At 38.5% G+C, this 115,914-nt stretch overlaps 2 protein-coding genes and 1 pseudogene across 4 annotated transcripts; 1 reads left to right on the forward strand and 2 right to left on the reverse strand.

Annotated features, from left to right (window-relative positions):
• Nucleotides 1-3,757: 3,757 nt before the first annotated feature.
• KLHL15 (kelch like family member 15) lies at nt 3,758-38,426 on the reverse strand. 3 transcript variants are annotated; one of them, XM_042974068.1, is made up of 4 exons: nt 38,029-38,426; nt 37,090-37,289; nt 23,888-24,599; nt 3,758-6,516 (listed from the first exon to the last, which is right to left on the reverse strand). In XM_042974068.1, the coding sequence occupies exons 3-4, from the start codon at nt 24,590-24,592 to the stop codon at nt 5,407-5,409; spliced, it is 1,815 nt and encodes a 604-aa protein (XP_042830002.1). In that variant the 5' UTR covers nt 24,593-24,599; nt 37,090-37,289; nt 38,029-38,426; the 3' UTR covers nt 3,758-5,406. The 3 variants fall into 3 exon arrangements, with proteins under 3 accessions (XP_042830002.1, XP_042830001.1, XP_007087911.1); XM_042974067.1 differs by lacking the exon at nt 38,029-38,426 and adding an exon at nt 37,871-37,932; XM_007087849.3 differs by lacking the exon at nt 38,029-38,426 and having other exon boundaries at nt 37,090-37,509.
• A 12,158-nt stretch (nt 38,427-50,584) lies between these two features.
• On the forward strand, nt 50,585-68,718 carry EIF2S3 (eukaryotic translation initiation factor 2 subunit gamma). Its single transcript, XM_042974529.1, has 12 exons — nt 50,585-50,689; nt 51,226-51,289; nt 53,194-53,321; nt 53,409-53,530; nt 54,928-55,022; nt 56,320-56,478; nt 58,158-58,292; nt 59,360-59,454; nt 60,008-60,152; nt 61,349-61,518; nt 61,923-62,095; nt 68,296-68,718. The coding sequence occupies exons 1-12, from the start codon at nt 50,621-50,623 to the stop codon at nt 68,357-68,359; spliced, it is 1,419 nt and encodes a 472-aa protein (XP_042830463.1). The 5' UTR covers nt 50,585-50,620; the 3' UTR covers nt 68,360-68,718.
• A 41,618-nt stretch (nt 68,719-110,336) lies between these two features.
• On the reverse strand, nt 110,337-110,431 carry LOC122235600 (annotated as a pseudogene).
• Nucleotides 110,432-115,914: the final 5,483 nt, after the last annotated feature.

Below are 115,914 nucleotides of genomic sequence, written 5' to 3' on the forward strand. Positions count from 1 at the left end.
AGCAGTGTAGAAAACAGACTGCGGAGGTAGATCAGAAAGCAAGCTCCAGGAGGCCAGCAAGAATAATGAGGATCTGAACAAGGGCAGTAAAGACGGAGAGGGGCAGCTGAGAGGTGAAATTGTGAGGGCTAGACGAACCGAGATGCTGGGGGGGCAGGGGAGAGAGGCAGTGGTAGACCACTCCCAGGTTTCCAACTTCAACAATGGTCCAGCCACATAACAGAGGGAACTCGGGATGAGGGGCAGGTATTTGGGAAGGAGAGAATATACTCAGCCTTGCACTTGTTCGGTTTGAAATTCTGATAAAACACGTGCGAGACGTTAAGGAGACGGTTGGAACTCTGGGTTGAGATGTACCCAGATTTGACAGGTGTCAGAACCCAGAATAAAAGCTGCGGGAGCCACAGGTGTGGTGAAATCGGGCAGGGAATGTGTAGACTGAGAAGCAGACAAAACCATGGGGAACTCTATCTTCCTCTTCTGAACGCCTATAGCCTCTGCCTGTAACTTACGGAATGTGTTACGTGCTGCAACATCTAGCTCAGTGCCTACTTGTGCACAAAAAGTACCATGCTTGATATGAGGGTACAAGGAGGAATACAAGAAGGTCCTTTCATCCAAGGGGACTAGGATGTAGTCGTGGAGAAAGAATTATACCCACCTATTATGCAAAATGAAATCAAGAGCTACAAATATGCTGAATGTTGAAGAGGCAATTAATTCAATGGAAGAGAGAACACAGGTTTCAGGAAGGGAGGAGAGCATTTGAGTTGGGGTGGAAAGTGGATTTTGCAAGCAGGGAAGGGGAAAGGAGGCAGGTAATAAGAAGCTGGAAACTAACAAAGATCACAACAGAATGAAGTGGGCGAAGCAACAAAAAGAGGCTGGGAAGGTGGCTTGAGGCCAGGGCCCAGGGAATCCTTTCTCAGGCGTCCATTTTAAAGAAGGCACAGAGGAGGAGCCTATGGATATCCAAGCGCTTGTGACGCAGCAGCTTCATTTCTGCCTCGCCACTAAGTTCAGAAATAAATGCTAAAGGAAACCTAAAAATCACCACACTAAGGCTTATGGCTTGTAAATGCTCTTTCTCAATTCCGTATTTCCATTCTGCAAAACTCTGTGTTAGTGGAACTTTAATTACTTGGCTTCGTTATAAAATTTCCATTGCATGTAAGTGTAAGTAATTTCACTCCAATGCACTCATTTGAATCTGTGACTGAAAGCAGTGGGAGAAATCACGTTTTTATGGTACTTCCTTGGCATGCCGAAGGGAAACAAAATGTATGCTGTTAATCAGGTCATGAGTGACTTGGAAAGTGATGGGTTGCATAAAGATAGCAAATAATAAGAGATAAATAGATTTTAAAGATTAAAAATATTTTATTTAAACTTTTCTTCATAAACACTTTTAACATTTTTTTTCAATTTAAAAACAGAATGGATAGCATAAACATGTTTGAATAGATTATATTCACGGCTTGGGAAAAATTACCTGACAAAAATGTAAAGGCTTTCAAAACAGGTATAAAAGGCAAACCTTAAATTATTCTAAGATTTTTAAATCGGCCTTAGGATTATTTGACTACTGGCCCAAAATGTACCTAAAGGTCAAAATATTTTTCTATAGACAAAGTATGCCCAAGAGGTACAGGGCATATACAAGTTAGGTAGAAAATAACCTCTCTGACTATCTCACTGGAACATTCCTTCAGAAAGCAAACACCTAACCCTTACTGATGTACTGATTAATAAGGTTTTTAATGTAGCTGTTCCCAAAGATGTAAAAAAAGAAAATCCCAGATTATGAAGGGGGAACAAACCACGCTGAGGGCATTCTCTCAGCGTCGCCCGTGTACCAGTGAAGTCACACGGGTGTATGTACTGCAAGGGTAGGACTTGCATGAGCTTACCTATTCTGGTCTGTGTCTATTGAATATTTGACTTTATAAACTCTCGATAAACTAATTTCTCAGGACTTTCGTTTTGAAGATAAATCTCTTTTAGAAGATATTTATTCCCAAACCAACTCTAATCTGATTGAATAAACGTATGATCCCTAAAAATGTTGAGTACAAAAAAAAAATCAAAAACGTATAATAGGCAAACAAGAAAAATGGCACTGGCAGTTTTACTGCCATATAGCCCTCAGTTACAGCTAATTTACACTATTATCTATGTTGTGTTTTACTTCAGTCTAAAACTTTAAATTATGTATTCTCAAAAGAGCTAGTCTTTTCTGAGAGATAGCTTATAAACTGAAATATCAATTTATATTATAAACTGAAATGTTATGACCTACAACCACATATACATATATAAAAATAGTCCCACTGAACGTTTGACATGTTTAGGTTATGCAGCTCAAATAATTTGTTATAAAATATTTTAAAGCTTAGTTTCATGTAATTAAGACAAAACTCTCCATTTTTACCACTTCTCCCCACACAAATGTGTGTGTCCTTTACTATGACTCGAGCAGGCTTCCCAGAATGAGGTGTCCAAAGGTGCTGCTTTAGAAAAGATAAGTGAAGGGCTCAGTCAATATTTCACAAATTAGAGTAACACGCACACACAGAGCAGAGCAATGAGGACACAGAGAATGTTGTCTCAAGAAAAGCTAGTAATTCTATTAATTACGCTTTGCTTTTATAAAAACCAGTAGTACTTCTTCCAATACAAAACCTTCAATGTGAGAATCTTGAATTTTGTGAAATGGCTGTAGTGCAAGGATTTTCTTTAAGCAGATTAAAGTCAAAACTGAAATTCAAGGTCAAAGATAGGGAACAGAACAAACATTTCTAATTAAGATGCAATTACTGAAGATCAGCTATCTTTGTCAAGTCTGGTGTTTAAAATGTAAGGTGAAAATTAACACACAAAGATCACAACAGTTACACTGTAGTTTCCAATCTCTTACTGAATTTTTAAAAACCACTACCTTGAGCACATACAATGTATCTAAACAAAAAATGGTTCCAAATGAAGCACACAAAAAATAAACGTGAAAAAAATTCTATGGAAAAATTTTCCATAGTTTAGTATAACAAAAATAAATCTCTTTCAGCAATGAAACCGTAATTTTAAAAGGGAATGTAGGTTAATCGTGGATTTAAAATAACCTATATTAGCACTACATATAAACGGATGAATTTTCTCATACATTCAGAACCCAAGCAATACCAACTGTTCTTAAAGCTCAAAACTGACTACAGCTAACATCAGGTCAGACATGACTCACGTGTGAAGCTGAACCCACAGTTAGTTCAAGTTAAGATTTCACAAATTTTCCAAAACACGAACTGTGATCTTGGTCTTGTGTCTTGAGAGTGGAAGACCAAGAATAGTCAACAGTTTGCCCAGATCTTACACTAACTAGGACTATGAAGTCGTATCTAAGCAATTAACAAGAACCACCACTGGTGTGTAAAAGTGTAAAAGCCTGATAGGGGTACCCTGTCTCGGTCTTTTCCAGCAAAAGACAACAATGAGGAAAATAATGAAGACATTATCATTATTTTCTTTAAAGCAAGAAAGCACACAAAGCACTAAACCAACTAATATATTAGAAAAAGAATTAAATGGCTAATCTAATTCCTAGTTTTCAAAAATAAAATGATTAAAAAATGATTTTTAAAAGGTAGAAAAAGACTTTTACCCATATTACCATGGGAAACAAGATCATGACTTCACTCTTCCATTTTGTGTTCAGTGGTGGCAGCAGCAAAAAAAAAAAAAAAAACAAAAAAAACAAAAAAAACAAAAAAAACAAAAATGAAAACAAAAAATAAAAAACAAAAAACAAAACCAAAAAAGTGAAACTAGAAAATTTATACAACAGCCATAGAAGAAGGCATTGCAATATTGCACCAATATCCTAAGCTCTGGCAAGTTTTGCCAGTGTAGATCTAGTCTGTATCAGATATAGACTTTACTCAAGAGAAAATGGCATCAATTTGAACGATCCACTCCCTGGTTATTCTTGCTTAATTTTGTCAACTACATGTTTTTCCTTCGAGTTGAAAGACTTGAAAGGTGCACAGCTAATCCTACAACACTTTTATAAATGCTTTTAAACAGTTAACTTTGATGCATTCTGAATTTTGAGGTTACTATCCTTCATGCTAGTAGCTTTCAGTAAATAAAACAAAGGCTGAGGGCTTACATCCCCAGTGCCACTAAATATTTTGTACTAAATAAACAAGTAGATATAACCAGTAAGACTGTAATTCTATTTCTTACCTCTAAGTCAAAAATGAACTCAAATTTTCCACGAGATGCTACTTTCCATTCAACAACAGATGCAGCAGCCTTCTTGAATGTAAAGAACGGGAGTTGCACTTACTTTTAGGGGGCCTTTATTTAGGAGTCTGGTATTACCTAAATTCTCTTTAAAAGTGCTTGCACGCTGCAGGGCCAGGACTGCATATACCACTCCGATTCTCACTAAAAACAGGGTAACGTTAAACAGACTGCAAAGAAAAACATTTTCAAAAAGAAGACATACATTGATAAGGAACACTAAACGTTTACTTTTGAAAATAAAATACAAAATGTTAGTTTTCAGAAATCCATACATGTTTCAGGAATACAAGGAGCTCAAATATTACTGAATCAGTATGGACTGAAGATAGGCTACTTTGATACCAAATGAGGACTCCAGTTATTTTAACTTTCTAAAAATGTTAGTACATGAAAAGACGTTACATCTAAAATTCAACAAGTATGGCAAACCGTGTGTGCAAGTGCACTAGCTTAAAAATATAGAGTCCTAACCACGCATAAAAGGAGATGTGCCTTGTATGTTCCTAAGATGTACGCAAGTATGGGTATGCTTTCGCTAACACAATGCAGAGAAGAGAAGGCAGCTTAGAAATAGTGTTTTGAATATAAAAAAGTTAACTTTGTAGAAAATTTATATTTTTGCATTTTCAGCAAAAAGCCATGCAAAAAGGTCAAGAGTTTTAACGTAAATAATAAAACCAAAAGGTCTAACAGACTGAAATACACTGAAATAAATGTTCCAAAAGATTTCAGATTGAGATAGGAACCGAAATTACATCCAGTGACACTTATCAGGTCTTCTCTTAGAAGAGGCATGACTCCTACGCTGACATCTGAAAGAAATGTTTAAAGCATAAAATCAACTTCCCAGATAAGTGGATCACTCTATTAAACTGCTTCTGGAAGTAGTTTCAAGAGCTAGCGCTTCGAATTAACTTATTGCATGAGTTTGAGGCCACTAAAAAGAAAAAAAAAGGATGCTAGCACAGAATGAAGAATTTTTTACGATATTAGACCAATGGCTTTGATAGTAAAACTGGTGAGGTTTTTCTTTATGTTTTTTAATTAACTACTCTGTCACAAACAAATTTTTTGTTTGGCTTATTTAAAGGGAGAAAGATGTCATTAGTTGCAACGTCTGACCTCGTCCAGTATATATTCCGGAAAATGCAGGTTGCATACTTGTAAACCATCTAGCTTGCAGGGCATCCGCGGGTACTCGTCTTCCTTCCACTTGTTTTCTTCTGGATCAAAAGTGAGAATGGAATCGCTGTAATGACCATTGTAGCAAAGGCCTCCGAGAACCATTATCTGTTTGTCCAGCACAGTCACACCATGACCACTTCTGCCAATTGGCATGGATGCCAAAATGGTCCACTGATCAGTCTCTGGGTTGTACACTTCTGTGGAAGGGCATCCCTGAGACTCAAAAGAGGCTCTCAAGATCACACAGACGCCACCGAAGACATAAAGCTTGCCGTTGTAAGAAATCATCTTGTGAAAGCATCTTGCGTAATTCATTTTGCTCTTATTCTCCCAACAGTTGGTAACCACTTGAGTTCTCCTGGTCCGCTGTTCTATGGTCCCTTCTTTACTGGGGTCAAACACACACACCTGTTTGGAGGTGGAAGACGAGGTGATTCCACCAGTGATGAACAACTTGTTATTGAGCACTGTCCCTTCATGTCCATATTTGTTAACTGGATAAGGATCCACAAATTCCCATTTATCATTGGTGATGTCATACCTCTCAGTTGAATAGAAAGTCTCATCTCTGGTTCTGCCTGCCACAGCGTAAATAAACTTTCCAATGACACCAACTGCAAACTCTGAACGTGGCACAGACATGTCTGCCATCCGGAGCCAAGAGTTTTGCCTGGGGTCATACCTGAACACTTTGGAAGAAGCATGGAATTCGCCATCCGGGCCCAGTTCTTCCCCGCCCAACAAGAACACAAAGTTATTGACGATAGCAAGGCAATCCGGGCGCAGAGGAACTTGTGGGCCCTCCAGTTCCCACCAGACTCTTGGTTTCTTTAAGAGAAGAATTTTACTGTTAACCATGCTATGTCCAATCATGCCTCGGAATACTGTAGTTTGGGGTTTGGCAGAACGGATGCGGCTTGACTTCATGTCCAACAAAGGCTGCTGGTGAACATTCTGAAAGTAATTCAGTGCTTGGTCAACTTCATAGCGCAGCTGTCGGGAGTATCTATAAAATTCGGATGTCTTAACCTAAGAATACAAGTAAAAGAATTTAACCAAAAGAAAGAACATCAATGGCAAACAAGATATCAAAGCCAACTAAGATGATTAGTGTACGATTTGAGGCTTACTTTGCTAAAACTGTTTCTCCTGTTAAGATCACATACTATTTTTTAAGTTTTATCATATTTGTTTTCATAATAATCTATGCACATCCCCAAGCCTTTTAAAGTAAATATTTATTTTCCAGGCACAAGCTACATTCCTCTAACAAAATGTACTAATCATTCATCTACTGTATGTCAGGCCCTGGGATACAAGTGGTGGCTATGAGGACAGAGGTTTCACAGTAGAGGAAATCATGGCCATGGTTTTCTTAACCACAAGGAACACTGTAAGAACAGCCATGACTGAAAAACTTGGGCAATCAAGTTAGTGAGTTAGTAAAAATTTAAATATATATAAAATTCTCAGTAGGTTTTTGATATAAAGAATTGGTTTGATATCATCAACTCCTACAATCATAACCCAGTTGACAAGGAAAGGTCAAGTTTTTTTCCTTTTTTAAAAAAAAACATTTGTTTATTTCTGAGAGAGAGAGGGCAAGGGGCAGAGAGACAGACAGACAGAGGATCCAAAGAGGGCTCTGCGCTGACAGCAGAGAGCCCAATGCAGGGCTTGAGCTCACAAACATGAGATCATGACCTGAGCCAAAGTGAGATGTTCAACCGACTGAGCCACCTGGTGCCCCAACTTTTTTTTTTCTTTTCTTTTTTTTTGGAGCTGGAACTACCTCATTGTGACGATTATCAAGATCTTATGAAGCACTTTTAAGTACTGTGCTAAGTTCTATAGGGACATAAAAATGTTAAGATGGGGTCTCTTTCCTCAAAGAACTTCGAATCTGTATCTGGGGAAATGAAAATAGATAGAGTTGCCAGTAAGTAAATAAACAAGGCAGTTGACAGTTGGGAATGAGGGTGTAATATGGGAGTTCTGTAGAACTTAGGACATGGAACATACACCAAACTGGCCCAAAACACTCACGGGTTACCTCGTGGAAGAGGTAGGAAGCTGGAATCCGTGAAGAAAAAGCTTGTATCCTAGTGGCAAGAATGAGACAAGAATCTTCAATTTCAAGGGGGAAAATCAGCTATTGTAGACAGAAGACGGGCAGAAGAGTACGACTGATGTGAAGTAGAGACAGGGAGCAAAGGCGATGACTTGAACTGATCTGAGGATTTAGACTTGAGGCGCTCGTGAGAGCGGGATCACTAAGGGACTCTGGAGAGGCATTCCACTTCGCTGGTGATCAATCTGCACTGGTGGGAGGATGCTGAGGCGGGGACGTCTAGGAGTGTACAGGGAACCCAGCGTGGCTGTGTGGGAGGGAGCCAGAACTACACATAAATGTTTAGGAGCTTTCTTTCCTTCTTCTCCTTTTTCCTTCCTCCTCCCTAGTTTTCTCATTCACGCCCACCTTGGTCCAAAAAGTTTGAAACAGAAAGCACCGCAAATGTGTTTTTAAGTATTTTGTTAACTGCGTTTCAATACGATTGGCTTCCTTTGTGATCCCAAGCAGTTAATTTTATGGATTTAAAATCATTATTCTGAGAAGGGGTCCTTCGGTGGATTTAACCAGGCCAGCAGAGAATTCCTGGTCTTACTACATAAAAGAGAACAAACGGACGTCATTACTTCACTGGGGGCCTTATGTGCAACATCTCAAGCTAAATTATTCCTCCTGCGAGAGACTAATAATCATCCCTGTTTTCCTGATGAAAAAACTAAGGCTTAGAATCTTAAGTGACTTGCCCAAATTGTTTACATGACTAAAACCAGGAGAGCTGGGATCTGAACCTTGAACCAGGACAGTCTTGCTCCGAAGATCAATTTCCAATAGGTTACAGCACAGCTTCCTTTAGTCTTTAGAAAACTCTTCAAATGACAAACTCAATTCTTAGAACACTTAACATATTTAATGAATTAGCCTAATGACCCTTCTCAAAGAAAAGATAATATAATGGTTCTTAAAGAATCAATCACATGGATCACAAATGACTGGGCATCCAACCCAATTCTTCCTAGCAAAATATTAAGTGTGGAAGAAATCACAGCAAAATAATGAGTAATGGTAAACAAGTAATTTCAATAAAGAGAGTACTAATATGATAAAAATATGAGATGAACTCTCATTCTCTACTACTTTCACTTCACATATAGAAGAATAAAGGAAATGAAGCGAGCCTCAATCTCTTATGAGAAACAATGGAAACCTGTAAAGCCATTTTCACGGAGTATTTATCAATATGCAATGATGTTCACAATATATTCAGTTTTTAAAAAGCAATAGTAAACTGGTATCCCAATTAAAGAAGATTTTGTGTACGTTTGCTGTGTTAATAGTGATTGTCTCTAAAATTTCACAAACATCTTTGCATTCTTTGTTTTTAATGTATCATTATTTATAAACAAGAAGAATCTTGCCATTAAAAAAATGGGTCTCCTAAAACCATCAAAAATATATTTGCTTAGTAAAAATACGTATCTTTTCATTTTCCATTCATTTCTACTATGAATTGCCTAATAGTGTACCTCGCCCATTTTTCTCATCTTTTTCATATGTGCAAGACTAAAAGGCAATACCCTGGAAATCAACAAGAAACATAAACCTCAAATTAAGTATTTAAGTGCCTACTGTGCACAGCCAGTGGCCTGAGAGCTACACAGGTTTTGAAGTAACAGAATCTGGTCTAGCACCGTAATTAAGCACCACGTCAAGCAGCCTGGTAAGACAACTAAGAATCCAATTTAGAAAATACCCGACTCACATTCAACAAGCTGTGGGATCTTGGGCAAGTAACTCAACATCTTTACAGCCGTTTCCTCATCTGTATCATTGAGATAACAATAGCACCTATGCCTCATAACCCTAAGGTAGGAGATAAGCATGATAATCCAAGTGAAAAAGACTTACTACGGTGCCTGTCATGTGGCAGTGTACAACAAATAATAGCAGTTATTAGCTATTATTACTCACCAGTGGACATCTGTGGAAGTGTCCGTCAGCTTAAGTCAATGCATCTGATGGTGTGTTTTTGGTCTGTGTAAAAATTCAGTCTTTTAGAAACGAGAGGAGTAATGAGTCAAACTTACCCTGGACCTAATCCTCCCCAGTAAAACCTGACTGGTAAGATTCGAAGAGAAGGAAGCTTTCCCAAAAGCAGCCATGTCACTTGGAGATGGAAAAAGGAAGGGGAACACTGCACATATTGGACAGGCAGATTTCAAGTGTTTTAAAGGAAAATTAGGACCAATTCCAAGATCGGAAACTGTGTAAAGAAGCTCAAGAAGGCTTGGAGGCTCTCAAAAGCATAATGCTGACTGCATAATTGCAAAACACACTGATGAGGGGAAGAAAAGGGGAAAGTATCTAAAAAATCTGATGTGCTGCACAGAGAGATTTCTGGAATTCAGATGTTAAAAAACCACTTACAACAGATGGCCAAAACAAAACAAAACAGGCGCATAAAACAAGTATTACAAAGGGTGAGATGGAGCTGTAAGAATACTGTGAACAAGGCTAACGCCTCAGGATGAACTGTGACTTAGCAAAGTGCCAGGTATTGAATTAAGTGGCATCTTGGAGGTTAAAGTAAAAAGAAGTGGAGGCAAAAGTGAAGCCCCTCCCGGATGGGATGGTTAATGTAATATTAGCAAAGACAAATAGTCTTCTATTTTATTTCCATTCTCAGCTAACAATGTTTTATTCTGTCCAATCTGAAGATCAAACACAATGACAAAGAAACTTAAATCCAAGATGGCTAAGGAAAAAAAAAAAAAAAGAAAAACTAGATAAGATATTGTCACTAAGTTCAAGTCATTTCATCTCAAGATCACATTCTGGGATCCTGAGAGGCTTCACATATAAGGTTGCTTAACTGCTTTCCGTAATCTGTGCGGAATCATGAAGAATGGAAAACGACTAGAAGCCAGACTTCCAAACTAGACTAGTTAGCCAGAGGCTGATCCTGAATTGTTAAAAAATACCACTTGCAAATAAGAAAGTGTTACACACTGGGAGGCAGCAGACCCACCAAATAATGCCAAAACTTGACACTTCCAGTTTAATGTCCGAGGATGTAACAGAACCGGTAGACAATGAGAGAACCTATGGCTTTGGCAAAGTAATCAATAAGTCTAATCATCAAGAGAAGTACCAGGGATCCATGAACTAGTTGCAATTGTAGCAATAATTGTGTTAATGCATTCCGGGGGTAAGGCTAGATGGTGGGAAGTCCACAGCTTTTATCAAATGCTCCAACGATCCATGAACTCTAAATGTAAAGCTGTAACTGACTATCCTCAGTACAATGTGATAGAGCAGAGTCATATCATGGACCTAATTAAATTAGACAATCCCACCCTCTCCATCAGATGAAACCACGGCTCAGAGCGTTTAGTTCCATCGCTACAATTTAGACAATACAAAGTGGACCACAGTCTGAAGACAGCGAAGGGATCTAAACCATAGGAAGAATGGTAAAAGTGTGATCAGCAATGTTTACGTTCAAGAGAAGACTCAGGAGAAAGATGGCAACCATTTTCAGGACCAGTAAGCGGAAGTTTGGAGGAAGATTTTAGGCCAACAAAGAGAAAAGCTTTGTAATTAGACCTACCAAGATAATGGATATCCATCACATTAGTAAAAGAGCACAGAAACCAGGAACAACTCAAATATCAATGACATCAGTTGGATAAACTGTGGTATGCAGACTTTACCATATGCAGTCATGAAGAGAATGAAGTTAATCCACATGCACTAACACAGATGTTCAAAGTGTCAAATGATAACTGAAGAATATATACAATATTCTCAAAAAATAAAAGTGGCCTGCTTTGAACAGCTGGTAGTGTATTCAGAGGAAAACATGTATACACATACAACATATGGTTACCAGTGAACTTTTGGGGGACTTGCCCCCTTTCAGGATCTATACAGGTCTGTATCTGCTTTTTCACAAGGACTACAGTAAAAAGGGTATGGGTACATATTTGCCCCAAGTCAGGACTGTTTACCTCCGGAGTCAGTGAGCAATCCTGTCACTTCAGGTAGTCCATGTGTGACTGCCTGTCAGGAGTGGAGAGGGTTCTGGTGTCACATGAGGACTAGGCACAATGGCCTGTGACAGCCCTCCACCTTCCAACCCCAGTCTCTTGCAAATCCCATCAACCTGAACCAGCTTAAGTGCTTCTTAAAGTCATTTTCCTGTCTGTTTCCTACCCAGTGTTTCGGTCCCTTTGTCCTCTTCTCCATTCATTCTATTGTGTTCCTTTGAAACCAGGGTTCCAAAGAGTTTAAAGAGTTACTTCAACTCTATGTTAAAAGTCCTTATCATAGCCACATATCTTTATCCAGCTTGTTCTAACCGTAAGCCCCCAACAATGGAAGTTGTGCCTCTGAGATAGTTGGTTATACTGTAAAATGTCTTCTAACCTAAGAAATTCAGCTCCTACTCTCTGCCACAGCTAGAAGCTCTAGATCTACCATGCTCTTTCCCCAGAACTACAATTTTCCTCTACAACTACATAATATCAATAAGCATAATTAGTTTCTTCTTTCATTATAGAAATGGGGAATTAGGGGCGCCTGGGTGGCGCAGTCGGCTAAGCGTCCGACTTCAGCCAGGTCACGATCTCGCGGTCCGTGAGTTCGAGCCCCGCGTCAGGCTCTGGGCTGATGGCTCAGAGCCTGGAGCCTGTTTCCGATTCTGTGTCTCCCTCTCTCTCTGCCCCTCCCCCGTTCATGCTCTGTCTCTCTCTGTGCCAAAAATAAATAAAAAACGTTGAAAAAAATTTTAAAAAAAGAAATGGGGAATTAATGCCTCTCTGATAATCCTGGACAAAGTAATTACAGATATACTCTGCTTTAAAACAAAAAGCGTAGGGCTAAAACCTTCTATGTGAATGGAATCATTTAAATACATTAATGAAGAAAGCTATCAAAAAAGAAACATGTGGCTCATCTTTTCATAGAGAAAGCATTTCTCCCATCATTCGCTCACATAACAGTTTATCTCTAGATCAGTTACTTCCAAAAGAAAGATATGGGGGAAAAATGACATTTCTTTCATGTTCTGAAGAACTACTTTCCTTATCCTTTCACAGGATTAAAAAAGCGGTCTTGTTTTAACACTTAGAAAGAATATATTCATTATCGCTTTTCTTGATACTTAAAAATTTTATTATGAAAAGTATTTTGTCTTACGCTGCATAAAAAATAAAAGTATGATACCTCCTAAAAACAGTGATCTGAAAATTTAAATTGGCCATTTCCTCTGATCTTTAGTTTCATGTAACCGTGTGCACACATGCATGTACAGGAGAAAATGTGAGGTACTATTAATTCTGAATGAGGCTCCTGGAAATGTGTATTAAGTGGAACAAACAGGAGCTAGCCATTACCACTGGGCAAATATTCCAGGTTTCTCCTGTTGCTGTCAAAACGTTACATAATCCATTCATTCAATTTTTTAATTGTAAAGGTAATTCGTATAGATCATTCTTAATTTTAAGAATTAAAGTGAAACTGGGGCACCTGGGTGGCTCAGTTGGTTAAACGTCCGACTTCAGCTCAGGTCACGATCTCATGGTTTGGGAGTTCGAGCCCCACGTTGGGCTCTGTCCTGACAGCTCAGAGCCTGGAGCCTGCTTCAGATTCTGTGTCTCCCTCTCTCTACCCCTCCCCAGCTTGCACTCTGTCTCTCTCAAAAATAAATAAACACTAAAAAAAAATGTTTTAAAGAATTAAAGTGAAACTGGCAATATAAATAAAACAAGCATTTCTACAGAGCTTATTACTACATAACTTCACGTGATTAAAAATCTGCAATTTAAAAAAATCTACTATAACTGGCTAGTCTGGGGTGCCTAACTGGCTCAGCTGGTAGAGCATGTGACTCTTGATCTTGGGGTTTTGTTTGTTTGTTTTTTAATTTTTTTTTTTAACGTTTATTTATTTTTGAGACAGAGAGAGACAGAGCATGAATGCAGGAGGGTCAGAGAGGAGGGAGACACAGAATCTGAAATAGGCTCCAGGCTCCGAGCTGTCAGCACAGAGCCCGACGCGGGGCTCGAACTCACGGACGTGAGATCATGACCTGGGCCGAAGTCGGACGCTCAACCGACTGAGCCACCCAGGCGCCCCTTGATCTTGGGGTTTTAAGTCTGAGCACTACACTGGGTGTAGAGGTCACTTTAAAAAAAACTGGCTACAATCTAAAATTATTTTAGGCCTTTAGCCAATTTAAGATATTAACAGCTATTTCACCTTTCAAAATGTTTTTAAATGCCCAATATACTTCTACTAAACCAAAACCAAACAAAAAAAACCACACACACACACACAAAAAAAAAACCCACAAAAAACAAAAAAACCCCGTCTTTTATTAGCTTATCCATCAGTGGGGGTTGGAGGTGCCACTGGGGACTGAAATATTCCCTGAACTAAAGATCCTAGGTCTTGGGCTTGATGCCATCCCTAAGTCACTGTATGACCATGGACAAGCCTCTAGTTGAGACATTTTCTCCTTACGATAGGAGTCAGTTGCATGAAGACACCTCTGGCCCTTCCTACATCCAAAAATGATACCCTAATTTTCAGAATGATGAGTATAAGGGATCATGTGGAAGGAAGACAGAGTCCTAGCTATCAGTTTTATCATCCCTTCTCTATGATCCAATCTGCTCAAAAGAAATATCCAGAAATAAAGCAGTTACTAAAACGAATTATACCTTTGGGAACCACAGCTACATCTAGTATTATTTTTGATATTCAGCAAAATGTGGAGCAGTCTTTATGTGCCATATTACAAAAGCATCCACCTTGGTATGAGAAGTCTATTTATAAATTCATGCTCAGAACTGAAGCTCATACTTATTTATGTTAAAATTACAAAAAGCTAGGTGCAAGATACCTTTAATTAATCCCTTTGTCCTGAAAAACTGAGTTAATGACCAAGGATAAAGCTATAAGAAAAAAAAAAATCAGTTCCTGCTAAGTACAAATCCTCTCAGTAATACTGTAACTGCAGTCAAACACCAAACAGTAAAGACAAATTTTAGTAAGGATTTACCTATCCTCTCTTCTTCAAGCAGGCAACAATCTAAATTATCGAATAGAACTTCAAAAGCCAAGTGACCAGCATAAATGGGGGTGAGGGAGAAGACCCTCCTCAAGACAATAATCTAATAAGAGATTGAGCACAATTTGGTTAGTCCTCTATCCCTTCAACTTTCCTAGGATGAAAAATATGTAACTCAAAAAATAAATATGCTCAGAAAGTCTAATTTGCTTCCAATTCCAGTGCAGTAGTCATTGAACATCACTAGAAATTAAATAAGCGTGCACAAGCCTAAAAGGTAAAAATTTATGTAATTTCTAGAAAGCCTTAGGACCATCTTATTATCTGGTTATACTAATATTTAGATAGTACAACTGTATTCTACAATTCACAACTTAGGAGGACTTTTTCCTACTTATGGAAATATTCTCAACTGTGTAAATGTTTTAATTTTATTGAAAAATATGCTAAAAGAGAAGGAAAGCCAAATAAAAGGTTTAATCCTACAATTAACTTCTGAATGAGCAAGGCTTACCTATGACTCATGTAACATTTTGAGTAAATATTAGAGAATTAAAACTCTAAAGCCTACAATCTTAGTATTTGCTCTTGTTCCTTTCCTGCTTCTAACCTTGCCTCCATTTTCTGACTTCTCTGATCTTTTTTGATTTCGGCTTCTCATTTGGTTTCTCTCCCTCCTTGTTCCCTCGTTCATTAAAACATTTTTCTCCTTTTATAAGAAAACAGCTGTCTCCACTCCATCTCCTCCTTCCCTTTCACTCCACAGTTAATTTCCAATTCTAGACTTTTGTTTTCATCTCCCATTTATTTTACTTAAAAGGAAAATCAGCAAGTAAGACTAAATTTGTGAACTACCATTTTCAGTAGGTTCTGGCCTGCTTAATACACCCTCTACGGACAGTCTCTCTCCCAGGGGATCTAACAGCAGTCAACACCCTGGATTACTGTACCCTCCACGAACCTGTAAACCTGGGATGAATCCAAGTCAAAGATAGAAAACAAGAGCACTCTACTTCTATATATAAAAGGCAGAAGAGTTGAGAGAAGAAAAACACCTTGGGTGATTTTGAAAGAACTGTGCATGTGTTAATTACAATCATCCAAGTCCCCAGGGCTGGGGGAGGAGGGGCTGGGAAAAGAGATGGATGTAAAAAAGACATTAAGTGAACGGTGAAAGTCCGCTTACCCTATTGACCTAATTTCCAACAGAAAACCTGGTCATCTCTGTGCTTTCACTCCAAGGAGCAAGTGAGTTGATTGTTAAGCAATTTCAAGTTTATAGCTGTATAAGGACTATTTAATGTATTCAAGGGGGTTTTAAACTTTTTCAAAAACAACTCAAACCCATTAAGAACTGTAACCAAATTTCACATTTGAAATCTAGGTTACTGTCTTTGTAAAAAATATTTGTACTGTCAAATACAGCACTGCTTGTGTTTCTCATGTACTTCCGTGTGGGTCAGAAGGAAACTTCTGTTCTCTCCTCTAGATTTGTCTGGCTATAGCTGAAGTCATTAGAAATAATTAAACTTTTTTTGAGTTTTCCGTTAAACCGTAATTAACACTACAGTTAATGGTCTTGTTGCTAGACAGAAATTTTGGATTGCTCAAGTGCTAGATCAGTCAAAACGTGTCACAGCTCCTAAGTAAAGGAATTCTAAAGGGTATACAGCACCTGCACTTTAAACAGATGCGTCCTTATCCATACAACGTCATTACAAGTGGTCTGTACCTCAATTAACCAAAATATCACACCATCCAAGCAGGACATTAAGAACAATTGATTTCCTCATGTGTCATATAGTCCACTGTTAATGCTATCTAAATCAACTATGCTAATAGCGCAAATATTTGGAACACTCTGTGAAGACCAATTCTGAGAGCTACTAGTATTCTTAAGCGTCCAAGGTATACTATACTTGGACGCTTAATTTGTAATCCTTGAATTCTATCCGTTTCAAGGTGAGTACAAGATCACTTATCCCCATTTTAAGATGTAGCTTTTAAAGCCACAAATTCTGTACTTTAAGTAAAAGACACTTCTTAAAAAAAGTATTGGAAAGCTCTTCTGAAGCATTTTTTATTCTGATCCTAGGATTACTTTTCACTAGTAATGAAGTTTTTTTTCAGCAGACTATCAAAATTACCTCAAAGTTTTATTCTTATAACAAGCTTTCATAAAATGCAGATATGATTTGTTAAATCGAAATATATTCTCAGTAAAAGAGCTTTTTTCTCATTAAAACATAAACTTTGCTCTTTAAAAGTTACATACATCCAAATTTGGGGGGAAGATGATGAATTACATTTAATAGATCAGGAAAAAAGCACAGTAGGGAGTCTGAATATCATGAGCTAGTTTATAAAAACATTTGGAATGAAGCAGAATACATGTATATAATCTGCTTCCGTAGTCAACAGCCAATGAAAAATCAACTGTAAAAGCCTAATTATAAGCCAAACAAATTTGCTTTGTAAATCTTTATAGGATTTAAAATACATTTTCTTTCCTTGTGAAAAATTGGAAGATTTTATGATTGATACAATTTCTAAGGGGATCATTGGTAAGCTCTTACCATATACATATTTATCATACTGACCCTGGGTTCAAAATGTTAAAATATCACTGTACTAAAGAATCAACATATGGGTATTTTAATGAATAATTTAACAATTTTGCTGAAAAGATCTTTCCCATGCAAAAAAGTCAAGTATAATATGCACTTGGCTAAATATAGATTTGCCTCATACAATGTTTTCAGTAAGGCAGTAATTGTTTTTTAAAAACCAAAGGACCAAAGAAAGCAAAGTGTAAACTATTTAAATCCAAGATGCAAAGACCCTCGGAGCTAGTAAAAAAACATGCCACAGACATTTGTAGGAGTAAAAACTGAAACTGAAGTCTAGTTTTAAAATTGAGAATCCACTACAGATAAAAGGGATCATAAGAACTCTTCAACAACTATGTTAAAAGGACAAGATTCTAATATTTATTTTCAGCTTTCTTATACACTGCCATCCCCAGAATTGTGCTTTCACATCTGAAGGTTTTCCCACACCCTGTACTTTTTTCAGTGCCATTACACTTCTCAGGCTGTATTTTGTTCATGCAAACACGTTGGAATTTTCATGACTCTAGACAGCAACTTCTAAATGACCCAAGCTGGGCCACAGAGACAAGTGCATGCTTCTGCACCTTAGGGGCCTCTCCCTCCCTGCTCCAGCAGCTGTAATAGGAAGCCCTTGCAGTGGGAAGCAAGCAGACCTAGGTTTCACTCAGTCATTCATCATGGGATAAGATTCCTAACCTTTCTGAGCCTGTTTTCTTATCTATAAAATGGAGATAACCTATAGATTCTACCCACGCGGAGAGCGCTTAGCGTACGCGCGACCTGACACACATAAGGTGTTCAAATAAGGAGAATCACTGCTTCTAAGGAATTCCAGGAGGAAATTTGGAAGTCTTGATCTCTTTGGTGATGCTCCCACAGAGTACTCAGTACAAAAGTTTTCAGCTGGGGAGAAAATCCAGTAGAGGACTAAGGGGAAAGATATTGTAGAAGAACAAACCTAAAGATTTCAGCATAGCTACGGAGCATGATTCAGGTCCCTGGAGTGAAGGAGGGCTATTCCTTGGGGAGAGGCAGAACATCCCCTTTCCGCACTAGGAAGCCTCTGCTCAGATCTGTTTGTTACTTCCAAAGAAGACTTAAAATCTCCACAGGTTCGTTTCACCAAGCTTTGCTCACTAGCTTTTAATTTTCGTGAGGCCAGGGTAAGGATCCTGACAAAGAGATGCTATACTCAAGCTGTCTTCATCAGCCACTCTACAGAATAGTTCGGTAGGTCAGTTCATTTAATACTAAACTGTACAGAACATTTCTAATGGCTGAGAAACCAGGAGAAGGGTTTAATATGTGAGAAAAGCTGCTTATTGTATGCAGATTCAGAGTTTCTAATGAACAACTCACTCCTTGAACTTCTAGAGCAGCGCTGTGCAACAGAAAGAGCCGCAAATGTGAGCCAATGATTAATTTTACATTTTCTGTACATTTAAAAAAGTAAAAAACATTGGGGCACCTGGGTGGCTCAGTCAGTTAAGCATCTGACTTCGGTTCAGGTCAGGATCTCACAGCTTGTGGGTTCAGGCCCCGCATCAGGCTGTGTACTGACAGCTCAGAGCCTGGAACCTGCTTCAGATTCTGTGTCTCCGTCTCTCTCTGCCCCTTCCCTGCTCTCTCTCTCTCTCTCAAAAATAAACAAACAAAAAAAAAAGTAAAAAACATTTAATAATGTATTTTATTTAGCCCAATATACCCAAAATATCATTTCAAATTGTAATCAATATAAAAATTAGTAATGGGGTCATTTACATCCTATGTCATCTTAATTTTTGAAATCTCCATTCAGATTTGCCACATTTCAAGTATTCAATAGCCGCAAGCAGTGGCCATATCGAACAGCGCAGTTCTAGAGTCATAGATATAAACTAAAATTTTTATCAGTAAGAGTAATCTTTTGACACTTCAGCTAGTTTTAACCCCAGTAAATTGAATGGAAAGGCTTTAAATTTTTTTAAAAGGGAGATTTTATAGCAGCACTACCGACAAAAGCCAAAGTATGGAAAGAGTCCAAATGTCCATCGACGAATGAATGGATAAAGATGTGGTATACATATACAATGGAATATAACTCAGTGATCAAAAAGAATGAAATCTTGCCATTTGCAACGATATGGATGAAACTAGAGTGTATTATGCTAAGCGAATTAAGTCAGAGACAGAAATAGATGATTTCACTCATGTGGAATTTAAGGTACAAAACAGATGAACGTAAGGGAAGCAAAAATAAGATCAAAACAGAGAGGGAGAAAAACCATAAGAGACTCTTAAATACAAAGAACAATTTTGCTGGCAGGGTGTTGGGTAGGGGGAATGGGCTAAATGGGTGATGGGCATTAAGGAGGACACATGTTGGAATGAGCACTGGGTGTTATGTGTAAGTGATCAATCACTAAATTCTATTCCTGAAATCGTTATTACACTATGTTAACTAACTTAGATTTAAATTTTTTTTAAAGGAGGGAAATTTCATCAATCTAAAAGAAATCTAATGGAATAGTGTGAATAAAATTTGTGACTATTTTAGTCAGAGGACTGGGCTACCTGACTTCCTAATATAAAAAAAAAAGAAAGGTAAATTCTAAGTTTGATCAGAGTTACTAAGTAGTTTTTCCAAGACTTCTTCAGCATTACAAGATTTTCCTGCAACCACTACTGAAAAATCACAACACTGAAAAGGAGATGTGTTAACAGGGACACATAAAGAAAAGAGGAAATATAAGTTAACACTAACACAAAGAAAAAAGATGATAAATCCACAATGTGGGATACACTAAGGCAATCAGTGATCTTTCTTTTTAAAAAGTAGGGGACTGGGGCGCCTGGGTGGCTCAGTCAGTTAAGCATCCAACTTCGGCTCGGGTCATGATGTCACAGTTTTTGAGTTCAAGCCCCGCATCAGGCTCTGTGCTGACAGCTCAGTCTGGAGCCTGCTTCGGATTCTGTGTCTCCTCTCTCTGCCCCTCCCCCACTTGTGCTCTGTCTCTCTCTCTCTCAAAAATAAATAAATGTAAAAAAAAAAAATGGGGGACTGTTTTAGGTTAAGATTAGACATACATGAAAACCAAAAGCAATGCATAAATAATGACTGGATTCTAGGGCATTGTGAGAAAAGGGAAGATTTGAATATGGACTAGCTATTAGATGATATTAAGGCCTTATTGTTAATTTACCTAGATGGAATGGCAATGAACTTGGGTAGGATAAAGTCCTTATTCGTACAAGAGGCATGTAAGTTTTTAGGGATGAGGCATTAATGATGCTTGCAACTTATTTTTGAAGGTTCAGCAAAGAAAAAATCTAGACAGAGAAAATATGGTAAAATGTTAACAGTTCTTGAATCTAGATGACAGCTATATAGGTATCCGTTATACTATTCTTCCAACTTTTTCTGTGTTTAAACATCCTCATCATAAGGAGAAATTCTAGATGAAAACAGAGACATAACAACCAAATATGCTGTATGAACCTTGATTAAATCCTTAAAAAGTAGCTAAAAAAGACATTTGGGGGAGAAGTGAGAAAACCAGAAAACGAAGTGGGTATTACATGACATTAAGGAATGATTGTTAACTTCAATAATGGTATTATGATTATGTAGGAGAATTTCCTTACTCTTGGGAGATCAGCTGCTTGCTCCAGTAGTTAGGGATGAAGTGTAATAGTATCTACAACTTTCTTTGAAATGGTTTCACATACCTAAAGCCAATGTGACAAGATGATAAAAACATTGACCTACAGGATGTTTATGGGTGATCATTTCACTATTCTTTCGGCCCTTTTTATTTTTTAGAGAAAGAGAGAGAGGGAGTTAGTGGAGGAGAGAGGCAGAGGGAGAGACACAGAGAGACAGGCAGAGACAGAGGGAGACAGAGGGAGGGATGGGGGGATTTTAAGCAGGCTCCACACTCAGTTCAGGGCTGGATCCCATAACCCTGGGATCATGACTTGAGCCAAAATCAAGAATCAGACGCTCAAATGACGAAGTCACCCAGGTGCCCCTCAGACTTTTTTTTTTTTATGTTTAGAAAGTCTCATAATAAGTGTTTAAAAATTTAAAGCTAAAAATAAGAAGTGCGTATCAATATTCCACTTTTCTAAATTTCGGCAAATAGGATAAAACCACAAATCAAAACTGCCTACGCTTTTCCCCATGTAGATTCTCATACTAAAAAAGGACCAGCGCAGATGTAACACGTCTTTATTCCTGTGCCCTTTCTGGCACCATGAATATATAATGGATATTAAAATGGCTTTGTGTGAGACCTGCAGCATACTATGGAAAAATAGATGGGCCCTATTTTCAAGGGAGCTCAAAACAGTATGGTATAAAATAGTTCAAATTCTTATTTCCCAACCCAATTTTCCATTTTAGTTTGGTTTATGAAGTTTTATTTCTAGAGATAAGCTCTCAAAAATTTGCCTAACTTAAAAAAAAAATTGCCTAACTTAGTGGTTCTTAAAATGTAGATAGCCATACAGGCCTACTGAAACTAATATAACACTGTATGTTAACTCTACTGGAATTAAAATAAAATAGAAAGCCACAGATTCCTTTGATAAACATTAACTCTCATATCGCAAAGGTAAGAATCAGAGACACCTACCTTCTATTTATCTTACCAGTATTATTAAAATAAAAGTGAAAGACTTACACTATATAACAAAGAACTGAAAGATTTCTCTGTGGCCAGGGCTTTATGAAGTTTTCCTAAGAAATTAACTCAAGTAGGAAGCCCTAACATTTTTATTCTGATGAGATGCTCAATACCTGGCCAATGGTTAATAACCACCTCTTATACTACATAAGCAAACAAAATCCATCAGAAGGTACAAGTAATGTTTCATATAATTTACAAAACTACCTGACGGTATTAACTTTCATTTCAGCCAATCACTATTGACCATCTTGAGCTGGTGATTAGAATATAAAAAGGCTCTGCTCTAGCACTTAAAAATCACTTACTGCTAAAAATTATCCATCATATTGCACCACAAGAGGAAAATTTTATTTTCTTGTTCACCAGTACTTCCATCTGGACTGAAGTCGGGAGGGTTTTTGTTTCTTTTAGTAGTGGGAAAGCATTTGCATTTAATATATAAGACAAAACAGGATTCCCCAGGGAAAGAGAGCAATAAAAAACAACAGTAAGGAAAAAAAAATCAAATCAGACACAAATGATTTATATAGTTGATGTTGGGAGTGGTTATTATCCAACAAAAAGTGATTAAGAAATGTATTCTTAGCCTCAATTATTTCTGTTAGATCAGTACATTTTGAGAATAAAGATAAAATCCCATAAAATTGAATTCTCTATTAAAAGTGTAAGTTAGGGGCACCTGGGTGGCTCAGTCGGTTGAGCATCCGACTTCAGCTCAGGTCATGATCTCACAGTTCGTGAGTTCGAGCCCCGCGTCGGGCTCTGTGCTGACAGCTCAGAGCCTGGAGCCTGCTTCTGCTTCTGTGTCTCCCTCTCTCTCTGCCCCTCCCCTGTTCATGCTCTGTCTCTCTCTGTCTCAAAAATAAATAAACGTTAAAAAAAAATTTATAAAAAAAAAGTGTAAGTTAATGACATTTCACAACATTTTGGGGTGGGGGGGGGGAACATGCCAGGCTGCTGAGTGTTATCTGAAGTCGCAAATTTGTTTATTTTTCAAATGGTGCAAACAACTCTCCTTTGCAAATATTATATTTTTATCGTCAGGCCTGGTAACTAAATCTGAGTAACTATTTAACATGAAGGGTGTCGACCAAAGCTTTAAGTGCGCTTTCTAGAAAGAAGATGCAAGAGGGTAAACAGACCCCCAGAGGTAACCATGTGATTAGAAACCAATTAAGTTAAGCAATTACTGAAACCGCTTTCTCTCCTTTCCGCAAGAAAGGATCACAAGTGAGACTCTGACATAAAAATGAAATATGCTTACATGCAAAAAGGGCAAGGCTGTTTTGAAGAAAGACTATTTTTAAGAGAGAACTGTTACATGGTAAAATGTGCACAGGGATGTTTGATCAATGTAGATAGATGACTGATGGCCTATTTAGTTAGAAATGCCAAAACAATGGTTTTAGACATAAACATGTTTTCATGGTTAAATTTAGTTAGTATTCACAGTGAAATGGGAAAAACAGAACTACTGAAGAGCAGGGAAGAAAATCAACTAGGTATGGGTAGGGAAGAATCACCACTAGGGCCTATTGGTTTTCAAGAGCTATTTTATGTTTACTCACTACGTTTTAGAGGAACACCAAAGTGCTTTAATGCACGTCATTCAGAACTACAAAACTCCTCTCAACTCTAATTTCAGCATGTATCACTTAAATTAATTTTTAAAAACAGAGCTAGCCTGATGCAGTTCAGATGTAATTACTTTGTGAAAAGAAAGAGCTAAAGCAAACCTGAAATGTTTTGCATTACGTAATTATGCTTCAACTTAAAACAAACTACTCTACTACCTACCTGGTTCATCTTTCACCCACAAAATGTGTTTTTAAAAACCTAAATGCACAAGCTACAACAAATCAGACTTCTTACACATAAACTATTCTTATAAACTATTCATTCTCTTTTTAGCTCCTGACCAAGCCTGGGAATGTCACCTATATGAGTCCTATCTATTGCTTTCAAATGCACTAACCTTCTCAAAAACACTGGATGGGGTCATCAAACAAAACCTGATGTTCTGTATGATGGTATCGGTATGTCTCCAGCGTCTTCTATCATGCCGCAGCCAAGACTGCACAGCCTCGTACAGCTCTATCTCTGGGAACCTGCTCAGATGATCATTATCCAAATAAGACATGAGCTTCTCAAAGCTAAGATAAGACAGGAAGTCAGGCCTGGACATGAGTGGCACAAAGTTGTCTAGCAGAAAGGCGTCCAACTTCTCCCTGACTCCCTCGATGTTAACACCAAAATCATCTAAGAGTCTCATAATTTCTGCACAATTTTCTAAGCAGATTTTGGCTAACAGAAAAGAGCAGCAGAACTTCACCACTTCTATAAGTTGAACATACATGGCAGCCTGAAGGATCTCATGAACAGTATTCATACTCAGTTCTATAGTTCCATAGTACATAAATTGAAGCACGTGGCTGAAACCAGTAGCAGTTAAACCTTTTAAATGAATTTTGTCCTGATCTCGCTCCCTCATGTCTGCAGTAAACATAATTCTGAAGTAATCACTCTGGGTGGCCAAGAGTGCTTTATGGGCCTGGAACTGATGATCTTCAATAACCAGAGTGACATCAAGAAGCAATCCCTCCTCATACAGTGCTCTGAACCCAGCAGAGACACTGGTGTCATGGATGGAGGAACAGAATCCTTCCACGTCCCCTGCCATGAATCACCTGGAAGAAAGGTAATCAAAGAAAACTGTGTTAATCATTTCCATGCATTCTGAAGACATTATTAACTTAAGAGCTTAAACAATTTTTCATAATCATCTCAATTCCACTGCCTAAATCATACATGTACAAGCCCTTTGGGAGAAGACAACCTAAAGGTTTGCAGGATAATGTTTTGGCTTCCCTACCTGGGGAAAGATATATCTAAATGATCACGTATCTATCAAACAATGGTAAATTGTTAACTTACAAACAATATATGCCTATCCCACTGATTTTACACCGTTCACCAAATATATTTCAATATGTTCCCAGATTTTCAACACAAAAAGAATTTCTCAGCCAAACGCTAAATTATGAGAAAAAACAACAAGAAAGAAACCAAACCAAAAAGTACCACAGTTGACCTTGAACACTCTTAGAAACTTACCCAAAGGAAATAATGAGATAAATACGCCAAATTGTACACACACAAGATTTTCTTTCTAGCCTTACTTACAATAAAAAAAAAACTGGAAAGTATTCAAAAGCCCAACAAGAGATTATTAAATAAATATGGTGCATGCAGTTCTATAATGGATAACTTTAACAACTAAAAATGATGGCAGCAATATACCTACTCTGACAAAGGATATTTATTAGGTACTGTTATGTGAAAAAACAAAAAAGCACACAACTACAGTTTACTTGGTGCATTTTCCAAAATTAAATACACACACATATGTTTAGATGAGAAAAAGTCTGGAGGAATATATACCAAAACGATGTCCCTGGGTAATGGGATTTCAAGAAATGTTGAAGTTTACCTTTTCTTTTTTACTTACCTCATTAACCTTATCCTAAGAAAACAATGATCACACATTGCTTATATATTTAAAATATAAATATATAATTTTTAAAGGGAATTAAACCACATTTTTGCATATCCGAGAAATGAAGCCGAGACAGTGGACTGATAATTAGATCTCCGAAGCAGAATCAACTAATTCAGTCTATTAGACTGTTTATGAAGCAAAGCAATTTTCTCCTTTTCACACAAGCACCCTCCCTCATACCCTGCCCGCCAGCCATCTATCCTCTCCTCTCAACCTCACACAGCTTGGGGCCTCCTCCGTTCCCCGAATTCCCTCCCTACCCTTTCCACTGTGCCCTGTGGAATATTGCTTCAGTGAAAACAAACTCCCCTACAGCCTCCTGCTGGTCACAAAGTTTTTCCCGCAGTCTGATTTAAATATGAAAACATACTCCTCTATAGCTTATAAACCTACTTTCTAAGGCTCCTTTTTAGCTCTCTACTGTCCTTTTTCTAAAACACGGCCTTTTGCTCAGATAAAAATTCATCTTCTATTGCTTCTTGTCACTTGTCACAAACACACATCCAGATCGATCACTCTCTCATGCACGTTTGCCAACAACTTTGGCACCTGGCTAAGACTCATGTTCTCCACCTCTTCGATGTTCACATAAGACCACTCATCCAAAACCTGAAGAGTCAAATTTCCCTGACCACCTCAACTGCTTCGGCCTCCCTCTTTACTCCATTTTAAAATCTTATTCCTGTACCTGCTAGATGTCAACACAATCCATAACTGGTCCCCATCTAAAATCTTAACTGTCGACTCTTCACTCTGGCTTAATCTTCGCCTCCCTTTTCACTTGGTCTATCGTTTCCAAACTTTACCTGTATCCTTCTCCAGCTTAGATCTTCTGGTGTTGGACACAATCTCCCAAGTTCTTTCCTTTCCAATCTCCCCACTCTATTACCAAAACCTCCTCCTTTACTTGCTAAAAGAGTACTTCTGTGTGCCAGGCATTATGTTAGGCATGGGGGAATGTGCCTTTCAGGAATCCCCTCTGCACCCTGGATTTGGAAGAAGCCTCTGATGCTGAGAGTGAAAGGCATCTTCTGTGGACATGCTAACAGCTCTACGTATCCAATCTTGTGAGTAGACTATCACGGTATTTTTCTTTGTTTCATCAATGTTATCTGTGACACCCCATATTTAACTTCTTGATGTATTAACCCATTGATTCAGTAGTTACCCCCGTCTGAAGTCACCTTAAAAAAAAAACACCTTTGTTAATCAGCAAAAGTCTGAAAGAATAATATGCCAAAATGTTAAAAATGGTTATCTCGGGATGGCAGAGTATCAAGAAGTTCTAATTTTTTCCCTTTTGCTGACCTGTGTTTTCTAATCTATCTGCAGCAAAAGTATATGATTGTTTTGAAAATTTATTTTTAAAAATATTAAGAAAAACTAATCGCCAAGTCCAATGGTTATAGACTAGTCCCTATTTTGCAGAATCCTTCCGCAACATGACTTACTCCCTTGGCTCAGTTTCATGAAATTACTTCCCTGATTCTCTTCCTATTCCTGGACTGTTTATTTCTCAATCTCCTCCCTGGCCTCATTTTTCTTGAGTTGTTCCTTAAACACTGGTGTTCCCCAGAATTCTGTTCTCGGACCTTTTCTCTTTTCATCTTAACACCGTATCTCCTTCAATGATCTCATCTAAACCCATGGTTTCTTCTAACACCTACCTTTACCAAAACCTTGACTATCTCCGTCCAAATAGTGAATGGTTGCTAAACATTTCTTCTTGTGTCCCACTGGGATCTCAAAAACATCATGTCTAAAAGTAATCGTAATATGACCTTCTCCCAACCGGTTCTTTCTTCCATATTCCTCATCTTACCAAGAGGCAGTCTAGGTGACTCTCTCACTCAATTTGTCCCTAACTTACCTGCAAGTCTTACTGATTAAATTATATATATATATACAATCACTTACCTAAGACAGCAAAGTATGCACACAGTGAAATTACTATCAAGTTTTTTATTAGTACTCCATTGTTCCAAAAGCTATATTTTCACTTTCAAGGCAGAACACAAGAGGTTTGTCTACCATGTGGAAAACAGATATAAAATAATTTAGACGCTACAAGTAATTCTTGGCAAAACAACTTTACTAACACATTCAAGATTAAAGTAAGATATGAGGGGTTTTTTCCTGAATTATTTTTAAAGGTAAAATTAATGAGCTTAGAATCTTCCAAGTGATATGAGGCATACATACACAAATGCGCACTGGGAACAAAAGGAACGTCACACGGCGTGGTATCTGAATAATCAAACATTATGGTTAATAGCAGACTACCCACATCACACTAATGATCAGTTTTCAAAATAACTGGAACTTAAAAATACAATAAATTGGACCAGATGAAATGTCTGATATTTCATTATCTTTCTCAGGATCATTATGGACACCAATTATCACTGTGACTTGTCAAGATACTGGTCACGTTTAATGGAGATTTAGTAATAGAAGACTCGACCTCAGGGTTTGTATACGTGAGAATAGACTTCTTTGTGTTTTATTCATCTGTTATTTTGACAATGCCTAGAATACCATATATTTCACTTCCTGTCAAAGTAACACTCTCTATTCAACAGTTATCACTATCTGATAAGGTCTCCAACAGCTATTATTCACCTTTCTGGAAAAGGTTTCATCTGAAGGAAATTTTTAAAAGGAGATACTATGCTGCAATAAACATAGAGGGGCATATATCTTTTTGAATTCATGTTTTCGTCTTTGAGTAAATACCAAGAAGTGGAATAACTGGGTCATATGGTAATTCTATTTTTAATTATTTGAGGAACCTCCACACTGTTTTCCACAGTGACTGTACTAATCTGTAGTAACCAAGATATGGAAGCAACCCAAGTGTCCACTGATCAATAAGTGGATAAAGAACACGTGTATGTGTATATACATACATACACATACTATAGAATATTACTCAGCCATTAAAAAAAGAATGAGATCTTGCCATCTGCAACAACATGGGACAGCCCTAGAGGATATACTGCTAAGTGAAATAAGTCAAAGACAAATACCATATGATTTCACGCATATGTAGAACTTAAAAAACAAATGAACAAGGAAAGAAAGACGAAAAACAGACTCTTAATACAGAGAACAAACTGGTGATTGCCAGAGGGGAAGCTGGCAGGGGGAATGGGTGAAAATAAAGAGAATTAAGAGTACACTTCTCCTGATGAGCACTGAGAAATGCATAAAATTGTTGAATCATTATACTGTACACCTGAAACTAACATAAGACCATGTTAATTATACTTGAATTTTAAAAAGTACAATTAAAAAAGTTTTTTAACATTTATTATTGAGAGACAGAGGGAGACAGAGTGTGAGCCGGGGGGGGGGGGTGCAGAGGGAGACACAGAATCTGAAGCAGGTTCCAGGCTCCAAGCTATCAGCACAGAGCCAGACGCGGGGCTCGAACTCACAAACCCCAGGATCATGACCTGAGCTGAAGTTAGATGCTTAACCGACTGAGCCACCCAGGCGCCCCTAAAAAGTACAATTTTTTAAAATAAAAATAAAAGGAGAAACTATGATTTCTAAAAAAAAAAAAAAAAACAACAACAAAAAAAAAAACAAACAAAAAAAAAACAATCTAGGTTCCAGATACTTACTATGGTAGAAACATCATAGGGCAAAGAAGAAAAAAAAAAAAAAAGGAGAATGATTGGTAAACTGTGAGTCAAAAGACCCTAAAAAATATAAGGACAGCACCCATACTCCTCTGGGATCCAGCACACCAAGGGGGACTCCAAGCAGGCAGGCTTCACTCTGTGATCCTGTCCAGTCACATACGGTCAGACTGGGGTGGGAAATATGAATCAAGAGGAACACTCTCTTGTCAAGAATTTAGAAAAAGGAAAAAGAGAGAGAGACGTGCACTGACTGTGTATGACTGGAACTGGAACATGTCAAAAAGCAGCTGTAGGCACCAACTTCTGCCTGCCATGTGGGCCGAATATCAGAGAAAGCCAGTGAACTGAGAAAGAAGGATAAAGCCAAGACAAGAGGACAGGGAGTGCTCCCTAACACCTTCATTTTTCCAGTTCCTAGGCTCAGCTCTATTCCTGCCCTTGGGTTCTAAGAGAAATCCTTCCATGCTTGGAACAAATTCCTACTTTACTACTATAGGTGTGTTTTCCCTTCACATAACCATGGTCCCTAACTAATATGGTTTTAGAACAGAAACTGCTATACTTTAAGTTACTCAAACCTTCTTGGTCTTATCTCTGCATCTGTAAAATTGAGAACATTCACCATGAGGACCTCAAAATTTTTAGTCAGATAATTTCTCATTTATTCTCCTACTTTTTATAAGACTTTACAGAGGTATAATGCACTTACGTAGGTGTGCAGGCTAAATAACCTGTAGCTATTTTTCAAGCCTTAGCAATTCATTTGTGAAGTTTACTTGATCTAAATTGATTTCTAAAACTAATTTGTGATAGCTGGGACTTATCAGTAACTTCTACATGAAAAAGTTTGGTGCATCTATCAATAAGACTAATAAGTAATAGCTTTAGAGCAACAGCAGTATTTTGTATTTTTATTTTTATAAGGAGAAAACAATAAAATACTCCGTGATTAACTGACCAACATTTAATCTCTAAATGGAAATAGTTGAGTTAAAAGCACAGGTGTGGAGTCATATGCCTGTTTTGAATCCTGGTTCTAACTTCTTCCTAGCTTTGAGACCTTGGGGCAAGATATTGAGCCTCTCTGTGCTCTAATGTCCTCACTTGTAAAAAGCAGGCACCAGTATCAACAGAACCTTCCTCACAGGTTGCTGTGAGGATTGCAGGAGTTAATACACGTACAGACTTAGTTAATACATGTAAAGACAGTATATGGCCCTTAAGTACACCATAATGTTAGGGCTCATTATTAGGCCCCTTCAGTTGGTGCTAGTGGAACCAAGAGAGTCAAACGGCCACTTTAAAAGTCCAGTTGCCTCAGGGAGCCTAGGTGGCTCACTCAGTAGAGCATGCGACTGGATCTCGGGGTTGTGAGTTCAAGTCCCACAGAGCACGTAGAGATCACAAACAAACAAACAAACAAGTCCAGCTGTCTCTAGAGAACCCTTCTCCCTAGCAACAGCACTTCCTTAGAACCCCAACCTGTCTTATCAGTGAAGTCTCTTAGGAGCCAGGCCAACTCTAACTTGATAAAGACACTAAGGTCTATGGGTGAAATTTTTCAAGGTCATACAACTAGTTAGAAATAGAGTTAAAACTAGAATTTAATTTACAAAAAAAATGTGTTTTGTTAGAAAGAGCAAAACTTTTGAAATTAGAGTGCTTTCTAGTACTCACCACCTGCATGACCTGGAGAAATGTAGTTAACTTCCTGACCTCAGTTTCCATTCATACATTAGGAATTATCATCACCACCACCTTATTATTGAATTGGGGTAGTGATTAAATAAAGTCACTTCAATGCCTAGCCCAGAGCAAGGCATCCACCAGAGGTCAATCAATGATGGCTTTCATTGTTCAACTCTTGCCTAATGCTCCTTTACCATCCAAAAAAAAAAACAAAACAAAACAAAAAAAAAAAACCATAGGAACTTGGTACCTCTCAAAATCACCTCTACAGACCCCACATCTCCCTAAAGTTTATTAAAATGAAAATTCCTAAGAGATCAGGAGATCTCTTACTGGTAGTCAAAACACTGGACTTCATTTTACAATGGCATTATTTTCTACTTTTTCTCAACACACAAGTATAATTTTCTAGCTTTTATGGGCTTTTCAAGTTTTTCTGCCCTAACCAGGGTAGCCACTCTCTGTATCTGTGCTGTTCAATATATAAGCCACTAGCCATGGGGATATAGAGCACTTGAAATGTGGCTCGTCCAAATTGAGATGTGCTCTCCGTATAAAATGAATGCCAGATTTTTGAAGATTTAGTACAAAAAAACCCTGTAAATTATCTCTTTACACAATTTTTTGTACTAATCACATTGAAATAATACTTTAGATATAATGGGTTAAATAAGATACACTAAAAGTAACCTCACCTGTTTTTTACTTTTAAAAAAAACTGTGGCTGTAAAAAATTTTAAATTACATGTGTCTTGTGTTATATTCTATTGGGCAGCACAGAGCTACAACATCCATGTTTAAGGCATCAAACAACCAAACTTACAAAGGAACATGTGAAACAAAACCAACTTGTTCACAATCCATACCCTGGAAGCTACAAAGAAAAGAAAAAAAAGTGAGGCTTAAAATAAAAACACAAAACACCCATGTAAGCAAACAAAAAAAAATAATACCTACAAAGAGGAAATTATAAGGATACAAAAAAAACCCCACAAAATCTTATGCATAAGAATTTTCTTTAAAATTATAGCAATTCATGGAATAAATAGTTTTAAGAATGAATCTCCGTAAAACTAAACTCAAATAAGGACTATAAATCAATGAGGTCTGGCGAAAAAAATCCATTCAGGGGTTTTGAGAAGAGGTATTTACTGACTTACAAGATGTTCCATGCACATAAATTCTGTATCCTCACTTTTCAAAACAGATCATCAGATTAAAGGAAATCATGGTTTATAAACTTATATATATATATATATATACATATACACACACACACACACACAAATATTCTACACTTGGCCTTCAGAATTTCAAATGGCAGGTTTTTTTTTTTTTCAAAAGGGGAACCAACTTAAAACTAAATGACAAGACATAATTACTTCACTAGGAAAAAAATACTGAAGAGTTTGTCTTGTTTCATAAACTTGGCACTGATTAAAGAGAAACCTTCGTATTTTCTACACCTAAGAATGATTAGTATAGTGATTTTCAAAGTACAGTCCAGGGATAAATGAGGTCCTAGTCCCCTAAAAGAAATCCACCAAGTCAAAACTATTTTCAGAGTCATAATTTTAAAAGTTGTCTGTCTTTTCCAGAACTTTCATTCTCTGTTTTCCAGAGGCTACACGTGTGATACGGTAACAGACTGAATGCAGAAGCCTATAGGAAGCCCACTGTCTTTAAGTCAGACATTAATCAGATCTGCAAAATGATGCCACTCTTCTCACCAAGTTTAGTATGGTTTTGGAAGACAGTTAATTTTCATTAAAAAAATGTTATTCAGATTAACCTGTAATGGGTTTTTTAAATAAACTGTATGTACAAATATTTTTTTAATTTCCCTGTTTTAATTTCTATTTTAGTAAATATAAATAGATACAACCCACATCAACAGAAGCTCTTAAGGGTCCTCCAAATATTTAAGAGAATAATGAGGTCCTGAGACCAAAAGGTTTGAGTGCTCCTGACGGTATAAGAGATTGATGACAACACACACATGCACAAAACATATTCTTCCTACCTCTGCCCTGGAAGACTATTACTGCTATTTATATCACAGAAATTTCTAACAGTTCAAACTCTCTAGTGACCAGTAAAGAAAGAAGTCTGATGGGGGTAAAATTGGACAGGAAATTAAACGCAAAGAAATTAAATGCTTCCTTTTCAGTTAGAAGGCTGCCATTCCAATCTCAAGGCAAAATTTTAGGCACTTAAATAGAAGGTATTTCAAAATCAACCTCCATGTTTATGCCTTAAGCAATAATTTACTGCTTTCACGTTCCTCCCAAAGCTCCTTGAAAATTCATACAAAATCTTAAGTCATTCGGAACAAAAGCTAGATTCTCAAAGCTTGATACACTTGTTTTCAACGAAAAATTTAAATTATTTCATACTACCTTCTTCCTCAAACTGGTGGCTTACCAAACTGATGCTAATGCAGAAAATCCCATACTCGCACACTGAAAAGAAAATGCAAGGCTTACTATAGACAAAAATAGAATCATGGAGTTTCTCACAATTTCTGTTAACTTATAAAAAAGAAATTTTAAGTTCGGCAATCTCAAAGTGGTTAACTTCTCAATCTAAAAGCAAGAAAAATGTAAAAACATCCTATATTAGCAGTCATTTTATTCTTGGATACACTATTCAAATTGAGAGACAACTCAGTTTAATATGGGAGGCAAGGCAACATAACTTTAATTTACTTAATACTGGAAATTCTTTCTTATCTATCTAAATGTTCTTACAACTCAGTACCAAACTGCAAATGACCGTTTAACTGAGCTTTTAGGAAGGCTCTGGGTCCTCCAGCCAGGTTGGCACCTATTATCCAAATTACTTCACTTTTCAGGTATGTTTAGCATTTAATCATTCTATACCACAAGAAAACTTATAAGAAAAAAAAAAACCACTCCTGCTTCAATGCTATTTTTTCATCAGAAGATTTTCATTTAATGCTCTGCCTATTTCTCACTACAAGCAGTAGTAGTCCAAGAGTGATGTCATGGAAAACAGCTTCCCTAGCCTTTAGAGATTGGATCCAGTGAGAATTCTAGGAAAAGCCTCTACTGGGGAATAAAACTCCAAATCTTCTAAGTTATATCCTAACAAGAAAACATCAATATTATAGTGTTAACATTTTAGTTCTCTACAAGAATTATACAAACAAACTAAATCTTTTGGAAGGGATCTTGATGTCCTGATACAGATTTCCTGCAAATCTTTAAATGATGTAGAATCATTAACTAAATTCAATGATTTTATCAGAGACAAAGAATAAATTTTCTATCTGTTCTTATTTGCTTCAATGATTCAGCCAGATGAGCTTTAAAGGCCTTATATTAAAAACAGAGTATCTGAGGAAATACCTCCCCTTTTCTAATTTCTTCCAAAGTTAAAATTTCTAATTCTGAAAAGGCCTTCCACTTTTGTACCAGCGGCAATACAACATATACCCACAGCAAAAATGAACCACAAGAGCCCCTCCAATGATTCTTAAAATAGCAATAATAGTATTATCTCCTATTATTCTCCCCCTTGTACCCCTTGCCCCAGATACACTGGCCTCTTTTGCTATTTCCTGAAAACCAGCCATACACCCATCCTAAGACTTCTACACTTGCTGTTCCCTCTACCTGGATCACTATATCTCCAGATACATAGGGCTCCCTTCAGGCCTTTACTCCAGTGTCATCTCAGTGAGGCTTTCCCCAAACCCCATCTTTAAAATTAAAGACAAACAAACAAACAAAAAAACAAAACCCACTGCCAGAAATCCTCACTTTACTTTTCTGCTTAGTTTTTCTCTATAGTATATTAAAATTGAGTCCTTGTTTAGTTTACTGTTTGGGTTGTTTTTCTTTTTTCTGGTTTTGCTTTGACTGTTGTATCCCTCACAACCTAGAAATAACAGCGCTTGGCACATAATAAGTGCTTAATAAATATTTGTTGGATGAACAGATAAATTTATCCGTTCATTTACCGCATAACGATCCATGTTCTGTAACCACCCCTGATTTAAAAATGAGAAAAATCAAAGCTCACAGAGGTTAAGAAACCTGCCCGAGGCCCTGATCCTTAAGCGGTGGAGTTGGGGTCCGTCCCACTTCAGAGCCTCTATGTTTAATCAGTATCCTACAAGGCTTCACCAGTGACTCTTAATTTCTTTTCAATAAAAAAACCCCACACAAACTACCGCATGCTAGTTCAGAGAAAATATACGCTAATAAATTAATCCAACCTCTCAAACTAAATATTAATTCTCCTTACAGTTAACGTTATTTACTCTTAAAATATTTACAAAGTGAAGGGCGAGCTGACAGCAGACCAGCTAATTTTTGGGACGCAAGTGAAATGAAAATTCGGGCCCCCTTATCCAAAAGCTGGAAAAAAGTGTCGTTAAAGGTACTAAAATAAAAAGTTTTCTCCTTTCTTCTGAGGTATCTCTCGACTTATTGGTGTTTTTTTATTTGCTGTTTAACGCGTTCTAAGTAAAGAAAAATTAAAAATTTAAATTAGCATGAGTTTCATCATTCACCTTTATATTGTACAATGCCAGTTTTATGTGCAGATTATTATACCAACTTCGAGGCCCTTCTGAACACCCATGAAGGCCAAGCCAGCCCTGGTTCCAAGATTTTTGCCCCAGATAACCCAAACCAAGGCAGAGAGAAGGTCAAACCTTGAAATTCCCCATAAAGCAATGATTTACCAAAATTTTTTCTTCAGGACAAACGATAAGTCCGATGTATAAAAGCCTAGCACATTACAAGAGGCTCTACCATCTAATTTAATCCTACCCACTTATATTACTCGATCTTTTTACAAAACACAAAAGCATACTCTAAAAAACAACCAGGATTAGATTATAAAATAAAAAGTCTCAGAAAACCATTTGTTGGCTAAAAATAACAATATACTAAGAAAAATGCTTCTCTTTCACTTTTTGTGGGCCATTTTTAAAACAAAACATACTACATGGTACATTTTTGATGTACCCAGTAAGAATTATTCCATACTGATCTGTTTTTACACATATGTATTATAAAATCTGACAAATAAGTCCAAACCACAAATATTTACTATTCTATTATTTCTCCCAAGTTAAATCAGCAATAGAGCGCAAATTAACACCCTTTACCACTGAAAAACTGGTTTTAAGCACCTACTAAGTGTTGTGATGACTTAAAAAGAAAATTAAATTACACAAATACTAGTACATTGCCAAAAAGTTGAAAATTTCTACACATTTCTAGATCTGTTAAGAATTACAGAAATCTGAATGCATTTGTGAGCTCTTCAAAAATAATTTTCAAATTAGTAGAGATATCCAGGCATCCTGTTCCCTAGATATGAAAAACAGCATTAAAATTAAAGAATATACCTTAAAAGCATTTTCTAAGTTACAATTTAATCAGATCAACAAAAATAAATGTAAATTCGGAAAACACAGAAGACTAAACACAAAGTGTTAAATAAATATTCCGAGTAAGAAAACGGGCATAAGCGGCCTAGAAAAATGAAAAGCAAAGCACTACAGTAACGTTAAATTTGAATTAAAGAATACCGTTATTTAAATAAGCAGTTAGCATTTCGTAGGAAGAAGGCCAAGCAACGTGACTATTATATATCTGGTCGATTCACAGCACTGCTTCGCTATTCCGTACTTATTGCTTACTCTTATAATACAGAAAAAAAAAAAAAAAAAAAGAGGCAGCAACAGTTAGCCACTACAACGTTAACCACTCTGGCAAGGGTTACTTAAAAAATTGCTTTGCATTTTTACAACACTTTACAGCTATAGGTTATTTTCATATATATGACCTCATATAGTCCTCACTACCCTGTGATGTGGCTATTACCGACTAGATTTCATAGATAAGAAACCGAGGATCAGTAAGCGATTTTCTCAGCGTCACCCGGTCGAACCCAGACCTTCTGATTCCACGTTTTATGCCTCGCATTTCGCATACTTCTATTCCAGGCATAAACAGAATTTTTAAAGGGAAGGAACGGGTTAGGGAGAAAATAATCATGGTACCTGCAGCTGTGTGCTGCAAAAAATGGCTGAATTATGCTTCTTCCTTCTCCCCCCCCTCCCTGAAAAAAATTAGATTTCAAACAATTTAAGTAAACTCAAAGACAAATTAGTTCCCGGCGTCTACCAAATGTTTGACTCGGGTCTGTGCAGAAAAGGCTACCAAATCGGTGCCGAGCGCGGGGACGCGGACGAAGCCCGGGCTCCTGCAGGCCGGAGGGCCAGGGGCGGCTACGCACCTCGGGGGTCTGTCCAGCCTCTAGTGGACGGCAGTCTGCATCAGGAAGAAGCGGGCCGGCGGGCCAGGCGGTGGGCGGTCGGGCCCCGGGATGGCACTCGGCAGGCTCCTCGAACCTCTACAAGGGGCCGCTCCCGGGCCGGGCCGGGGCGCTCCGGCGGGGGGCGAGTCTGCGCGCCTGCGGCCCCCTCGGAACCAGTCCTGGGAAAGAAGACAGCGCTGAGTCGCGAGTCGAGACAGTCGGGCTCGGCACAAGGCGCAAGGCGGCGCGGCGTCGGGGCCGGGCCCGGCCTTGCCAACGCCAGGAGCCTCGCGGCGCCCGGCGGGGCTCGGCTGGAGGGCCGACTCGGGGCCACGGGCGGGGAAAGGGGCTGGGGGGCTGCGGGCAGCGGCAGATGCACGGGTGGTAGCGGCGTCGACGACGGCGTCTCCGGGCTTCTGCCCCGAAGCGCGCCGAGCCTCAGGATCACCCACGCCGGGGGTGGAGGAAGGCGGGAAAGGGGCGGGCAAGGGGCGGAGCGTGCGGGGCCACGAGCCAGGGGCCGCTCCGGGCCGCGCGCCCCCTGCGGGCCGCGGGAGCCGCCCGGGGCCGGCCCAGGGAGGCGGGGCCCGCCGGCAGGGGGCTCCATGCGCCGTCGTCGCAACGCGGAAGCCTGCCACGCGGGTAGGGAGGTCGAAGGGTGGGAAGGCAACAGTTGGAAAGCAGGCCTCGGAGGCGCCCTCGTCCCCCATCGGCGCCTCGAGGGGGCCCGCGCGCGGGCCACGGCCCGGAGGGTGTTTACCTTCCCCCTGGTCGAGCGCCAATGCCGCCATCTTTCAGCCAGCGCGCGTCACTTCCGGCGCCGGGGGAGCGGGAGCGGGTGTGGGAGCGGGGTGGGGGCAGGGCTGTCCCACGCCCGCGGGGCCCCACGTTCAAGCCGGCCACGCCGGCGGGCCCCACCGAGAGAATAAGGCGGCCGGGCGCTGCACTGCGGCCTCGGCTCGACGCGGTTTCCCTCGTGGCGTCGCCGTCGGGGCTGGGAACGCCGGGTGGTGCTTATCCCCTCGCAGCGGTCTCGCTTAGTCTGCATGAGCGGTGGTCTCAAGCTACTGCGGGTGCGCCCACCCTCGACAAAGTTGAGGGTTGGGGCGCCCGGAAAATGTCTTTTTGCATCTTGAATACCACGGTGGGGGTGGGGGAGTCTGCGACGACGTGGAGGAAGCCTTGCCCTACCTACCTGTTTTATAAAATTGACTACTTCTGCGCCAAATGACATCATTTTTGTAAAGCAACTTGCAGGAGATTATTGCGTCATAGTTCCACTTGGCTTATTGCACAGCAATTACTCTTTCGGGAATGCATTTCCCAGAGGTGGGAAAATTCATAGAAAACGGCATGTCTGCCCCACAGAAATGTCGGATCTAAAAACGCTGTTCTATTTGCGTCAAAATAAGATGGCAAGAACGAACATTCAGAGAGCAGTGATTTTTGGGGTGGTTGTTCTTTTTAAATAAATCAGCTGTAGAATTTGAGCTAATGTTTTTTAAATATATCGCCGTACTTGATTTAAGAATGTAGAACCATACTAAAGCCTGTTTTGTAAATTTATTATTGTGAAACCTCTTTGTGAGAAAAATGTAAATGACAGAAATACACAGCTGGAGGCCAGTGGTTCTACAACTAACCTTAAATTAAGTCATCCAGTGCCCCTTTCTAATCTAAAACTGAGGATCTCCTACCCTAACCCCCACTCCACCCCCCACCGCCATTTTCTCTCTACACCAATATCCCCATGAATTTACAGTGAGGTGTGTGGCTAAAAGCGATCATTATCTCTTTCTAGCAAACTTGAACATGTCATGTTTCCCAAGAGGCCAAGATAGCACACGGTGTACTTTTTTGCTGAAGTAGACTAGTTCGTGGGAAAAAATAAAGAATCACCTGAATCCTAAGGAAATAGGGAAATAAGCTTACTTTTTCTGATTTAAACTATAAAACAAGCTTTAAAAAACCGTAAGCCATAAAATATACTTTAAAATGACATACATATAACTTTGAACATTTGCGTTTTCATACATTATTCTTGAACATTTAAAATGGGTGAATTTTGATTCTTGTGTATTAGCCAACAAACATACATTTTGAGGTATACATAGTGTAGCACTGACCTGTACAGAGAGAGACTTACGTTCTTGAATCAAGCAGGAATTGAAATGTGTCTGTGTTGTGTGTAGCTGGTATATATACCTACAGTGAGTAATGTCATGAACCACTGTGATCATTACACCCCTTAAGGCATGACGTGGCCTCATATATGACATTCCGTTATATCCAAAACGTCTTTTTTAAAAGTACTGTTTCTGTGTGCTGTGTCTTTTCACCAATCTGTATATTTACTATGTAGAGTCCATTCCTCAAAAAAAAAAAAAAGTTATACGTGATCTATGATACCTCCCTCACTTTCATTTAAGAAAAAAAAGGGTATAGATGGGTCTAGTGCTGTAAGGAGCATTCTGCTTCTCTGACACCAAGTAAAGTGAAACCACATCATTTATACTAACTCCTCTAGGTAATTCCTGTATTCAATTACTTTTCCCACCAATTACTGGAAAGTAATGGGAGCTCCCAAATACCTTGAGGGCATCTTTTCACACTGGTAGAGTCCCACTGGGGAAAGGGAGGCTGTCTTTTCCTAGCCCTCTAACATAAGTATTACAGGATACTCCTCAAATCTGCTACCTTGCAGTCTGAAATGTCCCGAGGCATGTTAGAGGCTTGGGTCTAAGAATGGTGGTAGAGTTGGAAGGAAGTTCCAAGGAAGGGGGTTGTGAGGATTTAGGATACTCTATAACCTTTCCTTGCCCACTTTTTTTTTTTTTTTTTTTTTTTTTTTGGCTTTTCAGAAGCCTAGCGTCTGTGATAAGGTAGTCACTTTTCATGTAACTAGCTCCCACTTTAATCTCTGGGAATCAAAGAGTTGTATTTTCAGTGAACTCTAATAAAGTTACATATGCATTCCCTTTCCTCTTGAAAACTGTTTGGACAGGGACTTTATAGCTGTTGATGGTTTTTAAGGCATCTTGTTGGGGTCCGGTCCATCTCAGTCCCTCAGGATGCACCAGCATCCTCCCAAATCAGTACCAACTTCCGCTGGTACACACCAAGACCTGTACACTGACACATTCCAACAGGTTGGTAGCTGTTGTCCTAAATATTTTTTCTGGTCCCTATTGCAGACAGAACCTTCAAAATGCAATCTGAGCAGTGCCTGGGTGATTCGGTCGGAAAAGCATGCTACTCTTGATCTTGGGGTTGTGGGTTCGAGCCTCATATTGGGTATAGAGATTACTACAATAATAATATTTTTCTAAAGTTTATTTCTTTTGAGAAAGAGAGCGTGCACATGCAAGCCAGGGAGGGGCAGAGAGAGAGAATCCCAAGCCCAACTCCGGGCTCGATCTCACGATCTGAGAGATGGCAACCTGAGCCAAAATCAAGAGTCAGACGCTTAACTGACTGAGCCACCCAGGTGCTCCTAAGCTTTTTTTTTTTTTTAATGCAATCTGAGAGTCCCCAAATTTTCCAGTCTTTCAACTTTGTTGTTTTTACAACCCAGTAGAATAACTTGAGACTTTATGTTGCATGACTGACAGGAAATCCGTGTCTTCGTGAATGTTGGAGGCTTCCTGGCTAATGCCTACATACCTTGGTTGTTGCTGGTCACCTGTTGCTTGGAATGGCTCCTCATAGCTTCTGTCCTATTATCTATCTCTAGCTTTCTGGTGTGTCATCACATCTCCACGTTTCTCCAGCTCTTTCTGTGTACTTCCTGCCTCACAAACTTGACTCTCCCTCCAATTCTCTAGCAAAGCAAAAACCTAAAGCCATCACAAGGAAACTTCAGTCGCTTTAAACAGGACATGACTTCTAGAGATCCCTAAACAGGGATGTCTTCTCTCGCCATCTGTAAGTCAGAATTGTAATCATTAGGTGGGAACCCTCTCCTAAGCATATCAAAGGGTTTGTCCTGGGGCCCCTGGGTAGCTCAGTTGGTCCGGCTTCAGCTAAGGTCATGATTTCACAGCATGTGGTTTTGAGCCCCATGTCTGGCTCTGTGCTGACAGCTCGGAGCCTGGAGCCTGCTTCGGATTCTGTGTCTCCCTCTCTCTCTGCCCCTCCCCTGCTCATGCTCTGTCTCTCTGTCAAAAATAAATAAACATTAAAAAAAAAAAAAAAAAAGAGGAGCCCCTGGATGGCTCATTTGGCTAAGTGTCTGACTTCAGTTCAGGTCATGATCTCACAGTCCATGGGTTCGAGCCCCACATTGGGTTTTGTGCTGACAGCTCAAAGCCTGAAGCCTGCTTCGGGTTCCGTGTCTCCCTCTCTCTCTGCCCCTCTCCTGCTCGCGCTCTGTCTCTCAAAAATAAATAAGCATTTGAAAAAAGTGTAAATTGATTATAATCGACTTTAAAAAAAGAAAAAAAAAGGGCTTGTCCCATCTCCTCTCTTCCCCAATCTCATGAGTCCTTAAATCCACGCCTTGGGCTCAGCTAGGAGAGTACCAGGTCCCTAAACATCCAAAAGGAATGTGGGCACACACACACACAAAAACCCTCAAAAGGGCACTTCCCCCATGAGACAGTGTATCTGAAATATAGTAAAACCGAGGTGCCTGGGTGGTCCAATTGATTAAGCGTCTGACTTCGGCCTAGGTCATGATCTTGCGTTCCCGAGTTCCAGCCCCGCATCGGGCTCTGTGCTGACAGCTCAGATCCTGGAGCCTGCTTCGGATTCTATGTCTCCCTCTCTCTCTCTGCCCCTCCTTTGCTCATACTCTGTCTCTCTCTCTCAAAAATAAACATTAAAAAATTTTAGAAAAAAAAAGAAATATAGTAAAACCTTGGTTTGTGAGCATAATCCTTCTGGGAAACATGCTTATAATCCAAAGCACTTGTGTATCAAAGTGAATTTCAAGAACCATTGGCTCAGTTGTGATTATGTGACGTTTGGCATCACGTACTACTCATATTTCAAGACATCACTCCTTGTAAGTAACTTGTTTTGCGAGTGTTCCACAGGATGAGCAAACATTTCTCTTTTTTAATAGCTTTTATTTATTTAAAAAAATTTTAATATGTATTTATTTTTGAGAGAGAGAGAGAAAGACAGAGCGTGAGTGGGGGAGGGGCAGAGAGCGAGGGAGACACAGAATCTGAAACAGGCTCCAGGCTCTGAGCTGTCAGCACAGAGCCCCATGCGGGGCTCGAACTCAGGAGCGGTGAGATCATGACCTGAGCTGAAGTCGGACGCTCAACCGACTGAGCCACCCAGGCGCTCCCACAAGCAAACATTTCTAATAAATTTTAACTTGATAAACGAGCGATGTCTTGCAATACAAGTAGTACATGATGCCAAATGTCACAAGATCACAACTGAGCCAATGGTTCTCTCTCTCTCTCTCTCTCTCTCTCTCTCTCTCTCTCTCTCTCTGTCTCTCTCTCTCATTCTCACTGCGGGATTGTGGATGATCATCTCCATGCTCGGATGCGGTGTTTGGTGTTTGGCCACGGTGTCTGGCAGAAATCAGTAATTTTTCAGAACGTTGGAAGGTGCCCACAACTGTCACTAGTGTGTTTTGTGTCACTTCAAAGCACTGATGGACAGTCCTTTGCTTTTCCAGACAAGAGTAAGCCTAAGAATGCTTTGCTTCATTCTAGGTCAGGCTGCCTGCAGAGAGGGAAACTTTCCTCTGCTGCCTTATCGCCAGTTGCATTAAATACAGTCTATGACAAGTTAATTCACATTGTACTGTAGTCAACATCTGTTAGTGACAGTGAAAGTCATCCTACACAATAACCCTCCTCTCTCTTGTTGCCCTCACACCAGCCACGAAAGTTTGCAAAGATAAGTGCAGGTTAATTTGTTTTTCTTTATATTTTGTGTTTTCTTCGGGCGCCTGGGTGACTCAGTTCGTTAAGCATCTGACTTCGACTCAGGTCATGATCTCACGGTTTGTGAGTTCAACCCCTGCGTCAGGCTCTGTGCTTATAGCTCAGAGTGTCTCCCTTGCTCTCTGCCCATCCCCTGCTCACAGTCTGTGTGTCTCTCTCTAAAAAATAAGTAAACATTAAAAAATTCTTTATTTTGCATTTTCTTTATTATTTTGTATTGTATTACAGGATTGTAATCATTTTAAACGAATATTTTTGGGTTGTGGAATGAATCATCTGAATTTCCATTATTTCTTAGGAGGAAATTTGCTTTGATATACAAGTGCTTTGGATTATAAGCATGTTTCCGGAACGGGTTATGGTTGCAAACTAAGGTTTTACTGTATTTGTGTTTTGTTATTTCACCAATGTGGGGAGTTACCTCAATGAAAATGAACTGATAACCTGACTTATTTCTGTATGGCCAAGAGGACTCAACAATGTGATTCTGGAACCAAATGCTTCTTCATATTTCACTTCCATCCTTAAAGCCCTAGCAAGCAATTCTCTGCTGGCAGTTGTGAGAATAACTGTTTTGTGCTTGTGGCCAGCTAACAAGTGTTTAAAAACATTCAGGTTTGGTCTCAGAGTCCCCAATACATGGTGACAGGTTTAGACAACATGGGGTGCTATGTGAGTCAGCACAACGGTAGGGGGGTGTAATTCAGGCTTGAGAGGGTCTAACAAGTCTCAGAGGCAGTAATTTCTTTCTTTTAAAAAATTTTTTAAATGTTTATTTTTTAGAGAGAGACAGACAGAGTGTGACTGGGGGAGGGGCAGAGAGAGAGGGAGACACAGAATCCGAAGCAGGCTCCAGGCTCCGAGCTGTCAGCACAGAACCCGACATGAGGCTCGAACCCACGAACCGTGAGATCATGCCCTGAGCCGAAGTCAGACGCTTAACCGACTGAGCCACCCAGGTGCCCCAAGGCAGTAATTTCTAAATTCAGGGCAAAGGGAAGAATAGAGGGGAAAGGGAAGAGAGTAAAGGATCCCCCACAGCGCAGGGCGTTCCAGGCCTAGAAGAGACAGCAAGGCAGCTTTATTTAGAGAACCGCTGATAATTCTGTAGGATGACAGCATAGTACACAAGAAGGGGAGAGGGAAAAGAAGAACCACCAAGGCTGCTGCGTATTAGACCGAGGCAGTAAAGGCTTCTCCCCTCCTGTGTGGCCTCTCACGCCATGCTTTTTCCACTGTACCATGATGTCATACTGATGAACGTATTAAATGATCTTGCATTTTTACTCCTACTTAATTCCGTAAATTATTTGCTATAGTAATCTAATAGTAATCTAATTTATCCTAATCTACTATGCTAATTTACTTATTCATGCCGTCGGTATTTATGAACACCTACTGTGTGTCACGTCCTGTTCTAAGCATTGGGGAATCTGTCAGAGACCAAAACATATAAAAAGCCTTTGCCATCTCAAAGATTACATAAATCAGATAGTAAACAAAATAAATAAGCAAATTCTGTGGCCTATTAGAATGTGATGAGCGCTGTGGGAAATAACAGAGCAGGGTAAAAGATTAGTAAGAGTGTTCCAGTTTTAACTGGGATAATCAACGCAGGAGGTTGCTTTTGAGCTTTGACTTGAAGGAGGTGAAGGACCAGACTGTGTAAAGCTTTTTAGACCATTGTAAGGCCTTGGCCTTTGAGACATTGGGAACCATTGGCAGCTCTTGAGAAGAGGAGCACTACCACTAACACTAAGGCTGCTCGTGTAAATGATAGAATTCAGGCCTAAATGTAATGGACAACATGGTGACTATAGTTAACACTACTGTATGGGATATTTGAAAGTTGCTAAGAGATTAAATCCTAAAAGTTCTCATCACAAGGAAAAACGTTTTTTTCCTCTTCTATCTGTATGAGATGATGGATGTTAACTTACTGTAATCGTTTCACAATATATTCATGTCAAGTCATTACGCTGTATGCCTGAAACTTCTACAGTGCTGTATGTCAGTAACATTGGAAGAAAAGAAAACCACTGGAAATATAATATGCATGCACAAATAAATAAAAAGTTAGGCTATTAAACAATTAAAGTGGATGAACATGTAAGCAGGGACCTGGGATAAGGAGACTCATCTAACAATGAAATAGAAGCTAAAGGAGACACTGTGGGAAGTGGCAAGACTCAGCAAATATTCTGAAGGTAGAGCCAACTGGATTTCCTGGATGTAGCAATAAAGGAAAGAGAGGAGATGAGGAAGTCGCCTAGGTTTCCATCCCGAGTGACTGGAAGGATGGAATTGGCATTTCCTGACATGGGGAAGACCTCAAGAGGAGCAGGTTTGAAATGAGTGGGCGTGAAAAGAGAAGGGGGCACACCAAGGGCTGGGAGCCGTCCAGAGAACAGGGAGCAGGTGTAGGAGACCGGAGTATGGTATGCTACAAGCTGGAGAGACTAGTAGAAGTTGCTCAATGTTCACCATCAATAAAAGGTGCAGTGAACATTGCCATTTTGTTTTCTCTTATTTTTTTAATGTTTATTTTTGAGAGAGACCTTGAGTGTGGGAGAGGCAGAGAGAGAGAGAGAGAGAGAGAGAGAGAGAGAGACAGGGGATCTGAAGCGGGCTCTGTGCTGACAGCAGAGAGTCCTGTGTGATGTGGGACTCGAACTCATGACCTGTGATATCATGACCTGAGCTGAAGTCAGACGCTTAACCAACTGAACCACGCAGGTGGCCCGAATGTTGCTATTTTAACTGAATATATTTACCTTGAAATACAGTGTAGACAATGTCCCCTTGAAAATGAAAATGTCAGGGGTGCCTGGATGGTTCAGTCCGTTAACCTTCCGACTCTTGGTTTTGGCTCAGGTCAGGACCTCAGGGTTCAAGAGGTCAAGCCCAGAGTTGGGCTCTGCACTGACAGCGCGGAGCCAGCTTGGGATGCTCTCTCCCTCTCTCTCTCTGCCCCTCCCCTGCTCGTTCGCTCTCTCTCTCTAAATAAACTTTAAAAAATTTTTAAATGAAAATGTCAAAAAGAACAAGTGTTTAAAAAGTTCATCATTTTTGTGCTCCTTCTGAAATAATGAAAAATAACCCTATGCTTCAGAAGCCTCAACATTGCAAGCCACATTTTCATGAAGTGTTTATGGGATTACCAAGGGCTGAAAGAAGTAGAACTAGGACTGGGCCCTGGGGCAATACCAATAGTAGGGAGTCATCCAGGAAAAGATGGAGAGCTGTCAAGGAGCCTGAGGAGTAGCGAGTGAGATAAGGGTAAAAGAGAGAGTGTGGTATGGCAAGCCAGATAGAAAAGTATTTATTGTAAGTTGTTATAATTCCACTATCTATAAAAGATTAAATGAATGTCATCATTTTAATGAAATTTATCTACTTGGGAACAATGTAGACAATGCCTCCTTGTAAATGAAAATGCTAGAAAGAACAAATTCCCCCCAAAGTTAATCATTTTTATGTTCTTTATGAGCCAATGAAAAGCAATACTATAGAAGCCTCAAGGTACAAGCCACATATTCATAAGCACAGCATTTCAGTAGATGTGCGTACACACACACACACACACACACACACACACACATCCTAAGTGTGAGCGCCAGAGTTGAGGTGAGCGGGAGTCATGAAGAGCTGCTACATGGTGTTTGCGCAATGAAAGAAGTGAAAAAAAACCGCCTTCAGTAATTACTGTTGCCAGAAGCACAGCTTTAGGGTTTGAGTGTGGTTAAGGATAGAGACGGGATTGAAGCCAGGCTCTGAGGTTATTTATTGGTTCTAAAACGAAGTTCTTAAAAAAAGAAAAAAAAAACAGTAATCGCATAGCTCTCTCCGGACAAGCTGTCTTTGTCGATACAGGGCAGAGAGGGACTTTGGGTAAGTCAGTTCGGGCCGCCACAGCGCAGGGCGGTGGGAGCTGAAGGAGAAGCTGGGAAAGCATTACGTGAGCAACAGGGCTCAGGCCGAAGCACGGCTGAGCTTCATGCTTCCCAGGGACTTGAGAAGAGAGCAGCACTGTTTGGGTGAGGGGCATTAATTTAATGCTAAGTATAGGTGAGGCAGGATAGCCCTGTGATACTGAAGTCTCGATATCGTCAAGATGGTGAGTCTCCCTAAATTGGTCTACATATTCAAAGCAATCCATATCGAAAACCCAGCAGGCTCTTTGTTTTTCTTTTTTCTTTTTCTCTTCTTCTTCTTCTTGGCAGAAATTGACAGGCTGTTTCTGAAGTTTATATGGAAGTGCAAAAGCTCTAGAAGGGCCAAAACAGTTTTGAAAAATAACATAGTTAGAAGTCTTAATACTTTCCAATTTCAAAATGTACTATGAAACTACAGAAATCAAGACAGTGTGGTACTGGCTTAAGTTTGGACATGTAGATCAATGGAAAGGTGTTGAGAGTCCAAAAATATGGTCAATTGATGGTCAATTGATTTTCTACAAAGATGCTAAGGCAATTCAATAGGGAAGGGAAATAGTGCTGGGACAATTGCATATCCACATGTAAAAAGATAGAGTTAAAGCCTTCCCTCACACTATACACAAAAGTTAATTCAAAATATATCATAAGCTAAATATAAGAGCTAAAACTGTTAACCTTTAAGAAGAAAACCTAGGAGTAAATCTTTGTGAACTTGAGTTAGGTAAAGTGTTCTTAAATAATGATACCCACTGAATGATTCATGGAAGAAGAAATAAATTGGACTTAAAGTTAAAAACTTTTGCTCTGCAGAGATACCATTAAGAAAATGAAAAGACAAGCAACAGACTGGAAGAAAACGTTTGCAAATCATGTATCTGAGACAGACTTGTATCCAGAATATATAAAGAACTCTCGCAATTCAATAATAAAATAAGCAACCCAACTTAAGAATGGACTGGAATAGCTATCTTACCAAAGAAGAAATATGAATGGCTAATAAGCACATGAAAAGATGCTCAGCCTCATTAGTTATTAGAGAAATACAAATGAAAACCGCACCTACTAGAATGGCTAAAAACAAGAGACAGTATCAAGTATTGTTGAGGATGTGGAGAAACTGGAGCCCTCACACACTGCTGATAAGACTATAAAATGGTGCAGCTATCTTAGAAGAAAGTTTGGCTGCTCCACAAAATGTTAAACATAGATTTACCGTAGGACTCAGCAATTGCACAACTAGATCTTTGCCAAGAGAAATGAAAACATGTTTTCATAAAAACGTTCATATGAGCATTATTCCCAACAAAAACTTGTACGCATGTGTTCGTGGTATTATTCAAAGTAGCCCAAAATGCAGACAACCCAACTATCCATCACCTGGTGAAGGGATTGACAAAATGTGCTATGTCCATACCATGGAATTTACCCAGGAATAAAAAGGAATGAACAACATGGAAGAACCTCAAAACCACTATGCTCAGCGAACAAGCCAGATGCGAAAGACTGCATATTGTATGATTTCATTTATATGAAATGTCCAGAAATTGTCTGTAGAGACAAAGCCCATTAGTGGCTGCCGGCAGCCAGAGATGGAAATGGGGATTGACTGTAAATAGATATGAGGGATTTCTTTGGGGTGGCGGAAAATTCAAAAATCTGGGTTGTGGTTACACAGCTCTGTAAATTTACTAAAAACCATTGAATTGTATACTTCAGATGAGTGAATTTCATAGTATGCAAATTTTATCTCAAAGCTGATTCTTTTATTTTTGAGAGAGAGAGACAGAGAGAGTCGAACGGGGGTGGGGCAGAGGGCGGGAGACACAGAATCTGAAGGAGACTCCATGCTCCGAGCTGTCAGCATAGAGTCCAACGTGGGGCTCGAACCCACGAACCATGAGATCACGACATGAGCTGAAGTTGGATGCTCGACGGACTAAGCCACCCAGGCACCCCTCAAAGGTGATTTTTTAAAAAGAGTATACTCGTAATTGCCTATGAATTCCAGCTCTGTTAGTTATAAACTGTGGGATTGTGGGCCCGTTATCTAATCTTTTGTGGACTCAGTTTGCTCACTTGTAAAGTGGGAATAATACCATCTACATCGTCAGATTGTTGTGAAGGTTAAATAAAGTTAATACTTGTTGAGTCATTGCCAATATTTAACTGTACTGTAATTTTTTATGAATATTATTTTTTGTGACATTTCTACTTCCAGTGCAAGTTTCTGACAATGAAGCATATTATATTTATTATCAATTAATTTTATTTTTCATTCACATACCATAAGATTCACCCTTTTTAAACCATACAATTCACTGGTTTTTAGTATATTTACAAAATTGTGCAACCATCACCCCTAGTTCAACGTTTTTTATTGAAGTATAGTTGGCATATAATAATGAGTTTAGGTGTACAACATAGTGATTCAATATTTCTACATTTTTATCACCTCAATGGGTTTTCTTAATTGGCTGATGTAACTATTCAGAATGTAAGAGAAATTCTAAATTTATAAACTTACAAATGTGTGAGTTCCTAAATGTAGGAACTAAATTCCTCCATTCAAACATAATACATTGTACTCTCTACCATCACTTAACCAATGAATGCATTTATTGAAATAGAACTTCCCATTTTAGGTAAACTGTTGTACCTAAAACGTATGTGATAGAATGCATATATTCCTTTTCATCTTAAGTATTCAGTGAACACAGGTAATCTAGATTCTTATTCACCTCTCCTTAAATTTTTTGCTGGCTAAACATGAACGCCTGTTCATGACGGAAAACTTGTAAAGTGTAGACATGAATGGAGGTAAACAATTACTCGACTTTTTGATACACCATAAAAAAAAAAAAAAGGAAACTCCCAAAAGTCTTTACATTTCAAAACACCGATTTAGTGGTAATCTTTCCATTAAGCAAGTGGGTTTTCCTGTTTGAGCTTAAAAAAATAACCTCTTTGGGCGCCCTTACAATACTGTGCAGTTTACAGCCACCACGGACCGCCTCCCAGGCCCTAGAAACCTGTGAGAACAAGTTAGGGACTTTGCTCTTGCCATCCCTGTGCCATGACCATTTCAACAAACCTCCGCGCGAGGGCGCCCTTCCCCCCACCCACCAGGTGACGCGTGGGGCCGTAAATGTGGCCAGCGTGGCCGTCACAGTAGAGCCGCACCCCCAGCCGATCTCGCCTTATTTAATTATGGAAGTCGGTAAAGAAGGACAGCCCCACTGTCTGTCCCCACACCCCAAAGAACATTCCCAGGCTCCGGGAAACTCTTCCGGCCCTCCCCCCGGGAACCGGAAATGGCTTCTCCCTCGCCAGCGCGCGCGGCGGTTACATCACCCGCCTAGCAAGGGGGGCGGGGGTGTCTTATTATGGGGCTGCCCTCAGCGTTGCCTGCACAAATATGCATCAGGTCTGCCACGAATAGATTCCGAAACTTTGCCTCCTGGTTTATAGTCAGTCGGCCGGCAGGCACTGTGTAAACCCAAGCGGAGAGAAGTCCAAGCAGCGAGGCCCCGGCGGCACTGGCCAGCCTCCTTTCCCAGGCGTGGGCCCTAGTCGGCCTTCCCGCCCCCGCTTCCCCGCCCCTTACAAGGGGACCTGCGCTTGGTCAGGCAGCCACTGGTGCGACTTCCTTCCTCTCGGAGCAAGATGGCGGGGGGCGAGGCTGGCGTGACTCTGGGGCAGCCGCATCTTTCTCGCCAGGATCTCGCCACCTTGGTAAGGTTTCGTGCTGCAGGGATACGGAGGGAGCTCAGAAGTGAGTGATAGAGCCTCCCGGGAGGCGTTGAGATCAGGCAGTGCCGGGATGTCGGGAGCATGCATTAGGAGGGAGCCTTGGAGTCGGGCGCCCTAAGCTGAGCTCGCGCCGCCGGCTGTACCCCGGCAAGTCTGCGAGCTGTGCATGGGGGTGTAAGATTGTGGGATTTCGGGCCCCCCGAAGGATTCGGCTGGAAAGTGATGGTGTTAAATGTCACTAAGGCTTTTGCTTCTGAAGGTCTGGGGAGGGAGTATCTACATAGTCCTTAGCCCTAATACTGTCAAGTTTGGGGGGCCTCGGGCCTTCACATCTCCCATAGTGAGTGGAGTTGTCTTCTCTAACGATGAAGGACTCTTAGGGCATCCCAGCCATCAGAACAGAAGATTGCTTTTTCAGGAAAAGCGCTTTGGAAGCTCTGTGGAGCAAATGTAAAATCAAAGGAAAGTTGTGATTGGTCTTATGTACAGCGACTTAAAATAAAAATGTTTGGTTGTAGGATGTTAGCAAGTTGACGCCACTTTCACACGAAGTTATCAGCAGACAAGCCACGATTAATATAGGTAAGATAAGAGTAACTTGGTGGGGTGCTTGGGTGGCTCTGTGGTTAAGCATCCGACTCTTGACTTCGGCTCAGGTCATGATCTAGCAGTTTGTGGGTTCCAGCCCCGCATCAGGCTCTGTGCTTACAGTGCAGAGCCTGCCTGGGATTCTCCCTCCTCCTCCTCCTCCTCCTCCTCCTCCTCCTCCTCCTCCTCCTTCTCTCTCTCTCTCTCTCTCTCTCTCTCTCTCTCTCTGCCCCTCCCCCACTCACACGTGCTCTCTTTCTCAAAATAAGTAAACAAAGCCTTAGTCTTTTCGTGACCTGACTTGTTTGATCTCGACAAGTAATTTTTTAACCTCTTCCTTTGTGTGATTACCTGAATTATATGAGGACACAGACTTTCAAGAAATAGACTTTGAGCCATTGTGAGCAAAGCACCTGTCAGATTTTGTGGGAAGCACATATTGTTCCTGCCTAGTTTACAGACTAGGTGAGAAGATACATATAAAAAGTTTAGTAGCATAAGGCAATATGTAGTCGTATGTATCAGAGGAGTTGAAAATGTGGTGGTATTTGCCACACAGGGTTATTGCAAGGGCAGAATTTTTAAAAATTTTATTTGGTATATAAGCTGTTATTAAGTAGTTTCTCTCCCTGCCCATTGCCATCTAGAACTTTAGAGGAGAAGGTATGTTGACTGAGTGTCAAGTTAGAGTATCTGACAGCCTGTACAAACAGCACAATTAAATCTAGTTGAAAGTAAAGCTCTACCATCAGGTTATTAAGAAATTATAAGATATATGTTACCCTTGCTAGCATTACCATAATTAAACCTGGGTGGTTTGCTTGTTTTCATGGATTCTTTTTGGTTGTTTCAGGTTGTTTCATACCTGTTTACTTCACTCTGGATATACTGGAAAGTTTCTTAGTATATAGAATTTTATGTTCTTGTTGAGTGTTTATTTTTGTATTTAACCTAATTTTTTTTAAGTGTTAATTTTATTTATTTATTTATTTTAAAAATTTATATCCAAATTAGTTAGCATATAGTGAAACAGTGATTTCAGGAGTAGATTCCTTAGTGCCCCTTACCCATTTATCCTATCCCCCCTCCCACAATCCCTCCCGTAAACCTCAGTTTGTTCTCCATATTTATGAGTCTCTTCTGTTATGTCCCCCTCCTTGTTTTTATATTATTTTTGTTTCCCTTCCCTTATGTTCATCTGTTTTGTCTCTTAAAGTCCTCCTATGAGTGAAGTCATATGATTTTTGTCTTTCTCTAATTTCACTTAGCGTAATAACCTCCAGTTCTATCCACATAGTTGCAAATGGCAAAATTTCATTCTTTTTGATTGTCGAGTAATACTCCATTGTGTATATATAGCACATCTTTATCCATTCATCCATCGATGGACATTTGGGCTCTTTCCATACTTTGGCTATTATTGATAGTGCTGCTATAAACACGGGGGTGCATGTGTCCCTTTGAAACAGCACACCTGTATCCCGTGGATAAATGCCTAGTAGTGCCATTGCTGGGTCGTAGGGTAGTGCTATTTTTAGTTTTTTGAGGAACTTTCGTACTGTTTTCCACAGTGGCTGCACCAGCTTGCATTCCCAGAGTGTTTATTTCAGATGAAGGCAGTCTTTCATGTGATTAGAAACATAAAATGAATAGCTTTTACTATACTGACTGTAGTTTTTGAACAAGATTGTCTTTACATGGAAGGTTCACTTCAGACCTGTATCAGCATAAGGTTTGGGTAGAAAAGAATATGAAGGAGGAAAAACTGAAGTCACAGTTGGTTTTACATTGATATTTATAGGGAGTTACAGCTTTGGGTTTTCTCCTCTGATGCTATTTGAAAAAGTATTTGGTATAATTGAATGCATATGAATTAATTTCTTGTACTTTGTCTGTAGGTACAATTGGTCACGTAGCTCATGGGAAATCCACAGTTGTAAAAGCTATTTCTGGAGTTCACACTGTCAGGTTCAAAAATGAACTAGAAAGAAATATTACGATCAAGCTTGGATATGCTAATGCTAAGGTGAGCTGTGTATACTGTGGAACTAGAAATAACTTTGTTGAATGTGCACATAACAAATTTGAATCTTTTTTTTGTTGGAACTTTTAGATTTATAAACTTGATGACCCAAGTTGTCCTCGGCCAGAATGTTATAGATCCTGTGGAAGTAGTACGCCCGATGAGTTTCCTACAGACATTCCAGGGACCAAAGGGAACTTCAAATTAGTCAGGTGAGCTCTTTCATGCTAAAAACACTTTATATGTCATATTCTGTTGTCTTCTAATTATCCTTTTTGAAGTATTTAACTGAGATATTAAATAATGAAACTGCTGAATGTTTTTGTTTTTATATTTTTTATTGTTTCGGTTGTCTATTATGACAGTAATTTGAAAAGTCAAGTATTTCAACCTCCATTTAGATACTTGAGTGCAAATTCTTCAAAGGAAAGGTATCACGCAAGCAGGTGGAAACACAGCTGTTTGGATTTAGGGGATGCTTTTTGCCAGGCTTCCTAAATTTCTTTTAAACAATGTTGTTTCTGTTTTTTAGATAGTGGATGAACAAAGCAATATTTAATTATCTCTCTTAAATACATGGTCTTGTTACCCATCTGTTTTCTGAATATGATTCATATCCTAGTTTTTTATCAGAGGATACAGACTTTTGCCTAGTGGTGTTAATGTGGGATTGGGAATGGCCCACAAAGAAATTTTAGATTGGGGCAAAGCTGGAACTAAGGAGAGATGAGAGTGAGGCTCTTGCTTTGGGCCCCAAATATAAGGGGGAATATCCCCCCGAACACCTCAGTAATCAGGGTAAATAGTATTTTGAGACAGTGCTTTTTGAAATTAATGCAAAGAAATCTTAATAAATAGAATGTTGTTTGTTTAAATTAGACAATTACAGATTTTTTTCTCTTCATTATCACTGTTTTTGGCTCATTGTGGCATTATTAATTTTGATACTTTGCTCATCATGGACTTTTTTGCATTAATTTTGTTTTAACAATCTTAAATTTAAATATTATTTATTTTGATTAGCGGGTTTTTTTGGCACCGTCTTAAACTTTGCACCTGAGGCAGATTCCTCCCTTGGCCTTACCCTAGTTCTGGTCCTTGATCAGAGATCACGTTTTTTTATAAATGGCCAAATTGTAAATATTTACAGCTTTGCAGACCATAGGTTCTCTGTGAAGAGGCTACTCATCTCTGCTCTTGTGTTATGAAAGCAAATACAAATAATATGTGCTTGAGTGGGTATGGGCCAGGTTTGGCCTAAGGGCCTTAGTCGGCTAACCTCTGTTTGAGATCATGTCATTGTGAGCCTACACTTTTTGGATATAGTGATTCTGAATGAGTAGTATAGTTTTATTAAAATAGTACTGCTGTCTCTACTTCACATTAGCAGTTCCAGCTTTTCAAGGTGTTAGAGGAATTTTTGGCAAGTTATTCTTTCAGATGGCAGTGCCTGTTCTGTTAACACTGTTTTAGCTTTCAAATCAATGACATTTCCAGCATATACTCTGTACCATACTCTATACCCTATTCCTTTTGATTGGATTTGGGAATTTCTGTCTGCGGAAATACAGATTGATCTTAGGACTCATTGTTACTTCTTAATTATTAGACACGTGTCCTTTGTTGATTGCCCCGGCCACGATATTTTGATGGCGACTATGCTGAACGGTGCAGCAGTGATGGATGCAGCCCTTCTGCTGATAGGTAAATACATCAAAGCTGCCTTGGACAGATCAGTGTGGAACGAATCCAGGGTGGGATATTGAAACGAGAACCAAGGCCATTAAGGGCCATTTCCCTTACCTAAGGGTGACACCGACGGGAGGTAACATGTCAACTAGGATGACATCCCTGCCTACCAGCTGTCACACGATAGTAAACAAGATCTGGGGCTGACTGGTGAATCCTTACAGTAGTATATATTTTGAAAAAGTCGATAGTGCGTTTTTCCCGTCTAGATCACGTGAAATGATTTCTTATTTTAGTTTTAAATTTAGTTATAAATGTGCCTTTTTTTTTTTTTGGTCTGTGCGTCGTCCACTGCAACATTGACACATACACAAAACACAGTGGTTTTATTTAGATGCAGATCTCCTAATAAGTGCTAAAGTGTAGACCTCATTGGGGTTTTCAAAGCTAGGGTTTCTTATGTGAGCTCTTAAGAGATTTCATTGACATGGAACATAATTTTTAAAAGCATGCCACGTATATACAGTACAGGACATCTGAACATCACTGCTTAGGGAAAATGATCATTGGAGTGCACAACAAAACGTGCTCATTTCTATGTGATACACTGTTGGTTATCTTCACGTTTAGTGTTCTTCCCTCCCTTTGTTAGAGAGTACCCTTTGATGGTAGTTGAAATTCACAGAATGTAATAAGCGTCTTCCCTTCTGAATTACTCTCTGCCCCTCAGGAGCTGGACTGGGCCAAAACATCTCTAAGACTGAATAGAGCCAGAGGGCTATGACTTACCCTTGAACAAAAGCTAAGGGCAGACCCTAAATGCCAAACTTGTTGATTCCAAGCTTCTTGCTTAGGATCAGGGATGAGAGCCAAATGATTTGGAGGCTGTAATGAATGCAAGCACAGAGAGTGAAGCAAGGGCAAAAGGTGGACGCCTGGCAATAATAGTCAGGACTTTTGCCTTGAGTAAGGATAAGACCTGGACAAATTTTCTTTATTAGATGCCAGGTAAAAATTTTTTTGGTAGTAAAATAGACATAAAATAAAATTTACCATTTTAGCTGTTTAAACTGTACAACTCAGTGACATTAAGTACATTCACAGTGTTAGACGAGCATCACCATCTTCTAGTTCCAGAATATTTTCATTGCCCCAAAAGGAAAACCACATGCCCGTTAAACAGTCACTGTGTACCATATCCCTCCCTCTAGCTCCTGGCAACCATTTATCTGCTTTCTGTCCCTGTGGATTTGCCTGGTCTTAATATTTCCAGCTGATTCTCATGGCATCTTTCTGATTCTTTGTCATCTAGCTGGTAATGAGTCTTGTCCTCAACCTCAGACATCTGAACACCTGGCTGCCATAGAAATCATGAAACTGAAGCATATTTTGATTCTACAAAATAAAATTGATTTGGTAAAAGAAAGTCAGGCTAAAGAGCAGTATGAACAGATCCTTGCATTTGTACAAGGTAAGAAGCCGTGATACTTAATAAATCTGTGAATTGTTTAGACACGTATATAGTCCAGATACAGATGTTAAATTACCTTTTAGTGTAATAGACTATCTGAAATAGAATACATTTATGGATTTTAAGCCTTCTTTCTCTCCCTAGTATTTGTTAGCCACCTAACACAACTAGTGAAATCTTTGTTTCTGAATTTAATAAACTTGGTTTTAATGTTTATTTTTTTTTTTTTTTTTTTTTTTTTAATTTTTTTTTAACGTTTATTTATTTTTGAGACAGAGTGAGACAGAGCATGAACGGGGGAGGGGCAGAGAGAGAGGGAGACACAGAATCGGAAGCAGGCTCCAGGCTCTGAGCCATCAGCCCAGAGCCCGACGCGGGGCTCGAACTCACGGACCGTGAGATCGTGACCTGGGCCGAAGTCGGACGTCTAACCGACTGAGCCACCCAGGCGCCCCTAATGTTTATTTTTGAGAGAGAGCAAGCGAGTGAGCACGGGAGAGGGGCAGGGAGAAAAGGAGAGGATCTGAAGCAGACTCTGTGCTGATAGTAGAGAGCCTCATGTGGGGCTCGAACTTACGAACCATGAGATCATGACCTGAGCCGAAGTTGGATGCTTAGCTGACTGCGTCACCCAGGCGCCCCTGAAAATTTTTTTTATTGAAGTATAGTTGACCTCCTATTACATTAGTTTCAAGCATACAACATAGTGATTCAACAGTTTCGACAATTTTATACATTATGCAATGCTCCACGTAGTAAGTGGAGTCACCAACTGTCTTCGCGCACAGTTCTTACATTATTACTGACTACATTCCCCATGCTGTACATTTCATCCCAGTGATTTTTTATTTTATAATTGGAAGGATAAACCAAAGTATATTTCTGCTGACTGAAAGTTAGAGCTGAAGTTTGTATCCTGGAAACTATCAGATTTAAAAAAAATAATAAGTCACTTTAAAGAACAAAAGCATTTTTTTTTATACTTAGGTCTTATACTATTTATTCTTACCAGGTAGTTACTTTGATCATTGGAACTGACAATGATTTATTTAGCCTTTATAGTGTCTATTTCTCTAACAGCATGGTGTTTTTCATTTCACAGCAGACATGATGCATGTTGTTGACAATTCTCTCTTAGCCTTGTTGGTGGAAAGGTTGAGTTCCTGTGAACTCAGTTCTGTTGTTATGAAAAAGAATAAGTCCTTTTGATGAAAATCTAATTATGTTTGGTTCATTTCTTTGCCCAGCCTGTTTGACATATAATTAATAAGGAGGAAATATTATATGAGCCAGTAGTCTTTGATTAGCACCGAGTCTGTAATTTTACTTTGACATTTATTGGGAGGTTAATTACATATTATTAGAAATCTTTCAACTAGTAAAGTGCTCTTTCCCAGGAGTGTTAGTATTTTATTCCTTTAGACAGTGTTATCATTTTTAGTATATTAAATATATATGTTAATATATTTTAGCAGTTTTTTTCTGTAAAGGAACTAGTGTTCATTTTCAGGAATAGAACAAACAATACTGCCACCTTTCTAAACAGAATTATCACTTTTATCCTGTTGCTGGCATTTGTGGGGGGATGTTTAGGCATTTGTTTGAGCAATCTTAAGTGTTTCATGTAACACAGATGAAGTTCTGTTAAACTAAAGAATCTTAATCTGAATTTCCTATAGGTACAGTAGCAGAAGGAGCTCCTATTATTCCAATTTCCGCTCAGCTGAAATACAATATTGAAGTTGTCTGTGAGTACATAGTGAAGAAAATTCCAGTACCCCCAAGAGACTTTACTTCAGAACCCCGACTCATTGGTAAGTGACAGTATTTGTCTTTATTTTTATTTTTTTTGATGTTTATTCATTTTAGAGAGAGAGACAAAGCATGAGCAGCGGAAGAGGGCGAGGCAGAGAGGGAGACACAGAATCGGAAGCAGGCTCCAGGCTCTGAGCTGTCAGCACAGATCCCCACATGAAGCTCGAACCCATGAACCGTGAGATCATGAACTGAGCCGAAGTCGGACACTTTAACTGACTCAGCCACCCAGGCACCCCTGTCTTTAACTCTTAATTTGATCTTTTTCACATTAGTGATTTTCCTCTAAGGGTGTTTATTAATACTTTTTCTTTCTACAGAGGTGATAATAAATTACCATCCTTATAAAAAATTTTTTTTAAGTTTATTTTGAGAGAGAATATGAGCGTGAGTGGGGAGGAGCAGAGAGGGGGAGAGAGAATCCCAAGCAGGCTCTGCGCTGTCAGCACAGAGCCCAACATGGAACTAGATTCCATGAACCGTGGGATCCCAGAACCTGAGCCAGAATCAAGAGTTGGACGCTTAACTGACGGAGCTGCCCAGGAGCTCCTTAAACATTGTTTTTTTTAATAACTGCGTGATATTCCATAGTATGGGTGTACCATCATATGCCCCCTATCAATTAACTTTTAACTTATTTCCCCTTTTTTCATCATAAGTAAGGCTGCAATAAATGTAGGAGTAATAATAATAGATTTTGTATAAAGTCACCCCTGTGTGTATAAGAATTATGTGGCTGCTGTTTTATTTATTTTTTAATTTTTTTTCTTTAAGATTTATTTATTTTTGAGAAAGAGAGGCAGAGTGCGAATGGGGGGGGAGGGGCAGAGAAAGGGAGACAGAATCCAAAGCAGGCTCCAGGCTCTGAGCTGTCAGCACAGAGCCGGAGGCGGGGCTTGAACTCACATATGGTGAGATCCTGACCTAAGCTAAAGTCGGTGGCTTAAGTGACTGAGCCACCCAGGCATCCCTGTGGCTGCTATTGTAGAAGTTAACTTAGAAAAGAACATTTCCTTTAAAGTTAAAACGAGCAGAATTGGCTTTAATTTGTTTTGTTTTCTTTTAGTTATTAGGTCCTTTGATGTCAACAAACCTGGCTGTGAAGTTGATGACCTTAAGGGTGGTGTAGCTGGTGGTAGTATTCTAAAAGGAGTATTAAAGGTGAACTGGATTTTTATTGTCTTTGTTTTGTTTGTTTTTCCCTTGTCTTTTTTTTTTTAATGTTTGTTTATTTTGAGAGAGAGATACTGAGATCTCGAGTAGGGGAAGGGCAGAGAGAGAGGGAGAGAGAATCCCAAGCAGGCTCCATGCTGTCATCGCAGAGCCTGATGTGGGCTCAGTCTCATGAATCATGAGAACATGACTTGAGCCAAAGTCCAGTCAGATGCTTAACTGATTGAGCTGTCCAGGAGCCCCTGTTTTTCTCTTGTTTTAATCATAAGGTGGATAGTATGGATACTCCAAACAGAAAGTACTATTTTCTGAGTATGGAGAGAGGTGTGTGTGGTATGTAGCTAGCAACAGTTGGATGAATGGTTCTGGTTTTGAAACTCTATGTCTGTTTTTTGTTTTGTTTTGTTTTTTAACAGCAGTCTTTGACATAGAAAAAGAATTGCCTTTTCAGTTATGGGGTCTTCCTGTTAGGACTTTTGATATGTAAGTGGTAATTGTATCATCCCAGGGTGATTCTAATTACAAACTTACATGTTTACAGGTGGGCCAAGAGATAGAAGTCAGACCTGGTATTGTTTCCAAAGATAGTGAAGGAAAACTCATGTGTAAACCAATCTTTTCGAAAATCGTGTCACTTTTTGCGGAGCATAATGATCTTCAGTATGCTGCTCCAGGAGGTCTTATTGGTAAGGATTTCTTTTCTTAACCTTACGTTTTTAATTTGTGGTATTTTTCGTGGGAAAAGGAGTACCCAAAAAGGTGTATTGTAGATTTTTAATTGGGTATTTTAAATGATTGGGTTGGGGGAATGTTTGTGTGGTTAAGCTGTTGATTTTAGTTCATAAGATGGTTTCATGTGTTGATAAAAATTATTTTAAGCATAAAGAAGAATACATTTTGGTTTAGTATATAAAGGAATGCCTTTTAGCAATAAAGTAAGTTTTATGACCCAGTGTTAAAACACCCAAGTATACTTTTTTGTCTACACAGTTATGGTGGTAGAGAGTGGTTGTTTTTGTGTGTGTGTTTTGCAAATGGAAAGTTACCCACAAATGTCACTTGAATCATGTCAGATCATATTTACTCTGAGGTGAGACTAAAAAAATAACTCTGATTATATAGGAATTACTGAGATGATTTATGGATTTCCTGGTCACTTATAACTTATTGTTATTACCAGATACCCAGAAAAAGATAAGATTTAGTAAGAATTAGACCTATTGTACCTTTGGATTAAAGAAGAAATTGTTGGATAAAGAAGGAGTTTGTCTTTTGGTTCTCTGGTCTTTAGGTATATAATTCATTTTTTTATCCTATCTTGTAATTAATAGTTTATTGTATATAATTTAACGATAATGCTCATGTAGCCACCACCCAGCTTGAACAGTTGTCAATACTTTATTTTGCTTCATCTTTATATCTTCTTCCCTCTCCTCATACACAGCTAAAGTATTTTGAAGTGGATCCTAGGAATCAGATAATGAAGTCATGAAGTTTTTTTTTTTTTTTTTTTCTTTTGATTAGCCCTCCAGGGGAGAATTGGCAGGCAAATATTCTATAAATTACTCATTATGAATTTTGTATCTTCTTACTCTTTATTAAGTGTAGTCACACTCACTTTTGAGTTAGGCTATCATTTCTGTCCTTTGTTTAGAATTTAAATCAAACGACTGTCCTCAAAGGCCCAACAAATCCATAGGTTTATGATTCTTTCTTCAGGTAAGACATATTTTGTCATACCTATGTAGCTATTACATGAGTGTGGAAGTGTAAATGTGTGTTATAACGTACAGGTGTTTGCTTTACTTGTTTGACTAAGTTTTGGGTAGACAGCTTAATGGGAAATAAAAAGTTGGACTTTATGTATCTTGTTTTATATCAGGAGTAGGAACAAAAATTGACCCCACTTTGTGCCGAGCTGACAGAATGGTGGGACAGGTACTTGGTGCAGTTGGAGCTTTACCAGAGATCTTCACAGAATTGGAAATCTCCTATTTCCTACTTAGACGGCTTCTAGGTGTACGCACTGAAGGAGACAAGAAAGCAGCAAAGGTAAGTGCTCTCTGTAATTCCTGTTTCAGAAAAGTGGCAGTGATGTTAAGACCAGTTTTGAGGTTCACTCTTTGACAGTTAACATGGGATTAAGAAAAAGAAAATGTGAGTAAATTTGATTTTCTACTTTCAGAAAGTCATTTATTGAGAACTTAGATATGGTTATCAGTTTAAAGTAAAAAAGCCAAAAAAAACCCAAACAAAAATGTATGTCTCATATGTCAGTGACATGAAACTGTTACTATCCGTATGATTTTGATTTTTAAAGTTTTAGGTTAAGTCAGCAGAGATGGACAGTTGCTGACATCTCTTGTTGGCAAGGATGTAGGAGAATAATAAGCATGCCTTTTTGGAAAGCATTTTCTTGATTTTAGGGTTTATTTTTCCCCGATTTACTTCCCTAGGTGCAAAAGCTGTCTAAGAATGAAGTGCTCATGGTGAACATAGGATCCCTGTCGACAGGAGGAAGAGTTAGTGCAGTTAAGGCCGATTTGGGCAAAATCGTTCTGACTAATCCTGTGTGCACAGAAGTAGGAGAAAAAATTGCTCTTAGCCGAAGAGTTGAGAAACACTGGCGGTAAGTTTATTAGCCTCTGTCACTAATAAAAAAGTCAATTCCCTTAAGTTCTTGGTGGTGTATGTGCACACTTTACCTTGAACATAACAGTTATTGAGGCTGTAGCTCAGCTCTTCTTTTGGATGGCTTTGAAATCTTTATCTCTAGCCCTGATCTGTGATACACACAACCTATGAAAGAAACTGGTGAATTTAGATTCAATGTTTCTCTTATCTTTAGCTTTTTAAAACATTTTATTTGGAGGTAATTTCAAACTTAACAAGAAAGTTGCAAGAATTGCACATAACCTCCTGTATTCCCTTTTCCCAGATACACCGTTTATTTTTACATATGCGTGTAAGTACTCTTCTATATGTATATACTTTTTGCTCAACTGTTTGACGAGCAGGTTGTATGTATCATACCTCTTGATCTCTTAACAGTTGGTGTATATTTCCTAAAAACATGGACATTCTCTTATATAATTGCTTCAAGAAGTTAGCATTGATAAATTACTGAAATCTCCAGTCACTAATCCAGTTATACGGCTTTTCCCAATAATGTCCTCTAGTCCCTTCATTCTAGGCTCATGCATTGCATTAGTTATCATGTCTCTTTGATCTCTAATCCGAAACTTTCTTAGCTTTTCTTTGTCTTACTTGACATAGACTATTTTGAAGAATATAAGCTGGTTTTTAGACTCTTCTTCACTTTATCTGAAATTTCTTAAGATGAGATTCAGGTTATGTAGTCTTGGCTGGAATACTTTATATAGTTGGTGATGCCTCCTCAGGGAATCATAGCCAGAGGCACATGAGATCTGATTGCTCCTCCTCGTTAAGGTTAATTTTGATTATGCACGTAAGGTTTTGTTCCCATTTTCTATATAGTTACTCTTTTTTTTTTTTAACTTTTTAAAAAATAATTTTTTTATTTTTGAGAGACAGAGTGCGAGTGGGGGAGGGGCAGAGAGAGAGAGGAAGACACAGAATCTGAAGCAGGCTCCAGGCTCCAAGCTGTTAGCACAGAGCCCAACATGGGGCTCGAACCCATGAACCGTGAGATCATGACCTGAGCCAAAGTCAGACACTCAACCTAGCTACCTAGGCGCCCCTATAGTTACTCTTTTTACCTATGCACCTCATTTTGTGGGAAGACTAGTTGAGACTATGTGATTAGTCTCCTCTTCATCCACTGATGATTCTTGTCTGAATTGAACTTGATTATGTTATTAAAATGATGACATCCCTCCCCCAAACCTGCCACTTCTCATTTATTATTCTTCCCTATTATTTACTTAAGTAGTTATAATTTAGCCTCGTGAAGTCCTATTTTATTCAGTAGGTTATGATTCATTACTGTCCTTATTTATTTTGATACCCAGATTGTTCAGGATTCATCCAGTAGAGACTCTTGAGGCTGGCTCCTGTGTCCTTTTGATACGTCCCCACCTTTTTTTTTTTTTTTTTTTAAATAGTTCCTTACTTGCTGGCACAAAATGTTCCAAACTCCTCTCATACCTCCCATGCTCCAGTTTTAGAATTGGCCGTTTTTCCAAGCCTGGTTTCTTTTAGTGGGAAATGGTATTTAGAAATGAAGATGTAGGTGCCAGGTGTGTTCATTGTTCCTAGGGTGCTATTCCTTCTAGGTCTTTTGAGTGGATAGAGCTAGGAAACACACACACATCTTAGACTTCTCTTTGCTTTTAGTTACCTGGTTAGTTACTGCAACTACCCTTCCTATTCTTTGTGACCTCATTATATCCCTATAGCCATTCTTTCACACCTAAAAGTTACTGCCAAAGATTCCTAATTTACCTCTTCCTTTGTTAGTTAAGAATTCGGTCAAAATTAATCTTCCTAAAACATCTTTATTATGATATGTTCAATAATTTTCAGTAGCTTCTCATTACTTTATGATATTCAGGACCTTTCTGGAAGCCTGCTTCAATGCATTTTATGTTTCTTCCTTCTTTGTCTCATATAAACCCTCTAAATTACATTGTTCTGTGTCCTCATTGTTGTCATAATTATTCATATCTTTGGCTGTCTGTTTTTTCCTCAGTACTTCCCTTATTAAGGCTTTCCTGATACCGTGCCCCATGAAGGTTTCTCATCACTTACTGTTCAGAAAATCGATCTGAATCATTATTCTCTAACTGAGACAGAGTTTAACTTTTGGTTGAATTTTAAGTAAATAATCCTGCTTTGTGGTGATTTATGTCATTTGATTTTATTCTTTGGTATGATTATACTATTTGCTATTATAGACATAATGATTTCCGGGGTATTTTAAAATAGGCTTAAATAGTAAACTTTGAAAAACTCACAGCATGGAGTGTATTAGTCTCAGAATGGTACAATTCCTAGATCAGAATAGATTTAAAATAAAAGGATTTTTTTGTGTCTGCCCGCTAATCCTTTAAGAGATCTCTGTCCAAATGAAACTTTAGATTTTGCTTAAAAATTAGCAAGACTCCACCATAAAACTGTTAAAACTAGTAGTAAATGGGGGCGCCTAGGTGGCTCAGTCAGCTAAATGTCTGACTTCGGCTCCGTCATGATTTCATGGTTTGTGGGTTCGAGCCCCACCTCAGGCTCTGTGCTGATGGCTCAGAGCCTGGAGCCTGCTTCAGATTCTGTGTCTTCCTCTCTCTCTGCCCCTCCCCTGCTTGCGCTCTGTCTCTCTCTCTCTCAAAAATAAATAAACGTCGAAAAAAAAATTTAGGGGCACCTGGGTGTGTCAGTTGGTTAAGCATCTGACTTCTGCTCAGGTCATGATCTCACATCTCATGTTCGAGCCCCACATCAGGCTCTGTGCTCACAGCTCAGAACTTGGAGCTTGCTTCACATTCTCTGTCCCCATCTCTCTGCCCTCCCCTGTTCACTCTGTGTCTCTGTCTCTCAAAAATAAATAAACATTAAAATCCTATTTACAGTTGCCCCAAAAAGAATAAAATACCTGGGAATAAATTTAACCAAGGAAGACCTATACTCCTTGGTCTGTAAGACTTTGGTGAGAGAAAGTGAAGACAACACAAATAAATGGAAAGATATACCATGCTTATGAATTGGAAGAATTACTATTTACAGAAAAAATTTAACATTTATTTATTTTTTAATGTTTATTTTTGAGAGAGAGAGACAGCAGGGGAGGGGCAGAGAGAGAGGGAGACACAGAATCTGAAGCAGGCTCCAGGCTCTGAGCTGTCAGCACAGAACCCGATACGTGACTTGAACTCACAAACTGAGATCATGACCTGAGCCCAAGTCGGGCACTTAATCAACTGAGCTAACCGTGTGCCCCTGTGCTTATTTTTGAAGGAGAGAGACCATGTGTGACTGTGGGAGGGGCAGAGAGAGAGGGAGACAAAGAATCTGAAGCAGGCTCTAGGCTCTGAGCTGTCAGCACAGAGCCCGACACGGGGCTCAAACCCAGGAACCTTGAGATCATGACCTGAGCCCCAGTCGGACACTTAACCGACTGAGCAACCCAGGCTTCCCTTCTTTGGATTGGAAGGATTACTATTAAAATGTCGATACTGTCCAAAGCAATCTACAGATTCAGTGCAATTCCTATCAAAATACCATAGCATTGGGTTGCCTGGGTGGCTCAGTCGGTTAAGCGTCTGACTCTTGATTTTGACTCAGGTCATAATCTCACAGTTCATGGGATCAAGCCCCATCTGTGTAGGGCTGTTAGCACAGAGCCTCCTTTGGATTCTCTCTCTCTTCCTCCCTCCCCTTGCTTGTATGCTCGTTCTCACTTTCTCAAAATACATTAAAAAAATACCATATCATTTTTCATAGAACTAGAACACACAATCCGAAGATTTGTATGGAACCACAAAAAATTCCGAATAGCCAGAGTAGTCTTGAGAAAGAAGTATAAAGCTGGAGATATCACAATTCCAGATTTCAAGCTATACTGCAAAGCTGTAGTAATCAAAACAGTATGGTACCGGCACAAAAATAGACGCATAGACGAATGGAACAAGATAGCCAAGAAATAAACCCTCACTTAAGTGGTAAATTAATCTATGACAGAGAAGGCAAGAATACACAGTGCGGAAAAAAGTGTCTCTTCAATAAATTGTGGGATAACTGAATGACTACACACAAAAGAGTGAAACTGGACCACTTTTTTACACCATACACAAAGATAAATTCAAAATGGATTAAAGACCCGAAACCACAAAACTTAAAACATACTGATCTTTGATATTAGCCTTAGCAACATATTTATGGTATGTCTCCTCAGGCAAGGGAAGCAGAAGCAAAAATAAACTATTGGGACTATACCAAAATAGAAAGCTTTTGCACAATAAAAGAAATCATCAACAAAATGAAAAGACAACCTACTGATTGGGAGAAGGTATTTGCAAATGATAGCTCCAATGAAGGGTTAATATTCAAAATATATGAAGAACTTGTACAACTCAACACTGAAAAACCCCAAACAATTCAAGTAAAAAATGGGCATCTGAATAGACATTTTTCCAAAGGCATACCGATTATCAACAAACACATGAAGAATGTTCAATATCACTCATCATCAAGGAGATGCAAATCAAAACCACAATGAGATATCACCTTACATTACTCAGAATGGCTAGTATAAAAAAGACAAGTGTTTGGCAAGGATGTGGAGGAAAGGGAACCTTCATGCATGTTTGTGGGAATGTAAATTGGTGGCAAATACCGTGGAAAACATTATGGAAGTTCATCAAAAACTTAAAAATACCAGTAATTCCACTACTGGGTATTTACCCCCCCCAAAAATGAAAACACTAATTTGAAAAGGTACACCCCTATGTTCATTGCAGTGTTATTTACAGTAGCCAAGTGTCCATCCATAGATGATTGGATAAAGTAGATGTGGTATATGTACACAACAGAATATTACTCAGCCCAAAAAATATTTAATCTTGTCATTTGTGACAAAATGGATGGAGCTAGAGGCTATTACACTAAGTTAAATAAGAGAAAGACAAATATTATTACTTTTAAATGTTACTCATTTTTTGAGAGGCAGAGTGTAAGTTGGGAAAGTGCAGAGAGGGAGACCCAGAATCCAAAGCAGGCTCCAGCACAGAGCCTGATGCGGGGCTCAAACCCACGAACCGCGAGATCATGACCTGAGCCTCAGTCAGACGCTTAACCGACTGAGCCACCCCGGTGCCCTGAGAAAGACAAATATTATATGCTTTCACTTGTATGTGGAATCTAAAAAAACAAAACAAGCAGGCTCGTGAATACAGGGACAGATTGATTTCTGGTGGTGGAGTGAGGTGGGTAGGGGGATGGGTGCAATGGGTGAAGGGGATTAAGGCTTCCAGTTATAAAATAAGTAAGTTCTGGAGATGAAAAGTAACAATTGAAGGAGCATGGTCAATAATAGAATGTGTGGCACCAGATGGGGAGTACACTTAATGGTAAGCATTGAGTAATACAGAGAATTGTCCAATCGCTATATTGTATACCTGAAACCGATACAATATATACCAACTATACTTCAATAATAAAAGTATTTAAAAATCAAATTTAATTTAGCAAGTGTGTTAATATTTTTAAATGAGAACATCTGAATGATTTACATTCTTTAGAGTTGTGGTTTTACCCCATGAGATGGGTTTTGTTCTAGAAGCTATTGCTGAGGTAGCAATCCAGCCTACTCATTGATTAGAGAAAACACCAAAAGGGAGCAGAGGTTCCTCTGCTACTGAGAGTAATCTGCTACCAGACTATATATTCTACTTCCTCTCTAAGTTTTCTTTACCAGCCAAGGTCATGCTAAATCCTTTGTGATCTGTCGAGTGCTGTGAATGGTAAAAAAGCATTTTTCAATGAGGAAAGGATAGAGAATGAGATATTTTAGAAAATCAGGCTGTGGTAGATTGTGTATCAGCATGAATACTTTGGTGGACTAGACTGGTGGTTCTGGAGGGATTAGTGTATCCCTTTATTCTAGGGATAGAATAAAGACAAGCATATTTGTAGTAGCAACTTTTTGTTTGCTTTTTTTGGTCATTTATTATCGCTGGAGCCCATCTTTGTGAGCCTGAGAATCTACGAAGATAGCGTGAGCTTTCTTAATGGAGCGCAGGTTTTGGAAACATTCATAGCAGATAGGCAAGTAAAACCACTTACGTCATATGATTGTGTGGTAATGATAATGAAAGAGGTGTAAAATTCATGATTTAAAAATTTTGTTTTTTGCAGTTTAATTGGCTGGGGCCAAATAAGAAGAGGAGTGACGATCAAGCCAACAGTAGATGATGACTGAAGAATTCCAGTTAAATAATACATTTGGATGGAATCAGAATTTGTCTTTACAACCTAGGGGTATATTTTCATAGCAGTACTGGGAAATTAATTTCACAGCTCATTACCTTAGTGGCAGCTCTAAGGTTATTCTCATTTTTTGGTCATGAAAATTTAACCTCTACTGCTAAATTAGGATCTACAATAAATGTAAAAATTGGTATAATGTTGGATTGAATCTACATTTTAGCAGAAATTAATCATTCCCAAATAATGTCTAATTTATACATGATCACAGGTTTGAAATGAAATTGCTACAACCAGCCTTTGCTGTAGCACACGTACCAAGAAACCTGTTTGAAATAAAGGTTTTCTTCTTATTTTGCATGATTCATCTTTGAATAGTTCCAGGCTTGAAGAACTGTTATACCAAGTAAAAACTTGAAGGCACAAATTCTTGGAAACCAGCTTTCCTTTGCCCCATATTTAATGTTGCTTTATGTTTGAAACTGTGAGTGAAAAGGAAATTAATAAAACATTACCCTTTAGATCATAGGAGCCCATTCTCCTGGACGCACCTTTCCATCCCCTTCCTCGTTTCCTTAACTGGAACACAGGAAACTAGAGCCGCTTCTCCTCATCCTCTCCCTGATGCCTTGCAGTTGTTTCTGCATTGCTTATTACCTGAAACCCTCTAGCTTTCCCCCATTGCAAAATGCTCTTACACCGGATGATTCTAGATGAGTAACAGAGATCTTTCTAGGCCTTATTTTGTTTTTTCTTAACTGATTAATCAGGCTGTAATGTAGAGTCTAGTATTAGTAACCGTTGGACCTTTCAAGATGTCATTTTCCATGTTCTGGCACTTTCCCTGTGCTGTGCTTTTTTATTTTTATTTTTATTTTTATTTTTTTGTCTCTAAGATTCTCCTAGAGCAGTAGCTCCCAACTCTGGCTGACATTAGATTTGCTGGAGAACCTTTAAAAAAAAAAAAAAGTTGGCCTGCAGAGATTCTGATTTAATTCACTAGGGGTAGAACCCTGGCACTGATATTTTTAACTCCTCCCCCCACCCCCCACCAGTGTTAAGAAACAAGTTTAGAGTTGAGAAGTAGGCGTATCAAATAACAGAATTGACTGAGTTTTGCTGATCATAGTCTCTAGTTTGCTTTTCTTAAATTTGTACTTACCACGGGACTTGATGCCACAGTCATAATATTATGCCTTTTTAGGCATTGAAATTGCCTTGTAGAAATTGAGAAGATATGACTATGAATTACAGGTTTTGAAGAAGGATATAATGTTACATACTTGATTGACTTGGAAGGGTTTTGTTATAGCATGAAGGACACTTAAATAAAGCAAGGTTCTAATCCAGACGTATGTTTTATATTTAGAATGTCCCCATGTGTTTTATAAGCCCCTTTCACCAGAAATTCTGAAATAACATAAGACCCAAAGCTTCAATAGTTGACTAAATTTATCTTCATATCGTGTCACAATTGAAAGCACAATTGGTCATCCGCATGAATTTTCAACAAATGTGCAAAGCACTGTGCTTAGTGTACAAAGATAGACAAATAAAAAACAGTGGGCCTGACCTGATTTTCTTAAAACTTGAAGTCCGTGCATAGATTCTTAGCAAAAGCTATACCTGGTTGAGAATCTGCTTGTAACGCAGTGTTGCAGATGAAAGCACATTGTGTGTGTAAATCCTGTTGGCTCACCTGTCAGGCAGTTTTCAGAGTCTGACTAGTTCTCATCCACTCCACTGTTAACAACTTAGTTGAAGCCACCCTTAGCTTTCACCTACAATAGCCCTGTAACTCCTTCCTACTTCCACACTTGCCCCATTGCAGTCTGTTCTCAGCACAACCCTATTAACCTTTTTGTAAGAGAATGATGTATGATAAGTTGTAAAGCTAGTCTCACAGAAATGGGGGATTTGAGGGCAATCTCGCTGTGACATCACGTGATTTCCAGACTGACCTAGAAGGTTCTCATGATTTCACTCTTTGTAACCTCCAAAGATGATGATGTGTGTGTTTGGGCTTTGCAGAGGAAAAAGAATTTTCTTCTAACAAGAGTGCATATAACTGTACTCCTAAAACTTCTGAAATCTCATTTCTAGAAAAATTTAACATGCTGAAGCTTTCAGTGAAATAGATGCTTTTCTAGAATTAACAAAATTTTTATAAGTTATTGAAAAATGAAGCAGATATCCTTAAAATACTTACAATCAATTAACTTGAATTATTAAAAAATTGCCTCTGCAAAAGTTTCCACAAACTCAATATATGTTTTGTCAAATTTCACAGAATAGGTAATTTTTGTTTAAGAATATGGGAAATGAAAGGACAAGAAAGGAGACCTCATAATTCAAAGTAATGTCCCTGGTGTCCAAACCTGGAGAGAATACTACCAAAAATAAAAACCACTAGAGTTTATTCTCACCCAAGTTATAAAATCCATACTAAAATATTAGTAAGTTAAGTCCAGCAGTATATTAAAAGAATAATGCGTTCTTGGGTACACTTGGATGTTAAAGAGATTGAAAGAGAAAAGCATACCTTGAAGATGTATTTAATACAATCCACAATAACTTTTTAAATGTAGGTAAGGTAGAGAAGGAAACTATTAACTTGATTACAGTGTACTTGTTAGTAGAGAACTATCAGAATCATGGTTTTGAATGATGAAATATTGGAGTACAGTAACATCCTCCATAATGCCATAAGTGGGGTAAAAAGTTTTGGTTGGGTAAAAACACGGAGTTGTAAGGTTAATGAAATAACTAGGATGACGTTCAGGGTGGGAAGCAGTTATCAGTGGCATGACACTGGAATTCACATTTTTTTTTTCTGTATATTCTTCTTATTAAGGTCTGGAACAAGTCAAGAATGCCAGCTAACACTTCAGTTCTACGACAGTGTTTTCTGAGGCTTAGCAAATGAGATACAGATATTGGGAATGGGAGCAACAGAACATTACTTACAAGGTATAAGATTGTTTAGAAATACAACCCAGAAATTGAAAAACAGGAACTGCGCAGAGAGTTCAGTGAGGTGAGAGAGTTAAAGATAAGCATGCAAAAATTACTAGTTTATTAACTAGTTTACTAATTAGCTTAAAGCCCTCCACCCCACTTACATACAGATAGATCAGAAAATGCAATGGGTATAAACTATCCAGGTGTAAATTTAACAAGACTGCAAGATCTATATGAGTGCAACATTTGCTGAAGGACAAAAAAGGAGATAGGAATAATGAGAAAATAGGCAATATTCTTGTACGCAAATACTCAATATTGTATAGATGGCTGCCATTTTTCGTTGTAAATTCAGGGCAATCTGAATAAAAATTTCAGTGAGACTTTAAAGAACTTGTCCAGCTGATAAAGATTTGGAAAAGTAAATTCGCAAGAATGGTAAATAAACTTTAGGAAAAGAATTATTATAGGAGAATTGACTTACCATGTTTTAGAACTTTATAAAGCCACAATATCAGAAATGTGATACTGGGGCACCTGGTGGCTCAGTCGGTTGAGCATCCAACTCTGGATTTTGACTCAGGTTATGATCTCGCGGTCATCAAATTGAGCCCTGCATCAGGACTAGGATTCTCTCTCTCCCTCTGTCCCACTCCCCCACTTGAGCTCTCTCTCTCCAAAAAAAAATAAAAGTAAAAATAAGTGGTAGTGATGCAGAAATAGACCATTGGAATAAACTTTACAGCCACATAAAATTTTAGTAATACATGCTATAGGTCACATTTTATGTCAGGAAAAGGAAAGATATTTTTAGTCCAAATGGCTAGGCATTTGGAGATAAAAGGTCTTTTATTTAAAATCTTACCTAAGGTTTCATTTTAATGGGACAAAATTAGGAATAAAGAAAAAAGTTTATTTTAATAATTTGTATGAGGAATGCAAAACAAACCCAAAAACCATGAAGGAGAATTTGGCAGATCTGACGTCTAAAAATTCAGAGCAAGGCCAAAGATAAGATGTAAAAGCTGATAGATTGAGAGAAAATATTTAAAACTTAAATGACCTGTGAAAGATTAATATATATCTGGAACAAATTGGTAAGATACAAAAATAGAAATGGGACAAAATATTTATCGTGTCCCTTTAGTTGAGCTAAAGACTGGCAGGAAGAGAGGTCATGTTGATTCATGAGCACACTGATTTGACTTGGGTGAAGACTGAAGTTAGTGGCAGTCAAGTCCCACAGGTAGGAGCCAATGTGGCATCTACTCCATGGAGTTTTCTCTGTGCCTCAGACTTAACAGGAAGGGGCTGTACTGCTGCCAGTGACTCTCTCTTTAAAAATTTTTTAAATGCTTATTTATTATTTTTGAGAGAGAGAGAGAGAGAGACAGAGTGCAAGCAGGGGAAGGGCAGAGAGAGGGAGATACAGAATCTGAAGGAGGCTCCAGGCTCTGAGGTGTCAGCACAGAGCCATACGCAGGGCTTGAACTCTCGAGCCATGAGATCATGCTCTGAGCTGAAGCTGGGCGATCAACCTACTGAGCCACCCAGGTGCTCCTCTGCCAGTGACTTTCTTAAAGGCCAGGTCTTGCTGGATCAGAGAATAATGAGTTTTGTCCTGGGCGATTGTGCTTTTATACTTAGGGATTGTGTCACTGTTCAGGAAGCACTTATACAAATACTTAACGCTTTCATTTAAGGGAATGTTCACAGGGGCGCCTGGGTAGCTTAGTTAGTTTGGTGTCCAACTCTTGTTTTTGGCTCAGGTCGTGATCTCACAGGTTGTGGGTTCGGGCCCCACGTCAGGTTCTGTACTGACAGTGCAGAGCCTGCTTGGGATTCTCTCTCTCTCTGCCTATCCCTTGCCCACGCTCTCTCTCTCTCTCTCTCTCTCAATAAATAAACTTTAATAAATGTAATGGAATGTTTACAAATATCGGGCATTAGGGAAATAACACTGCATTCTGGGGGATAGAACACCACTGTTGAACAACATGTCTGACTTCAGTTTCTGGCAACAGGGAAAATCCATGTTGCAAATATGTCTGGGCTATTTATACAAGAAATACATATACCCAACACAGATTTGTAAAGTGCTGAGTCTATCTAGTAAAAAGAAATGTGCAAACAACGTGATTCTTTTTCACTCATTAAAATTGGCAAAAATTGTGTCAACTATACTAAAAAAAAAAATTGGCAAAAATCGAAAAGATTTATACCAGTGTTGGTGAGGATATATTGTTGGTGAAAAGTAGAAACTGGAATGTTCTTTGAAGAGGGCAGTTTAATTATACTTTTATTTTTTTAATGTTTATTTATTTTTGAAGGAGAGAGAGACAGAGCATGAGCGGGGGAGGGGCAGCGAGAGAGGGAGACAAAATCTGAAGCAGGCTGTAGGCTCTGAGCTGTCAGCACAGACCCCGCTGCGGGGCTTGAACTCACACACCGTGAGATCAACTCACAAACCGTGAGCCAAAGTTGGATGCTTCACCAACTGAGCTGTCCTGGTGCCCCCAGTTTGATTATATCTGTCAAGATTTAAAATATCTCACCCTTTGACCCAGAATTCTTTATCTGGGAAAGCCTCATAAACAAATATTTGCTCATGTTCATAAAGATCTACATAGGATGTTTATTCCAGCATTGTTTGTTGTAGCAACAATTGTAAGACACCTAAATGTTGGAATGATTAAGTACATTTTGTGGTACATTTGTTCTATTATGAAATAAAACCATAATCCACCTTTTGATTCAGCCCTGTTTAAAATTAAAGGTGAAAATATTGGTCCCAAAAGTGTTTTATGAAAACCCTGAGAGGAAATCATGTCTTTAACTTATAGTGCTTTGAGAATTCAAAATGCATTATTCGTTGTTCATCTTAGCAAAAAGAACAGTGTCAAAGGAACAAGCTCTATGTCAGTGTTAGCTTTGACTCTGTTAGAATCACAAGTTTGTTTTCTCTGACAAGTTGATAGGGAGAAAGCCAGGGCCAGTCTCTGGATTCATGCCACTCACACAGTAGTGAAATTATACATCAAAGTGTATCACTGTCGGACTGGTATATTTATTACAATCTATATTCCTACAATAAATACTTTCTAATAAATATGATTTTCTACTACAAGCGTACAGTGGGTAATTCTCTCAACAAGCATAAAAATGTAGCAGGATTCATAACTTTCAGCATCACATTCCAAAAGAGTTAACAATAAATCTTTCATAGATAATATGTATGTCAAGAATGTCACAGCAGGAGTTTCACCAAACAGGAACACATTTTAGTGATGGCAAGGTACTGAAAATGTGTAGCTCAAACTTAAATGAGACCTTCATCCCTTGAGAATCATCTTCAACCTTCTCCAAAGGATTGTAAAAATACAACAAAACCCATCAGTCCAGTGGTTTGCATTCTCAAACTCATTCAACAATCTCTGGCACTAATTCAAGAATCTTTTGTCTTTAACTTTCTGGTCAACTACTATCATGATTCATGGCCTGTTTTTCTTTTTGCCAAAGACCATTTTTTGGCTTTTTTAGTCTCTCGTTTTTATTTCATTGATTTCTTACCTTTGTTTCTTTCTTTCTTTTACTTTCTTTGGATTGATTGTCCTATTTTTTACTAAGTACTTCATTAATTTTCTTTCGGCTTTTCTCATTTCTAAAATATTGAAGACCAGACACTTCCCACTTGGGACTTTTATAGCAGAATCAAACAAGGTTTTATTAATTTATTTAGACATAATCTATATTCAATAAATTGCCCAAATCTTGAGTATTCAGTTTGATGAGTTTTGGTTATTTTATACACCAATGTATCTATAGCCCAGATAAGATGTAGAACATTTCCGTCACTCCAGAAAATTCCCTCATGTCTACAATATGTAGTCTTTTGGCATCTGAATTCTTCCATATAGGGTGTTTTTGAGATTCATCTATTTTGTAGCATGTATCAGTAGTTTGTTTCTTTTTATTGCTGAATAACATTCCACTGTAAAGACAGTACATTTTGTTTATCCATTCACCAGTTGATGGACATTTGGATTGTTTCCTCTTTTTGGCTATTAAGAATAATGCTGCAGTGAATATTAGCATTCAAGGACACATGTTTTCATTTCTTTCTCTTCATTTCATTTCTTTCATTCTCTTGAGTAGATTCCTAGGAGTGGGGTGAATGTTAGGTTGTATGGTAAGCCTATGTTCCACTTTTTAAGAACCTGTTAAACTGTTTCCCCCAAAGCACCATTTTATATTCCCATCAGCAATGTATGAGGGTTCCACTTTTTCCACATCCTTCTCAAAACTTTGTATTGTCTCTTTGTTTTTATTACAGCCAATTTAGTGGATATATCGTGCTATCTCGTGGTTTTCATTTGCATTTTCCTAATGACTAATGATGTTGAGCATCTTTTCATGTATTTATTAACATTAATATTTCTTTGGTGAAATGGTATTCAGATTTCTTGCCCATTTGAAAACTGGGTTATTTTGTTATGAGTTATAGCAATTCTTTATATATCCTCAGTACAAGTCTCTTATCAGATATATGATTTTCAAATATTTTCTTCTGTTCTGTGGCTTGTCTTTTACTTTCTTAATGGTATCGTTTGAAGTGCAGTTTTTAATTATGATGAAGTCCAATTTATATATATATATATGTGTGTGTATATATATGTGTGTGTGTGTGTGTATATATATATATATTTTATGGATTACGCTTTTGGTATTCTGTCTCAGAACTCTTTCCCTGCCCCAAGGTTACAAAGATTTTTCTCCTTTGTTTTCTTCTACAAGTTTTATAGTTTTAGCTCCTGCATTTACATCTATGATCTATTTTGAGTTAATCTTTTTTATTCCAAGAAATTTTATTTTAAGTTTTTAAATTTTAATTCCAGTGTCGTTAACATACAGTGTAACATTAGTTTCAGGTGTACGGTATAGTGATTCAGCAATTCCACAACATCACCCAGTGCTCATCCCAAGTGCCCTCCTTTAATCCCCTTCACCTGTTTCACGCATCCCCCCCCCCCACACACATCTCCCCTCTTGTAACCATCAGTTTGTTCTCTATAGTTAAGAGTCTGTTTCTTGGTTTGTCTCTCTCTTTCACTTTTCCTTTTTCTCATTTATTTGTAAATTCCACATGAGTGAAATCATATGGTATTTGTCTTTCTCTGAGTTATTTTGTGTGACATTTTACCTCTAGCTCCATCCATGTTGTTGCAAATGGAAAAATTGCATTCTTTTTTATGGCTGAATAATATTCCTGTGTGTGTGTGTGTGTGTGTGTGTGTGTGTGTGTGTGTACCACAACTTCTTTTTATTTTATTTATTTTTATTTTTTTATTTGTAAATTTACATCCAAGTAAGCATATAGTGCAAAAGTGATTTTGGGAATAGATTCCAGTGATTCATCCCCTTTGTATAACACCCAGTGCTCATCCAGCCAAGTGTCTTCCTTAATGCCCCTTACCCATTTAGCCCATCCCCCACCCACAGTCCCTCCAACAACCCTCAGTTTGTTCCCTGTATTTAAGAGTCTCTTATGTTTTTCGTCCCTCCATGTTTTTATATTATTTTTGTTTCCCTTCCCTTATGTTTTGTATTCCCACCAGCAGTGCAAAAGAGATCCTCTTTCTCCTCATCATCACCAACATCTGTTGTTACCTGAGTTGTTAATGTTAGCCATTCTGACTGGTATGAGGTGGAATCTCATTGTGGTTTTGATTTGTATTTCCCTGATGATGACTGATGTTGAGCATTTTTTCACGTGTCTGTTAGCCATCTGGATGTCTTCTTTGGAAAAGTGTCTATTCATGTCTTTTGCCCATTTCTTCACTGGATTATTTGTTTTTTGGGTATGGAGTTTGGTAAGTTCTTTATAGATTTTGGATACTAACCCTTTATCTGATATGTCATTTGCAAATATCTTCTCCCATTCCATCAGTTGCCTTTTAGTTTTGCTGATTGTTTCCTTCACTTTGCAAAAGCTTTTTTCTTGATAAGGTCCCAATAGTTCATTTTTGTTTTTGTTTCCCTTGCCTCCAGAAACTATTGAGTAAGAAGTTGCTGTGGCCAAGGTCAAAGAAGTTGTTGCCTGATTTCTTCTCTAGGATTTTTTGATGGCTTCCTGTCTTATGTTTAGGTCTTTCATCCATTTTGAGTTTATTTTTGTGTATTGTGTAAGAAAGTGGTCCGGGTTCACTTTTCTGCATGTTGCTGTCCAGTTTTCTCAGCACCGCTTGCTGAAGAGACTGTCTTTATTCCATTGGATATTCTTTCCTGCTTTGTCAAAAGATTAGTTGGCTATACGTTTGTGGGTCCATTTCTGGGTTTTCTATTCTGTTCCATTGATTTAAGTGTCTGTTTTTGTGCCAGTGCCAAACTGTCTTGATGATTACAGCTTTGTAATACATCTTGAATTCTGGGATTGTGTTGCCTCCAGCTTTGGTTTTCTTTTTCAGGATTGCTTTGGCTATTCAGGGGTTTTTCTGGTTCTATACAAATTTTAGGATTTTTTTTTCTATCTCTGTGAAAAATCCTGGTGTTATTTTGATGGGGATTGCATTGAATATGTAGATTGCTTTGGGTAGTATCGACATTTTAACAATATTCTTCCAATCCATGAGCATGGAATGTTTTTCCATTTTCTTGTGTCTTCTTCAATTGCTTTTATAAGCTTTCTATAGTTTTCAGCGTATAGATTTTTCACCTCTCTGGTTAGATTTATTCCTAGGCATTTTATGGTTTTTGATGCAATTGTAAATGGGATCGATTTCTTGATTTCTCTTTCTGTTACTTCATTATTGGTGTATAGAAATGCAACCGATTTCTGTACATTGATTTTATATCCTGCGACTTTGCTGAATTCATGGATCAGTTCTAGCAGTTTTTTTGGTGTAATCTTTTGGGTTTTCCATATAAGTATCATGTCATCTGCGAAGAGTGAAAGTTTGACTTCCTTCTTGTTTGGTAGTCATGTTTCTACCTGTCATGTGTCTGACCTTAGTGGGAAAGCTCTCAGTTTTTCCCCATTGAGGTTGATATTAGCGGTAAGTCTTTCTTTCATATATGACTTTCATGATCTTGAGGTATGATCCTTCTGTCCCTACTTTCTTGAGGGTTTTTATCAAGAAAGGATGCTGTATTTTGTCAAATGCTTTCTCTGCATCTATTGAGAGAATCACGTGGTTCTTGTCCTTTCTTTTATTGATGTAATTATCACAATGATTGTTTTGTGGATATTGAACCAGCCCTGCATCCCAGGTAAAAATCCCACTCGGTTGTGGTGAATAATTCTTTTAATGTATTGTTGGATCCAGTTGGCTAGTACCTTGTTTGTTGAGGATTTTTTGCATCCATGTTCATCAGGGAAATGGGTCTGTAGCTCTCCTTTTTAGTGGGGTCTTTGTCTGGTTTTGGAATCAAGGTAATGCTGGCTTCATAGAATGAGTTTGGAAGTTTTCCTCCCATTTCTATTTTTTTGAACAGCTTCAAAAGCATAGGTGTTAACTCTTCTTTAAATGTTTGATAGAATTCCCCTGGAAAGCCATCCGACCCTGGACTCTTGTTTGTTGGGAGATTTTTTACTACTAATTTGATTTCTTTACTGGTTATAGCTCTGTTCAAATTTTCTATTTCTTCTTGTTTCAGTTTTGGTAGTGTGTATGTTTCTAGGAATTTGTCCATTTCTTCCAGATTGCCCAATTTATTGGCATCTATTTGCTCATAATATTCTCTTATTATTGTTTTTATTTCTGCTGTGTTCATTGTGATCTTTCCTCTTTCATTCTTGATTTTATTTATTTGGGTCCTTTCCTTTTTTCTTTTTGATCAAACTGGCTAAGGGGTTTATCAGTTTTGTTAATTCTTTCAAAGAACCAGCTCCTGCTTTCATTGATCTGTTCTAGTTTTTTTTTTTTATTTCAGTAGAATTGATTTCTGCTCTAATCTTTATTATTTCCCATCTTCTGCGGGTTTTGGGTTTTGTTTGCTGTTCTCTTTCCAGCTGTTTAAGGCGTAAGGTTAGGTTGTGTATCTGAGACCTTTCTTCCTTCTTTAGGAAGGCATGAATTGCTATATACTTCCCTCTTATGACCACCTTTGCTGCATCCCAGAGGTTTTGGGCTGTGGTGTTATCATTTTCATTGGCTTCCATGTACTTTTTAATTTCCTCTTTAACTTCTTAGTACATTCATTCTTTAGTAGGATGTTCTTTAGTCTCCAAGTATTTGTTGTCTTGTGGTTGACTTCGAGTTTCATAGCGTTGTGACCCGAAAATATGCACAGTATGGTCTCAATTTTTGTACGTATTGAGGGTTGATCTGTGTCCCAGTATGTGATCTATTCTGGAGAATGTTCTGTGTGTACTCGAGAAGAATGTGTATTCTGCTTTAGGATGAAATGTTCTGAATATATCTGTTAAGTTCATCTGGTTCAGTGTGTCATTCAAAGTCAGTGTTTCCTTGTTGATTTTCTGTTTAGATGATCTGTCCATTGCCAAAACTGGGGTGTTGAAGTCCCTTACTATTATGGTATTATTATCAATGAGTTTCTGTATGTTTGTGATTAATTGATTTACATATTTGGGTGTTATCACGTTTGGGGCATAAATATTTACAATTGTTAGATCTTCTCGGTGGAGAGACCCCTTAATTATGATATAATGCCCTTCTTCATCTCTTGTTACAGTCCCTATTTTAAAATCTAGATTGTCTGGTATAAGTATGGCTTCTCCAACTTTCTTTTGGCGACCATTAGCATGATAGATGGTTCTCCATCCCCTTACTTTCAATCTGAAGGTGTCTTTAGGTCTAAAATGATTCTTTTGTAAACAGCATATGGATGGATCTTGTGTTCTTATTCATTCTGTTACCCTGTGTCTTTTTTTTTTTATGTTTATTTTGAGAGAAAGAGAGCATGAAGGGGAGAGGGACAGAGAGAGAGGGAGACACAGAATCGGAAATAGGCTCCAGGCTCTGGGCTGTCAGCACAGAGCCTGATGCGGGGCTCAAACTCACGAACCGTGAGATCATGACCTGAGCTGAAGTTGGATGCTCAACCGACTGAGCCACCCAGGTGCCCCTACCCTGTGTCTTTTGATTGGAACATTTAGTCCATTGACATTTAGAGTGACATACTGAAAAGTATGAATCTGTTGCCATTGTGTTGCCTGTAGAGTTGGAGTTTCTGGTGGTGTTCTCTGGTCCTTTCTAGTCTTTGTTGCTTTTGGTGGTCTTGTTTTATTTTGTTTCTTCTTTTCTCCCCTCAAAGAGTCCCCCTTAAAATTTCTTGCAGGGCTGGTTTAGTGGTCACAAACTCCTTTAGTTTTGGTTTGTCTGAGACACTTTTGATCTCTCCTTGCTGGATAAAGAATTGTTGGCTGCATATTTTTCCAATTCAGCACATCGAATATATCCTGCCACTCCTTTCTGGCCTGCCAAGTTTCTGTGGATAGGTCTGCTGTGAATCTGATCTGTCTTTCCTTGCTGGTTCAGGACTTTTTTTTCCCTTGCTGCTTTCATGATTCTCTCCTTGCCTGAATATTTTGTGAATTTGACTGTGATATGCCTTGTTCATGGTCAGTTTTTGTTGAATCTAATGGGAGTTCTGTGCTTCCTGGATTTTGATGTCAGTGTCTTTTCCCAGCTTAGGAAAGTTTTCCGCTATGATTTGTTCACATAAACCTTCTTCCCCTTTCTCTCTTCATATTCTGGGACCCCTGTGATTCGGATATTATTCCTTTTTAATGAGTCACTGACTTCTCTAATTCTTATATCGTGGTCTTTTGCTTTAGTGTCCCTCTTTTTTTCTGCTTTATTATTCTCCATAAGTTTGTCTTCTATATCGCTTATTCACTGCTCTACTTCATTCGCCCTTGCCACCATGGCATTCATTCAAGATTGCATCTCAGTTATAACATTTTTAATTTTGTCCTGACTAGATTTTACTTCTTTTATCTCTGCAAAAGGGATTCTTTTTTTCAATCCCAGCTAGTATTCTTATTATTGTGATTCTAAATTCTGGTTCAGACATCTTGCTTATATCTGTGTTGATTAAGTCCCTGGCTGTCATTTCTTCCTGTTCTTTCTTTTGGGGTGATTTCCTTCATCATTTTGGAGGAAGAAAAAGAATTAATAAAATAAAAATTTAAAAATTAACACAAAAAAATAAAATAAAAGATAATAGATCTTAGGCGTGTTTTGCTCTGGTTGTTGAAATAAGCTTGATAGACTAGAGAAAAAAGGGAAAGAAAAGAAAAAAAGGAAAATGTTTGAAAATTTAAAAAAATTAATAAAATAGAATAAAATGAAATGATGTAAGTGAAATAGAATTTTAAAAATTTACAAAAAAAAAGTAAAAATATGGTAGAAAAAATTAAAGAAAAATCTTTTTTATAAAAACGGAAAAGAAAAAATAATTTTTTTCTCTTTCTGTATTCAAGAATAAGAAAAGAAAAAGAAAAATTGAATAAATGGGCCAGCAAATTGAATGAAATATGATTGAAATTACATCCACTTTCTCCTGGAAGTCAAACTATGAAGAACTTTATAGTCCGCAAACTAAGCAGATGAAGGGACTCTAGAGCGTGGTTGGTGCAGTTCTACTGGTCTTGGTGTAACAGCTCTGTTATCCACTAGATGGCACTGCTTAGCTTACTGGGGTGGATCGTTGTGGCGCGTGTGTGTATGTGCATGTGTGGGAGAAGTGAAAATGGCTTCACCCAGCTATCCAGGCTCTAGTATCAGAACTCTGAGCTCTTGCTGACTGGCAATCAGGCACCCCTCCTTTGTCTCCGGCTTCCATCCACTCCCCACTTTTACACCATCTGCGACCAAGCTGTCAGCCTGCCAGGCTCAGATGGGGCTGTGTTTCCAAACCCCTCATTTCTGAGGGCCCTATGGCTTTGACCTGGCCAAACCCTCTGGGGGAGGGTCTTGCGGAGCAATGGCCGGTGCCGACCCGCCCCCAGGAATGTTTGGGAGACCGTGCTGCTGCCGATGCCCAGAGACTGCTGCTGGATGCCAGCCCATTCCAGAAAAAGTTCACACAATGGTGTAGCAGCAGTGTCTCAAGGATTATGGTAAATCACAACACACATCTGGCGCCAGGATTCACTGCCCCTTAACGTCCTTGTTCCAACACCAGCAAATGTGGCTATTCTCTGGGGTCTGCTGGGACCTTTGCCTGTGCAGAGGCTGCACAGCCTCTACCAAATGTCCTCCTAGCAGGGAAACCACCTCTCCCCATGTGGCCTGAGGACCCCTTGGACCTCAGTGTCTGCTTCTGGGGATTCACCCTTCCCACTAGAGCTCTGCCAGGTATTGAGCTGCAGAGTTTCAGACTCTGTGCTCCTCTGTTCATAACATCTTAATGGTATCCAAACCCTCTTCTCTCTCCCTTTCTTGTTAATTCCCTTATAGGTGTTTCCACTCTTTCTCTTTCTCTCCAGCTGCTTTCAGGAAGGAGTGCTTTTCCTATACTCTCCCCCGTCTCTGTCCTCTCTCCACAAGCAAAAACAGCTCCCTCCCCTCCATGGCTTCTCTCTCCCAGTTCACCTCTCCATGCCATGTACCTGCCAAGGTCTGTGGTTCAAGTTATGCATATTGTTGTGCTAATCCTCAGATCAGTTTTCTAGGTGTGCAAGATGGTTTGGTGTTGATCTAGCTGCATTTCAGGGATGAGCGAAGCAAAAAATTTCCATGCTCCTCCACCATCATGGCCCCACCTAGCCCACCGCATCTTCTTTATCCATTCATCTATGGATGGACACTTGGGCTGCTTCCATAATTTGACTATTGTAAATAATGGTACAATAAGCATAAGGGTGCATGTATCCCTTTAAATTGGTGTTTTTGTATTTATTGGGTAACTACCCTGTAATGCAATTACTGGATTGTGGAGTAATTCTATTTTTAACTTTTTGAGGAAGCTCCATACTCTTTTCCACAGTGGCTGCACCAGTTTGCATTTCCACATACAGTGCAAGAGGGCTCCTTTTTCTCCACATGTTCATCAACACTTGTTGTTTCTTGTGTTTTTGATTTTAACCATTCTGACAGACGTTAGGTGATGTCTTATTGTGGTTTGGGTTTGCATTTCCCTGATGATGAATGATGTTGAGCATCTTTTCATGTGTCTGTTGACCATCTGTATGTCTTCTTTGAAGAAATGTCTTTTCATGTTTTCTGCCCATTTTTGAACTGGATTATTTGTTTGGGAGGGTATTAAGTTGTATTTTTTGAGTTAATTTTTTAATAGTGTAGGTAAAGGCCTAACCATTTGTTGAAAAGACTACCCTTTCTCCACTGGATTGTCTTGGCACTTTTATCAAAAATAAATTGACATAGGTGTGAAGGTTAATTTCATGAATTCTTTCCTATTGATCTATATGCCACACTGTTTAGATTACTGTGGCTTTATAGTAAGTTTTTAAGTTGGATAATACAAATCCCCCAACTTTGTTTTTTTCCCCCAAAATTTTTTTGACTATTCTAAGTCCTTTGAATTTCCACAGAAGTTTTAGGTTCAGCTTGTCAATTTCTCCAAAAAAGCCTACTGAAATTTTGATAGGGATTGCATTAAATTTATAGATCTGGTTTGGAGGGAATTACTATCTTGACAATATTGATTCTTCCAATTCATAAATATGTAATGTCCCTCCATTTATTTATATTTTCTTTAATTTCTTTCAGTAATGTTTTGTTAGTTTTCAGTGTACACGCCTTGTACTTCTTTTGTTAAATTTATTCCTAACTAGTTATTTTCGATGCTATTGTGAATAGAATTGTTTTCTTAATTTCATTTTTGGATTTTTGGTTCACATGTAAAAATATAGTTGATTTTCATGTATTGCTTTTATGTCCTGTGGCCTTGATAAACTCGTTTATTGCTTCTAGTCATTTTTTTTTGCGTGAGAATTCCTTGGGATTGTTTCTATATAAGATCATGTCACCTGCAAATAAAGACAGTTTTACACCTTCCTTTCCAATTTGGTTGCCTTTAACTTTTTCATTATTTATTGTACTGAATAAAACCTCGAAAACAATGTTGATTATAAGTGCCAGTAGCAGACATCGTTGTTTTGTTCTTACTTTTAAGAGAGAAACTATTCAGTCTATCGACTATGAAGTATGTTAACCCTGGGATTTTTGGGTTGAGGAAGTTCCCTTTGGTTCCTTGTTTGTTGAGAGTTTTTATCATGGGTGGGTGTTGAATTTTGTGAAACATTTTTTTCTGTATCTATTGAGATGAGCATGGGTTTTTCATTTATTCTATGTAAACACGGTATATTACATTATTTGATTTTTGGATGTCACATCAACCTTGTATTCCCAGGATAAATCATAGTGTATGATCCTTTTTAATATATTTTTTAATTTAGTTGGTTTATACTTTGTTAAAGATTCCTGTGTTTTTGTTAATGAAGAATATTGATTTTTAGTTTTCTTGTGTTGGCTTTGTCTGGTATTGGTATGAGGTAATACTAGTCTCATAGAATTAATTGGGCAGTGTTCTATCTTCCTTTATTTTCTGAAAGGGTTTGTGACGGTTTGGTAATATTTCTTTAAGTATTTGATAGAATTTACCAGTTTACCAATGAAGCCACTTGTACCTGAGTTGTTCTTTTGGGGAAGATTTTAAATTACTAGTTCAATTTCTTGTTATAGATATATTCAGATTTTCTGTTGCTTATTGGGCTGATTTTTATTATTTGTGTCTTTTCAGCAATTTGTCCATTTCATCTAAGGTGTCTAATGTGTGGGCATAAAATTATTCACATAATCCCTTTTAATTATTTTAATTTCTGTAGAGTGGGTAGTAATGTCTTTTCGTTCATTCCTGATTTTGGCTATTTGTATCTTCTTTTTTGTGTGTGTGGTCAATCTAGCTAAAGGCTTGTTAGTTTTATTGATCTTTTCAAAGAACGAAGTTTTAGTTTCTTTGATTTTCTCCATTGTTTTTCTGTTTTCCGTTCCATTGGTTTCAGCTCTAATATTTATTATTTCCTTTACTTTCTTTGGATACAGTTTGCTCTTCTTTTTTAGTTTCTTAAAGTAGAAGGGTAGGTTATTTATTTTATATCTTCTTTTCTTATATAGATATTTAAAGCTACAAATTTCCCTCTAAACACCATTTTCTCTGTATCCCATCCTGTTTTTAAAATTACACTTCTTATTATGAGATCATTGTGAATTCACATGGTATTCTAAGAAATGACACAGAGAAATCCCATGTACCCTTTACACAGTATCCCCTGGTGGTAACATCTTAAAAACTATAGTAGCGTGTCACAACCAATATACTGACATTGATACAGTCAAGATACAGGACTTGTCCATCACCAGGGATCCCTTGTGTTGCCCTCATTTGGCTACACCTGGTTCCTCCTGTTCCCCTCACCCCCACCTTCCCCTCAGTCCTTAACCCCTGGAAACCACTAACCTGCTCTCCATTTCCATAATTTTGTCATTTCAAGAATGTTATATAAACAGAATCATACTTTTTGGGGTTAATTTTTTGTTTTGTTTTGTTTTGTTTTGTTTACTCAGTGTAATTCTCTGGAGATTCATCCAAGTTGTGTGTAACAGTAGCTCAATAGTTCATTCTTTTTTATTACTAAATAGTATTCCTTGGTATGGATGTACCATAGTTCGTTTAACCATTTACCCATTGAAGGACATTTGGGTTGTTTCCGGTTATCGCTTATTACAATTAAAGTTGCTGTAAACATTCATGTATGGGTCTTTGTGTGAACTTAAGTTTTTAGTTTTTCAGAATAAATGCCTAAGAGTGCAAATGCTGAGTAGTGTGGTCATTACATGTTTAGTTTTTCAGGAAACTGCCAAACTATTTTCCAGAATGGCTATACTAATTTTACATTCTTACCAGCAAGTGGTATCCAGTTTTTCCATATCCTCACCAGTATTTGATGTTGTCACTATTTTTTATTTTAGCCATGCTGATAGATGTGTAGTGATACCTCACTGTGGTTTTAATTTGCATCTGTAATGGTTAATGATACCTAAACATCTGTTCATGGGCTTGTTTGCTATCTGTATATCCTCTTTGGTGAAATGTTTGTTCATATCTTCTCCTCATGTTGTAATGGATTATTTGCTTTTTTACAGTTGAGTTTAGAGATACTAATCCTTTGTCAGATCAATGTGATTTACAGATATTTTCTCCCAGTCTCTAGCTTGACTTTTCATCTTCCAAATAAGGTCTTTCACCTAGATGAAGTTTATATTTTGGTGAAGTCCAACTTATCCATTTTTCCCTGAATGGTGCTTTTGGTGTTAAGTCTAAAAATACTTCACTTGAAAAAAAAAAAAAGAATGCTTCACCTGGCTCTTTATCCTGAAGATTTTATCCTGTTTTCCTTCTAAAAATTTTATAGTTTATGTTTTACATTTAAGTCCACAATCGATTTTGAGTTGATTTTTGTATAAATTGTGAGGTTTAGGTTGGGATCCATTTTTTGGCCTATGAATGTTCAATTGATCCAGCACTATTTGACAAAAGGGCTTTCCTTCCTCCATTGAATTACTTTTTGCACCTTTGTCAAAAGTCAGTTGGGCATATTTATTGTGGGTCTGCTTCTGGGTTCTCTCATCTGTTCATTGATCTAAATAGATTTCTCTGCAACTATCACATAATCTGGATTACTGTAGCTATATAATAAATCATGAAATCAGGTAAAGTGATTCCTTCTACCTTATTCTTTTTTTTTCCAAAATTCATTTAGCTAATCTAGTTCCTTTTTCTTTCCATATAAATTTTACGATAAGCTTCTCTATATCTATAAAACAGTATTGCTATGATTTGATAGAAATTTCATTAAACCTGTGTATGAATTGGAGGAGCTTGATATGTTTTTATGGTGAGTCTTCCAGTTAATGAACACAGAATATCTCTTTATTTATTTAGAAATTCTTGTATTTCTTTAATCATTATTTTGTGGTTTTCAGCCTACAAGTCCTATCCATGTTTTATTAGATTTACACTTAAATATTTCATTTTTTTGACTGATTGTAAATGGTATTGTATTTTAAAATTTTGTGTCCTTGTGTTCATACAGTTGATTTTATATGTTTATCTTGTATCCTGCAATCTTGCTGAACTCACTTATTGGTTCTAGGAGTTCTTTCATAGATTTTTTACATACACATTCATTTCATTCACAAATAAAGGCAGTTCTATTTTATTTTTCCAATCAAGAGGCCTTTAATTTCCTTTTTTCCTTTTTGCATTGGCTATGACTTCCAACACTATGTTGAGTAAGGTGATGAGAGCAAGCATCCTTGCCTTATTCCTGTTTTTAGGAGGAAAGTAGTCTTTCATCAAAAAGTATAATGTTGGCTGTAAGGTTTTTTTGGTAGATGCTAAAAATCAAGCTGAAGTAAACTTTTACCCCTATTTTTCGGAGAAATTTTATTGGGAATGGGTGTTGAATTTTGTCAAATGCTTTATCTGAATCAATTGATATGATTATGTGATTTTTTTTCTTCTTTAGCTTGTAGATGTGAGTTTTGAATGTTGACCTAGGTTTGTACCCAGAGAATAAACCTCATTTGGTGATGGTGTATGATTCTCTTTTTTAAAAAAAATTGTGGGGGCGCCTGGGTGGCTCAGTTGGTTGAACGTCCTACTTTGTCTCAGGTCATGATCTTGCACATCATGGGTTCAAGCCCCATGTCGGACTCTGTGCTGACATCTCAGAGCCCGGAGCTTACTTCAGGTTCTGTGTCTCCCTCTCTCTCTCTGCCCCTCCCCAACTCCTGCTCTGTCTCTCTCAAAATTAAATAAATATTAAAAAATGTTTTTAAAAATTATTGTGGTAAAACACACATAGCATATAATTTACCATTTTAGCCTTTTGAAAATGTACAATTAATTGTCATTAAGTGCATTCACAGTGTTGTGCAACCATCATCAGAACATTTTCATCACCCCAAAAGGAAACCTCATACTCATTAAGCAATCATTCCACATTCCCATTTCCCTCAGCTCCTGTCAACCACTAATCTGCTTTTTGTTTCTTTGGATTTGCCAATTCTGCATATTTCATATAAATGGAATTATACAATATGTGGCCTTTTGTGTCTGGTTTCTTTCACTTAGAATAATGTTTTCAAGGTTCATCCATGTCATAGCAGTTGTCAGTACTTCTTTCTGTGACTGAATAATATGCCATATTTTGTTTATGCATTCATCTGTTGGTGGACATTTGGGTTGTTTCCATCTTTTGGCTATTGTGAATAGTGGTGTTATGAACAAACAGGTTTTGGTTTAAACACTTGTTTTCAATTCTTTTGGATATATACCTAGAAGTGGAATTGGTGGGTCAAATGGTAATTCAGTGTTTTAACTTTTTGAGGAACTGCCAAACTCTTTTCCAAAGTGGCTCTGCCGTTTTACATTCCCACCAGGAATGTATGAGGGGTCCAGTTTCTTCATATCCTCATCAATACTTACATTTTACCTTTTGTTGCTGTTGTTATTATGGCCATCCAAGTGGGTATAAAGTGGAATTTCATTGTAGTTTTGGTTTACAAGTCCCTAATGATTAATGATGTTGAGCATCTTTTCATGTGTTTGTTGGCCATGCATATATCTTCTTTGGAGAAAGGTCATTGTTCATTTTTAAAGTAGATCGTTTGCCTTTTTGTTATTGAGTTGTAGAAATTTTTTCAAATATATATTCTGGATACTAGAACCCATATAATTCTTTTTATATACTGCTGCTTTTTATTAAGGATCTTACATCTGCATTGATGAGGGAAATTGGCTGTAGTTTTCATTTTTTGTATTGTCTCTGTTGTTTTGGTCAGGGAAATGTTAGCTTCAAAATGAATTGGGAAGTGTTCCCTCTCTGTTTTCTGGGAAAGTTTGTATATAATTGTTGTTCATTCTTCTTTAAAAGTGAAAGCCATCTGGACCTGGAGATTTCTTTTTGGGTTTTTTTTTGGGGGGGATTAAAAATTCAATCACCTTAAGAGCTATAGGGCTATTCAAATTATGTATTTCACATTGGGTGCATTGTGGTAGTTTGTGTTTTTTGAGTAAGTGGTGCATTTCATCTTAGTTGTCGAGTTTTCATGTGTTTGCAGTGTTCCCTTATTATCCTTTCTATGTCTACAGGGTCTCTAGTGATATTTCCTGTTTCATTCCTGATAGTGGTAGTTTGTGTTCTCCTTCTCTCTCCCATCCTCCCTTTCCCCGCCTCCGTTGATTTCTAGAACATTGAAATGATTGTTTTTGTCAACTTTATAGTTACTTTTTGGGGACATAATTTGCCTTCCACCTTCCTTGAAAGTCTTGCCTCTATGTACTTGGCTTTTTTTTTCTTAATGGATATTTTTTTCAAGGTTAGGGAAGTTTCCCTTTAGTTCTAATTATCTTAGGAGTTTTATTTTTGTTTTGTTTTAAATAATGAATAAATGTGTATTGTCTTTTCTGTATCTTGTGTGATGATTATATTTTTTTCCTTTATAAAATATTATATTACTAGATTTTCTAATGTTGAACTCTTCCTGATGCATTTTTCAAAAAGTTCTACTTGATTATGTCACATTATTTATTTTAATACACTGCTTAAGGTTGTTATTTAGAAGATTTGCATGCATATTAATAAGTGAGATTGATCTGAAATATTACTTTCTTTTACTGTTTTGTGAGTTTGTTATGAAGTTTATATTAGCTCATAAAATGGGCTGAGTAACTTTTATACTTCTTCTGTTTCTTGAGATATATTGTTTAATATAGAGAGATTATCTTTTTTTTGGAAGATTTGGTAAAGCTTTTTAGTAAGACCATGGGCATAATGTTGTTGTTTTTTTTTTTAATCAGGAGCAACATTTGATTATCAGTTTCTATTTTGGTAATTTATATTTCTCTCAAAATCTTTCCATGTGTTCTTAGTTTTCATATGTACTGGAATAAAGTTGTTCGTAGTATTCTCATATGTTACTAAAAATTTCTGCCCTTATTGTTTATTATATTTCCTTTTCTGTTCCTAATATTGTTCTCCCTCCCTCTCTCTTTCTCTCTTTCTCACTGTCTTTTTTCTCCTTATGTTTCTGGAGATCAGACTTACTGGAATTTTTTCTGTTTTGGTAGTTTTTTCAGAGAACAACATTTGGTTTCGTCGATTCCTGTTTTGTTTTGTTTTCTATCACTAATTTCTACTCTTCCATTTTTACACCTGTCTTTCTACTTTTGGGTTTACTTTTTTCACCCTAGGGTCCTGAAATGAGTATATAACTCATTTATTTTCAGCCTTTCCTATTTTTCTTTTTGCAACTTAAAAAAAAAAATCAATCCCTTTTTCCAGGAGCAGCTGCTGGATCCATCCTGTTTCTTAAAACTCAGGGTGTTATTTTTTATTGAGATATAATTTGCATATTATTAAACTCACCCATTTAAAATACATGATTCAGGGGTGCCTGGGTGATGCAGTTGGTTAAGTGTCCAACTCTTAATTTTGGCTCAGGTTCAGTCCATGGTGGGTTGGAGCCCCACTTCCAGCCCCATGTCGGGTTCCACCCTGTCAGTGCAGAGCCCAACTTGGGATTCTCTCTCTCTCCCCTCCCTCCCTCTGGCCCTCCCCTGCTTGTGCTCTATCTTTCTCAAAATAAATAAATAAACTTAAAAAAAATAAAGTACATGATTCAGTGGGTTTTAGTATATTCACAATATTGTGGAACCATCACCCCTATCTAATTCCAAAACCTGAAACCCCCATCTGTACCCATTAGGCAGTTATTTCCAATCCCAGCCCCTGGCAACAATTAATCTACTTTCTCTCTCTATGGATTTGGCTATTTTAGACATTTAATATATATCAAACCATACGATATATGGCATTTTATACTTGGCTTCTTTTATTTAGCATGGTGTTCTCAAGGTTCATCCATGTTGTAGCATCTATTAGTATTCCATTCCTCTTCATTGCTGAATAATATTATATTGTATGGATATACCACATTTTGTTTATTCATTTGTCCAATGATGGACATTTGGGTTTCTACCTTTTGGTTATTATGAATAATACTGCTGTAAACATTTGTGTGCAAGTTTTTGTGTGGACATCTGTTTTCATTTCTCTTCAGTATACACCTAGGAGGAGAATTACTGGGTTTGGATGGTGACTTTATTTTTTTATTTTTTTTTAATTTTTTTTTTCAACGTTTTTTTTTTATTTATTTTTGGGACAGAGAGAGACAGAGCATGAACGGGGGAGGGGCAGAGAGAGAGGGAGACACAGAATCGGAAGCAGGCTCCAGGCTCGGAGCCATCAGCCCAGAGCCTGACGCGGGGCTCGAACTCACAGACTGCGAGATCGTGACCTGGCTGAAGTCGGACGCTTAACCGACTGCGCCACCCAGGCGCCCCTGGATGGTGACTTTATATTTAATCATTTGAAGAACTGCCAGACTGTGTTTCAAAGTGGCTGTATCATTTTAATTCCCATATGTTAGGGTTCCTGTTTCTCCACATCCCACCAACACCTGTTGTTATTATTATTTTCTCCTTTGGCTATATTCTTTTTTACTTGACATTGTTTACAACAGTTTTTTTTTTTTTTAACTAAAGTTCATGATTTAGATTAGGATTCGCTCCTTGTGTTGTACATTCTCTGGGTTTTGATAATTGTATAATTACATATATTCACCATTACACTATCATACAAGATAGTTTCACTGCCCCCCAAATCCCCTTGCTCTACCTACTCATAGCTCCCTTTCTCCTTCCCCTTAAACCCCTGGCCACCACTGTTCTTTTCACTGTCTCCATTGTTTTGCCTTTTCCAGAATGTCATATAGTTGGAATCATACAATATGTAGCTTTTTCAGGTGGGCTTCTTTCACTCAGCAATATGCATTTAAAGTTCCTCAATATCTTTCTGGCTTGATAACTCATTTCTTTTTATCACTGAATAATATTTCATTGTATGAATGTATCACTGTTTGCTTATCTGAAAAAACAGCTTGATTGTTTCCAATTCTGGAAGTTTTGAATAAAGCTGTTACAAACATCATCTGTGTGCAGATTTTTCTGTGGACGTGAGTTTTCAATTCATTTGAGTAAATACTAAGGACGGTGATTGCTGGATCATATGGTAAGAAAATACATTTAGTTTTTTATGAAACTGCCAAACTGTCTTCCAAAGTGGCTGTACATTTTGCATTTTCACCAGTAATGACAGTTCCTGTTGCTTATTATGACTTTTTGATTTTAGCCATCCAAGTGTGTGTGAAGTGGTATCTCATTATCGTTTTGATTTGCATTTCCCTGTTGGTTAATGGTGTTGAACGTTTTTTTAATGTGCTTATTGGCTATTTGTACCTCTTCTTTGGAGAAATGTCTATTCAGATCCTTGACTCATTTTTAATATTGGGTTGTCTTTCTATTATTGTGTTGTAAGAATTCTTTATATGTTCTAAATACACATCTCTTATCAGACTTGTGTTTGGCAAATCCCATTCTTTGGGTTTTCTGTGCATTTTCTTTTTTTTCTGCCTGTGCATTTTCTTGATGGTGTCCTTTGAAGCACAGGAGTTTTTCATTTTGATGAAGTCCGATATGTCTGTTTTCTTTTGTTGCTGGTGCTTTTGGTATCCTATCTAAGAATCCTTTACAAAATCATGATTTGCTCTTAAACTCATAAGTCATTAGTAGCATTTTATTGTTCTACACATTTTTTTCAGCTTTACTGAAGTATAATTGACTGAACATTTATCTTTTAAAAACATCTTTTTATTCTTCTTTTCTATCAGAGAGTAAGGTCTGTTGTTATTGATTTTTTTGAAATTTGTTGAGACTGTCACTTATATCTGGTTATTTTTAATTATTGCTTTATATGTAACTGAGAAGAATGAACAAATTTTTCTTATTGGTGAGTTTATCTTGTTTTCGGTTTGCTGATCTTGACTATATAGACATATCCTTCTCCAAATTTTGGAAAATTTCAGCCATTATTTCTTCAAATATTTTTTTCTGTACTAATTTCTTTCTGCTGTCCTGGGACTCCAGTGGTGCAAATGGTTGATTCTTTGATAGTTTTTCTCAGGCCTGAGGTTCTGTTAAATTTGTTCACTCTTCTTTCTTTTCTTTAGATTGAATAATTTCTCTTGACCTATCTTCAAGCTCACAATCTCTTTTCCCTGTCATCTGTGATGGTACATTTTATTTTTTTAATGTTTATTTATTTATTTTGAGAGAGAGAGCAAGTGGGAGAAAGGCAGAGAGAGGGAGAGAGAGAATCTCAACCAGGCTCTGCACCATCATCACAGAGCCCAACGCGGGGCTTGATCCCACGAACCATGAGATAATGACCTGAGCTGAGATGAAGAGTCCTATGCCTAACTGACTGAACCACCCAGGTGCCCCTGTGATGGTTAATTTTATGTGTCAACTTGGCTAAGTTATGATACCTACTGTTTGGTCAAACACTGGTCTATATATTGCTGTGAAGGTATTTTTTAGATGTGATTAACATTTAAATTAGTAGACTTTGAGTAAAGCAGATTATCCTCCATAATGTGGTTGTGCCTTGTTGAGTCAGTCATAGGGCTTAAGAAAAAAGATTGACCTGCCCTAAGGAAGAAAGAAGTCTGCTTCCAGATTGCCTTTGGACTGAAGACTGCAACAATCAATTTTTCCCTGGGTTTCCAGCCTGCTGGCCTGCCCTGAGAAGGATTTTGAATTTTCCAACCCCTACAATCACATTATGCAAATCTTTAGAATCTCTCCCATTCTCTCTCTGTCTCTCTCTCTCTCTGTATATATATTCTCTTTATCACTGGTATTTTGCAGTTTCGCTCTAATGTGTCTCCAAAAGTCTTTGTCCCCAAGAGGCACACACAAACTTCCAAAATGCTCCCTAGAGGGCGGTGTTGTTTCTTTTACACCCATAGCACTTCAGAGACTATTGTCATCTCTTCATTAAGGTTGCTGTTTGGCCAGAGAGTGGCTGGGTAGTGAGATCTGGGCTGTAGATCTCCAGCCTCTCATGATCTTTAAGGTTAGGCTAGTTTCCTCTTTAAAGACAAAATGACATGGATTCCAAAATTTTAAAGTAAGAATTGTGCCTGCAGTCCACATAATCCTGGTATATATAGCTATATATCATATAAAATGATGGTTTTCTGTATATTATACACACATATCACATGTATACTTCTGCTATTGACTTCATCTAGTGAATTTTTTAGTTAATATACTGTCATTTTATCCTCTAAAATTTCCATTTGGTTATTTTTTTGTAGTTTCTTTTTACTCTGCTGACAACTATCTTTTCTCATTTATTTAAAGGGTGTGTTTACCTCACAGGGCATAATTATAACAGCCTTGAACTCTGTAAATTTCAGTAGCTGAATCATCTTGAGTTTGGCCATCTGTTGAATGTCTTTTCCCTTGGGAATTAGTTACTTTTTCTTGATTCTTTGTATGTCAAGTAATTTTGGATTGTATACTGGATATTTTGAATCTTATGTTGCAAGAATCTGGGTCGTGTTATAAAGTCCTCCAGTGGATGTGATTTCTTTTTAAAGCAGGCAATCAACCTGGTTAGGTTCTAACTACAAATTCTAGCTCACTGTGTAGTTGGAACCTACTGAAATGTCAGTTCAGTTTTCAAAGCCTTTGCTCTGATACTTTGGGCTTATCCTAAATCTGGTCTACTTAGGGGTTAGTTTGAGTGGTGTTTTATATCATAGTTCAGTTCTCAGAGTCTTTGCTATATTGCTTTGGGTCTATCCCATGCGTACTGAGCTCAGAGGTGAGCCGGGGATGTATACTGATTCATACACAGAATTAAAGGATCCTTTTCTCCAGCTCTCTCTTCTTTGTGACACTTTCCAGCTTTCAGGGGCCTATTTTTTCATTCCTCTGACCAGAAATATGGGGTTCCTTGGAGTTTTTCTCCTTGTGTTTCCTATAGCAACTCTGCTGGAGATTTCCCTAATCAATATTAGGAGAGAAAGTAGATACAAATGTATGGGTAACTCACCCCTGGACAAGTCACATCACATTTTTACTTCCCTTCCCAATCCACCTGCTTTTACACACTTTTCAGATTCTGAGATAACTGCTTGTTGTGTTTTTTTTCCAGAGACTTTAGTTGTTATAAGTTGGAGAGAAGAGACTGTAGTGGTCTTACTTGATCTTAGCTGGCACCAGAAACAAGTACATCCACAGTATTTCTTTTATTTTTTAACATTTTTTGAAAACATTCAACTTTGGAATTCATTCATTTGTTCAGCTAATGTTCATTAAATCTGTTTCATTTGCTAGGTACTGTGAACAAGACAACACTATCTTTGCTTGTGTCCATTCCTATTTGATAGGAGAAATGTTTTTTTTTAAGTTTATGTATTTTTGAGAGAGAGAGAGAGAGAGTGCACACATGTGAGTGAGAGAAGGGCAGAGAGAGAGAGAGAGAGAGAGAGAGAGAATCCCAAGCAGGCTCTGTGCTGTCAGCACATAGCCTGATACCGGGCTCAAACCCACAAACCGTGAGATCATGACTTGAGCCAAAATCAAGAGTCGGATGGTTAACTGATTTAGCCACCCAGGCATCCCTAGGAGAAATGTTTTTGAGGGTTTCTAGTGTAAGAGAGAGGAAGATTAAGACTGGACCCTGAGTTATGTGGGAAGCCAAGATAGGATTGGAGACTAGCTTTTTACCACATACGTGAAAGATGTGATTAGAATACAGGTTGTTAGTATTGATGCCAATAGCATACAGGTTGTTAGTATTGATGCCAATAGCAAGAAAGAAGTTTGAGTTTCTGGAAGAAACCAACTTTTGAAACAGTTTCCATTTGCAGACTCAAAGTCCTTTGCAGAATTTGCTCTTCACTTGCCCCAGTTATATACATTTTCCCCCTTTTTTAGTTCATTTTTTGAGGTCAGAAGTATAAATTCTAGCCAGATCCCTGGTCAAGCCTTTAGGGAATTCCCAACTTGAGACTATAGGAGTTGCTAATTATTGCACGGTGCCATTGTTCTACATTGCCCTAAATGGAGGGAGGGAGATTCTCCAATATTAGCATAAACTACAGCTGCATCATTTGTAGAACATTTGCCTTCTTCAAATATACTCATTCTAACAGCAACATTTTTCAAGATTTTTGTAAAAGAAAAATTGCACCGGATGAGTTAAAAAGGCAAGAAAGACTATTCAAAACTATTGCAATGAGGGAGAGAGATTGAACTCACCTCTAAAGTGTAGGCATTGAGGTGAGCTAGTGAAAAGCGCTGGACATTAGTGGCGGAGGCTGGTCTATGTGATTAGGCCAGCTGTACTTGCTAATTGGTGCTTATCAAAGTTAGGCTTCAACTCTTTCACCGAGGCTGGGAAATAGGGGTGCTATCTTTCTTGATAATTACATTTCTTTTCTATAGAGTATAATGCTTGCAAAATAGGTCAGTCAGAGAAAGACAAATACTATATGATTTCATTCATATATAGAATTTAAGAAACAAGACAAACCAAGAAAAAAAGAAACCAAAAAGCAGACTCTTAACTATAGAGAACAAACTGATGGTTACCAGAGGGAAGGGGGGGGGGGGATGGGTGAAATAGGTGAAGGGGATTAAGAGTACACTTAAGATGAACTCTGAGTAATGCACAGAATTGTTGAATCACTATTTGTACACCTGAAACTAATATAACAGTGTATGTTAATTATACTGGAATTAAAAATTTTTAAACACTGTATTTCTTTTAGTGAGAGTCTGTGAGTGGTAAACTACTTCTCTTTCTGTAAATGTCTCTATTTTGTTTTTACTGTAGAATGATAATTTAACCTAAGTATAAAATCCTATGTTGCTAATAATTTCCCTTTGGAAATATTATTCCAGGGGCGCCTGGGTGGCACCGTCGGTGAAGCGTCCAACTTCGGCTCAGGTCATGATCTCGCGGTCCGTGAGTTCGAGCCCCGCGTCGGGCTCCGTGCTGACAGCTCAGAGCCTGGAGCCTGTTTCAGATTCTGTGTCTCCCTCTCTCTCTCTGACCCTCCCCTGTTCATGCTCTATCTCTCTCTGTCCCAAAAATAAATAAACGTTAAAAAAAATTGAAAATATTATTCCACTGTGTTCTGGTATCAGTTGTTAAGTGGTGTAAAGTATGGTGACAGTCTAATTTTCATTTCTTAGTGATAATGCCTTTTTTCTCTTGTGGCTTTTAAGAATCCCTTTATCATTGATGTTTTGCAGGTTTCACTCAAGTTGTGTCCAAAAAAGTACCCACAAGCTTCCAAAATGTTCCCTAGAGGGCAGTATTGTCCCTGTTACTTCAGAGTCTATTTTGACTGAGGTTGCTGTTTGGCCAAAGGCTGGCTGGATTGTGAGATCTGGCGTGTAGGGTGCTCCCCTTTTTATAGATAAAGTGAGATGGAGTCCAAAATTTAAATAGGAGTTGTACCTCCAGTCCACATAATCCTCATTCTGGGTTTATAGCCCATTAATATCTATTGCATTGAAGTTTTAAAAATAATTACTGGCATGCCTGGGTGGCTCAGTTGGTTAAGCGTCTCACGGTCATGATCTCACATCAGGCTCGCTGCTGTCAGTGCAGAGCCTGCTACAAATCCTCTGTCCCCCTCTCTCTCTGCCCCTTCCCCACTGGTTCTCTCTCTCTCAAAATAAATAAATAAACCTAAAAAATTATTATCACTATTATTTTTTATTTTTAATAGAAGTACAGTTGACATACAGTATTATATAAATGTTCCAAGTGTACAACATCCTGCTTTGACAATTACATACATTATACAATGCTCACCACAATAAGTATAGTTGCCATCTGTTGCCATACTAAGTTATTACACTATTATTGACCGTATTTCCCATGATATACTTTTCATCTCCATGACTTATTTATTTGATAATTGGAAGTTTGTGCCTCTTAATCCCCTTCACTATTTCATCCTCCCACCCCCTCCCCTTTGGCAATCAACAGTTTATATTTATGAAGCTGTTTTTGGTTTTGTTTGTTCATTCGTTTTGGTTTTTAGATTTCAGGTATAGGTGAAGTCATACTATTTGTCTTTGTCTGACTGACTTCACTTAGCATAATACCTTCTAGGTCATCCATGTTGTGGTGAATGGCAAGTTTTCATTCCCTTTTATGGCTAGGTAATATTCCATCGCATATATATACTACATCTTCTTTATTCATCTATTGATGGACACTAAAGTTGCTTCCATATCTTGGCTATTATAAATAATGCTGCAATAAACACAAGGGTACATTTTCTTTGTTAGTGTTTTCTTTGGGTAAACACCCAGAAGTGGAATTACTGAATTGTATGGTATTTCTATTTCTTTTTTTTTATGTTTTTATTTATTTTTGAGAGAGAGGGAGAGACAGAGTGCGAGTGGGGAAGGGGCAGAGAAAGAGGGAGACACAGAATCCAAAGCAGGCTCCAGGCCCTGAGCTGTCAGCACAGAGCCTGACGCAGAGCTCGAACTAACGGATCGTGAGATCATGACCTGAGCCAAAGCCGGATGCTTAACTGACTGAGCCACCCAGGTGCCCCTGGTATTTCTGTTTTTAATTTTTTAAGGAAACTCCACACTGTCTGTCACAGTGGTTGCACCAATTTACATTCCCACCAAGAGTGGACGGAGGTTCCTTTTCTCCATGTTTTCACAACACTTATTATTTCTTTTCTTTTTGATTCTAGCCATTCTGAGTGGTGTGAGGTGATATCTCATTTTGGTTTTGATTTGCATTTCCCTGATGATTGGTGATGTTGAGCATCTTTTCATGTGTTTGTTGGCTCTCTGTATGTCTTCTTTGGGAAAGTATCTATCCATGTGCTCTGCCCATTTTTTGTGTTTTTGGTATTAAAGTTCTTTATATATTTTGGATATTAACCCCTTATCAGATACATCATTTATAAATATCTTCTCCCATTCAGTTGGTTGCCTTTTCATTTTGTTCATGGTTTCATTCACTGTGCCAAAGTTTTTTAGTTTGAAGTGCCTGGCTGGCTCAGTCGGTACAGCATGCAACTCTTTTTTTGTTTGTTTGTTTTTTAAGAGAGAGGGAGAGTATGTGTGAGTAGGGTACAGGAGCAAAGGGAGAGAGGAGATCTTAAGCAGGCTCCATGCTCAGTGTGGAGCCCAACACAGGGCTCAATCTCACAACTACAAGATCATGACCTGAACTAAAATCAACAGTTGGGTGCTCAACCAACTGAGCCACCCAGGTGCCCCAAGCATGCAAGTCTTGATCCTGGTGTGGTTAGTTTGAGCCCCATGTTGAGTGTAGATATTACTTTAAAAAGTGTTTTAAAATCCTTTTGAAAAAGTTTTTTAGTTTGGGGGCACCTGGGTGGCTCAGTCGGTTGAATGCCCGACTTCAGCTCAGGTCATGATCTCGCGGTTCGTGAGTTCGAGCCTTGTGTCGGGCTCTGTGCTGACGGCTAGGAGCCTGGAGCCTGCTTCGGATTCTGTGTCTCCCTCTGTCTGCTCCTCTGCCGTTTGCGCTCTGTCTCTCGCATTGTCTCAAAAATAAATAAACATTAAAAAAAAGTTTTTTGGTTTGATGTAGTCACAGTGGTTTATTTTTCCTTTTTTTTTTTTTAATGTTTATTTTTGAAAGAGAGAGTGCGAGAGGGGAAGGGGCAGAAAGAGAGGGAAGACACAGAATTAAGAGCAGGCTCCAGGCTCTGGGCTGACAGCACAGAGGCCCAATGTGGGGCTTGAACCCCCAAACTGTGAGATCATGAACTGAGCTGAAGTCGAACACTAAACTGAATGAGCCACCCAGGCACTCCTTATTTTTGTTTTTATTCCCCTTGCTTGCAGAGACAGATTCAGAAAAGAATTGCTAAGGCTGATACGCAAGAGTTTACTGCCTTTTAAGAGTTTTTGTGGTTTCAGAGCTCACATTTAGGTCTTTAATCCATTTTGAGTTTATTTTTGTGTATGGTGTAAAAGAGTGGCCCAGTTTTATTCTTTTGCACATAGCTGTACAGTTTTCTACATCGTTTATTAAAGATTGTCTTTTCCCCACTTTATGTTTGCCTCCTTTGTCGCAAATTAATTAACCTTGTAAGTATGGGTTTATTTCTGGGCTCTCCTGTTCTATTGATCTATGTGTCTGTTTTTGTGCCAGTACCCATACCATTTTGATTACTATAGCTTTGTAGTATAGTTTGATCCTGAGATTGTGATACTTCCAGCTCTGTTCTTCTTTCCCAAGATTTCTTTGGCTATCCACAGTCTTTTGTGGTTCCATACAAATTTTAGGATTATTTGTTCTAGTTCTATGAAAAATGCTATGGTATTTTGGTAGGGATTGCCTTCAGTTTGTAGATTGCTTTGGGTAATATGGACATTTTAACAATATTAATTCTTCTAATCCATCAGCATGGTTTATCCTTCCATTTTTGTCATCTTCAATTTCTTTCATTAGTATCTTACAGCTTTCACTGTACAAATCTTTCACCTCTTTGGTTAACTTCATTCCTAGGTATTTTATTCTTTTTGATGCAATTGTAAATGGAATTGTTTTCTTAATTTCTCTTCTTCTAGTTTGTTATCAGTGTATAGAAATGCAACAAATTTCTTTCTTTCTTTTTTTTGAGATAGAGAGTGGGGGAGGGGGGTAGAGGGAGAGACAGAGAATCTTAAGCAGGCTCCACACTCAGCATGGAGCCCAGCAGACGGCTCGATCCCACAACCCTGGGATCATGACCTGAGCCAAAATTAAGAGTCAGATGCTCAATCAACTGAACCACCCAGGCACCCCTGCAACAGATTTCTGTATGTTAATTTTGTATCCTGCACCTCCACTGAATTCATTTAATTAGTTCTTGTATTTTTTTTTTTTAGTGGAGTCTTTAGGGTTTTCTATAGATAGTATCGTGTCATTTTCAAATAGTGATAGTTTTACTTCTTTACCATTTTGGATGCCTTTCTTTTCTTTTTCTTGTCTGATTTCTGTGGCTAGGATTTCTAGTACTCTGTTAAATCAAAGTGAGGACAGTGGGCAGCCTTGTCTTCTTCCTGATTTTAGAAGTAAAGTTTTTTGCTTTTCATCATTGAGTATGATGTTAGCTGTGAGTTTGTCATATATGGCCTTTATTTTGTTTAGGCATGTTCCTTCTAAACCTACTTTGTTGAGAGTTTTTATCATGAATGGATGTTCCATTTTGTCAAATGCTTTTTATTCATCTATTGTGATGATAATATGATTTTTATACTTCATTTTGTTAATGTGGTGTATCAGGTTGATTGATTTGTGGATATTGAGCCATCCTTGCATCCTGGAATAAACTCCACTTGATCATAGTGAATGATTCCTTTAATGTATTGTTGAATTTGGTTTGCTAATAATTTGTTGAGAATATTTGCATCTATGTTTATTAGACATATTCATCTATATTTTTCTTTTTCTTTTTCTTTTTTTGTATTGTCTTTGTCTGGTTTGGCTATCAGGGTAATGGTGACCTCATAGAATGAATATGGAAGCATTCCTCCTCCTTCTGTTTTTAGAAATTTTGAGAAGGATAGGTATTAACTCTTCTTTAAATATTTGGTAGAATTAACCTGTGAATCCATCTGGTCCTGAACTTTTATTTGTTGGGAGTTTTCTGATTATTGGTTCAATTTTGTTACTAGTAATCAGTCTGTTCAGATTTTCTATGTCTTCCTGATTCAGTCTTGGAATATTGTATGTTTCTAGAGATTCATCCCTTTCTTCTAGGTTGTTCAATTTGTTAGCATATACTTTTTCATAGTAGTCTGCTATAATCCTTTGTATTTCTGTGGAATCAGTTGTAACTTCTCTTTCTTTTCTGATTTTATTTATTTAGCCCTATATCTTTTTTCTTGAGGAGTTTGGCTGATGGTTTATCTATTTTGTTTATCTTTTCAAAGAACCAGGTGTTAATTTCATGGATCTTTTCTATTGTTTTTTAAACATTTGTTTTCTATTTCATTTTATTTCTTTTTTTTAACTTTTATTTATTTTTGAGAGACAGGGTGTGAGCAGGGGAGGGGCAGAGAGAAAGGGAGACAAAGCATCTGAAGCAGGCACCACGTTCTGAGCTGTCAGCACAGAGCCTGTCATGGGGCTCGAACCCATGAACTATGAAATCATGACCTGAGCCAAAGTCAGACGCCTAACCAACTGAGCCACCCAGTGCCCCTATTTCATTTATTTTCACTCTGATCTTTATTATTTTCTTCCTTCTACTAACTTTGGGTTTTGTTTGTTCTTTTTCTAGATCCCTTAAGTGTAAAGTTAGATTGTTTATTTGAGATTTTTCTTATTTCTTGAGGTAGGCCTTTATGGCTATAAACTTCTCTCTTAGAATGGCTTTTGCTATGTCCCAAAGATTTTGAACCATTGTGTTTTTATTTTCACTTGTCTCCAGATATTTTTTTATTTCTTCATTGACCCATTGGTTGTTTAACACCATGTTGTTTAGCCTCCATGTGTTTGTGTTTTTTCCAGTTTTCTTCTTGTAATTGATTTCTAGTTTCATAGCATTGTAGTTGAAAAAGATGCTTGATATGATTTCAATTTTCTTAAATTTATTTAAACTTGTTTTATGGTCTAACATGTGATCTATCCTGGAAAATGTTCCATGTACACTTGAAAAGAACATGGATTCTGTTGTTTTTGGATGGAATATTCTGTATATATCTGTTAAGTCCATCTGGTCTAATGTGTCATGCAAAGCCACAGTTTCATTATTGATTTTCTCCCTGATGATGTATCCATTGGTGTAAGTGGGGTGTTAAAGTCCCCACTATTATTATATTACTCTCAGTTTCTCCCTTTGTGTCTGTTGATATTTGCTTTATGTATATAGGTGGTCCTATGTTGGTACATAGATATTTATAATTGTTATATCCTCTTGTTGGATTGATCCCTTTATCATTATGTAATGCTCTTCTTTGTCTCTTGTTACAGTCTGTTTTAATGTCTGTCTTGCCTGATTTAAGTATCACTACCCCAGCCTTTTTTTTTTTTTTTTTTTTTGCTTCAACTTGCTTGGAATATTTTTTTCCATCCCTTCATTTTCAGTCTGTGTGTCTCTTTAGGTCTGAAGTGAGGTTCTTTTAGGCAGTATATAGATGGGTCTTTTTTGTTGTTGTTGCTGTTGTTTTTATCCATTCAATCATCCTCTGTCTTTTGATTGCAGCGTTTAGTCCATTGACATTTAAAAGTCATTATTGGTAGGTTTATACTTACTGCCCTTTGTTAATTGTTTCTGGTTGTTTTGTAGTTCTTCTCTATTTTTTTTCTTCTTCTCTTGTTCACTTCCCTTATGATTATGTGACTTTCTTTAGTGTTATACTTGGATTCCTTTCTCTTTATGTTTTGTGTACCTATTACAGGTTTTTGATTTGTGGTTACTATGAGGCTCATATATAACATCCTATGTATATAGCAGTCTTTATTCAGTGAATGGCTGTTTAAGTTTGAACACATTCTAAAAGCACTACACTTTTACTCTCCCCTCCATGCTTTAAGTATATGATGTCATATTTTATATCTTTATATTTTGTGTATCTCTTAACTAATTTTTGTAGATAGAATTGATCGTAGTTCTTTTGTATTTTAACTTTTATATTAGCTTTATAACTGATTGATCTACTACCTTTACTATATATTTGCTTTTACCAGTTAAATTTGTCCTTTTATCAGTCTGTCACTTCTAGTTATGGACTCTTCTGCTTTAACGTTTCTTTTTTTTTTTAATTTTTTTTTTAATTTTTTAAAATTTACATCCAAATTAGTTAGCATATAGTGAAACAATGATTTCAGGAGTAGATTCCTTAATGCCCCTTACCCATTTAGCCCATCCCCCCTCCCATAACCTCTCCAGTAACCCTCAGTTTGTTCTCCATATTTATGAGTCTCTTCTGTTTTGTCCCCCTCTCTGTTTTTATATTATTTTTGTTTCCCTTCCCTTATGTTCATCTGTTTTGTCTCTTAAAGTCCTCCCATGAGTGAGGTCATATGATTTTTGTCTTGCTCTGACTAATTTCACTTAGCATAATACCCTCCAGTTCCATCCGTAGTTGCAAATGGCAAGATTTCATTCTTTTTGATTGCCAAGTAATACTCCATTGTATACATATATACCACATCTTCTTTATCCATTCATCCATTGATGGACCCTTGGGCTCTTTCCATACTTTGGCTATTGTGGATAGTGCTGCTAAAACATGGGGGTGCATGTGTCCCTTCGAATCAGCACACCTGTATCCCGTGGATAAATGCCTAGTAGTGCCATTGCTGGGTCGTAGGATAGTTCTATTTTTAGTTTTTTGAGGAACCTCCATACTGTTTTCCAAACATTTCTTATAAGGCCAGTTTAGTGGTGATAAACTCCTTTAACTTTTGTTTATCTAGGAAACTCTATCTTTCCTTCAATTCTGAATGATAACCATGCCGGTTGTATGTTTTTTTTTCCTTTTAGGACTTTGAATATATCATGCCCCTCCCTCTTGGCCTGAAAATTTTTTCCTGAAAAATCATCTGATAACCCTATAGGGTTTTTCTTATACATAACTATTTGCTTTTCCCTTGCTGCTTTTGAAATTCTTTATCTTTGATTTTTGATATTTTAATTATTATGTGTCTTGGTGTGGACCTCCTTGGGTTCATCTTGTTTGGGGTTTTCTGTGCTTTGTGGACCTGGATGTCTGATTTGTTTCCCAGGTTAGGGAAGTTTTCAGCTATTGTTTCTTCATATAAGTTTTATGCCCCTTTCTCTGTCTTCTTCTTCTGGGGCCCGTATAATGTGAATGTTAGTACAACTGATGGTGTTGTAGAGATCCCTTCATTTCTCATGATGTTTAGAAGTTACTTTTTCTTTTTGCTATTCAGCTTGGATGCTCTCCATTACCTTGTCTTCCAGATCACTGATTTGTTCCTCTGCATACTCTAATAAGCTGCTGATTCCTCGTAGTGTATTTTTCATTTCAGTTATTGTATCCTTCAGCTTTGGTTGGTTCTGTTTTATATTTTCTGTCTCTTTGTTGAAGTTATCAGTCTTCTGTCAAGTCCAGCGAGTATCTTTATGACCATTACTTGGAACTCTTTATCAGGTAGATTGCTTATCTCCATTTTGTTTTGTTCTTTTTCTGAGATTTTGTCTTGTTCTTTTGTTTGGAACGTATTCTCTGTCTCCTCATTTTGTCTGACTCTCTGTGTTTATTTCTATGTATTAAGTAGATCAGCTACATCTCCTATTCTTGGAAGTAGTGGCCTTATTTAGAAGGTACCCTGTGGTGCCGAGTAGTGCAGTCTCCCCTGGTTTCCAGAACCAGGCCACACCTGCTATGGTTGCACTGGCAGACAGGGCTGGCTCCCCCCCCCCTCACTTCCTGGGGCAGGGGTCACTTTGGAGGGATGCAATACCACTGGGGCTGCCTGCCAGGTATAGCGGGGAAGTAGTTGCTTTGGGGGGAAGCCAGTCTCAACTGAAGCTGCCCACCAGGTGTGGTGGGGTAGGAGTTGCTTTGGCAGGCATGGCAGGTCTATAGGTGAATGCCAGAGTGGGGTAATAGGTGCTAGCAAGGTAGGTAGAGACTGTCAGAACTGACCCCCACAAGCATCTGGCTAGCTAGGCTGAAGGAGGATAAGATAAATGGTGCCTGCCAAAACTTCCGTTTCCAGAGAAAGTTCCTAAAGACCTTTGCCCCTCCAGCACATGCCCTAAAGTTAGTCAACAAATCACCTTCACGTGTAACCCACGTGCTTTTCAAACTGCTGCCTCTGTGTTGGGTCTCGACCAAGTGTTATAGTGTGCCTGTGTGGCTCAGTCACTTAAGTGTCTGACTGTTGATCTCAGCTTAGATCATGATCTCACGGTCTGTGGGTTTGAGCTCCGCATCAGGCTCTGTGCTAGTGGCCCAGAGACTGCTTGGGATTCTCTCTCTCCCTCTCTCTGCCCCTCCCCTGCTCACGTGTGCACTCTTTCTCTCTCTCTCAAAAATGAATAAACTTAAAAAAAAAAGAAAAAAGTTTAAAAAAATGCGCCAGGTTTTGTACTAGACCCAAGGACAGAAAAATAAATAAAACCCAGTCCCATTTTTCAAGATTCCTTCAGCCTCTTCAGTGCATTACTAATACAGAAAAAAGTTTCATGACATAGAACAGAGTTTTATTTTTTTTAAAATTTTTTTAACGTTTATTTATTTTTGAGACAGAGAGAGTCAGAGCATGAACGGGGGAGGGGCAGAGAGAGAGGGAGACACAGAATCCGAAGCAGGCTCCAGGCTCCGAGCCATCAGCCCAGAGCCCGACGCGGGGCTCGAACTCACGGACCGCGAGATCGTGACCTGAGCTGAAGTCGGACGCTTAACCGACTGAGCCACCCAGGCACCCCAGAACAGAGTTTTAAAGAACATGTGAAGCTGTACCAGAAAAGTCTTTGACTTAAATAACTTAATTTCTTTTTTAGTGGGTATGATATTTTTGGTCAAAGAACCTACCCATTATTCCTCAAGCTTCTGTAAGGCCAGCCCTGCTACCTTCTAGAAGATACATTATAGTTATACTTACTGATTCATGTGCAGGGTGGTTGTGAGAAAGTTCACAATATTTACTGTCAAGTCTCATTCAATAGAGAAATTATGACTGGAAGTAGTACTTTTGGGAAATGGCTTTTGTCAGGCTGAATTATTTGTTCTACAACATCTTATGCTAAACCTGAAAGTAATAGACAAGTATTCAAAATAAATCTGAGTGGGGTGCCTGGATGGCTCAGTTGGTTGAGCATCTGACTCTTGATTTTGGCTCAGGTCGTGATCCCACCAGGTTTGTGGGATCGAGCCACACTCAGCATGGAGCCTGCTTGGAATTCTCCCTCTCTTTGCCCCTCTCCCCCACTTGCACTCTCTCTCTCTCAAAAACAAACAACAAAACAAAACAAATCCAAAAAAAAAAAAATCCCCCAAAACCAAAATGAACTTGAGTACTTTTTCTTTTATCAATATTCATAACATTACTTCCAGTTAACTTTTTACCAGAAATAAAAGAAATACAGATTTACTTGTATAATTTTAAGAATTAAATATATGTTACTAGATATTAAAGACGAGAGTGATTGGCTTAGATTAGGGACATATTTGTTCATCATAAGTGGTTGTCCAGAGCTTGGACTTTGAATTCTATTTCACACGTTTCTTGAAAATATGAATAATCAGGGGCACCTGGGTGGCTCAGTCGGTTAAGCATCCGACTTTGGCTCAGGTCATGATCTCGCGGTTTGTGAGTTTGAGCCCCACCTTGGGCTCTGTGCTGACAGCTCAGAACTGCTTCGAATTCTCTGTGTCTCTCTCTCTCTCTGTCCCTCCACTGCTCATACGTGCGTGCACAGGCTCACCGCCTTCTCTTTCTCATAAATAAATAAACATTTAAAAAATATGAAGAATCGGGGCGCCTGGGTGGCGCAGTCGGTTAAGCATCCGACTTCAGCCAGGTCACGATCTTGCGGTCTGTGGGTTCGAGCCCCGCGTCAGGCTCTGGGCTGATGGCTCGAGCCTGGAGCCTGTTTCAGATTCTGTGTCTCCCTCTCTCTCTGCCCCTCCCCCGTTCATGCTCTGTCTCTCTCTGTCCCAAAAATAAATAAAAAACGTTGAAAAAAAAATTAAAAAAAAAATATGAAGAATCAAACTGCATTGTTTTCTTTTTTTTTTTTCAATATATGAAATTTATTGTCAAGTTGGTTTCCATACAACACCCAGTGCTCATCCCAAAAGGTGCCCTCCTCAATACCCATCACCCACCCTCCCCCTCCCTCCCACCCCCCAAAACTGCATTGTTTTCAAAACACATTCTAAAAGCATAGATGTGCCTGGTTTGGGTAAATAAACATTGTTAGTAAGAAACAAATAATTCATCTGGTAATTTTGCCTAAACTTCTGTTAATTGACCGCCATTCCAAAATTTATTAGAGAAACTTTGACACAAAAAAATTAGTTTTAAACCATGAAGTACTATGGGGCGCCTGGGTGGCTCAGTGGGTTAAGCGTCCAACTTCCACTCAGGTCATGATCTCACGTTTTGTGGGTTTGAGCCCCGCGTCGGGCTCTGTGCTGACAGCTCAGAGCCTGCAGGCTTTTCAGATTCTGTGTCTCCCTGTCTCTCTACCCCTTCCCGACTTGTGCTCTGTCTCTGTCTCTCTCTCTCTCTCTCTCTCAAAAATAAGTAAAACATTAAAAAAAATTTACAAAGTGAGTTATAAAATAGCATGTGACCCGACTGTGATCCGATTTTGTGAGAAGTACACACACACACATATAAAGGTACGGGAAAAGATCTGGAAGCAGTCCAGGTACCAAGGTGCTAACAAGGTGGGGGTGGGGGTGGTGAACGTTTATGAGTTTCCCATTGTTGTTGTAACAAATTACCACAAAGCTAGTGCCTAAACGAACACAAATTTCTTCTTTTACAGTTTTGGAGGTCAGATGTATAAAGAGGTTTATGAGACTAAAACCAAGGTGTCTGCAGGGCTGGTTTCTTTTGGAAGCTCTAGGAATGAATCCATTGCTTACATCTTTCTGTTTCTTGAGGCTGCTTGCATTCCTTGGTTCTGGCTGCATCACTCCAATATATGCTCTTATTATCACGTCACCTTCTCTGTCCTCTGACCCTCCTGCTTCCCTTTTATAAGGACACTCGTGGTTACATTGGGCCCACTTGGATAATCCAGGACAATCTGCCCATCTCAAGATCCTTAATTTAGTCACATCTGCAAAGTCTCTTTTACCATAACATTCACAGTTTCCGGGGATTAGGTCATGGACATCTTTGAGGGGGGCAATTATTCTGTCTACCACAGAATGTGATGTTTTTATTTTTAATTTTTGTTTATATATTTTGTATTTTTTTAAGTTTATTTATTCTGAGAGAGAGAGAGAAAGAGAGCATTCACATGAATTCCTGTGGGGGGGGGGGCACAGAGAGAGAGAGAGACAGAGAGAGAGAGAGAGAAAATCCCAAGCAGGCTCCATACCATCAGCAAAGAACCCGACACTGGGCTCGTGTCATGAACCATGAGATCAGGCGCCCCTATATATTTTTGTATTTTTATATAATGTGGATGTATTACTTAAAATATATTAGTTAAAAGTAGAAAAATGTGGGGCGCCTGGGTGGCTCAGTCAGTCTGACCCTTGGTTTCAGCTCAGGTCATGATCTCACAATTCACGAGATCAAGTCACGCAAATGGCTCTGTGCTGATGGCACAGAGCCTGCTTGGGATTCTCTCTCTCTCTGCCCTCCCCCGCCCCCGCTTGTGTTCTCTCTGTCTCTGTCTGTCTGTCTCTCTCTCTCTCAAAATAAACTAAAAAAAAAAGTAGAAAAATGTTATAGTTTGATATCAAATGACACGAAATGTGGTTATTTATAAACTTTTATCTGGCTCCATGTGAAGTTTGAGCTTCACATTCCGTTATCTTCTTACTTTGTATTTATACTAAATCGGAAAATTCAAATTCACAATTATACATCACCAGAAATGGCAGTAAGTGTTTGGTAACTGACCCACAAGTTTGGATCAGAGACTTGTGTATGTTGGATTGAGCAAGAATCCATAATTTGAGAAGTAATTTCTTCCATTGAGTGTTGCCTCCAGATGCTAAGTGGATGAAGAATCAAACTCAAATTCTGCCAGGGTGAATGTTTCACCTTAGGAGAGTGGGTCTCACTAGGGGCCGTACCACACAAGGGTCTACTTTGAAAACACGTGGGGCTCCTTTGGTTGTTGCAGTGACGGACATGAATCCCCTGGCTGGGATCTTCTGTTGGTTAGTTGGACAGAAGCCAAGAATGTCATATGTCATTCAGTGCATGTGACTTTCTTACAAGGATGAATTTTCCTACATCTTACATAATTTTCAAATGTCCCCCTAGACATTCGTGTATATGAAAAACTTATTTGTCATTATCTGAACCTAAACCTGATCTCATTTTACATGTAAACTCAACATACTTTTTTCTCTTTCTGAAATGTGTTTTTAAAAATATGGAAGGCTTTTACAAACCTGCATGTCATTCTAGTGCAGGGGCCATGCCTGTCTTCTCAAGTTTAGTATATTGCTGCTGAAGTGAGCATAACTCGAAGTATTTTTTGCATGGTTTTATACCCTGGAATTTTCCAGGAATGGAACTACTGTGTAAATTGAAAGGAGTGTCTGTTGTTTTGTTTGGAGCTTTACCAAGAATGGCTTAATGTTTTAGAAAATCACGCCAGTCACATCAATGCCATTTATGGGCTGTGCTAGGTACCTTACATTTTCCCTTCCAGATTCACTCCACCCTCTCTACCTGCTCTGTGCCGTAGGAAGGGACCGTGTCAATAGGTTTCCTTGCCCTCCAGCTTCTGGGTAGGTTCACTCAATGGAAAGCACGGGCAGGAAATCTGGAAGGTGAAAGGAGAGTGAGGTGTTCCTCTTGTAATGACCATCAGAAAGTGAGTGTCATCTGATCCATGGAAACATAAAATTGGATGTGACAACAGTATTCCATTAGAAAATGGTAGCGCTAGGGGTGCCTGGGTGGCTCAGTCAGTTACGTGTCTGACTTGGGCTCAGGTCATGATCGCTCGGTTTGTGAGTTCAAGCCCCACATCAGGCTCTGTGCTGAGGGCTCAGAGCCCGGAGCCTGCTTTGGGTTCTGTGTCTCCCTCTCTCTCTCTCTGCCCCTCTCCCACTTGCACTCTGTCTCTTTCTCAAAAATAAACATTAAAAAAAATAAAAATAAAGAAAATGGTAGCGCTATATAAACACAATTGAGTCCAAGCTGGTCAGGAGGCACAAGCAAACTGCAGGAAGAAGTGTTTTAAACTCTCATGGCGCTTGCTCCTACTGATTTACTTCTCCCTTAACCCACATTTAGGACTTCCCAGAGAGTTCTCTATGACTGGTTATCAGGTAAAGCACAGGCCCGGTTTACACACATTTGCTGGCACCAGCTGAAAAGTGGGTGCATTCTAGCCCCCGAAAGACAGGGGTGAAGGAAACTCTTCCTAGGAGCAAAACTTGGCTCGTACCTCCTATTGTCCACTTCCAGTGGAAGGATACACAGCCCTTTCTCTCTGGGCACACTATTTTTGCCAAGTACTATCTGTCACAGCCCAGAGCGTCACTGCTTGTGCTTGTTTTACATGCCTGGAATGCGAGACTTAGACCCTCTCGCAGGAGCCGCTTCTCAGGGCTTCCTTTGTAGGGAACTGCCTTGAGGGATGAGGTGATATCTCCTTCTGAACAAATAATGGGCTTGCTGTAAAAGATGTGAGCTCCCCAAGGCCAGTTTTCCTCAGCTGCAATGCCAAAGTACTAACAGTATGTACACAGTGGGTCTATCTGGGCTCCTCTGCCTGGCCCCTGTGGGATCTGGGGAGTGGGGAACCCACACAAATAAGCTAATGAGGCTCATACTGCTTACCATGCTGCTGGCATCCAGGAAATGGTAACAGGCTAATTTGTTTGCTTATAAATAGGAGAAAAATCTCAACCCCCAACTAATACTTATTATGCACTTTGCAGTTAGTTTTATAAGCCTTTTGGCTAGTTTGTGACTTGTACCTGATTTTGCATTGAGGGGTACGACTTGCAATTATTCTTCTGTAGCTTTGGACCCTTAGGGAAAAATTTTGCTACTTTTATGTTTGGCAGAAGTCCACTGACAGAGGTGTCACTGCACATCTGTTGGAAAAAACAAGTAAGTTTTAATGACTTCATAAAATTAATTGAAAAAGTTTCATGGCGACAGTGCTAAGGACTAGGGGTGAATGGATTGCCAATATAATCAACCAGAAATTCAGATATTGTCGGTTTTTGCTATTCACACCGTAGGATGGATAACGTTCCATGCTAATATTCCAATTGTTTATAATTCTATTTTGCCCTTTTCCTTTCCGTAGTGAGTTTTAAACTTCCTAGGTCTGTCTTTATTTCTTTCAGTTCGAAATAATGGAATTCCAGCATTTGGTCTCGAAAACCACAGGCTGTCCTAGCTGCTGGTGTAAGAAATCCCAGCAACAGGATAAGATTTTCTGGTTTCTTGATATGTCCTTGAAAATGTTATTACTAATGAAGGAGTCTTGTAACACATCTGGAACTCAGAACTTACGGCTTGTTCTGTGAGTGAAACTTTGGCCTTAAAAAGCCTGTAATTCTTTTTGTTTGTATTACTCAATAATGTGTTTCCCTGGTAATGATATTTATATTGCAACCCCACGTCCTGAAAGCTATGCATACCTATGAGTTTTCTTTAATAGCCAAGTTAATGGAAAATTTATGTGCACACAAAAACTTGTATGCAAATGCTTGTAGTAGCTTTATTCATCAGAAACTACCAGATGTCCTTTAACAGGTGAATGGATAAACTGGTCCATGCATACAATGGGATGCTAGGCTGTGATAAGAAGGAAAGATCTATTGATTCACTCAACAACACGAGTGAATCTTTTTTCCTAGTGGTAAAATATATGTAACATAAACACGGATGAATTGTAAATGCATTTTGCCAAGGGTAGGAAGCCAGATTCTAAGATCCAGAAGTATTGTATAATGCCATTCATAAGACATTGTGGAGAAGGCAGAATTAGAGGGAGATGTATTAGTTTCCTATTGCCGCTGTAAAAATTACCACAGACTTGGTGGCTTACAACAACACAAATTTATTCGCTTACAGTTCTCGAGGCCAGAACTCAAAAATCAGTTTCACTAGGCTAAGGTCAAGGTGTTGTAGGACTGGCTCCTTCTGGAGGATCTAAGAGAGGATTCGCTTCCATGACTTTTCTGGCTTCTGGCGGCTGCCTGTATGACTTAGCTTGCGACTCCTTCCTCACATCACGCCGCCGCCTTGCCTCCTTTCTCACGTCTCCTCCTAACTCCTTTGTCAGTCTTGCTGCTCTCTTTTAAGGACCTTTGTGATTACATTTAGGACTCACCTGGATAATATCCCCCTCACGGAATTCTTAACTTAATCACATCTGTAAAGGCCCTTTTGCCATGTGGCGTAACATTTGTGGGTTGCAGAGATTAGGGCTTGGGTATTTTTTCAGGTCATTATTCAGTCTACCACAGTATGGAAAGCAGAGCAGTCATTGCCAGGGCTTGTGGAAGAGGGAAGGATTGAGTATGTAATGGGTCGTACAAGCATGGTGGAGGATCTATGACTCTACAGTTGTCACAAACCCATAGAATGGGGGCGCCTGGCTGACTCAGTCGGTTAAGTGTCTGACTCTTGATTTCCACTCAGGTCACGATCTCAAAGTTCATGAGGTCAAGCCCCACACTGGGCTCTGCTCTGATAGCACGGAGCCTGCTTGGGATTCTCTCGCTCTCCCTTTCTCTCTCTCTCTCTCTCTCTCCCTCTTTCACTGACCCTTCCTCCTCTCTCTCTCTCTCTCTCAAAATAAATAAATAAATAATGAATAAATGAAAACTAAAAAAAAAAAAAAAAAACACATAGAATGTTACATCACCAAGAATGAACTTTACTGTTTGCAAATTTTTAAAAACCATTCTGTCAGTGATCCTAGGATGGAATGCAGAGTCTGACAAAATAATCTGATTTTATTAAAAATGGATGGCATACCAGACTTCAAGATGTATTACAAAGCCGTAATCATCAAGACAATATGGTACTGGCACAAAAACAGACACTCAGATCAATGGACCAGAATAGAGAACCCAGAAATGGACCCACAAACGTACGGCCAACTAATCTTCGACAAAGCAGGAAAGAGTATCCAATGGAATAAAGACAGTCTTTTCAGCAAGTGGTGCTCGGAAAACTGGACAGCGACATGCAGAAAAATAAACCTGGACCACTGTCTTACACCATACACAAAAATAAACTCAAAATGGATGAAAGACCTAAAAGTAAGACAGGAAGCCATCAAAATCCTTGGGGAGAAAGCCGGCAAAATCCTCTTTGACCTTGGCCACAGCAACTTCTCACTCAACACAACTCCAGAGGCAAGGGAAACAAAAGCAAAAATGAACTATTGGGACCTCACCAAAATAAAAAGCTTCTGCACGGTGAAGGAAACAATCAGCAAAACTAAAAGGCAACTGATGGAATGGGAGAAGATATTTGCAAATGACATATCAGATAAAGGGTTCGTATCCAAAATCTATAAAGAACTTATCAAACTCCACATCCAAAAAAGAAATAATCCAGTGAAGAAATGGGCAAAAGACATGAATAGACACTTCTCCAAAGAAGACATCCAGATGGCTAACTGACACATGAAAAAATGCTCAACATCACTCAACATCAGGGAAATACAAATCATAACCACAATGAGATACAACTGGCTAAATTAACAACTCAGGCAACAACAGATGTTGGCGAGGATGCGGCTAAAGAGGATCTCTTTTGCTGGTGGGAATGCAAACTGGTGCAGCCACTCTGGAAAACAGTGTGGAGGTTCCTTAAAAAAATTAAAATAAAACTACCCTACCACCCAGCAATGGCACTACTAGGTATTTATCCAAGGGATACAGGTGTGCTGTTTTGAAGGGGCACATGCACACCCATGTTTAGAGCAGCACTATCAACAATAGCCAAAGTATGGCAAGAGCCCGAGTGTCCGTCGATGGATGAATGGATAAAGAAGATGTGGTATATATATACAATGGAATATTACTCGGCAATCAAAAAGAATGCAATCTTACCATTCGCGACTACGTGGATGGAACTGGAAGGTATTATGCTAAGCGAAATTAGTCAGAGAAAGACAAAAATCATATGGCTTCACTCATATGAGGAATTTAAGAGACAAAACAGATGAACATAAGGGAAGGGAAGCGAAAATATAAAAATAGGGAGGGGGACAAAATAGAAGAGACTCTTAAATATGGAGAACAAACAGAGGGTTACTGGAGGGGTTGTGGGAGGGGGGCTGGGCTAAATGGGTCAGGGGCATTAAGGAATCTACTCCTGAAAACATTGTTGCACTATATGCTAGCTAACTTGGATGTAAATTAAAAAATAAATAAATTAAAAAACAAAATAAAAAAATGGATGGCATAACTTCACTGAAGAAGGCAGGTGGGAAAGTTAAATAGCTTGGAAAAATTGTTTTTAAGTTTATGGACACAGAGAATAGATTGGTGGCCACCAGAGGAGAGGGGTGAGGTATGGGCAAAATGGGTGAAAGGAGTCAAAATGTGCAAACTTTTCCAGTTATGAAATACAGAAATCATGGGGATGTAATGTGCAGCATGGTGACTAGAGTTAGTAATACCATATTGCATATTTGAACATAACTGAGAGGAAGTCTTTAAAGTTCTCATCACAAGAAATGTGTGTAGTGTGGCAGATGTTAACTGGATTTATTGTGGTGATCATTTTGCAGTATATACAAATATCAAATCATTATGTTGTATACCTGTAACTGATATAATGTTGTATGTCAATTATACTTCAATTAAAAAAAAAAAAAGAAAAAATGGTGTTTTGACCAGGGAATGGAAGACCAACAATAAAAAGAACAGTATGTAAATGTACTATAGTTGGTAGATAATATACAGAAATATAGATATGTATGTATACATAAGGTAGTATATTTAGATACATTT

This window comes from Panthera tigris, chromosome X (assembly GCF_018350195.1).
Source record: "Panthera tigris isolate Pti1 chromosome X, P.tigris_Pti1_mat1.1, whole genome shotgun sequence".
Lineage (NCBI taxonomy): Eukaryota > Metazoa > Chordata > Mammalia > Carnivora > Felidae > Panthera > Panthera tigris.

Bases quoted from the DNA above. Each gene is read 5' to 3' on its own strand.
- KLHL15 (XM_042974068.1), bottom strand. From the start codon at position 24,592: ATGGCAGGGGACGTGGAAGGATTCTGTTCCTCCATCCATGACACCAGT. The intron at 6,517-23,887 runs GTTAGTGCATTT...TTGTATTCTTAG, and splicing joins CATCCAGTGTTTTTGAGAAG to GTTAAGACATCCGAATTTTA.
- EIF2S3 (XM_042974529.1), top strand. From the start codon at position 50,621: ATGGCGGGGGGCGAGGCTGGCGTGACTCTGGGGCAGCCGCATCTTTCT. The intron at 51,290-53,193 runs GTAAGATAAGAG...CTTTGTCTGTAG, and splicing joins ACAAGCCACGATTAATATAG to GTACAATTGGTCACGTAGCT. The intron at 53,322-53,408 runs GTGAGCTGTGTA...TGGAACTTTTAG, and splicing joins TTGGATATGCTAATGCTAAG to ATTTATAAACTTGATGACCC.